Source organism: Plasmodium gonderi, assembly GCF_002157705.1.
Source record: "Plasmodium gonderi DNA, contig: Chr13, whole genome shotgun sequence".
In the NCBI taxonomy this organism is placed as follows: Eukaryota; Apicomplexa; class Aconoidasida; order Haemosporida; family Plasmodiidae; genus Plasmodium; species Plasmodium gonderi.
The window spans coordinates 402,501-513,032 of NW_021628938.1; the positions used below are offsets into that span (position 1 = coordinate 402,501).

The 110,532-nt window shown below is 29.6% G+C and overlaps 18 protein-coding genes across 18 annotated transcripts; 8 read left to right on the top strand and 10 right to left on the bottom strand.

Annotated features, from left to right (window-relative positions):
• Positions 1 to 1,510: 1,510 nt before the first annotated feature.
• On the top strand, positions 1,511 to 2,617 carry PGO_130580 (hypothetical protein, conserved; the record flags this gene model as incomplete). The annotated part of the gene is made up of 1 exon (XM_028689574.1): positions 1,511 to 2,617. The coding sequence occupies one exon, from the start codon at positions 1,511 to 1,513 to the stop codon at positions 2,615 to 2,617; it is 1,107 nt and encodes a 368-aa protein (XP_028545375.1).
• A 1,831-nt stretch (positions 2,618 to 4,448) lies between these two features.
• PGO_130590 (hypothetical protein, conserved) lies at positions 4,449 to 7,619 on the bottom strand (the record flags this gene model as incomplete). Its single annotated transcript, XM_028689575.1, has 1 exon — positions 4,449 to 7,619. One exon carries the CDS (start codon positions 7,617 to 7,619, stop codon positions 4,449 to 4,451), a length of 3,171 nt encoding a protein of 1,056 aa, XP_028545376.1.
• A 9,302-nt stretch (positions 7,620 to 16,921) lies between these two features.
• On the top strand, positions 16,922 to 22,261 carry PGO_130600 (zinc finger protein; the record flags this gene model as incomplete). Its single annotated transcript, XM_028689576.1, has 1 exon — positions 16,922 to 22,261. The coding sequence occupies one exon, from the start codon at positions 16,922 to 16,924 to the stop codon at positions 22,259 to 22,261; it is 5,340 nt and encodes a 1,779-aa protein (XP_028545377.1).
• A 3,314-nt stretch (positions 22,262 to 25,575) lies between these two features.
• Positions 25,576 to 28,282, bottom strand: PGO_130610 (hypothetical protein, conserved; the record flags this gene model as incomplete). Its single annotated transcript, XM_028689577.1, has 8 exons — positions 25,576 to 25,704; positions 25,905 to 26,237; positions 26,433 to 26,594; positions 26,820 to 26,887; positions 27,163 to 27,287; positions 27,501 to 27,615; positions 28,046 to 28,111; positions 28,276 to 28,282. The coding sequence occupies 8 exons, from the start codon at positions 28,280 to 28,282 to the stop codon at positions 25,576 to 25,578; spliced, it is 1,005 nt and encodes a 334-aa protein (XP_028545378.1).
• Positions 28,283 to 31,190: 2,908 nt separating this feature from the next.
• Positions 31,191 to 32,165, top strand: PGO_130620 (glyoxalase II; the record flags this gene model as incomplete). The annotated part of the gene is made up of 1 exon (XM_028689578.1): positions 31,191 to 32,165. The coding sequence occupies one exon, from the start codon at positions 31,191 to 31,193 to the stop codon at positions 32,163 to 32,165; it is 975 nt and encodes a 324-aa protein (XP_028545379.1).
• Positions 32,166 to 36,919: 4,754 nt separating this feature from the next.
• PGO_130630 (high mobility group protein B3) lies at positions 36,920 to 46,406 on the top strand (the record flags this gene model as incomplete). Its single annotated transcript, XM_028689579.1, has 4 exons — positions 36,920 to 44,251; positions 44,645 to 44,772; positions 45,258 to 45,967; positions 46,252 to 46,406. 4 exons carry the CDS (start codon positions 36,920 to 36,922, stop codon positions 46,404 to 46,406), a joined length of 8,325 nt encoding a protein of 2,774 aa, XP_028545380.1.
• A 1,451-nt stretch (positions 46,407 to 47,857) lies between these two features.
• Positions 47,858 to 51,403, bottom strand: PGO_130640 (hypothetical protein, conserved; the record flags this gene model as incomplete). Its single annotated transcript, XM_028689580.1, has 1 exon — positions 47,858 to 51,403. The coding sequence occupies one exon, from the start codon at positions 51,401 to 51,403 to the stop codon at positions 47,858 to 47,860; it is 3,546 nt and encodes a 1,181-aa protein (XP_028545381.1).
• Positions 51,404 to 53,931: 2,528 nt separating this feature from the next.
• PGO_130650 (shewanella-like protein phosphatase 2) lies at positions 53,932 to 54,837 on the bottom strand (the record flags this gene model as incomplete). Its single annotated transcript, XM_028689581.1, has 1 exon — positions 53,932 to 54,837. The coding sequence occupies one exon, from the start codon at positions 54,835 to 54,837 to the stop codon at positions 53,932 to 53,934; it is 906 nt and encodes a 301-aa protein (XP_028545382.1).
• Positions 54,838 to 56,376: 1,539 nt separating this feature from the next.
• PGO_130660 (IMP-specific 5'-nucleotidase) lies at positions 56,377 to 59,145 on the bottom strand (the record flags this gene model as incomplete). The annotated part of the gene is made up of 9 exons (XM_028689582.1): positions 56,377 to 56,494; positions 56,681 to 56,849; positions 57,027 to 57,104; positions 57,210 to 57,427; positions 57,717 to 57,849; positions 57,991 to 58,141; positions 58,265 to 58,392; positions 58,610 to 58,846; positions 59,043 to 59,145. The coding sequence occupies 9 exons, from the start codon at positions 59,143 to 59,145 to the stop codon at positions 56,377 to 56,379; spliced, it is 1,335 nt and encodes a 444-aa protein (XP_028545383.1).
• A 1,168-nt stretch (positions 59,146 to 60,313) lies between these two features.
• On the bottom strand, positions 60,314 to 64,247 carry PGO_130670 (eukaryotic translation initiation factor 3 subunit 8; the record flags this gene model as incomplete). The annotated part of the gene is made up of 3 exons (XM_028689583.1): positions 60,314 to 60,476; positions 60,633 to 63,388; positions 64,167 to 64,247. 3 exons carry the CDS (start codon positions 64,245 to 64,247, stop codon positions 60,314 to 60,316), a joined length of 3,000 nt encoding a protein of 999 aa, XP_028545384.1.
• A 2,227-nt stretch (positions 64,248 to 66,474) lies between these two features.
• Positions 66,475 to 74,367, bottom strand: PGO_130680 (hypothetical protein, conserved; the record flags this gene model as incomplete). Its single annotated transcript, XM_028689584.1, has 1 exon — positions 66,475 to 74,367. The coding sequence occupies one exon, from the start codon at positions 74,365 to 74,367 to the stop codon at positions 66,475 to 66,477; it is 7,893 nt and encodes a 2,630-aa protein (XP_028545385.1).
• A 2,602-nt stretch (positions 74,368 to 76,969) lies between these two features.
• On the top strand, positions 76,970 to 77,980 carry PGO_130690 (rhodanese like protein; the record flags this gene model as incomplete). Its single annotated transcript, XM_028689585.1, has 1 exon — positions 76,970 to 77,980. One exon carries the CDS (start codon positions 76,970 to 76,972, stop codon positions 77,978 to 77,980), a length of 1,011 nt encoding a protein of 336 aa, XP_028545386.1.
• Positions 77,981 to 78,624: 644 nt separating this feature from the next.
• PGO_130700 (Tat binding protein 1-interacting protein) lies at positions 78,625 to 80,433 on the top strand (the record flags this gene model as incomplete). The annotated part of the gene is made up of 1 exon (XM_028689586.1): positions 78,625 to 80,433. One exon carries the CDS (start codon positions 78,625 to 78,627, stop codon positions 80,431 to 80,433), a length of 1,809 nt encoding a protein of 602 aa, XP_028545387.1.
• A 1,106-nt stretch (positions 80,434 to 81,539) lies between these two features.
• PGO_130710 (DNA-directed RNA polymerase III subunit) lies at positions 81,540 to 85,904 on the bottom strand (the record flags this gene model as incomplete). Its single annotated transcript, XM_028689587.1, has 1 exon — positions 81,540 to 85,904. One exon carries the CDS (start codon positions 85,902 to 85,904, stop codon positions 81,540 to 81,542), a length of 4,365 nt encoding a protein of 1,454 aa, XP_028545388.1.
• A 2,483-nt stretch (positions 85,905 to 88,387) lies between these two features.
• PGO_130720 (eukaryotic translation initiation factor 5) lies at positions 88,388 to 89,932 on the bottom strand (the record flags this gene model as incomplete). Its single annotated transcript, XM_028689588.1, has 1 exon — positions 88,388 to 89,932. The coding sequence occupies one exon, from the start codon at positions 89,930 to 89,932 to the stop codon at positions 88,388 to 88,390; it is 1,545 nt and encodes a 514-aa protein (XP_028545389.1).
• A 5,474-nt stretch (positions 89,933 to 95,406) lies between these two features.
• On the top strand, positions 95,407 to 97,491 carry PGO_130730 (hypothetical protein, conserved; the record flags this gene model as incomplete). Its single annotated transcript, XM_028689589.1, has 1 exon — positions 95,407 to 97,491. One exon carries the CDS (start codon positions 95,407 to 95,409, stop codon positions 97,489 to 97,491), a length of 2,085 nt encoding a protein of 694 aa, XP_028545390.1.
• Positions 97,492 to 98,433: 942 nt separating this feature from the next.
• On the top strand, positions 98,434 to 101,326 carry PGO_130740 (hypothetical protein, conserved; the record flags this gene model as incomplete). The annotated part of the gene is made up of 4 exons (XM_028689590.1): positions 98,434 to 98,535; positions 98,690 to 98,752; positions 98,956 to 99,156; positions 99,326 to 101,326. 4 exons carry the CDS (start codon positions 98,434 to 98,436, stop codon positions 101,324 to 101,326), a joined length of 2,367 nt encoding a protein of 788 aa, XP_028545391.1.
• Positions 101,327 to 102,400: 1,074 nt separating this feature from the next.
• PGO_130750 (hypothetical protein, conserved) lies at positions 102,401 to 110,313 on the bottom strand (the record flags this gene model as incomplete). The annotated part of the gene is made up of 3 exons (XM_028689591.1): positions 102,401 to 109,219; positions 109,410 to 109,462; positions 109,614 to 110,313. 3 exons carry the CDS (start codon positions 110,311 to 110,313, stop codon positions 102,401 to 102,403), a joined length of 7,572 nt encoding a protein of 2,523 aa, XP_028545392.1.
• Positions 110,314 to 110,532: the final 219 nt, after the last annotated feature.

A 110,532-nucleotide genomic window follows, 5' to 3' on the forward strand; every position in this document is an offset into this window, starting at 1 on the left:
AAGCACCTATTTCTCTTTTTCTTTTTTTTGGTTCCAAATAACATGGATTACACTTCAGTCATCCCCGTATGCACATTTTTAAATCAAAAAAAAGTAATTCCACTAAAAAGGGGGAAAAAATAAAGTAAAATAATATCGAACAGTTAATTTAAAATTTCAAATGGAATATGCAACATAACTGCAACAGGTATGTGATTAATATTATCGAAAGACTATCTTATCACATACGAGTCACCAACAAGCCCCAAGCGAATATGCACACATAAAACAAATATATATGAATGTGTTACATATGTGACAATTTGTAATTATGGACAATTTCACAAAGTTATAATTGCTCTGGGTTAAAGAACATCAATCCGCTTCCTATGCATTTTTTTGTACATTTACACATTTTAGCCACCATGAAAAGGCCTATTTATTTTATTTTATTTCGTTTGATTTTATTTTATTTGATTTTATTTTATTTTACTTTTTTTTTTTTATTTTTACCTACATGCAATTTTATATAACTCCTTTTCTCACACGATTTTCAGCTGGCTATAAAGCCCGCTAAAAGAGAAGGGAAAAATAAAAAAAAAATAAAAATAACTTATGAGAAAAGAAAGAAGCAAAACGAATTGTTACCACATCATGAAAACACTAATTGATGAATGAACAAATGAAACAAAGGAGGGTGAAAAAAAAAAATGTCGCTTCGGAATTGACGCACACTAATAGCGCGAACTTCATGTGTGCCCCTTTATCTCTTTTTTGATTCAACTAGAACAACGTACTTATGATTCACTTATTCACTATGTATTCTTTAAGAGAGCGGACATAACAAAACATAGGGAAAAGGGGAGAGAACGGATTTAGGTACACACTCCCGAATCGGAAGGATTTTGGGGTATATGTTAGCTGAATTTTTATTTTTTTGTTTTATACTTTTTACTTTTTTATTTATTTACTTTTTTATTTTTTTATTATTTATTTTATTTTTTTTTTTTTTTTTGTTGCCACATCAAGAAGGCAACAAATGGTATGGTAACCAATTTGGTTTAGGCAATGCGAAAAGTTTAGAGGCAACGAAAGAGATTTTGCTTGTGTTCTTAACTGGGGAGGGATATGCTAAGAGTGGTTATATTGAAGTAAGCAGTTTTTTCCATTTAATTCCTTTTGTGTGCACATCCTCTGCCACTTATGTTGCTGTGTATATAGAACCATAGGTAAGACCATCTACATCTCCTTTGAAACTTAAATGACACGTGAACGAGGAATAAATGTTCTCCACCTCGAGGTGTACGTTCGTGGATATAAGCTCACGAACTAGTGCCCATGTTCATACCTTTAGAAGTTTAGAAGTTTAGAAGATTAGAAGTTTAGAAGATTAGAAGTTTAGAAGATTAGAAGTTTAGAAGCTTAGAAAATTAGAAGTTTAGAAAATTAGAAAATTAGAAGGTTAGAAGTTCATACGTGGACACAATCAGAACGCCGCACACAAATGCGTGTTCATAAAACCCTCCTGAATATGTTAAAGAAAGTGCAAATCCTCATTCTGCTGATTATCGGTGTAAATATAGGCATAATACCAGTACACTCTGTAAAAATGAAGAGTCTTCATGTAAAATTTAATGAAAGTTTGCATAACTGCTTTAACAAAATTACAAGTTCCAATTCCAGACATCACAAAAGGAACAATGTATATGCATATTTAAAACATCCCTACTTGCATATTCATCAAAGAAAAATTAATTATTTAAAAAACACCAATTGTATATACTCCAAATATTACAATAATGAGCCTGTATACAATACATACAATCCCATTTTAAATTATGACGTCCTTGATGTAATAAAAGTGTATGGAAGATTTGCTGAACACGGATACTATGAATCACTTAACATTATTATTGACATAAAAGATGATGAGGGAATTGCTGGAGAAAAGACTTATGGTATGACGAACGAGGGTAAAGATACAGAAGGAAAAGAAAATGGAATAAGCGATAGGGGAAATGAAAATGAAAATCGACTAAGCAATGACGGAACTGAAAATGAAAATCGACTAAGCAATGGTGGAAAAGAAAAGAATCGTAGTGAGGAAAATAAAAAAGGAAATAATAACTGGATAGACAAGTTCTTTACACTTATAAGATTTAAAGATAAAAATGAACGCAAGGAGATATACTGGTATAGGTATTTTTTAAAATATGGGAAAATGAATTTTACAGATTTTAAAAAACATTTATTACACTTAAAATTTAAATGGCCAAAAGATTCCCTATTTCCAACATATAACATTTTTTTATTCGAAAAAGGATTAAGCAAAAATGTAGACTCTCCACATATACGTACAAAGGTTGAAAATTACATTCAACATCAAGAAATAAATGAAAATTTATTGAAAACTTGTTTTTATTGTTTTTCACAAGGTAAAGAATATATAACTGCTCAAGATATATTAAAAACTTTTATTGGATGGAGAAAATATGATAAAAATAAGCACAAGGAAGAGGGTTCAAAATTTTGGTCTTTTTTTAGCAAGGGGAGTAGGAAGCCAGATTCAATAGATTGGTTCATGTTCAAAAATAAAATTGATTCTTGTACAATTCGAATGCACCAGGAGAAGAAATAGCCCCTCGCAGGGTTCACATGATGTGTGTTCAGTGTGTCCTATTTTTTGTGATAGGAGCAACCTGGGACTATCTATCGAGCTTTATCAAACGGGACGTGGCATTCGGATGCAACTGCCACATGAATCTGCTAGATGCAACTACCACATGATCCTGCCAGATGCAACTGCTACATGAACCCGCTAGATGCTCTAAGGGGAAAGATGAAGAATAGCAAAAGTAATTTTAAATGAAACCAGATCCACCTTTTATTAACAGACAGGAATATTTTGACAACCAATAATGCAGAACGACAGGGCTGCACCCCTTGGCAGGGAATCATCCAGTACGCCTTATCCGCAAGCGGGGTTACCCATATATATATATATATATATATATATATATATATATATATGTATGTCTCTATACAAATGTAAACATAATCGTGCATAAAACATATATATGTACATCCATACATAAATGCAATAATGCGTACCATTTTTTTGCAGAAATTTTTTTACAAAAATATGTGTTTGTCCACATATTTGACTGAAATTGTTGGCCACAAAGTATAACTCATTTTTCATTTCTTTTAAATTTAAGACGTGATATATTGTCAATTTTTTTGTAATTTTTTATAATCATTTTCGAATACAACTTTTGATACAATTTTTTTCAATTTTCGTTAATACACATATCCCTGAGCCAAGGGTTAATAACCTTTCACATTATGTGAATTACTTAATGATATAAATTTTCTCTAGGACGAAAGGATTATCATAAAATTGGAGTTATACAGATACAGGCTAAGTAGGTGTAAGGAAAAAAGTACATGATAGTAGCTTATGTGTGATTGACGGTGTTTTATCACTTTGCTGGGTTCATAAATCCTTCACGTTTAAATAGGTATTTTAAAAAGAAAAAAAAGAAAAAGATTACTCTGTTACTAATAAGCAGTATAAAAATGGCACATTTATCCACGCCATTATTACACATTTTTTGGAAAGAAAAAAAAAAAAAAAAAAAAAATTAAGGCATTCTTAATGCTACATTTGAATACTTCCCAAACAAGGGGATTGAAATGTGTCTTTTAGGGTCAAATAGACGATACATCACACAGGTCAATAAAAGTTTAGTTATTAAAAAAAAATGTACAAATGTTACAAATTTTACGTAAATATGACATAAATATACCACGGTGATACGTGTTATTTATATTTAAAAAAAAAAAAAATAATAATAATATAATAATAATTGTATATTTTTACAGCTGATTTTGGTAAAAAAAACAATGACTATGGTTAGTGTGTGTTTTACGTGAGAACAAAAACCGATGTAATAAAAAAAAAAAAAAAAAAAAAAAAAAAAGTGCAAAATAAAAAGAAAATAGAAAAAACTATTTTTAAAACAACACAAAAGTGTATTAAACACATTGTACAATGAGTGTAGGGGTGGGGGATATATGGAATGAAGCGAATACAAACTTTAGAAAAACAGAGTAGTGTTAAAAAGGACATGCATGCCTGCCTGCACGCGCGTGATTGCGTATATATATATATATATATATATATATATATATGTACACATTTTTACATGTACACAGTATCATTCAAATCATTAAAACGAATAAGGGGTTATGCACGGGAACTCTTGGTAGAGAAGTAAAATTCAAAATGGATGCTTCCGGATCAAGGTGAGTTAGAAGACGGGCAATTCGGTGAGGCGGTGGAAGAGAATGGTTCGTTTATATAAAAAAATGTAAAGATAAAAATATGTAAGCCCCCAATGTTTAAAGGTATATATGTTGACATTCATATTTTTTAAGTCCAAGAGGATTATAAACAAATATCCAGCTCAAACGCGCCAGTTCTGAATCTTCTTCTGATTATTCTTATATGAAGGTGTGTACTGGAAGTTCTTTTTCGTTAGGCGTAGAACAGAGGAACCGAACATATAAATTGATCCGAAGTTTTCTAGCCATACAGTTTTGTACAGAGAATGAGAACCGACCTTGGAATTTATAACAATTTCTGACCATACAGATGTTTTAAAATCGTAAAAGAACAAATCATTCCTGGGTAAAGAAGAACCTTTACATTCTCCACCAATTATGAACATATAATCATTAATTATGACACAACCATGTCTATATCTTTGTTCTGGTATACTTCCTTTTGCCATTATTTCAAAACATTTATTTGATTCGATATTATACAAGTATAAATTATTACAAAATTTTAAATTTATTTTGTTGCTATTAAAGCTATAAAAACTTATTCCTCCAAATATGTATAAATTATTTTTATAATATGTACAAGAGTGTCCTGCTCGTCTTCTCAGCCATTTAATTCTTCGTATCTTTACTCCATTCTTTATTAATGCACAAATATATTTGCACTTTTTCCTCTTAACGCAATTTTCACAAATAGAATCATTTCGCTCGTGGTATATGCTTGTATGTCTGCAGGATGCAATTTTATTGAGTTCAGTTTTTTCTACCTGAGTCATATAACTATGTGTACTTTTGTATTGTTCATCTTTTGCATCTACATTTGTCGTTTCTTCACCCTTGGCCTCTGCACCACATTTTCCAAAAATATGGTCATACAAATCATCGAACGTGCCTTCTTCTCTTTTTCCAGTATCCGTTTCGATCTTCGTATTAAATTTCTTATTATCATCCCATAAGTCGTAAGTGTAGCTAGACGAATCTCTGTTCTTGTCATTATTACAGTTTTGCAATAAATTCGCCACAGTAGATGTAGCAACAGTGGCTATGCTATCTGCCGTTTCTATACTACGACATTCATGATTCTGCTTATTTTGCACAGAAGTGTCCTTTTTATACTTATTCAATTGAACAGAATTATATTCATTACTAAATGAATCCTTGGGGGGTTCAAAAAAAAAGCTGTCTTTAAAATATTCATCTGAATTTTGTGTAAAATTTTCCATCCCAATTATTTTCTCAGTACATATAAGGGAAGATGTTTCATCTCGCTTAAAAGGAAGGGGATTCTTGTTTTTTGAATTTTGTATGGAAGCATCTAAATATGTGTCCATCAGGTCACGTTCTTCACATCTGATGTCTGAATTTATCTTTTCATTAATGGTACATTCGCATTCATTCTTTTTATCCTTATTATAAAATTTATCCTTATTATAAAATTTATCATTATTATAAAATTTTTCGATATTATCACATTTATTATTATCATCAAATTTATCGTTATTATCACATTTATCGTTATCATCAAATTTATCCTTATTATCAAATTTATCCTTATTATCAAATTTATCCTTATGCATATCTTTTTCTTTTTTACTCTGGATAACCTCGTCACTTCTGTACTGATATAATTCCATCCACCTATTTCGATAAAAGTCGTACACATACAAATCGTTGTAAATTATGTCCACATATTCATTTCCTCTTTTTACAGTACTTCCCTTTCCTCCAAAAAGATAAATTAATGAATAGGATTTGTCATTAACACTGCAAATTGAGAAAAGATCTCGTGCCTTTATTAACCTTTTCATTTTTTTAAAAATTGTTTTTTTTTCGTTCTGAAATAATTCGGAGAATTCTGTAAATTCACACAACTCTGAAAACTCTGGAAATTCAGAAAATTCAGAAATTCCGTTGATGTATTCATCACAGTCGTCATCCCCGTTATCATAACCCTCAGAATTTCCACAATCTACATAACCCTCGTCACCTGAGTTACCTGCATTGTTCATTTTATTCAGGAGCATAAACGGATCATTCGCTCCTGTCTCTTTGGATGTAGAATATTTTTTTTTTATTTCAATCTGTCTTGTTGCATTCTTTAGATGTGGCTGTTGAATTGTCTGCAAGTTTTCATCACATACAAAAGGATTACTTTCATTCTGTACAGATGCAACAGGATTTGCATCCCAAGAGGAACGTGATTCTATTTTCTTCTCTTCCTCTTCTACAGATTCTATCTCGTCACCCCCTTCGATATCATTCTTAGAATTAGTTCTCAGCATTTTCAATACTTGTGCAAAATCAGATAAATCATTCTGAGCCGATTCTACAACGATAGTACCAAAAATGGTGTTCATGTTAAGTACATTGACTTTGCATATATTCAAAAAATGGCAATTGCTACTTATAATAAATATACAATTATTCAAATAAACAACGTCTGTATAATTTATAAAAGAAATATTATTTAAGTGACTGAAACTTCCTTCAATATTCTGTTCTTTTTTATTTATATAAAAATTCGTTATTTCAAAATTTGGACTTCTTTTTATCGATATTTCTTCATATATATTTAAAAAAATATACCACACATTATTATACGGGGTATATAAATATATGCACTTTTTTATTTTGTCAAATATGTATATATTGTCATTGATAACACATACGCCATCGCATCTATTTTTGTAAACTTTTGCATCAAAACCGATATTATGAACGTTGAATTCGCAAATGTCTTTCTTTTTCGTCCCTTCATCTTCGTTGATGTGCACCTGTTTGGAGTTCACCTGTTTGGAGTTCACCTGTTTAGAGTTCAATTGTTTGACGCTCATTTGTTTGATGCTCATTTGTTTGATGCTCATTTGTTTGATGCTCATTTGATTGAAGCTCGTTTGGTTGAAGCCCATCTGTTTGATACACATCTGATTGACTTCGTCCATATTCTGATTTGATAAATTTCCCTCCTTATGTCTGTTTATGCCAAATGGGTAATTTGTCCTTCCAGTAATATTCACTATTCCCCCCATATTTGTTCCTTTCGCTAAGCTAATTACAGAAGATCGATCATTTCTTCCTTTTTTTTTTTTTCTATTTTTCCTTACATTTCTATCACCTAGTATTAACGTTCTTGTAGAAGACTTGGACGAACAGCTATTGTTACTGTACCCATTGCTGATATCGACAAAATTGCTAATCAAATTTTCATTCTCTATATTGTTATAATTATACGCATTAATATTTCGATTGTATATGCTCTTACTTTTGTTATAAAGGTAGTTGATAATATTCATACTTACATTTTTCGATAGACAAAATTTAAGTTAACGATGAATAAATCTGGACGACCACATACAAATGTGTGGATGGCTGTTCGTAGGAACATTCTAATATGTTCTCTTTAATGTTCCACCCTGTAGTTTCAGTAAATCTTGTCTTTGCCTTTTCTCTTTTCTCTTTGTCTTGTCTTCTTTTATTTTTTTAATTTAAAAATCAATTGCGCAGTTACCTTTGCAGGATTGATGCTTAGAATTTTTCTATTATTGTTGTGCCCTTCGAACACTTACGTTTTCTCCTTGTGTTCTCTGCACAACTTTTGATGTCTTCTCCCATATGCAAAAAAATTTTAATGTTCCTTAGAGTGTGAGAACAGAAACTATGCATACAAAGGTTTATGCAAATCCGAATGCGTACTTATGCTTGGGGTGCTTACGTAGCATTGATATTCCTTGTAAAAGCACCAATGCCATCAAAAGAAAAAATGAAACAGTGAAACAGTGAAACAATGAAACAATGAAATAATGTAACAATGGAATAAAATAAAATGAAGCAAAATAAAGTAAAAACTATTCTTATACTTTGGTTAAGCTTCTTTTAATATATTCACACCTATGTACTAAAGCATAAGTAAATTTTAAAAAAATATATATTTATTTTCACATGCAAAGGGAAATATAAAAAAAAAAAAAAAAAAAAAAAAAAAAAAAAAAAAAAAAAAAAAAAAAAAAAAAAAAAAAAAAAAAAATAAAAAAAAAAAAAAAAAAAAAAAAAAAAAAAAAAAAAAAGGTTTTTAAAATCCCCCGTTTCATTAAATTTTTTTCGTTCGTGCGCTTTTCAGCATATTATGTAGCAGCTCTGTAAGTGTCACGTATTTTTTACTTGTGTATATGAGTATATACAATGCATATGTACCTTCTTAAGTTCTAATGTTTATGCATATAAAAAAAAAAAAAAAAAATTAAAAAAAAAAAAGAAAAAGAAAAAGAAAAATTAAAAAGAAAAATTAAAAAGAAAAAAAAAAGAAAAAAAGAAAAAAAGAAAGAGGAAAAGAAAAGGAAAAAGAGAAAAAAAACCTTAAGATGGTAAATACGAATTACCAAAATTGCGAAATCGATGTGTGGCATAATCTCGAAGATTTTTCTTTTACTTTAAGTGGTTTTTAAAAACGGTGAGGAACAAACCTTTGCTAATTTTATGCATGCTCGTGAATTTATAGACCAAACCACTTGTTTTTATTATATTCAATGAAATTCCATTTCTTCGCTTCTTTATTTTCTTCCCCTCTTTGTTTTCTTCCCCTCTTTGTTTTCTTCCCCTCGTTGTTTTCTTCCCCTCTTTGTTTTCTACCCCTCTTTGTTTTCTCTACCCCTCTTTGTTTTCTTCCCCTCTTTGTTTTCTTCCCCTCTTTGTTTTCTTCCCCTCTTTGTTTTCGTCCCCTCTTTGTTTTCTACCCCTCTTTGCCTCTTCACCCGTTTGTCCCTTCCTTTTTAATCCCTTTGCGCTCGTTCGGTACAATGCACACCCATGTGTTTGGCCACTATGAGCATTCATAAATTTCAAGTGCTAAAGGGATAGAGGCATAACAATACCGGTGCTCCTCAACTCTTCAAGTTCATCAATTTGTGCTGTGTATATGTAGGAAGCGTTGCCATCCATGTATTATTATCCATGTGTATGTTATATAGCGATGGCCTTCATATACAAATGTAGCATACATTTGTCATCTCTTTTTTGCACATGCACGTGTTACATTTATTCCAAAATAGATAATATCTCGTTAAGTATGCCGTTTACCTAATGATTAAACTGGATGAACAATTTACATATTCATTGGTGCAACTTGAATTTCTTCTTTGAAAGTAGCCCAGAAGGATTAAGACGTGCATATGATGCAAATCGGTCTTTATATATATATATATATATATATATATATATATATATATTATTTCTAGACCCTTTGGACAGCGTCAGTTTGTAAATTTTTCAATCGTTTTTTTCTCATTCGATTTACAAAAAAGAGATTAAAAAAAAAAAAAAAAAAAAAAAAAATGTTTTTATTCACCCAATATGCCATTCATTTATACCTAAGAACACGAGAAATTTATAAAAATTCTATTACACGCATAATTTAAACATTGAAATTTTGCTACAATATATTATATGTGTTATTTATTAATATAGTGTAGTGAATGATCACTTTAACACCATACGTTGGTTCCTGCTATCGAGAAGAAAATATTTTTATACGCATTCATTATCTGCATCGAAACGAGAAAATCTGAATAGAGACCATACAAGGAAGAGCGTATGACCTGAAAAGCTACTGAATAAAAACCCCAATATGTAGAAAGCGAAAAGGAATGAAAATTATCCTTTTGCACAAGTACATGTGCATTATATATTTTAATTCCGTTGTTACTCGTATACATTTTTCTCTTTTGCATGTAAAGGCACATAGGTAGTTACCTCACCAAAATGGAAATTAGTAAATAAGCACCCGTTAGATCGAACAAAATTTAATATATAATATTTAACTATATGGCAAATTTGATCTGCAACCTTATACCGTTCATGCATTTTCCTTTTTATTTAAAAAAAAAAAAAAAAAAAAAAAAAGAATGAAATGAGTGTGAAAAAATAGGATGAAATGAATGTGCAAAAAAAAAGGATGAAATGAATGGGAAAAAAAAACAAATATCCATATCATTAAAAGTTACAAATAAAATTCTGTATTAAATATATATATTTTTATGTATGCGTAACACGCGCCCTCTCTTCGAGACGACTAAACTAAAAACTGCCGGAAAAGGATTATAAAAATATAAAATATATTCTATTGTTTAGTCACTCTTACGAGGTCTCATACATATTATAACCATTGATATAGATTTTTATATAGATGCTGCGAATTGAGCAGAAGATAAAAATAACTATTAAGAAAAACCACTTCACCTCTCTCTCTCTGTATATATATATATATATACAACTCACAACTAGTGAAGGTTACCACTGTTTTGTTGCATGCCAGCAAGTTTTTTTTTTTTTTTATTTTTTCTTCAAATTCCTAAACAATAGGTTGAATAAATTATTAGGGATCGTCAAGGGGAAGGAATAAGTTTACGTTCTCACAAGTATATATATAAGTATTTGTGTATATGCATGCACACACTTGTATATGTCGATTGGGAGTAAGCACATTTTTATGCGATTATGTATCGAAGATATGCAAAACATATACGCTCATGTCACTTGAACAACCCTTTAATTGCCTTATCATGAAATATATTCAGGCATATATATATGCATATATACGAATATATATATACACTATTATGTTCTTATATATATGTACATATTTAAACAACAAAAATACGTGGCTAAAGAATTGTTCTGTTTTGCAACTAACCATATTTTTCTATTTGTAAAAAAAACCGACTTCCTTCTCCCTTAGTTCATAAAAAAAAATAAATAAAATAAAAAATAAATAAAATATTTTTTTTTTATTGTTATTATTATTTAGTAAGCACTATTTTAATGAATCGTAAAAATGTGTTTTTCAGTGTTGCAAAAAGCCATGCAAAAGTAAAGAAACGCGAATAAAAACAAATGCGAAAAAATAAAATAATTAAGCGAATAAGTACTTATATATGCAGTCAAAAAAAAAAAAAAAAAAAAAAAAAAAGATCATTTCGCTTCATCCCTTTTACGTTCACGCTTTTGGTCTTTTTGCGAAAGTAAAATAGCTAATACAAAAAAATTCTACTCAAAAAAAAAAAAAGGGTAGAACAGAATAACAAATCTAACAGCCACTCATGCGGTATTGCCAAAAAGGAGCAGAACAAATTTGACAAAAAAAAAAAAAAAAAAGAAAGTAAGAAAAAAAAAAAAATAAAAAAACCTATAACATGGATTCAATTTTGCATGAATAATATGCTCTTTTTTTCTTTTTTTTTTTTTTTTTCTTTTATTTTTTAACACTTGCGTTTTTGGTAATATGTTACAAAGCAAGAATGTGCTTATATTACAACATAAAGAGCGCGCGTACTAAATATCTTTTTACGGCACCTCATCAATATGACCAATTCGAATACTAGGTTAGAATATAAAACGTTAATCATTTATTCATAAGTCTTTCGTTTCTTAGTCCTTCTGTGCAAGAACCGTACTCCCTTGCTACATTGAACTTTCTCTTTTTTTTTTTTTTTCATCATGTGCACTTATTCTACATAATAAGCTGTGTGGTTAGGTGCATATTTTTCTTGTATAAGCAGGAACAAGTGCATGTTTTACTTATTGCATATATATGTTTGCAAATATATGTACGAACTTATTCATGTGCAAGCATAAACATTTATTTATGTATATATATATTTATATATGTTTATATACATTATTTATATGCAATACCCTTGTTTGAATTGCCTGCGACGCCACAAAAAATAATTTGCGCTTTGACTTTTTCTTGATGTGGCATGTTGTACAGGCGAATAAAAATGCATAATTCGAAAAATACTGCTAGTGCTATGTTTTGTTAAAAGACATAAGTAATCAGTTGCTTCCCCGTTACTGGGAAAAGTTTATTCGTATATTTATACGTTAGTTTGTATGCTTATTTATTCATTTTGTTAATAAATTTATTTTTTGTGTATTTCTTTTTTTTTTTTCCCCAAGTGACAATAACATAGTGGAACTGGAAGGTCCATTAAGCATGCCCTCGTGTCCACAAATTTGCATGAAAGTATTTTTTTTTTTTTTTTTTTTTTTTTTTTTTGTGTGTATATGTGTGTGTATTTATAATATATCATATAATACAATACAACAATATTGCATAGTACATGTGTTCCTTTATTTTCCCTCAAATTTTCCTGAACAGAAATATCGCATATAGGGACAGTAGAGTATATGTGTACATGCTCGCATCAAGTATTCATACCACATGTTCATGTGAACGTAACATGATTTGGGACATAAGAAACGTATACATGATTATTAAAAATATCACACAGAGACGTGCCACAATGTGTGACAACTGTATAAACACTCCTTAAGTGTCCCTGTGGGGAATGTTTACTTGACAAGAGAAGCACAATCGTTCTCACATGCACGCTTATGAGTGCGCAAAATTGTAAAACCTAAATGATTCACAACATGCGTATGTATGTATATATATATATATATGTTATTTTATTCTTTTCGAAAAAGAACATTTGAATTAATGTTGGAACGTGTAAGCTTCCTTGTATTATTCACTTCTCAGCTTTTATATTATTATTTTCGATTCACCATTGAAGCTATTCTTTATTTATGCTTACGACAGTGAAGAGGACAAACTGGAAAATGTACAAACGAAGGGAAAATAATTTAGTACCTCTTGTTTTGCATTTTTTTTTTTTTTATCCTCTCGCTATATTCACTACTTCTTCAGGAATAAAAATATGTGCTTTTTTTTCTTTTCTCCCCCCGTTCCGTTTTATCATATTTTTTGTGAATTGTTTGTGCAAACCTGAATAAACCATACATACGTGTTTGTATGTATATATACATGTGTGCTTATATTTTTTTTTTCATTATGTGCCTTTGTGAAATTATGCATAATAATTTTTTGCATTCTTTTTTTTTTTTTTTTTTTCCTGCACGCCATTTTTCTTGTCCTTTCTTTCTATAAGTCGTTAAAGTCGTTAACATCATTAAATATAAAACAACGTGAAAATTATTTTGTTGTAAACAAAGGTGAATATATATTCACAGGGTTTTGAACTTTCAATAATACACATTTGTGGTAAATGCATGCATTCCTTGAATGTACCAACAGAAAAAATAAATGACGTGATTCAAGTATGCATATATATAAATACATATCATATACACTAATGACGTGAACAAAATAAGTATATGTATAAAGTGAAATAACGTACTTTTTTTTTTTTTTTCTTTTATTTTTTCTTAGTGTAAAATACACTTTTCTTTTCTTATGTATATGTCACATATATGCCCTATAACTGCTCGTGCAACTGGTTCACACTGCAGCCACTGTGCATTGTATTTTGAATTTAATCCGTATGATTTTTCTTACCTACATATGCATTACTCATACCTGATTTTTTATATATTGGATTTATCTACATGTGCATGCGGTCCATAAAGTAATGTGAATGCGATATAGTATATGTGATATGTACACATATATATATATATATATATTTATTATGCAAACTTATTTTTGAGACTATGCACATGCGTACTGATTTAATGGCATACATGTTTATGCGAATCGTTTTATATATAAATGCCTCTAAATTTTGATGGTATTCCCCTAGACATATATTTACCTCTTTGTAAATTCCATCCCCTTTCATCTCAATTTCATTTTCGAGGAAATAAATATATACAGAAGAACACAATTTTCATTTTTTTAAAATGATATGGTTGTCTGTCAAAAGTTGACAGTTGAATTTGAATGAATTCTTTGTGTTCATTTTTTATTTTACACTTAATTTTGTACTTTTTTTTGTACTTAATTTTGTACTTTTTTTTGCACGTAATTTTGTACTTTTTTTTGTACTTAATTTTGTACTTTTTTTTGTACTTAATTTTGTACTTTTTTTTGTACTTAATTTTGTACTTAATTTTCTATTTTATTTTTTATCCCCATTTTTATTCACATTTATATCCCCATTTTTATTCACATTTTAATTTCCATTTTAGTTTCCATATGTATTTTCATTTTTATTCCAACATTTATTCCTTTTTTTCTTTTATTTTTACAATTTCACTTTTTTGCTCCTTTTGATACCTCATCAATTCCACTAAGAATTCCCGTTCTTTTGTACTTCTTCTTTTATTCTACTTTTGCCTTTTGCCCTATACCTTTCCATTAACTCTTTTTTTTTTTTTTTAAATGAAGACCAACTTGTGAGATTTGATGTTGAACAAGTACAAAGCAAAGAGAGAAAAATTATAAACAGTAAACGTTTTTTTTTTTTCTTGAAAAAGTAAATATTTCTCAAAAGTAGTTATTTTTAAACTCCACTGTTAGTGGCAAGAATATTGAAAAAGAAAAGCAAAATAATAAGGAAAAGAAACAAACAGAAGCAAAAAAAGGAAAAAGGAATGTTTCCTTGTTAAAAGAAAAGGAAAAAGCACGTTAATTGGTATACACGTAATTTGCATGATTTGTACTTAAGTATACATGTACACCATATGTTTAAACACCTCTTTTTACATGCTTAAATGTTACGTAAGAACCAATAAATGTACATTCCATAAGTTTATTATAAGAAACATTATTTCATTATTATCCATAAAACATATGTTTTTTTTTCCTATTCGTCCTTAATCCATATTACATGCTTAGCCACACGTAAGTATTATATATATATATATATATATATATATATATATATATATATATATACATAATATTATATGTATAGGCTGACTCATTCTTACATGAGCTTTGTGCATACTTGCAGTTGATAAATGCTTACAAAGTTATATATATATATATATATATATATAAGTTTCACTTGTTTAAACACTAGTATAATAGGTATATTAATACGTACTTGTACGCATTTTTTCATAATTATACATATTTTTGTAATATATTTATACGTACTTTTATTTTTACATAACCTTTTTACACTTACATATTTTTACGTATGCGCACGTACGCATCCATAATCGCACATATACCTTTTCCCCATGTTTCATAACAAACATCGATAGTGAACATTTTTACATATTCACAGTGGATTGCGAATAAGCATACCGTAATAATAATATAAGTGAGGCATGGAGAGAAAAAAAAAAAGTACATGTATAAAAAATAGTAAGCGCCTAGAAATTTTTGCGTATTATCATCTCCCAAAAGGGACTCAAAAAAAGAACTTCTTTTTATTACGTAACTGTATAATATATACATACATAAATACATCGAAACAAACATAAATAATAATTATTTATTTTATTTTTTTAATATGAAAAAGAAACCTTTTAATTCTTAAAAAAGGCTCTTATAACGCACATTTAAAAATACGTGCATATTTTATATTTATACATTTTATGTATACCGTTCATTATTTTTTTTCCTCACCACGCCCTACCATTTTTGTATATATTACATTACCCAAACAAAATATACATTTTTAATGTAATTTAAAAAAAAAAAAAAAAAAAAAAAATAATGAAAAATAAATATTTGTTTTAAATGAAGTTGAAGTAATGATATTTTTATTGCATACTTGAAAAAAAAAAAAAAAAAAATAAATAAATAAATAAAAATACTTAAGAAGAATGCATGAACACGAAGTTATGAAGTTGAATATGAATAATATATATACTTACATGTACGTATATGCATACGTCATAAAAATATAATTGATTCATTATCCATTTTCATAAATACATGATAACATATGATTGTATGAATTTACATGAATTTATGTACATATCGAAAGCTAGAACGAGCCATATATATTTATACGAATGTATAAAACACACCCCATGTATGAATAATATATATATGAAAAAGTATGCATATATAATAAATACATGAACATAAAACGGTACACTCATATAAATATTTATCTATTTTACTTCATCGTGACGCATATTCCTATATGTAAATACAGGATCTTGTGTAAAAACACTGATTACAGTATTACCTTCACATAAAGAAGTACGACGAGAACCCTCTTTTTATGTAAAATCAAAGAGGAAGAGGAAATTTTACCCTCCGTTGTATAGCATATTTAACCCTTTCCATTTCTTGCAGTTTTTGTGGTGCACATGTGCGTTGTACATGTGCATGCGTAAAATCGTATAACAATTGTATACTAGATTTTCACGCATATTGATATGTACCATAAAAAAGGAATAAGTTTAGTGCATATCTACATAATGTAACAGGTGTATATAAGTATACCTTCATATACACATATTTTTGCTTGCATAAATAAGAATCACGTCACAATCGAAACAGCATTCTAATCAGTCGCAGAAGCACACACTTTCATATGTATAATACACAATATAAACTCACACATTGTACTTTATCCTTCATAAATCGAATTGTATATATCCTCTTATGAATTCTTGCATGATACATCATCCACTGTATATAGTATATACAACATAGCAGTTAAATCATCCCCGTATCATATCCGCTTCGACATATCGATGTCTTGACCAAGAGAGATACAATTCTCGTGGCATATATATGTATATATTAACACATAAAAAAGTGAAAATATATGTATGCACGCATAAATTCCTGGGGGGAATTTACTTAAATATATGAATTTTTACCAAAAAAATGAATATACCAAACAACGCAGAAAGAATTGGAAGAAGTAACAATAATAACAACGGAATAAATATCCAGGGGAACGAGAATAATAACTTTCTCGTAAATGATGATGGTATGTTCATCGATGATAATAATATATTAGAAGATGAATGTATTACTCCAAAAGACGATGAAGAAAATATAAATTCAAGAAGAAAAAGAACTGATAGATTAAATAGAAGCGAAAATAAAAATATGGCGAATGAAAGACGTGAATCACAAAATGTTAGTGGATCCAATTTAGGTCGTGGTTTGAACATGTCGCATGCTCAGAATTCCCATGAGCAGTACATTAATAGGCATGAGGAAGGAAGCAATTCTAGTGTTTTCATAAACGGAGCTCCATCAGAATGTGCATTACCAGGCAGCGCACATTCAAATAGCGCACATTCAAATAACGCACATTCAAATAACGCACTCCCAAATAGTGCACTCCCGAATAGTGCACTCCCGAATAGTGCACTTCCAAATAGTGCATTCCCAAATAGTGCACTTCCAAATAGTGCATTCCCAAATAGTGCATTCCCAAATAATGCACTTCCAAATAATGCACTTCCAAATAGTGCAATCCCAAACAGCACAACGCAGACCATAGCGAGTAACCTTGAAAATAACATCTTCCTCTTTAACGGTGATAACATCCAAATGGGTTATGATAGGACTATGAACAGAGGAATTCAAGTGAATACTGGATTTCCCGTGCAGAACAATCCCAATGGAATAGATTACTTGAATCAAAATTTAGTTGGAAATAATGGAGGCATGGGTATGATGAGTGTAGACATTGGTGTAGGAGCAAATGTAGCCTCATACGTAGCAGCACGAGAATGTGAAAATCAGAAGAACGACACAAATATTAGCAATGGGGGAACAAGAGATAACTTATTTGTTAATGAATCTAGCAATTACTTTATGCAGAACGTAATTCACGCGGAGAGTAACCATGCGGATGAAGTGGGAGATGGTAGGGAAGAAAGGGAAGAACAAAATGATGAGAGGGAAAGACAGTTTGAAGAAATGAATAGAATAATCGAAGAGAACGAATCGGAGCCATCAAATGAAGATTCTGAGCGAGGAGAAGTTAGAACAGGTGAAAATATGAAAAAGAAAGATGATGAAATAGAAAGAAACATTTTACATGCAGTTGAAAGCATATCACCAAATGACGACCTTGCAGTAGAATCAATACTGAACAACGAAAATCAGTTCGAGCATATTTCTCATTTGAATACATTAAATAGTGTAATAGGAGGAGCAGGAGGAGGAGTAGTACCATTATCATCTACTGGAGGATTAACACTAGAAAATTTCATTCAATCCTTAAAAAGAGAATTGACATGTCCCATATGTTTGGATTATTTCTACCTTCCTGTTACAATGAATTGTGGACACACTTTTTGTAGATATTGTATAGGACATAACAAATTGAATGGAAAAAATTGTCCTTTGTGTAGACAAGCATTGGGCCATACTGTATGTATTAACACTATAATTTCAAATTTAGTTCGTATATACAACTTGAGAAGGAAATGTATTAAGGTGTACAAATCAATCGAAATTGTAAACACTGTAGATGAAATGTGGTGGAATGAGAATTTTATAAAAGCACAAGTTAGTGTACCATTATTTTTACGTATTTTCCTAGGAGACATGATATCTGTACCAGTATTTTTTGATGACTTAACTGCATGTATTGTTGATTTTTTTACTGCTAATAATTTATGGTCTAAAGCAAAGTGGGTATTTAATATTAATGATTGTAAAATATTTAGCGAACTTATTGGGTACGATAAGGATAATAAAGAAATGACAAATGATAGATTACATGCTTGGGTTGAAAACTACATTACACATAATCCATCTATGTGTATAAGAAAAGATGAACAAATTATTTTAAAAATAATTCAAGACAGAACACACAAAATTGATAGCCAATTATTTGATTCATCTACCTTACCAAATAGATTACCATGGGATGGTGGAAGACATGTTAAGAGTTTAATTCACATGCCACATTCCTCTGTTTCATTATCTCATTTGATATTTGTGAAAGCAGAAAATGAAAACATTGGTGTTGTTGATTGTGGATCAACAATAGGAACAATGATAAAAGTTAACAACAATCATGTATTAAAAGAAGGTGATATTATACATATTGGTGACAGACTTGAAGTTACGGTGTCGATTGATAAGAATACTGCTGGAATGCCATATAAAGGATATGTATGGGATAAGAAATCAAATAAAGTATTAGATAGACATGAATTAAAGGAACTAATGAAAGAAAAAGATAAGGAAGGAGAAGCAGCAGTAGAAGAAGATGAAGAAGAAGGGGAAAGAAAAAAAAAAGGAGGAGAGAATGAAAATTGTGGAACAAATGAAAAAGAGGAAGTGACAGAAGAATCACGAATGGAAAACAGATCTGAATATAGAATTGATAATAGATCAGAACAAATGGTAGAACAGAGAGGAGAAAATCAAGAAAATTTTATCAACATAACTGAAGAAAACATTCCATCGCATTGTGAAATTATTGAATCCAATTTATTAATAAAATTCGATTTTGGTAGTGTAAAAGATGAAATTACTTTGAAAACAGAATATATCGATCCCAAGGGTGTAGTCTTAGGCAGAGGTCCATATGCTCAATCTAGCTATAAAAAACTTTCAGTTACCAATTCGAATGGTTATGTATCTAGAGAACACTGTTTAATATACTATGATGGAACAAAGCCAATAGGAGAAAGATGGTTATTAAGAGACACTAGCACTTTAGGAACATTCTTGAAAATTCCATCCTTTTCAGAACCCGTTCCATTGCCTGTGGGTACTATTTTTAAAGCTGGACAATGCAAAATTGAAGTTTGCTCTCGTGAGAATTCTCAACATTCGCAAAATCCAGCAAGATCATTTTCGTTACTGAATACGAACAATCGTCCAAATTTAGGACATAACCATGATGATTCAAGAAACAATGGCAATGGTAGTAACAATTCTAACAATCACAACAATGGCAATGGAAGAGGAGGAGGGGGAGGAGGTTATGGAAACGAAGGAGGAAGTGGTCAAGGTAGTAGCAGTAGTAACCATTACAATAATAATAGTGGGCATTATTATAACAATAATGGAAATCATTTTCTCAATCAGGGCAACCATGCTCTCATGAGTGAAAATCTTTTGTATGTTACGTGTGGAGAAAGCAGGGAAATTAGTAGTAATGACAATAGTAGTGTAGAAGATTTTAGTGCATACAACTTAAGAGAACCATATAATCAGCAGGGTGAGAATAATATGCTAGGAGGAAGAGGAGGGTATTGGTTTTTCAATGAAACGCTACCAAGAGATAACAGGATGGGGTACAGTAGTTCGTACAATGTGGAATTCAATGATCCTTATGACATAAGAAGAGGAATGGAGAGAAATGATAACAATGGAAGAGGCAATAACGATGGAAGCAGTAATAACGTAGTTTCCAATAGAATGGGTATTAATCAACACCACAATCACAATAGGGATACGTACTTTTACAATTATCTTCAACATAGGAATATGAGCGGTGAAGGAAACAATGCCAATATAAACAGCTTTAATGGATCCAATGAGAACAGCGATAATGAGAATGGAAATAATGATTTTACAAGTTATGACTATGATGGAGCAAACAATAATGGCCATGCAAATGATACGAATAGAAATCAGAACAGTGGGAATCATGGCAACAGCAATAATCAGAACCATTACAACGATAACATGGGTGGGAGAAATCATGGTGTCCAGGAGAATGGAGAAAGTGAGTATCAGACGAATGGATACCACGATGGAAGAAACCTTTTTTACGACATATTCAACAGGGACTCCCGAATTGATAATCATGTGCATAACAATGATGGAGAAATAAATCAGATGAGCCAAGAAAGCAATTATAACAATATGTGCTACCATGATTGTAATTTTGTAGGTGTGCGCGATGATGAAGTTTCCATATGTAGTTTATTGCAATCCACTAGCAGTAATGACATATATGTAAATGATTCGAGAATGCCAAACCCATTTGTGTATAATGCAGATAATGAAGGATGCAATAATGGTACCATTAGAAATCATATGAATGTATACAGAAGTGGGCAATTATTAGATTTAGAAACTGGTGGTAACAGTTTTCAGAATAACCAAATAGCTTCGACTAGTGTACAGAATGATTTATCGAACAACAGTGAAGGGGCAAATAGAGAAATTTTGTTTCAAAAATCGTATGAAGAAATCGAAAGTAGAAATGGTTTATCAAATGATGGTTCAAATGATAGGGAAAGAACAAACAATAACTCTAGTGCTGTTGCCAATGTTGCTGAGAACATAGCGAACGATGGTCATCACGAAGAGGAAAACGATAGTGATAATGACGAAGATTTGAGAAAATATATAAATATGCGAGTGGTAGAGGAGCCTAAGATGAGTGAAATTATCATCCCATATAAACATTTTCTTAGAACTGTTAATAATTATGAGAAGAAGATGAACATGAACCCACAGAAGAAAAGTAACAAGAGAAACATGGAAGTAGTAGAAGATGCACGCAATGGTCTAGTCCATTGGAATTCTATGAATGGAGAAAAATTGAATATATTGGATGAGAACAATAGCATTGTTGATAGTAATAACATGAGCAGCAGAATTAACAGGAATTGCAACAGAACGAGTACTGGCATAAAGAAAAAGAGAAATCACTCAGAAACATTTTCAAACAATAATTACACAACCGTTCGAGAGAAAGAAGAAAGAGGAAATAACATAATTGAAAATGAAGTTTTTAAGTGGAATTCCAAACAGGATGATCTAGATGATAACAATGTGTACACGAAAAATATTAACACGCCTGCAGCTCACTCATGCATATTTACCGAAATTGAATCTTTTAGATTAATGTATAATTACATTATCAGCTTAGGATTAAATTTCAGCGAACATTCTATGATGAATCGAAGACACATTTTAGAAGACAATGAAGAATTTTTGAATATGCTAAACAGTTCTAATGTGCAAACAAAAGAAATTAATTCTTTAAATATATTTCCCACAGAACTGTTACCAGCACATCTGAATTCCCTTACTCAAATTGGAGAAGCAGGAAGAAGAACAGTAGGACGAGATGATGTTTATGATGCTGGTGAGGATGATTCTGTTGTGGATGATGCTGGAGCGGATGATGTTAATGAGGATAATGAAAGCACGAAAAAAATTTTATATTCCCAATATTGCAGTATTAGTGATAACAAGAATTTGTTTTATTCCTTAAAGATGAATAAGTAAATGCAATCAGAAGCCAACCACTTGTATATTTTGTTCTCGCCAGTCCATCGGTGCACAAAACATGTAGTCCTTCCACACTAGTAACCCCTCATTCGCCCGCTCTCTCTCGCTCTCTCTATATATATATATATATATTCAGGCGTTCAAGTACACAACCGTCTGTAATGAATGATGTCGTATATCCTTCATCATACGTTCGTAAACCCACAGGAAACTTGGGGGATGGAAGTAAAGTTCGTTGCAGATTTTATATATATATGCACCGCAGCACCCCGAATTACACGTATCGGTAATATGATTTATTTAACCCCGATTTTATGCCACACACACACAAAAGATGGAGTAGAAGATGAAGAGGAAGAAGATTCTGTGCTTTGTATAATGTATTCTTATGCGAATGTAAAAGGCACGGGCATATTTAAACGCAGAAAACAAAAAAATAAAATAAATAAAAATACAATGTAACACATCACAATACACAAAAAGAAGTGTAAACCTAGAAGACCATATATATACATGCACAAATAACACATCATAATTTTCCTTTTTTTTTTCTTTTTTTTTTTTTTTTTTTTTTGCTTATTCTGCTTTTGAAAGGAGAGAAGGATAAAAACATTTGTATAATAACTACTCCAACGTATAAATTTGTGCGTATAAACTGAGCACTTTGTTTATTAAACCATTTTATTGTTGTACTAATGCAGACTAATGCCTTTTAAGAGTAGAAACAGAATAGATCAAGCAATGCCTATATATATATATATATAGTATATGACTCATTTTTGTAAAGAAATTTAACAGAAATCACACTCGTGTGTGTATGTTTTACATATACACACATGTTTACAGAAATATTCACAAGCAATCCACATTTATATTTAAATAATCCGGTTAAGTACAACATGGACATCTCACCCCCCCACACACCCCATTTTATTATTCCGCAATATGGATAATAATGTGCAATATCATAAAATTAGTTATTTATAAGATTTAAATGCATAAACTTTCATGGGATATTAGTTTTTAAGATATGCATTTCGAATATACCATCGAAAGAAGTATGTAAATATATACATAGCGAGAGGGGCACCTCACGTTATATTTTAAAAAAAAAAAAAAAAAAATCTACCTTGTAGTGTACACGACTGTACGTGTATGTAGTTTATAATAAATTTTAATATAAATTTGTGAATACCGATTTTTGTATATCACTTATTTTTTACATGCATATTGTATAAGCATGAACCATATATTATGTTTATATATATATATATATATATATGCGTATGTATACACGGGACGCATGAATGTATCACACCCCTAAGTGTATTTTCCTGAAAGTAATATATATTTTCTGCAGTTGTATCGTACATTTTTACGACATTATTTTCCCCCCCTCTCCTTTGCATAATCAATGTAGTATAAAAAAAAAAATAAAATAAAAACTAATGAAACACACAACAATTTTTGGTATATACTCCCGTATGTACATAATTCCATGTGTGAGTGCCTCATGTGTGTGCCCGACGTGCAATAATTATCTATTTCGACAATGATTCTCGTACATTTTTTTAAATGATCAAATGTATGTATAATTCTGAATAATTATGTACATATATACATGTACATATTATACATATATATATGTATATATATATATATATATATAGACAAACATATAATAAAATACAGAAGCCAAATACATAAACCCCAATATGAGCAGTCGTATGCTCATGCATGCACACGCATCAAAAACGATAATCGTTTCTTTCTCCTAGTTTTTCAATTTTAAAAATTTTTTTTTTTTAACATATAAAATAACTGATGAATAATAAAACGAAATACAAACATATGTACAGCAAGAAGTTTAACAAAAAAAAAATATATATATATATACATTTATAAACACCGAAATAAATATATGCAACATGCATATATTTATATATATGACTCTTTTTTTTTTTTTTTTCTTTTTCGTTTTCTTTGCTACAGACCCTAATGTCTTAGATAAGATATTTGTGATCAACATTAATGACAATTTTTATAAATAATTGTCAAAAGAATTGTCACACGAAAAGGTACATAAAACACAATTTCCAACTCCTATGTATATAGAACAAAACTCAGGGAACTAATCCTTCCCCATTTCCCCTTTTATCATGTAAAGTACACACCTACAAGAGATGAGACACTACTTCTATCCGCATTCCGAAAGAGATATTTTGTAGTTAAACATTTTTTTCTTTTTTTTGCGTGCCATCATATGTTATTCATCTTTTTTTTTTTTTTTTTTTTTTTTTTTTTTTTTTATAAGTTTTTTTTTTTTTTTTTTTTTTTTTTTTTTTTTTTTTTTTTTATATTATAAGTTCTTATGGATTGTTCTTTCGATTTATGTATGCTATATGTTATTCTATATTATTCTATACTATTCTATACTATTCTATACTATTCTATACTATTCTATACTATTCTATACTATTCTATACTATTCTATACTATTCTGTACTATTCTATTCTATACCTTTTTTTTTTTCTTTTTTTTTGATGCATATGAACGATGTAAGAATAAACATTCATTAAGGCGATGATTGAGATGAATATGCCAAGGGCTTCATGAAATGGAATATGCAGAAAGGGACCGCGATAAACAAAGAAGTGCATCCCCATTCTGTGTACATAAAAGTTGTATGTATGAATGTATTTATTTATATATATAATTATGTGCGTATATAAATGTATGAATGTTTATTTTATGCATACATTTTGTGTACATCCTTTCCCCATGTATGTGTGTTCATAGGTAGGAAAAAGTAGACATATATATGTACGTTTGAATGTATGTGTGTATTAGTAAACACACTGAAAAAAAAAAAAAAAAAATCAAGTTAGACAAAAATTATGAGTCAAGATAAATGGGGAGGGAAAAGAAAAGGGGGAAAAAAAAAAAAAAAAAAAATAGGCACACAGATGACACGTCATACATAAATTTTAACCCTCTAGTCCCTATTTATGAATTAACATTAGATACTGTTCTACTATTGTTTCTTTTCTTTTCCTTTCTTTTCCTTTCTTTTCCTTTCTTTTCCTTTCTTATCCTTTCTTTTCCTTTCATTTCCCTTTTTTTCTTTTTTTTATTCCCCATTGAAGAAATATGGAAATTTCTTAATGCAAAGATCAAGTGCGATTTTACACATTTGCTGGGTATGCATATAACACAAGTCAGATGAATGCGTAATCTGCTTTATCTGTTCTGTATACTATTTTCTGTGCACAAAGTGTGACACTTTTTTTTTTTTTTTCTTGTTTTTTCATTAATTTTTATAATTTGATAAATTTATCCTTCTTCTTTTGGATCCGTGTTCGTCATCATTTACTGCTGAAACAGTTATTTTAGTAACTTCATTATTTTCTTTGTTCAATAATGCTTTGTCAAATTCGGACTGAAAGAAGGGGAAAAAAAAAAAAAAAAAAAGGCCGTGCTTGTAATTGAAATTGTAATTTGAGGTGATGGAAATTTGATGTATGAAAAGAGGACAATTCATTTTTCATCAGTTTGTAAAAGATATATGTATAAATTAGTAATTAATATAATCTATATTGATTTTTATGCAAAAACATACGAAATATTGAATATTTCTACCTTTGTCGTGACCACCAATTGTTTAGCAATGGTTTGACTTCCCAACTCTTTTCCTTCCTCTCCTTCCTCTTCTATTTGCCTTTTCAAATCATTTATTTGTATTTGAACATCATCATACGTATCCCTTATAATTTTCTCATTCGTATTGTGAGGTAGAGGTGTAGTTTTCTGTCTCACATCTAAAAGTATTTTCTTTACTTTTTCAAAAGAATCTACAGCTTCTTTTCTTTTTCCGCAAAACATGTAACTTTGTGATAAAGATATGAGAGGAGCAATTAAATTTTCATCTCCTACTTTGTGTTTTTCTCTTAACTCCACACATTTTAGGTATTCCTACACGGGAGGAAGGGGCGATAAGACATATAGATGAAAGAGAAATGGGTAAAAAATGGAAAAAAAAAAAAAAATGATGATAAACGGAGATAGTCTCAGATGGCACTTTTGCTAAATTATAAAAAAAAAAAAAAAAAGTTTTCAACTGTTCACTGCCATTTTCTTGATGATATTCCTTAATGAAAATCAACTAACCTTTAAGGCCTCCTCAAAAAAGTGGTTCAACAAACTAATATCCCCAAGTCTTATAAAAACATAGGTGTAATTGAGGATATCCTTCTTTGACATTTCTTCCTTCTTTTCATCCATTAAAAGTTCATAACATTTTCTTGAAAATTCAAACATCTCAAAGGCCAGCTGTTTTTAGGGATATAAAAAGGAGAGACAATGGGGAACAGGACATATGAATTTTTTTTTATTGTTGAACCATCCCTCGTATGCAAATAATTTTATACATGCAACAAAAAAAGGAAAAAAAAAAAATTACACGCAATGAAAAAACGAAGAAACAAAATGATCATAAAAATGAAAAAAATTCTTATAAAAATGATCCAGCACAAAAAGTTACAAAATTTGAAATACCTGCTCGTCTGACACTTCTTCCTTATCAGCTGATTCCTCCTCTGTGTCGGATACTTCAATTTTTTTTTCTAAAAAAAAGAAAAAGTATAAAAAAAAGTAAAATTGTTGCGAAAGGAATAAAGGATAATGGAAAAGCATGTCTCTCATTCTCACTATCACTCCTCCAATTCTCTCTTCCCTAATCATTCTCCTTTTTGTAGAGAATAGATAAAAAAAAAAAAAAAAAAAAAGATCATTTATATTCCATTAACTTCTTCAGTTCACATGAATTCTATCGGACTGTGCCACTGAACTTTTAATCACCTCAACGAGTGAACCCTATTAATTCATTTTTTGAGTTTACTTTTTTTCAAGAATTCAAAAAGATCATTTTTTTCTTCTTCCTTCGTCAACAAAGAATCAGCAAAGGATAAATAATATTCCCGTAAGTCAACATGGATATTTCCTTCGATGTTTAACTCTTTTACTCTAAGAATAAAGAATCATCGTTCGATAGTATTATCAGGGATGGGTGGGTTAATCGTTGGGGGATTAGTGTACATATATAAATTACACACAGAACTAGAGACACAAGTACAGGTGTAATATTCGTTCGCACTACAAACGAATTGGCGCGAATAAATCTTTATATCAATTTAACATGATAAAAAGGGATGAATTGAAAAAAATTTTAATGTTTACTTCTTTTCCACAGCCATAGAAAATCTTTCTGAAGCAACATCAAAGTTTTTATTTTCCTTGAATTCTAGAGTTCCCATGTCGAATAATTCTTGCGCCGTTTTCTTTTCAAGCAGCTCTGTTGGTGTGCAGAAAAAGGGAATCCAAATGAATGTAAACATATCTATCTAATTATGTATCTGGATATCTATACATGTGTACACCTATACATCTGTTCACCAGTGTATCTATATATACATATATGTGTATTATAAAAATAGGAGAAAAAGAAGCATGTTCCTTGGTTCACGTACAAAGCGTGAACATAAAGCATAATTCTCCTTACGGTGGAATAGAGCACAAGAAATATATATATACAATCTCTGTTTATTCATAAGACCAAAGAATGGACCCCCTTGTATACCCCTCCCTCTCACCACACACACACACACTTATACACACAGACATACATGCAATTTTTCTATTATCCAATTAAACATACAAAAAATAATACTCCAAAAAAATAAAAAAAAAGTGGATCTATAATATTTTCATGTTTTTATAATTACCCATCTGTTCATCCACTTCCGATTCGGCATTTGTGTTGGGGGTATCTTCAGCAATTATTTCTTGTTCTGTGTATAGAATATCAGAAAAAAAGGGAAAAACAACATGAGTAGCTCTGAATGGATGAAACATACTAAAATTCATGGAGTGCTGTGTAAAAACAAATAAAGTAAAATAAAAAAAACAACATCGAATTTTTACACATCCTGCACACACATGCACTTAAACATACCTGACATTCTGTCACAAAAAAAAAAAAAAGTTCACTAAAAAAAAAGGGTTTTCTACGAATTTGTAATTTCTGCCAATGTTATGCCTATACATATATATGAAGTCCATATGTGAAAAAAAAAAAAAAGAAAAAAGTGTAAGCATAAGTATTTGTGTTTTATGTATATATACATATATGTGGAAAATACATTTAATGTTATTCACAAAAACAGTAAAGAAAAATAAGTGTTAACGTTTTTTTATTTATGATACTTAAGAAATTTATTCTTCTACTTAATAGTACATGTATTTTACTAGAAGAATGTCATATGATATGTAAATGCCATACGTACATTATACTTTAACTTTTTTTTTTTTTTTTTTTCTTGGAAAAGCTTAAAATATGCTAATTATTTTTTCTATTTACAAAAGAGATTATAATGAGCCAGCTAAAATTTCAAGTTGAAGGATTTAAGGATCTGTAGATGTATGCAGGCGTAGTATATTTTTATACATATTTACATGTATATATATATATATATATATATATAGTTATATGCGTAAAATTAAAAGGAAGCGATGTGACATCAATGTGTGTGCCCATGGGATTCATATTCATTTGAGTCATCGTGGTACCGAATGCCTGGTATGGTCCATATGGCTAGTTCAACCCTACAAGATCATGATTCACATGCAAATCTTCTTCGTACAAGCCTCTAATGAAGCACACACAACCCCACAAGTATGTTTTTTTTTTTTTTTTTTTTTTTTTTTTTTTTATTTATATACCTAGCTGTTAAGAGCAAATAGGACATTATACATACCTTGGTTGGAACACTTATCATATCATTTTGTATGCCAATATATGCGCTTATGTCACATGTTAATAATTTATCCTTTCGCTTTTTTAAATGATAAGCTCATATATATACATCATAACACAAAAGTACTTTTTTATAGTTGTGCAAATTCTTAAATTTAAATTTTTGTCTTGGGGGAAGAAATTAATAGAGTCGAAAAAAAAAATAAAGTAAAAATAAATGAAAATAAAATAATTAATACATAAATGAGCAAATGAATAAACGAATTAAAAAACATTTACCTTTGTTCAACTATGTGGGTACTTGCACAAATGAAAAAGAAAAAAAAAAAAAAAAACACACATCCACACACGCGCAAAATCTCGTAGAATCCCTCCAGAGGCAAATAATGCTCTCTATCCCTTCAATGTTAATTTAGTTCAAGTTCTTTGTACTTTTGTTGAAAAAAAAAAAAAAAAAAAAAATATACATATATATATATACCTGGATGTCGTTTATGAAAATATGATAATCCTTTACCATTTCAAATATTTCACAAGTGTAATTTTTTTATTTTTTTATTTCTATAATGTAAACATTGCGTACATATCTGTTAATATACACAGCGGTTATGTGTGTTCCAATGTAAAGAGACATTTTCGTCATCTTATCAGAACCTAAATTTAAATTTCAAATCTTCTTGAATGTTAAATTGAACGACATTAAATAAACTTCTTTTTCATGAATATACTAAAGCATGGAATTTTGACGTGTATAATAGGAACATTTCCTCTTCCCATAATAAGTGAAGTTAAACACAATTATGGGATGTGTGTACGACGTGGCCATTTTTCTTACCCTTTTCTTCTGTTTGCACATAAATATATATATATATATATATATTTATAAATGTTGTTGTCATACAGGCTAGAATTGTGTTTCGTCTTCAATACGTGGGGTGGTAGTATAACAGCTTGTTCTTCTGGTCATATAATTCCCTTTTAAACAAATTAGCTTAGGACAGGAGAAGAAATAATATAATATGATCAAACAGGATAATCATTAAGTGTGGTTCACCTCTAAAAACCATGTAACAACATGTGGCTTAGTACGGTTGAGCGCTTAGGTATTTTCACCCTCTTATGGCAAATTTCCCATTGAACTTCAATTTCTGTTTAGACATGTTGAAAAAATAAATTTTTTTTTGATGGTTCCGCACAAAATGCATAGATAATCAACAACTAAAAGATATACCTCGTGTTATACCATAGGAGTGGTAAAAGTGGGAAACATTAAATGGAGAAAGATATAAAAAAATGTATACCCATTTAATCACCAAGAAATGGCATAACCATAATTAAAAAAAAAAAAAAAAAAAAAAGGTATGTAATGTTTGTAGAAATGGTGTCGAATTGTTTTATTTTTACTCGCAGTTCACGTTAAAAATAAAAAAAAAAACACACACACACACACATATTAAAAAAAAGTAGCACAACAAAAATCACACCCTAGAAAGCGGATATACCTAAAAAATAAGTATTCATTTTAGTGTATGCCATACAAGGGGGCTAATTTTTTTTCCTTATTTTACAAAAAAATGGTAATGAAAAGAGTGAACGCGAGTATGATGATGTATTTGCCAAGAGTCACGGTGTATGATTCGTTCAAAAATTACCAAGGTTGCTATTTTTATGGGATAAAAGTGTGTACACGTAGAGAGATTAAAAGAAAAAAAAAAAATCAGGTGAAATGAAATGGAAAACAGAATAGAAAAACAAAATGTCAAAACAGATAAAGATACCCCCTTTTTTTTTTTTTTTTTTTTTTTTTTTACCCCCTTCCTTTTACTTGCTAGAAGGATTATTTATTTCTTTTTTTTCAGTATTTTCGCAATTTCGCAATTTCGCAATTTAGTGTTTTTCACCATTGTTGTGGAGTGCAACTGGAGCGTTCTTCATCTTCAATGTGTTTCGTTTTTCCCTTTTTCTACTCCCAACCTTTTCTACTTCCCACTTATTCTGCTTCCCACTTATTCTACTTCTCACTTATTCTACTCCCAACTTTTTCTACTCCCCACTTTTTCATCGTATTCCTTTCCCCTCCATGCTCCCCAATCCATCCTATTACTCTCTAAAGGATGAAGATAACAAAAGTCTTCGTGACCATAAACTACCTTTCGCATGCGCAATCTGCTACTAACAGATTGTCTTTGTCAAAAAGGATATTTTTTGAAAATGGCTTTTTAAGGAGAAGTGTACATACACGTTTAACCAAGAGAGACAAGAAATATTTCATCGTAAAAAAAAATGACATTTGTACGAACGTTATTATAATACCTATGTATAGGGATAATTATTCATATATTTTTTATGATGATAAAAATGAGGGAGTAGCAGTTGATCCAAGTGACTATAGTGTGGTTAATGAAATTTCAGAAATGGAAAATATAAAAATTAAGAATATATTATGTACGCATAAACATAGTGATCATAATGGAGGAAATAATTATTTTTTTAATAAAAAAATGAATGTGTATGGAATTAAAGAAAAGGATAATAAATACATAAATAAAAATCTTGAAAATGTACAAAATTTCGAAATAAATAATTTTAAAATTTCAACCTTTTTGTCAAATTTTCACTGTAATAATCATATTTCTTATTTAATAGAAAATTCCAAAAAAACATTGTTAAAAAAAATATTTTTTACAGGAGACTTTTTATTTATATGTGGACTTGGGAAAAATTTTGAAGGCAATAATATGGACTTGTACAATTCGGTAAACAATTTAAAAACTTTGCAAAAGGAAGCAGGAAAAATATATGTTTTCTGTGGTCACGAATATACACAAGACAATATAAAATTTGCCTTAACTGTGGATGCATGTAATCAAAAATTAATCGATTTTCATGATCAAGTTTTGAAAAATGAAAATACCTTCCCTACAGTTCCGTCTTTGCTGGAAGATGAATTTGCGTACAATCCCTTCTTGCGATGTCACCACGCGAATATACGAAATGAAATTCAAAAATATGCTAAAAAAAACAATTATGTAATTAGCAAAAATTATGAGTATCTAGTTCTTTTGCGAATAATGAAAGATAACTTTTAAAAGTTCTTATCCCAAATGTTTTCGTCCACCTTTCGCTCATATGCGTATTATATACATGTGTATGCATTACATATATGGGCATATGTTCTAAGTTATATATATGCATATATATATATACATATATATATGCATATATATATATAGTATGTGGCATGCAAGCTGTGCAAAATGCCCCACTTCATATGCGACCGCCTTACCTTTTTCAGCGACACGTAAACTGCTACATTCTTGCATTGAGCCAGATTGACAAGTTTTTCCATTTTTTCATTTTCCCACCAAGAGTTCCTCAAATGTTTGCAATTTCCAGCCTCCATTTTCCAACTGTCAATAGTTTGACAGTAGTATCCTAATTCTTTCCAAACCTGTTACCATGGAAATTTTCCTCCCTCAATACACATACACACAAATACCTCCACACCCTCTTCGAACACCTTTATGTCTACCAGACACATTGTAATTTTTATCCCACATTAGCATGTATAGAAATCGGTTATGCAGGGTGTGAAAGTGGAGTTGAAAAAAATAAAAATAAGGTGCTGGTGGACGAGGCTTCCTTTGTAAGGTCCCACAAAGCTTAAAGAACTGTTTTTGTAAGAAAAAGCATATAAGTGTATTCATTTAAGAGTGTACATTATAAGTACGTCATATTTGCTTTTACATACTGTTTTCATTATACTCGTATGCCCCCTTTACGTTGGCACATTTGAATGTTTTACCACTTATTGCTTGTATTAGAGTTAATGAGGATATGTATATATATTAAACCCCTTTGATATAAACAATTTTGTATAACACACAAGGAACAAAAAAAAAAAAAAAAAAAAAAAAAAAAAGAATAGGGCAAACAAATAAAGCGAACAAATAAAACAAACCAATAAAACGAACAAATAAAACGAACAAATAAAACGAAAAAAATAAAACGAACAAATAAAACGAACAAATAAAACGAACCAATAAAACGAACAAATAAAACGAACCAATAAAACGAACAAATAAAACGAACAAATAAAACGAAAAAAAAAAAACAAACAATAAAACAAACAAATAAAACGAACAAATAAAACGAACAAATAAAACGAACAAATAAAACGAACAAATAAAACGAAAAAAATAAAACGAACAAATAAAACGAACAAATAAAACGAACCAATAAAACGAACAAATAAAACGAACCAATAAAACGAACAAATAAAACGAACAAATAAAACGAAAAAAAAAAAACAAACAAAAAAAACAAAAAAAAAAAAAAAAAAAAAAAAAAAAAAAAAAAAAAAAAAAAAAAAAAAAAAAAAAAAAAAAAAAAAAAAAAAAAACAAAAAAATAAAACGAAAAAAAAAAAAAGAAAAAATAAAACGAAAAAAATAAAACGAACAAATAAAACGAACAAATAAAACGAACCAATAAAACGAACAAATAAAACGAACCAATAAAATGAACCAATAAAACGAACCAATAAAACGAACAAATAAAACGAACCAATAAAATGAACCAATAAAACGAACAAATAAAACGAACCAATAAAACGAACCAATAAAACGAACCAATAAAATGAACCAATAAAACGAACCAATAAAACGAACAAATAAAACGAACCAATAAAATGAACCAATAAAACGAACAAATAAAACGAACAAATAAAAAGATATGCATTCAATATTAACAAAAAGTGGGACATAATACAAGCTATATTTTTGATGGACCAACACTTTACCCCCCTCACTTAACTTTTTTACTAAAAATATAAAATTGCTTTAAGAAAAGTAATAATCAGTTATTTTTAATCTAAAAAAAGTTAGTATCCTTAAATTTTATGTAAAGAATATACTTTTCACCCATATAACATTAAATAGTGACTATGCTATTTTTACATTATTGCACTTTTACATTTTTCTATTTTCCCCTTTATGTGTTTTTACAATTTTACAAGTTTTCTAACAACCTTTGGTTATTTTTCCTCACATTTGTTCCTTTTTTTCCACTTTTTGCTTTCATTCCCATTTTGCTTACCCATTTTGGTCGCCCATTTTGCTCACCCATTTTGTTTCCCATTCGATTTTGATTACCCATTTTGGTCGCCCATTTAGTTCACCCATTTCACTAACCTCCCATTTTGCTTTTTTCTATTTTCCCTGCCATTGCTGTTATTATTTCTAGCTCTGTGTATAACATTGTGACATTAAAATCACGCCCTTGGGAAGAATTGCAACCTGTTTTCATGTGCATATGCATAGACATATATGTACGAATTCGTACAAGTACACATACATATACATGTATATTTATTTACTTCATTTCTGTTTTTAAAAAAATTATGAATAAAAAAAAAAAAAAAGCTGTTGCTTAGAAGCAAAGCGTGACATTTCATATGTGTTTTTAAGTGGCTACATTACTTGTTTCACGAAATGAAAATAGTATATATATATATATATATATATAAGCAAAATAACCAGAATAAGATATATATTTTTTTTTTTTTTTTTTCCTTCTTTGAGGAGAATATGGTTCCTAATTAATTGTCCTTTTCGTTTTACTTGTAAACTTTTTTTCCCTGCTACCTTTTTATTACAAATTCTGTATTACAAAAATTAATTTTCTTTGTTTGAAAAACTAGCAATTCTATGTATTATTATCCGTAAGTATGAGTAATTATATATATATGGACATGAATATATAATAACACTCCATACATAAACTCTACTGTTACATTGTTTCTCCTACCTCTATTGGGCACATGTATATAAAGAGCGAACACATCATTTTTTTTTTTTTTTTTTTTTTTAAATATTTTTCTTGTTATTCAAAGATATTCCTTTCTTCACCCATTAAAGAAAATAAAACATAAAAGAACTCCCTAATTTTTTTTTCTTTTTAAAGCTCTTGTTAATATGTGAACAAATCAGATTTATTAGAGAGAAGAAAAAAGTAGCAACCAAAAAACTCGTAAACATTTTCCCCATATTATTTTAATTTTTTTTTTTTTTTTTTTTTTTTTTTTTTTTTTTCACGGCTTAAACTTTTAACTACCGTTTGTAAAATTGAATGTTACATATAATATTCATTCAAAAGAGTACATAAAAAAGAAAAGGATTACATATATATTTTTCGTAACATTTTTTCTAATGTCCCATCATATATAAATTGGTATACGTAAAAATATGTACTATATATTATGAGGACATGTTTATACGTGTATACATGAGTATACTCTTGTATAACTTGTACAGCACAGATAAATGTAAAATGTACATTTTTCTTTCCCCTTTTTTTTTTTTTTTTTTATTTTCTTATTTTTTTCCCTTGCTTCTTTTTCCGTTTTTGGCAAAAAAACGCAAAACTTTATGTTCAATATATATATATATATATATATATGTATGCATATGAACACATATATATAAATGTGGATATACATATCTTTTGTATACATCCTTATGTGCACAATATGATCGTAGTCATGTATGCAAAACATACGTATGATGAGGGGACACTGAGAAAGTTTGCTGTAATCTAGAAAGAACTACAAATAATAATTTAGGGATATCTAACAAACGGAAAAATGTTTGCTAAAGACGACTACTTTCCCATCAATAACCTTTAATTGAATTTTTTTTTTTTTTCATACGTTTTGTGAATTTTTTCCGTCCTATCTTTTAAAGCAATGTGACCAGGAGAGTATTTAATTTTTTTTTTTTTTTTTTTAAGTATCCTTTCTCATCGCACATTAGAACTATAGGAGTGCATATTTGTATGTTCATACATTCGTATATTCGTACATTCGTATATTCGTACAGTTGTATATTCGTACAGTTGTATATTCGTACAGTTGTATATTCGTACAGTTGTATATTCGTACAGTTGTATATTCGTACAGTTGTATATTCTCACAGCTGTATATTCGCACAACCGTATATTCTTACGTCAAAAGTGTTGCCGTGCTGAAACGTGTTTAATATTGAACCACCACACTATATGAACATATAAACCCTTCCGTCTTCTGCTCCTGTATAGACATTTATTTTCGTTCATATATCATATTTGTACGCTTGCATTATGCATATATGCATACTTTTTATGTTCTAAGTATTTACTTCTTTTTTTTTTTTTTTTCAATACATTTTTGTGAGAAACTTATTTTATGTAAATATATATATTAATTGGAAAATAACGGGAGGTATATTTTCCCATTTTTTTTTTTTTTTTTTAAAAAAAATACTCTTTTTTTTATTGTTTTTAATTTTTGAATAAAAAAGAAAAGAAGAAGGTTAGGTTTTCCTTTTAAGAAAGAAGAAAAGTAACAAATTATATTTTCCTTTTGAGAAAGAAAAATTGTAGAAGGAAGAGTAAAGAAAAGCACCAAGGATTGTAAGAATATTAACAAAAAAAAAAAAAAAAAAAAAAAAAAAAAAAAAAAAAAAAAAAAAAAAAAAAAAAAAAAAAAAAAAAAAAAAAAAAAAAAAAAAAAAAAAAAAAAAAAAAAAAAAAAAATTTTCTTTTTAAAAAAAAAAAATTTTTAAAAAAAAAAAAAAAAAAAAACACAAAAATTTTAAAAAATTTAAAAAAAAAAAAAAAAAAAAAAAAAAAAAAAAAAAAAAAAAAAACGCAGTATTTTGCCTAAAGGGGTTGCAAAACATAAGTGGTAAACATTCACAAATACAGAAAAAAACATATTCCAATACAACAAAACAGGACCAATCGTAGGTGTAGTAAAAGTATTGTATCAACTCCCCCCTCCCCCCCCTTTGCACGAAGAACACGAAATGGACATTGTGAAGAGGGCAGATTCATTGAAAGTTCTACAACTAAAAGAAAAAAAAAATTATTTGGACAATAATATTCTAAATTATCCTTACTTGACAAACAAGAAAGAAGAAAATAATATTTTATGCAACGAATCACAAAACGTTACTCAGATAAGCGATTCAGGAAGCATAAATACGGAGCATCAATCCATTCCTCTTAGTAACGATGAAACATCAAAAGATCAAAGTTTTACGAAGAATGATTATAAAACTCTAATTAAAGGAGAAGAAGTGGAAAATAGGAACACAGAAAAGTATCCAAAACAGTTGAACGAAGAAATTGTAAATTATGTAGAAGGGGAAGAAAACAAAGATGGTACATTCCCTTGTAGTTACAATACGGATGTAAGTCTTAATTTTATAAATGAAAAAATAGAAAAAGATCAATTAAATCACATCAATAAAGAAGAATTGTCCCAATATAATATCGAGATACATAATAAGGATCAGATAATTTCTCGAGAAATTCAAGATCAAACAATTCTTAAAAATGAACTTAACAAAAATATGCATATTGACAAAAATGATAGTTTCAAAATTTTATATTATAATCCTTCCCGTGATTGTAATGATAATAGGATAGAACTGAATAGTTTTACGTCTACCAATATTATAGATAAGAAATATATGGCTAGTTCAGTTCCGACATATAATGCTTTTTGCAATAGTAATCTTGTCCTTAAGGAGAATGGCAATTACAGAATTGCAGAAAATGGAAGTTTAGAAATTGGATGCGATGAAAAACGTAGTACCGACGACAAGGGATACGTGGATAGACATACGTGCGAAGGTAGTGAAATTTGCTGTGGGAACAACAGGGAGGATGGCCAAAATATGAACAGTGATAACAGCGAGAGTGGCGATAAGAACGGAAAGGACGATCAAAACGAGAACCATACTCATAATGAGAAGGATAATCACAACGAGAATGATAATCATAATCGAGAAGACAATCAAAACGGAGAAGACAATCACAACGAGAATGATAATAATAACGAGAATGATAATCAAAACGGAGAAGACAATAAAAACGGAGAAGAAGACCCAAACGAGAAGGATAATCAGAACGGAGAAGAAGACCCAAACGAGAAGGATAATCAGAACGGAGAAGAAGACCCAAACGAGAATGAAAATCAGAGAAACAAAACGAAAGAGAATTACAAAATGTACCTTAATAAAATAAACGAAATGAAGTCAAACAACATAATATGTAAATATAGAAATTCAGAAAAGTATATTAAAAAGAAAATTTTTAATTATCTACGTAAAAATAACCTTATCACCGATTTGAACATAGAGCATCTATATGTTTACGTCAAAAATATATATTTTTTAATAATTAGAAATGAAACACTTATTTTTTTTTTCATTTACAACACGAAAGATGTAATGAATGCAGTTATCCATTTTGAAAAAGATAATAACATAAGTTATAAGCATACGGATTTCCTTTTATTTTTATTGTCCAATGATGTAGATATATACGAAAAATTGTTGAGTCAAATAAATTTCAAGTTCGAAAAGGAAGAACTTATAAGTAAACTAAAAAATTTAAGAAGAAAAGTAAAAGATTTGAAGTTTGAGGAAGAGAGGAATTTATTTGATGAATGTATTCAGCAGCTTCATCTGCTGAAAAACGATAGAAGAATAACCATAGAGATGTACAAAGCTGATAGCAATTTGCCTTCGAATCCTAGTGCGCATGAGAGTAGTAGCCCTCGTGATGTAAATCAGCGAGATGGTGCAAATCAAGGAAATTGTGAAAATCATGGAAATTGTGCAAATCATGAAAATTGTGCAAATTCTAGTACAGGAGGAACCATTTGCAGTAGTCATACTAACAGCAATGATCATGTTGATACAAAACAAAACAATGCACTACTGAAAATATCTTTGAAAAATTTAATCCCCAAATTATACAACTTCAGAGATTTTAAGGGAACCAGTAACCTGATTCACAATATTGGAAAAAGTATCTCAAAAAGGAATGTTCAGATTAATGTGATGGAAAAAAAAAAGAAAAAAAAGAAAAAGGATCAGACACAGTCTAATCTGCTCAACACCAAAACATCACACTCAAAAATTCCGTATGCAGAAACACCTTACCCCAAAATGACAAACTTTGATATGCATAATATGAGCGAAGCGTACACAAATGTACCAAATGCAAACTCAGCTTATGCAGACATGCCACAAATGAATCCTGCTAATATGAGAATTACATCCCCATCGAACAGTGGGCCATATGCAAATATGACTCTCCCCAATGGACCTTACTCAAATATCTCATTCACCAATGATACTTATGCGAATATGACATATAGGAATGATCCATATGCAAACTCAGAGAATCCAAATGGATCTCACAGGAACACTGCTTATTCTAACCATGTTTATATGAACATGACACATTCAAATGAAAAACATGACAGCGATGTGTATACCAAAGGGATGATGTACCCCAACGGAATTAATAACTTTTACTCAAATAATTTCCAAGGATCCCACGATGGAAATTATAAAGCCAGTTACACGGCAAATTATGCTGCAAATTATGCGGTAAATTATGCGGTAAATTATGCGGCAAACTATCAGACAAATTATCCAGTGAATTACTCAGCCAATTATCCACCAAACTACGGCTCCGGTTATGAAAGAAATTATCAGCTTGGAAATAATAGTGGATATGGAAATGAGCTCATGCATGAACGAATGAAGGGAGGTGAAAACGTTGACATGAATAGCCATCTGAACAGTCATCAGAACAGTCATCTGAACAGCCACCTGAACAGCCACCTGAACAGCCACCTGAACAGCCATCTGAACAGCCACCTGAACAACCACATGAACAACCACATGAACAACCAGGCAAACGATAACTCCATTGAGTTTGGGAGCGAAGGCCAAAATGAGTACTCAAACGAATGCATGCATGACTACATGAATGACTACAGCGTGGAAGAAAACACAAATGCAAACCACTTAGATGAAAACAAAGAAACTAAGAAGAAAAGCATTAGAGGAATTACATCCTTTACCTTGTTTGCAAGAGAAAAGAGAAAGGAATTACTTAATCAGAAAGTATTTTTAGGTAGTTCCCTAACTGAACAAACAACAGCAGTTGCAAAAATATGGAACAGTTTGAGTAATGAAAAAAAAAAAGAGTGGGCTGCCAAAGCATCAAAAATAAATGAAGAAAACTATCTTTCTCAAAAAAAGAAAAAAAAAAGAAAATTCACAGCATTTAGTATATTTGCACGTGAGAAAAGAAAGGAACATAAAGAAAAAAATATTGATATGGGATTAACTTTAGCTCAGCAAAATTCCTATGTGTCCAAATTGTGGAAACAACTTTCGAATGAAGAAAAAAATAAATATAAAATTCTGTCCAATAATGTTAATGCAGAAGTGGCAAGAACTTATAAAAGTGACATGAAATATATGAGCGGAGAAAAACTTAGCGGATTCAAGGGAAGAATCAAGGCATTAGATAATATGATAAATCGACAGCTTTCTAGCAGTTCTATGGGTTTTAATAATGGAGTGAATAATAACATGAATTTCATGAACAATATGAGTTATATGAATCATATGTCTACTGCACCCGGAGGCACTGTCTTACCAAACGGTGCAATACCTCAACACGGAATGAACATTTCCCATGGAACTATTCCACACAATATGTTAACCACGCAAAATGGAATGTCTAATAGCAACCCTATGCAAGTAAATAATGAAATGGGCAGCTTAAGTATGCCAAATGATTCCATTGTCCCCAATGGATCCAATGATATAAATAACATTGGTTACATGGATTATGTTAATTATATGAACACCGTGTTGAGTTATGACAACCCAACTTATATGAGCAAGATAATGGATGGTGGCAATGAGAACTACATGAACATGATGAATAATTTGACGAATGAAATGGCAAATGAGATGACAAATGAAATGGCAAATGAGATGACAAATGAAATGGCAAATGAAATGACAAATGAAATGACGAACGAGATGACGAACGAGATGACGAATGAGATGACGAATGAAATGACGAGTGGCTTACCGAACTTGAAAAAGAAAGAGAAGAAGAAGAAAAGCACCAAATTAAAGAAAAAGGAAAATAAAAAAGATACACACAAGGTAGAAGGAGGACAATTAATAAATAAAGATAATTTATACATAATAGGGGAAAATAATAATTCTATGTATGGCGCAAACAACAACATGCTTGGTGTTTATCCCAGTGTTGCTAGTGGTGGCAGAGCTCTTTATGATCAAAATATTCAAAGTGTTCAAAATATGACAAATATAGCAAATATGACAAATATGACAAATATGACAAATATGACAAATATGACGAATATGACAAATATGACGAATATGACAAATATGACGAATATCTCTCAAGTGCCAAATAATGGTAGTAGTAACCCCTACAATAGTAATAACAATAACAGCTACACTCCAAACAGCGTTCATAAAAACAGTTCTGTCAATATACCTTCTCCCAATGACAGTAACGCTTCTGCAGAATTGGTATATGCAAATAACTTGTTGAATTATTATACTAATCAAGAGAATCTAAACGAGGAAAAGGATCCTATGAAAAACAGCATTCCAAACGTAACCAGCATGAACAAGGATGTTTTACCAACAGATAACACAAACGGAAGTACAAACACTAGGGCGAATCCATCCATGGTAAATGTTGCAATTGACGCAGACAAAAAAGAGTCCATAATGAATGAACAGCCAAATAAGAATTTTGGAATCATGACGAAATCAAATGTATTTAGCAATCCAAATAAGAGGAATGCAAATATTATGAATATTCCACCTTATAACAGTGTACCTTTGGAAAATACCAACCATTGTAACATGACTTCAAATAACAAAACTCCTTTTAATACGGTACCATATAACACAATACCAATGTATAATATACCACCAAACGGAAATGCACAAAACAATAAACTCTCTTTGAATAACTTTCAAAGTGGAAACTTCAACAACATAAAAGCAGCACCTTCAAAAAACAATACGCTTATGAACAATACGGATAATTTAGATATGATAAAAGATCCCCAAAAGATGAATGAAATTTCGTACCATAGTTCGTATGCTATCAATACTGCAGCCTCAAATATATCCAATGGAGACTCTAACCAATTAATATTAAGTGATAGTTTTAAAATGTCATGTAAAACTAAAAGTAAAGAAAAACTTGAAGAAATGATGAGAAAAAAGATGAAAAAAGATGAAAAACAAAAATTAAAAGAAAAAAAATTAATGCTAAAATTGTATGATAAGAAACGTAAACAATTACTCAAGGCAGAAAAACAAATGGAAAAAAATAAAAAAAAAAAAAAAAAAAAATTTGTAAATACAATTGAAGATTGTAATAGCATGTATTTTCATCATCAAAACACAAACCCAAGCTTAATGAATAGTAAGAATATAAACCAAAATTCGTTTGATGTCCCTAATAATTTTATGAACCATCCCATTGTTAATAACTTTAACCCATACGGAAATGTTGACAGTATGGATGCTAATGGTATTCATAATCAAAATATAATAATGTCTAATAACTCCAGTGTGATGAACAGTAAGGCAAATACAAACATTGCAGGACATAGTATGATTAGAAATACTATTTTCAATAGGAACATCACAAATGAAAGCATTCCAAATGGCGATATTTCCAGACGAAGTATCACAAATAGCAACGAAATCGTGAATTTCCAGTTTATGAAGAACAACATGAATACATTGACTAACATGAGCAACAATCAGCAAACGATCTACAATTTCGATAATAATTACCCTGTGGATATCCATGAAATGAGAAATTATATACCAAGTCATTCTGACAACAGAAGGACGAACAGTGATATAAAGAATTATGAAAATGGCACAATAAACATGCATGAAAATCAAGTAGACATATCATTACCTGTAAACGAAATGAAAACCTACACAAATATTAAGGTTAAGGAAAAATGCAAAAAAAAGAAAAAGACCAATAAAATGGATGCTTATATGTTACACAATGCGAACAAATTAAGAGATGCAAATGAAACAACTACTGCAAAGAACATTCCATATATTAATGATAATAAGATATACAACTCTGAGTTCAGTAATATAAATTATGAGGAGAATATCTATAACAAAATGAATGCTAGCAATTCCACATCGAATAATCAAAGTGACAATAATGTAAGGCATCTTGACAAAATGACAACAACACCCCTTCACGTGGCAAATTTTGAAGAAAAAATAAATGAAGAAAAGGAAGATATGCAACAAAATAATTTAAATTCCATGAACAAAACACCTAGAATAATTTGTGATCCAGATCAAATGCACAACAATGGTGATAATAATATTATAGAAAATAATCAACATAACGATAATGAGGCAAGCGTTAATAATTCGGTTAAGAGAAACGTGACGTATAGTGTAAATATGGGAGTAGATGAATTCTATGACATGAACAAACAAGTTGTCTCAAATTTAAAGAATCAGCACACCAATGAGAAGAATAACAACTATGATGCTTCTAATATAACTACAAATTATGATACATGTGTTACAAGTCCTTTAAAAGAGAAGGGAGAAAATTATGAAGAAATCACAAACCAAGACATGGAATTAGAGAAAGACGAAGAAAACTTAAAAAAGCACAATAATGCTGAAAATAAGATGAACAGTTCGTCAAATGATATGAACAGAATTCAAAATGATGATAAAGTGTTTTATGATAAAAAAGAAATGGACGCAATGATAAATAAAATGGCAAGTGATGTTGACAAATCAAATAGTAGAATATATAATATGCATTTTTTCAACAATGAAAGCAGAGAAGTAGAAGAAAATATGAACAAACCTAATTCAAATGAAAAAAGTAAAAATGAACCAAATTTACCATTACATGATGAAGAATCGTTAAGCAGCATTGGTAACAACTTTAATAGTACTATTAATACAGCTCAATATGAGGCCAATTTTAATAGAACATTGAATGAAGATTTAGGAATTAACATAAATTACAAAAACGAAAATTATGTTAGCAATGATGAATGTAATGATAATAACCAAAATAATAATACGACATACTTTTGTCCACAAGATAGCTCTATCACGGGAAGCAAGAACGAAAATGAAAAATTGAATAACTCAAATGTGTGTGACACGCACAGGAACGCAAATAGCATGACCTACTACCATGAACGGATGTTAGAAGAAAGTAAAACGAACAAAAACTTGGTATATTTTGATACGGTATGTGAGTAACAATTATAATACTCGGCTATATTGAATGTGCAATTAAACGTAGAAATTTTCCTTATTTTTTGGATCTCATTTTTTGGCCTAATTTTTTGGCCTAATTTTTTGTCCCTACTTTTTGTCCCTACTTTTTGTCCCTACTTTTTGGCCTACTTTTTGTCCCTACTTTTTGTCCCTACTTTTTGTTGTATTTTTTCAGTTTTGCAATAAATTTACCACGTTTTTTCCATATGTGCATGTTTGTTAGTTCATTCTATAAGTGTAAATCCTTTTTTCCTTTCAGTTGTACCAATATGCACATACGTATAGAACATTTTTTTCAGCTTAATTTTATATTCCTCCATTTACTTCCCCCCCAACACCCATTTTCATCCACATCAATCGTAGGACCCTAATGACATTCCAGAAATATCAGACGACATCGAAATAGAAGCACCAAAGGAGAAACAGTTTTTTAACAGTGCTTCACATTATTTAGAGTTAGTAAATAAAAATATAAGAAGAAAAAAAAAAATGTCTTCTTCTTCCCTGAATGATACTAATGGTAATATTCATTTTGTGTAAAATGAGTATATAATAAATTATAGCTTTTGTGTCATTATGAGATAAAAAAAAAAAAAAAAAAAAAGAAGAAAAGTATTTTCGTTGTTGGAGATGAAAACCTTGTATACACACAAGCAAGAAACGCATGCTTAATTTATGTTCCTCTGAAAGATAGATGTTATATGTTTCGGTGTATGATTTTTCTTACACAGATAGAGCACTATTTTTTTTTTTTTTTCTTTTCTCCCTATTTTGCAGATAATGAAGAAGGTACCATATGGGACCTTTTTCAAAATAAAGGAAGAAAAAAGTTGAGAGTTGATAGAATAAACACAAGTAAAGGACACTCAGAGAATATGTTTAACGAGTATGAAATGAATAAGAATCAAAATGATTTTAATTTTATGGATGTAAATAATGATTGGAATAATGGAAAAGTAGATGGAAATATTAACAGTGAGAATAAGAAAGACGATGATGATATTGTTAATAGCATTTTTAGAAGCTTAGAAATGGAGGAAAATATTTCATCGCAAATAGGAAAAAAAACACAGAATGGTGAAGAATATACATTTATGAACGAACAAGTGGATAGTAAGGCATATGATGATGATGAGATGAACTTGAACAATAATTTAATGCAACAAAATAATCAAGATGATATTATAAACTTCCTTGATGAATCTATGCAAAATTGCGTAAACAAATTGAATATAACAGAAGGAGGAGAAATCATATATGATGACAAAAGAAAATACAGTTCTAACAAAATAATAAATGAAAGTGGTATACAAAATAGTAACACCATCTTCATGTCCCAAAAAAGTACATTTAACGCTAATTTAAATAAGAATCAAATTGAGAAATATCACAATGCTTATAAGAAAACAATATTACCTAAATGGACAGAAGAAGAAACTAATAAATTTTATGAAGCCATCGAAATGTTTGGTGTTGATTTAATGATGGTTCGTGCATTTTTACCAAAATTTTCGGACAAGCAAATTAGGGATAAATATAAAAAGGAAAGAAAAAATAACCCAATGAAAATTGAGGAGGCTATAAAGAAGAATAAAGAAATTGATTTAGATGCTTATGAAAATGAGAATGGTAGAATTAGCATATCTGCAGATCCGAGTAACGATGAATCTCCATTAAATTTCCAAGGTAATGAGCCACAAATCAAATTTTACTGCACTTCTCAGATTACTGCATCTTAGTGCCTATGTGTCTCTCATAATTTTGTAACACTTGAGAGGGGCGGGTGGGATGTACAAATTCCTAAAAAACGCATGAATTGTGTTTTCCATTATAACTATTTTTTTTTTTTCCCCATATCCCCGTGTTTCTCTATGTACATGGGCACTTAAAACGTATGAACATATAAACACATGAACATATGAACACATATAGCTCCACGTTTTTACACACACACGCACGCACCCTTGTAGATGACAAGTGCTTGAATAATAGAACAAGCGTGGCAAGCGAAGCAGACGGGACAGTTGTTAACATTTTCGAAGGGAAAGAAGATTTGGGCTATAGCATGCATCAGTATTCTGAATATCAGGAAGACCCTGATTTTAACATTTTGTGCATGTTCTAATTTTAGAAAATCCTTTTTATTTCTTTTTCATTCTTACCTATAATGTACATGCGTATAAACCTATTTTGTTATTACACCAACATGACCTTGTAAATGGTTATATAACTACAAATGAACAGTATATCATTTGTATGGCATGCAAAAATGTGAGCATTTTTTGAATTACCACTTTTTTTGAATTATCACCTTTTTTGAATTACCACTATTTTTGAATTATCACCTTTTTTGAATTATCGCTTTTTTTGAATTTCCACTTTTTTTGAATTGTCACTTTTTTTGAATTGTTACCCCAACTGTGTGTGGTTTTTATGCATGTGTTTGTGGCTGTAAAATGTTGTCACGTCTGTTTCATGCATATCTAGAAAGTTTGCATTGTGTTCTTATAAACTTGCAAGTTGAGTAAAATATAAGACATGTATAAATAATATACACAATTCAATGATTTTTCCATTTCATTATATTCCCCTTTTAGTATTTTATTATTTTATTTTTTAAAAGAATATACAACATGATATTTAACTGGCCAATATATTTCATTGTGCCTATCCCTATCCCCTTTTGGTAAATTATGAAATGTAACAAAAAGAAGAAAAAGAAGAAAAAAAACATAGAAAACAGTCCATTTTACAAGAGTTAACGAATCGTCGAGATAAAAGGAACAAAACTATTCTTCCTGCCCCTTTGTAAGGAGCTAATATGTTCGGATAATATGATCCACACCAATTGTTAATTCCGTTATAACAACAAATTTTGTCGATTTAATTTCAATTTGTCCTATTTTTTTTTTAAAACTTGATAATGTATGTATTGTATAGCCGTCTTAAAAAGATGAATTTACACACTCCAGGACTTTTTTACAGCAAAAAAAAAAAAAAAGAAAAAAAAGGGACATGCAAATATATGCCCTCATAACATTACTGCTTATGTTGAGCTACAAAAACGGTGTAAAAACAATGTACTTGTGAGTACTGCTATGCACATATGTAAATATTCAGGTTTGATAAAAAAAAAAAAAAAAAAAAAAACGAACTCCGAATCCGAATAAAGAATTTAAAAATTAAAATGAATATGAAAAGGGAAGACGACGGTGGTTGCAACTGCTACAGCGGAAGGAAGGGTGCAAGAGGGGTGTACCCACCCTATTTAGAGTTTATATCCATTCGGTTCATGATTAGTTTGGTTCCCTTCAGGTATCATTAACTCCTATTTTTCACCGAAATTTCCCTTTCCTATTTCTCCATGTTGCATATGTGATTCTAAAAGCACCGACACATGTATGTACTGAAAAAAAAAAAAAAAAAGCAAATTGGTGACATTTTCCAACGTGACGGCGTAAAAGAAGAGACCTTTTCTTTTTCTTCTATTCTTCTTTTTTTCTTTCCTTTCCTTTCCTTTTTTTTCCTTTTTTTTTTTTTATTTTTCCAGCTTCTTTCCCTCCAAAAGAACTCAAATCACATGTCGAAGTTTATCAAATTAAAAATGTCCTTTAACTTTCTCTTGTAATCCAAATGGCTGAGTATAATTCCACTGGCGTCATAATTTTCGACATTTGGTACGTTCACAGCAATAAGCCCAGCGACACTTAATTTCCATTCCATATATCTATACAAGAAACCTAGAAGCCAATCATTTTTTGAATATACATTAATCACACGATTCGTCACAACCATCCTAATTTTCTCCCACACTCTTGTGCTCGTAGTTGCAGGTAGACCTATAAATATGGCATTACTGACAATATTGTACAGCTTTTTTGCATGCAAATATTTCAAGCAATAAAAAATAACGCGTGCCCCAACCGAATAGCCAACAAGAATAACAGGTCTTTGACCTACAGTGTTTCTATCACTCAGTGCATCTGCTAATATTCTCCCAGCTTGTTGCGCTCTCTCTCTTATAAGTAAATATACATTATCCAAACTTGAAGCATATTTAATTAATGCTAATGGCCACGTTAAAGCAGCACTTAGAGTACTTGCTATAGTATACTGTAACCATATCCTACTAGCTGTTATAGCAAATTCTTGAGAAAGCATGGTTTCAATTAATGAACCTAAGGTTTTTAATAAATGGTTTTCCCATTTTAATGCATATAAATCACAATAACAATTTGGAAATACATCTATCCATGGATTCGTTATATCATCATCAGTTTTTATTTCCCCACTAACACATACACATACACTTAACGATTTGGAGATAGTTCCATTTAACATAATAAATTCAAATGTTCTTATATTTGCTATTCTTCTGCTATATTTGTAGCCTGTCAATCCTGCTCCTCCTGCACCAAAAAGTGAAACAATAAATGCCAAACCACTAGCTGAAGCAAGAAAAGCTGTAAGACTACTACCACCTGCACCCAAGGCTGTTAATCCTGCTATAATACCAGGTGCAGCTAACCCTGCAGTAAAAGCTATTAAAGCTCCGCCACCTAAAGCAGCCGCTGCAATTTTAATTCTTCTTATTTTTTTTCTTTTTGAAGTTTCGTTGGTAGATGCTTGTAATGCACTTATCAAATCTGCGGCCAAATTTTCTTCTATTCTTAATATTAATAATTCATTAATTTTTAAGCATCTTGCAAACTTTTGAAAATACAATTGTATCCTCGCATTATTATTTCCTGTCATGATATATGTTGTGATTAAATCTCTTAGAAGGACTGATTTTACTTCTGGACCTCTTGTTGGTACACCATGATTCAAATGTTTATCAATATCGATCTCATCATAATCACTTTCACCTTCAAAAGTATCTGAGCGGTTAATACTTGTTTTTATTCTAGCCTGTATATTTACACCTACATTTTTCTCATCCTTTCTATCGGATTCATTTTTTTTTGACGTAACATTTTTTTCAAAGTTTGAGCTACTTCTACTAATTTGTTTCCATTCTGTCTCTTTTAATTGTTCACATGGAATTTCTGACCCTGTTTCATTTTTCTTGTTTGGTTCAATCGAATTTTTTACACTCTTGTATTCTTTTGTGTTATCACTACTACTGGAACTTTCATGAGTTTCTTCTTGGCCATGAACCAGAAGATCATTATCAATGGATATCTCCTCCCTGGGATGGTTTTTTGTTGTTGTGTGACAGATTTCATGAGCAGCTTTATTTGCCTCATTAGGTAGTTTCCCAAGTGGATGATCATAAGACATGTTCTCATCATCTTTTGTTTCATTATCATATGGGTGGATGGGTCTATCATCAGGGTTAGGTAGATCAAGGTTTTCCGGGAAATTGCAATTATCTGAATTAAAAAGTTTATTATGACTTTGTTCATGCATTATTGGACTGTTATTATGACATTCTGAAGAGCTTCTCTTTTCATTATATTGTGGATTTATCTTGTTTATTTTTTTATTATTGTGTTTTCCTAAATAATTTTGATGGTTCTTCCCTGCTTTGGGTCCATCATTAATAGAGATACTTCCTGCTTGTGCAGTTGAGCAAGTGACATTTGATGTGTATTGATGAATAGTTCTATTCTTATTAGAACTCCATGTAGGATTATTTTCTCCACATGAGAAATAATCATTTATAGCCTCCCCATTATATGATTCATCAATTTCTCTCTGAATAAAACTACCACGAATGGAGGATAAATTTTTAGCATCGTTTCTAATATCTTCATTTTCTTCTTCCTCCTCCTCCTCATCATCAAAAAGGTTGCTACTATTACTGTAACGTCTAGGTCCGCTATAAGAAATATCCTTTTCTATATCACTAAATGTTTCATTATTATGTTCGTCTATAATATTATCATTTTGCCAGAAATCCATTTCATTGTTCAATTCTTCTACAACTTTTTGGAATTTTAAATCAATACTTGGTTGAAGGTCTTGTATTTGTATTAACAAATTATCAACAAATGGTTTTTCATATAACTGATATATTTTTTTATCTCCTGTGATATCTCTTATTAATTCTCTTTGTTCTAATGGCTTGATTATGCATTTGTATGCTAATGGATCTATAACAAGTAAATCTGACATTTGTTTAAGAAAATTTTTCGATAACTCATCTAAATGGTTTTGAACTTGTATATCGTCAAATGAGTCTATATGTTTTATTATGATACATGCAAATAGAGCTAAAATGTTTTCTTTAATTACTGTTGGGATATTTACAAATTTGTCATTATTTATTGGTATGTACTGCAATCTTAACGCTTCCAAATTTGCGTTTAATCTCTTTTTTTGTAATTTTCTTTCTTTTTTTTTTATATAATCAATTGTTTCTCTTTCTAAAACTTCTGGGAAATCATTGAATGAGAACTTTTCGAATAAGTTCTGTTTTAAATTATTATGAACAAAGGAGTTAATTCGGTCATAAAAAGGCATCTCTGATTCTTCCTCTTCTTCATCCTTTTCATCCCCCATTTCATTCCTCATATCTTTATCCCTTTCTCCTTTCTCTTTATCCTCATTGTCTTTCTTTTTTTCGAGTACTATAGGTTCACTCTCTTGTTGTACTTTTTTCCTCCGCATATCTACCTCATTGCTCCTAATTTTTTCATTGTCACTGAATGTTTTGAAGTGATATGCATCTCTATGGAGGTTATGAGTACCACCAAAGTCACCTGTATCACCTGGGTCACTATGAGAACCACGCGCGCTATGCCCTCCTCCACTATCAATATAGGACTTGTTGTTGTCTATACTAAAACATTTGTAATTTTCTTCTATCTTTATATTCAAATCTTTAGTGAATTTACCACTATAATACTTTTTTTTACTAATGATATTATTTTTCGAAGCATTGTCACATAAACTTTTTAAAAATGCTTCTTCAATTTCTGCATTCTTCACAGGACTTATATCACTCAGATATACTTTTCCTTCTTCTATTCTCTTCTTAACATGTTTGTCAATACCTTTAACGACATGAATAGATTCAAGAGTCAAGATGGTTTTATTAGATCCTTGAAAAATTTGCTTCTCACTAACAAAATCGTCATCACTGATATCGTCGTGGATTCTGTTCCCTTTTAGCATTTCTTACAGAAAAGTTACTATGCATGTGCATATATATATGTATACATATGACTGGCTAGCACGAATTACCTGCTAATTATTATAAACTCTTTATTATATTGTAGGTATGCACTTAAGGGCCCTATATATGTAACATATGCTACGCAGGTGTCCTATCCACAAATGCGTATAGGCGTGCATATATGTATGCATATAAATATATATATATATATACATATACAAGTACACGTTCGTACAGTTATGTGTCATATATGCATACATATTTTTGCACAACGGACGAATGCTTCCATTGCTTCATTCTATCATCCTAGCTTAGCTCACTTAGCTTTATATATATAGTATGTCGCCCTGGGTCTGTATAAAAAAAAAAAAAAAAAAAAAAAAAAAACGCAATAAATTCACAAAAAAAAAAAAATAAAAGTCAAAATCATTAAATCATTCAAGTGGGAAAATTAATCATATATTTATACTCAATGATTCGTAAAATTAAATCTACATTTATAATTTATGTATTTTGCGATTTCGATTACTATAAAGAAAAACGTTAAAAAAAAATAATGGGTGCATTCACATATATATACAATAAGTGCAATATATGTGAATAATATATATACTTACATACAGTATACGCATACGAATATATACAAAATAGGGATTGTTTTTACAAATTAATTGCGCCTAGTCGGGGAGCTGTAAACAATAAATAAGGCAATAACGAGCTATAGGCGAAAAGTAAACGTAGTCAGCCAATTTAAAAAAAGAGATTTTTCAATACTACGAAAATTATTGAAATACCGATGGGTTATATTACATCGTGCTGCATCATATATTATTAGCAGTCCAGGAATGGCACAATTCGGAAATGGCTAAATTATCATGGGAAAAGATGTATGTAAAGAAAGGAGCATTTTTTATTAAATAATAATGGGTTTGCAAAAGGCTCATATAATACATATATGCATGAAAATATATACGATTACATATATATATATTATTATACATAATGGAATGGGACAATAAAAAGAAAAAAGTAGATAAACCAATTTAGTGAAAAAGAAAAAAATTCAGCAGACTTACAAAAATATGCAAATTAAAACATACATGAGGCAATGAAATCATCATGGAAAAACTAAAATCGACAAAAAAAAAAAAAAAAAAAAAAAAAAAAGCTTTTGAATTATTTAGTGCTTGTTATGATGATTTTATATTTATGTGTATAAATATTTTAAATCTCATTTTTTAAAAAAAAAAATTGGGGCGGTTTGTATCCAGGACAACTGAAGCTAATAAAATTGAAAGGAAATACTTAATCGGGGAAAGAAAAAAGCAAAAAAGAAAAAATGACAACAATTCAAAATAGTGTGTTGCAATATGTGCGAAACGAAGGAAAGAAACACTGCATATGTAACAAAGGGTTGCGCTTTAAAAGTTTGTGGTGCTAATAAAATGAAAATAATTATACATACGTTTCGAGCGTGTGGACGAATTTCCCAAAAATGTTTACATATACCTACATGCATTTAAAATTTCCCCATTTTTCGCTTCACCTGTAAGAAACGTAACTTTTGCAAGCATGTCTTTCTCCTGCATGAGTTGTAATATATGTTTTCGAAAAGAAGTACTTAGAATATCGTCACTTATAATGTGATTTAATATTCCGAGTTTAAATCCTCAAGTCTTTATATTTCTTACCATTTATGCATTTTACGGACGATACTCATGTTCTGCCCCTATGTACATATTTAATGGGGGGCAAAGGTACACAAGTGCATACGTTTCATTGAAGGTACTTGTTTTCGCCACAAGATTAAAGCTAGGACGACAGAATAAAATTAATATTTTTGCAGTAAACAAATGTAAATAATAAGTGGAAGGAACATGGTTAAATAAATACGTGAAAACCGTTTCTATAAGGTGCTGCAAACATTCCATAACCGAGATGTGAACATTTTTTTTGTCAAAAACATATATATGTATGCACACCATTCTAATGGATTGAAAATATATATAAATCGTGGGTTAAAAAATAAAAAGGAAAAATGAAAAGAAAGTCAACATGGCTATAAAAAAAAAAAAAAAAAAAAAAAAAAATCTTACATTTTCGTGTAATTTTTTCACACAAGAAATGTGTAACAGTGGATCACACAAAGATGTAAATTTGTGTGCTTGTAAGTACATAAACATCGTCTCACCAATGTTTACATTTTTTAATTAGAATATACAAATGAGTTATTTCAAACCGTGATAAAACATTCTCTTCATATGTTAAAAATAGGAAAAAATACATTTCGTGCTATTCTTTCAGTCTGAGAAGTCACTTCCGCGAGAGAGGAAAATGATAAGGGGTTAAAGTTAAACCAAGCACATAACACTCATTAATGTTAGCATATTAATTTGTTGTATTCATCACAATATTGATTCACGTAAAGCATGAGCTCAGTCATTTTCCAACCGTTCCAACTTTTCTACCCACTCACACAAACACTTATACAGAAAATGGTAAAATAAAAAATTAAAAAACTTCACTTTTATATATAACGCACATCATATGTGCCATTTTTAAAGTACTTCACATAAGAAATGACTCCATTCTTCCATTTACTTATGCCTGTATCAGTTAATAACAACTTTTCATCACAAAATCTGTTGACCTTTTTATTCTCCTGAACAGTGTGTCCAATTATCATTTTATTCGAATTTAATAAATTTAACGATTTATTTAAAGTGGAACAAACCATCCACTTTTTAAAAATACCATTATTAACAAAAGAAAAATATCGATTTAATGTAACTCCATAATCACAACATACACAAAACTCTTCTTTACTTTTTCGTTTATCGAATAGGAGTTTACAATTGTTTTCAATTTCCTTTTTCCCCTCCATATTTATATAATCAATACCATAGGAGGCATAATATGGTAATACTCCTGCATGTGAAAATACCATATCATTTACCCGAATAACAAATGGCATATTCATTAAAATGTTATATAGTGCTTCATTTTTCATGAACATATCGTTTCTGTTTTTGTATTTTTCTATATCCGTTTCCACTTTATTAAATTCTAGGCACATATTTTTAACTTCATGATTTCCCATTACCATTAAAATTTTCGAATTCAACAATTTCCCCTTTTCATTATATTCTTCGATAAAAAATAATATATTTATATCATCATAATTTGGATCCAAAACATCACCAGTTATAACTATTAAAACATTTTCTCTTATCACATTATAATTGTTGTCTATCATTTTTTCTCTTAATAAAATTTTTAAAAATGCATCCATATCTCCGTGCAAATCCCCTATGCTGAACAGGTCATATTCCCAATTTAAATTGGAAAAACTTGTTTCTTCATATGCATCACATATTTTCAGCAGAATTGACCAACAGATCCAAAATACGATTTTCAAGGGTAAAATGTGCATAGCGTTTTCTCCTAACTACACGAGCTTCATGGGGGGGGGCACATGTACTCGGGCAATATACACAGGTGCATTTATATATATATATATATGTTTATGCTTATGCATGTATATCTATTTATGACGAGGAGCTATTCAGCTGAATGAAAAAAAGACAAAAATAAGTAAAACCCCAAGGGGCATTAATTATCAGCACATAGGATTATTGCCATATATTAAAAATAAATAGCTATTTTCGAAGATACAAAAGCAGAGACTAATTCAAATTGTGTTTGTTGCAATCATGTGTGGGATGAATATTCCTTTAAAGGAGTTAAAAATGTATTTTTTTTTTTTTTTTTTTTTTTTTTTTTATGAACAGTAATAAAATATGAACCGTTAGTCAAAAATGATGAAATAAAAAAAAAAAAAAAAATGCATAGATAGCCAAACTATATTTTAAAATGCTAAAAAATTATAAACTTTTGTAACTAACATTTTAAGAAAAATTTACCATATTAATTTTCAATTTTACAAAGGAACACACAACTTTTACATCGTAAAAATGCACATCTCATAAATGTAACACTTTCTCATAAACTGTGGATGTTTTGGGTATATAAAAGAACATTACATGAAATGTATAAAATGAAATAAAATTTTCTAAGTTCCTTGAATTTATTTTTTTTTCTCCATTAAGAAGGCATATTTTATTTTAATATTCTGTGTTTGAAAACGACGATTTTTATATAACTCATGAAACGATGTATTACACATCAGATATTTAAGCCACATCTGTAGTTACACAAGTAGATCCCCCATGCAATTTTACCTAGACCCAAGTGTAATATCGTGAACTATATTGTATCCACATAAAATATACATTTGAACACATTTCACCATATATTAGAAGAAAATCACATGGATTGTATATTTTGGTGGTTTTATTTCATTTTAAAAAAAAAAAGTAATGTGCGTCAGCTCATGAGTAGTGTATAACAACACTAGCATAAGGCAAATGCGAAAAACAAAAAAGAAGCATTTTACTAAATATATGTCTACTGTGTGATGTTACAATTAAGTTATTATTTTTTTTTTTTTTTTACTTTATTTTTTACTTCTTTTCATTTTATTCTTTTGTGCATTTCTCAAAGATATGCAAAAAGGTAAATGTACAGAGGAAAAGAAATCAATTAGTGCTTAAATTAAAAAACTTATTTGTTTAATAAAAGTAATGGGAAAATGTTGAATAAAAATTATTCAACATTTCTTCTCATAAATATGTATGTGCCATTACTAGGAGAATTATCATATGGCACCCTGGGTGGGGGGCTGTCATTAAACATTTCTGATTTTACACACTAATATATCGCTATACGGTGCTATATATATATAATTATATACATACATATATGCTTCATAAAAGCATAAATATGTAATATTTTGTATATATTTATGAGGGAAACCTGATCTAAATGAATATAATAAGCTCACAAGCGTTGTTCCTTAACGCTACAATGTTGTTCATTAAAAATGAGCAAAAAAAAAAAACTTTTGTTACATTTATTCATTTTCATATAAAACTTCAGGGATAAAGGACTTCATATTTAGGTTCATTATACTTTTTAAGCAGGCTTTAGTTTCCTGGGGATTGCTAATCCATAAGGTTAAACTGCAGAACCTGAAAAAGCGCGAGAAAGGTTATTTTTATTTCTTTTTATTTTTTATTATTTTTTTTTATTTTTTTTTGCCAAATGATTTAACAAGAGTATATAAATAACGGCGCGATATATAACCCGTTTAGAATTTCACCTATTCCACAAAAGTAAGCATGTATATTTGAAATTTCATGCTCATAAGCACTTACCTCGTGGGAAAATCATTTCCTGAGTGTAAAAATTGATCACCAATATGACAACACTTTTTTTTTTCTATTTTCAACAATTTTTGTAAAATTATTAACCCTTCTGCCTTATTTCCAATGTCTACCCACAATTCCTGTCCCCCATTAAAGGCACAATAGGGTGCAGTTATTTCTGAACATGTTTATAAAAATGTATATTTATATAATGTGCATGAAATTTCATTAAAATGATGATGTAAAATGGGAGGGAAAAATTAATGTATATTTTTAATCATGATCACATATATATTAGCACATATTTATATACTATATATATTTCAAAAAAAGGAAAATACGTTTTCGTGCTTACTGTTTTTTACTATTTCCTTTTTCACACGGATAACTGCTTCTTCTAGAACTTCATATTTTATCATATAATTCTTTTGTTCTAATAAAAAAAAAAAAAAAAAAAAAGGTATAGTTTCATACATCTTTTAAGGTAATAGGCAAAATTAAAAAAATAAGATAATCGAATTCAAGTACAATGTATTACCGTTTTGATTATTTACGGATGGAATCTTATCTGGGACTAGACCTATTGATTTTTCTTTTCTATGTATTTGTGCTAACAATTTAAAATCCGTAATTACTTGTTGTAAGCATTCTTCTGATATATCTAATATTTTCTGAATTGTTTCTTTGTCTACATATTTTTTATAATGGTACCACTCCCCTTCAGGAACCGAATATAAATTTGCTTCTTCATTGCATCTAAAGCGTGGGGAATAAAATAAGAAAAAAAAAAAAAAAAAAAAAAGTAAAATAGATAAATAATTTTATTTTTTAAATTAACCTTTTTTGACAACTTTCCTAGTAAACAAGGACCTCAGCACTTGCCCCACATGAACATATGTATTCTCAGTACTGCCTTTTTTAAGGCTATGCATTATCCTTTTTGGAATTATGTACGTAAACATGTATATCTATGCCTACATCTGTATATATATATATATATATATACATATATGTATTTTTTTTTTTTTTTTTTTTTTCGTGTTACTTAAATAAATAATTACTCTCACCGCCCATAACATAAAAATTTTCGTACGACTTATCTTCGATATTATGCTTGGAGAAGTATAGTAACAGATTTTCTAATCTCTTTTGATATTTTTTCGCATCGTTGCTGTATGCTTAAACATGTAAGAAATGATTAAATTCGAGGGTGTAATGTGTTGAGATATATAAACATGTTTACATAACATAATGTATATATATACATACATTTATATATACATTTAGCTATTTTTTATGGCACATGTTACTGCACTAACAGGCCGCAGTTACTATTGCTATGTTCATTTTTTTTAGCAAGCTGGAAATGTAGCTAGCTAAAACTTCATCGTGAAAATCATAGCCATCTGGGTAGAGTGTTTCATCAGCATCAAAGGTTAACAAGTCTAGACCATCTTCAAGTGACAGAATCTTTTGTTTGAAAAAAGAAAAAAAAAAAAAAAAAAGATTTAATAAGAATAAACTTAAACATTTCTTAAAAATTTACGTTTAAGTGAACATTTTGAATTTCACTGCTGTGTTCTTTATACATACCTGCGCAAGATTGAGGATGTGTCTAACTTCATTAAATGTTGGGGGTGCGTATAACCTTTTTGTTATTCTATACTTTTTGTTGTATGTGTGGAAAGCCTTCGTTATTGGTAACTTTGTGAAAAATATTCCTACAAGAAATTTTAAAAAAAACTGAATTTTAAGAGCATGTTCAATGATATAACTTTTCTTTATGTAGATTCAATAAGGAAAAAAGAAGAATTGTAAGCACAAGGAAATGTAAATATTTGAATAGATAATTATGATCATACGAATCAAATGGAAATATGCAAGTGTTTGTGTATAAGCGAAAATGTTACATTTTGAATGACTTGATAAAAAACTAACCCACGTCGTCTATCAAATATTTCAATCGGCTATGCATTGGGTTGTAATAGTGGTCTGTGAACATTTCTTCTATGCTAGATAAAACAGTGTCAATGTTTTTATCAATACAGTTAGAAAGAAAAAGAGACCTAAATATATTCACTAGGAACATGATTAAGCTGTCTTTGTTTTTCAGTTGGTTGTAACTGTAGCGATTGTTCCAGTCTATGACATTTTTTTTCATGTACGAGTTTATCACTATAAGGGGGGGGAGGCAAAAACAAAAAAAAAAAAAAAGGAGTGTCAATGCATATATGAACGGACATGTACATATATGAATAAAAGAATTGTTTTGTCGATTTAGGACCTAACTTTCAATGAACGAAAAGAAGAGTAATATTTATTATATTCCTACTTTTTTTTTTTTTTTTTTTTTTTTTTTTTTTTCTTTTACCATTTCCATCTGATATAGCCAAAAAGTCGAATTTGTCCTGCTTCAAAAAGGCATTCTGCATATCTTCATACACTTCTTGCGAATTGATGTCTAACTTTTCCATTTTTAAATGCAAAGTTTTACTCTTTTTTCTCCTTTGTAAACTAAGTCCTCGGATAGAACTCATAAAATGTATTCCAAAAGATCTCTCTCTCCTAGGAAAATTTCGTAAATTTATTTAAAAAATTTTGTAAAAAAAAGAAAAAATATGTTTTCCCCTAAACAATATATACACGAATGACGCAATTTTTGATATGCAGTTGTGTCATTACATTCACTTGAATTTATCTTTATACATAGTGGTTGAAAGAACGATTAAAAATTAGCGTTTATGGTTAAGTTTTATAAATTATTTTTTTTTATATTTTCAAAAAGTGTTATGTTCGTGTAAGAAAAATATAGAGAAGACTGTTCTCTTATAACTGTTAACGAACTCATCCAACATATGGTCTTCTGCGTAATGTATTTTTTTAAATGCTCATGTAGTCATACTGTTTTAATTCTAGTGTATCTACAATGTACCTTAACACAGGCATGCATGTATGTAAATATAAAAAGCATGTTACAAAATGCAGTATGTTTGACTACCCTTTTTTTTTTTTTTTTTCTTCTTTTTTAAAGTTGTGCAATTGTAAAAAATGTTTGTTGTCCTCTCATCATTTCCTTATTTTATTATTTTATTTTATTTTTTTTTTTGCTGCAGAACAATGTAGAAGGGAAAAAATAAAAGGAGTTAAGAATATAAAAAATATAAAAAGAACAAAGTATATTTTTTAATTAAATTTGAATGAACTTATTTTGTAGTTTTATAAAAGTTCGAGGGTTATAAAAAAAAAAAAAAAAAAAGGATATACATAAATATATGTATATATATGTCTGCAAATTTTTTCATTGTGCGTACACAAGTGTGAGCATACAGTGTTGCATATCTGGTTATAAACACGTGTATGTGTTTTTTTTCTTTTTTATATCTTTTTTTTTAAATCGAGCTTTTAAACGTTCAAATGTTTACATGTGCATTTCTCAGGGGGTAAAAAAAAAAGTGAAAAAAAAATAAAAAAAAACATCTTTGTCGAAAATAAAATATAAATTTATAAACATGTGGGAGTGGAATTTATAAATATATTGTTCACATATATTTTTAATACACTTGTGTTGGTTTTGTTAAATGTGAGTAAAATTTAATTAACGTATACATATATAAGTATATGAAAAAAGTCAGAATTAAAAATTTATGCGAAATTTTTGCTCACAATTTTTTCCTTAAAATTTTTTTTGTAGTGCACGTTCTTATGCTGATGATAGCTTTTTCCATATTTTCCATCTCCTTTTTTGTGGAGCCAGCTGGATTTATCGTCCTTCATCTGCGTTCGCTTTTCTTGCATGAACATGAACCTGTACACGATGGAAAGTGAAAAAGAAAGCGGGTTAAGAGGTATGCATATGAATGCTTATATACATAACATAGACATGTGCTGATTGCAGCCATTTGGGGGGTATAATATATACACTAGAGAATATATAATATAAAGAGTATGTAAATGAACTTACTTTGGATTTCTCATATTAAAGGCTAATTCATTCTGTTCCATAACTTCGTTGATATTTTCTGCCAACTTGATAGCAACTGTTTGTAGTGCAGTAGGATTAACCTTGTTGATGATTATGTGCTTACTGCTTTCGTTCCAACATGCTGGGATTTCATGATTTATCATCATTTTACTTAATATGGAATGAACAGAATTTTCACTCAAATCGAACATTATACATAACTGGTCTACTGCGAAAGAATCATATATGGATATGTATCGAAATATGTATGTCCTCATAGCCTCCTGTTTAATTCTCTCTTGCAATATGTTTTGTACCCTTTCCCTATCACTAAACTTAGACCAAACCGATAAACTGAATATTTTTTCACAGCACAGTTTCCAATTTCCTTTCTGTAAGTATTTTGTTGCTAATAAAATAATTTCTTTATTATTTTCTGGGGGATTATTAAAAACCTGTTTATCATAAATATCTAAGAATCGCCTAAATTGCCTTGAAATAATGTCTTTTTTTGATTCATATGTATGTCTCGCTAAATTTGGCACTTCCAACAACATTGCACATATGTTATTTACACATTCGATTAGTTCAATTGATATGTGCATATGAAAGGAGAGCAGTCTTCTTTTTTCTGCTCTTTCTTGTTCTAATGTTTTTTCTTGATTTTTTAAAGTTGACACTCCTTGAGCAATTAATTCTCGATGTTTATTTTGGGAACATATTTCTCCCAGGCAACAATGTGCTTCATAAATTCTTCCATGTCTAAAAGCACATAACCCTAACTGAATTAAATTCCTGTTGTATAAAATTTGCGTTTGGATATCTGAACTTAGTGCCAATTCATGAACATTGGCAACATTTAATAATTCTTTTGCTTCCAAAAATTCGTCTTGTAAACTTCTATTAAAAGACAATTGCAGTAGGGCTTTTATTTTTTGTTGCTTTGTTCCGTACTCAAATATTTCATATACATATTTTTCAACAACTTTTTTTGGGGACATGTTATTATCGTCTATTTTGGAACCCAACTTATCTGCTTGTTTTGGTGATTGTTCATTAAGCTGTTTGTCCATGTCTCCATTAGTTTGAGTATTGTAACATGCCTTCAAATCACCATTCTCTTTAATACTGCCATTTACATTGCTGCCACCGTTTAAACTACTAAAAACGTTTGCATTACCACTTCCATTATTTTCCATATCTGTTTCCTTCCTTCCTCCATTGGTCCTGTCAGCATCAGTCAATGAAGTGTTGTTTTCCTTTCTACTTGTAACAAAATTCCATATTTGCATAAATAGAGCTTCAGGTTTGTAGTACATATGTTCCAATATTCTCATAGAAATGTATATTGCCAAGTCAGGCAATTTTTTCGTAAATTTGACATAATTGTACCCTTTATATAGTAATGCAATCATATGAACAGTTTTTCCTAGCCTCTTTCTATATTCTTCTGTTTGCGCATCTATATATAATAGTGCCTTCAACAATTCATCATCCAATTTGGCCAAAAACGAAATAAGAGTTTTACATGATCTGGAGATTTTTTCTTTTTCTGTTATAATTTCTTCTGTAATTTCCTCAGTAATGTTAATAGATACTAGATAAAAACTCTCATTTTGAATTAAAATATCTAAAATAAGTTCAATATATTTAAATGCTTTATTCCATATGTTAAAAGACATATATGTATAAACACTTGAAACTATATCAAATTCTAAGTTGATTAATTGTTCTAACACTTCAATATACGATTGTGTACTTATCGTTTTAGCTAATTCACTTAATTTGGATAAAATGTTAATATGTTCATGCTTATCTAAACCTTTTCTTCCTCTCTTTTCAATGACAAATTTAACCCTATTACGTATAACTTCTTCTGATAAATTTTTGGTGCTTAATAATTCTGCATATGCTTTATTTTTTGCAGACTGATTTTCATCTACTTGGGCTGTTTTTTCTTCTTTTTTTGTTCCTTCTTTTTTAACCTTTTTAGTTTTTACTACTTTTTTTTTTTCTACCTTTTCGCTTGTTTTCAATCCCCATTTGCTCATAGCACTTTTTGTTTTATCATCTGCGTCATCCGATGCATATTCATCACCATCACTGTACGACCAATCATCACTGCTGTCATCATCTTGGCCACTTTTTTCATCATTCTCTTTTTCTTTTTTTTTCTTTTTTTTTCCTTCTGCGTCTTTTATGCTATCATCTTCATTATCTTTCACAATGCCCCCTGCCCCTTCTTCTTCCTGTTCATCATCTTCCTCTTCTTCCTCGTCGTCTTCTTCTTCCTCATCCTCATCTTCATCCAATTCATCTTCTAAAGCGGCCTTAAAATCATCCGGATTTTCATGATACAAATTTAATTTATTCTGATAGAATTCACTGCACTTTCTAATTTTTGCTCTTAATTTGTTTAATGTTTGTGCTTTGTTTTTGCTTAAGTCCTTTTTTTCTACGTTACTTTGAAATGTCGTTTCAACATATTTTGTAAACTTATCTAAGTATACGATTGCAAAATTTGGAATACGTTCGGGACTTTCTTTAATCATAAATTTATATAAATTTTCATAATCTTTTAATAATTGATTAAAGTCATTAGATTCCATACTCTCATTTAAGCTGCTTCCAATATTTTTATAAAAATCCAACCTCTTTCCTTCATAGCTTTTTATTACTCTTTCTTCTTCTTCCGAACTACTACTATCAATCGCTGCCCATCGTTCTGCCTGTGCTGGTACTAGTGGTTTTTTATCCTAAAAAAAGTGGCCAAAAAGGTGAAAAATGGCAAATATGTTCATGTATACGTGGTTAACGAATTGACAAACGGTTCAACCATTTTCTGTATGATTGACGATATGTTCACACATGTCATCTTTAAAGGGGTGTTTTGTATATAAAGATCTAATCTTTGAGACATAATTCTCAATGTGAAGACGATTTCTCACTATCTGCTCTTTTGCATGTGGTTAATCGCACCATAGAAATGTGCGTATGAACAAAGAATAGCAAATAAATCGACATGTACGAAGAAAAAAAAAAAAAAAAAAAAAAAAAAAGTATAATGCATGTTTATCATGATAGAGACGTAAACATGCAAACATGAAAAAATAAAAGAAAAAAAATTATATAAACTTAAATTAATACCCTGTGCTATAGGGGCATACGTAATAAAATGTAACAAAAACGCTTCTATAAATTCATGTGTTACATTTTTTTTTTTTTTTTTTAAGACATTTTTTTAAAAGTAGAAACTCGTTAATTCCTTTTTTGTATATATTATACACAACACTAGGGAATCATTTGTGGTACTTTCAAGCCTTGACAAATGTCTCCATGAACATAATTACGTGCGTTCATGTGTAAACACGCTAGGAAATGTAAATACAACCACATATATACACCCACATGCATTTGCTCTCATCTCCACGATTCGTTAACACAGGTGCGTACGTGCATATATATATATATATATAAGAATGCATTCTCTTATTTATTTTATTAGTTTTTTTTTTTTTTCCGTTTTATTATTACATCAATTTCATTGTCCGATGATTCGGTAACGTTGTCACCACTTTCGTCATCAACGCCCTTGGCCCAAAATTTGGATTGCATTTTTCTTTTTTTTTATAAGTAAATGATTCAGCGGAGAATTTCCTTATTTTTCACAGGAAAAATAATCTGTAGGTAATAAATAATTAACTGAATGCTCAATGTAGCATATGCATAACATGTGCATGTAAACAAGTAATCTGCGAGAATGTTAAATGAATTTTTCTAGAAAAAATTTCGGGGAAAATAATAAGCAGAGGGAGAAGGGTTGAAGTTGAATTTAATTAAATGAAGAAATACATAAAGAATAATATGTGAAGCTACAAAATATGTTGTGATATATGTGCAGAAATGATAAACGTGAACGCATACATGTGAACTAATAAATGTGAACTAATAAATGTGAAGCCATAAATATGAACGATCTGATAAATATGTGCGAACTGATCAAATATAAACAAACTGATAAAAATATAAACACTAGATAATAATTATGAATGAGCTGATAAATGTGAACCCTTTAGAGTCAGTTACAAAATGCGAGCTTGTTGGAAGTATTAGGCAGATAAAAATGTATTCTTGATAAATTGTAAATATGACTTGAAATAAAAAAAAAAAATGAAATTTTTTGTGACTATAAAACTGTGAAAAAAAATATATGTATCATTTCCCATTTATTTTTATACAAATACAAATGATATTATATACGCGTGCTTATGTGGGTAAATATATATGAGGATATAACAAATTATATTACAATGCAAAAGCGGTACCACATACATGTACCCATTAGTGTTCACACGGGTACCCGCTTCAAGGCGTTATTTAATTTTCTTTTATATTTCAAAGTGTTCTTGAAAGATTAGCACCTTATTGTTCACCAGTTCTTAATCTACGCTTATGTGGGAATTCGCAGCACTTGCAAATTATATTATGAATATTAAGTATGTATATATATATATATATATACATGTACATGATATACATGAGCAAATACATTCGCCTCCATGCCCAATGAATCACGTATATATGAATTGTCATGTGTAGCAAGAGGATGCTTCACATGTATATACATTACGACGAGGAACAATACACAAGCAAAACCTTAAGCACTTTCATACTAATTTAAATTACATAAATGTAACTTTTAAATTTCTCAATATATGGTGTACCCTTATTTCCATTTCTTCCTAAGTAGAATAAACTTATATAAATGCATATCAGTGTTTTTATTTTATTTTTATATTGTTCCCACTTGGTGTTTTTTATTTCTTTCATTCAACAGTGAAAAAAATTACTTTCATTTTGAAAAAAAAAAAAAAAAAAAAAAAAAAAAAAAAAAAAAAATTACACATAATGTTTACAATAGTGTTAATACATTTCCTCACAGATTGAAATTTTTTACGAAAAATGCAGCGTATTACTAACACAACATGGACATTTCAAAATTAATGAGCTATATAGTATTTACCTACCTACTGGGAAAAAAGCAAAAAATGTGAAAAATGCGAAAAATGCGAAAACGCCCCACAAAGATGAACACTTTAAACACAAAGGCGAACACGTAGAACACAAATACAAAATGCATTAATAGATGGAGAAAAAAAAGAAAAACAGAAACTCATTCTACATTTTTACCTTACAAATTCGTGCCTTTCGTCCCCGCTCCTCCCCCCTTTCTCATGTTTTTAATCTATGTGCATCTACAAAAAATAAATGTGACGGGACAGTATTCTTTTTTCTGCCTAATCCAGGATTCACTCCTATAACCCATATAGTTGTATTCCTTTGCGCGTACGAATTAATGCACAAAATATGGTGATCCATAAAAACATATGATATTTGGTTACATATTTTAGAATGACCACACAACAAGCACATATAAATATATGTACACTGGGAGAAATGGTTCACTTGAACATTTGCGATAGCAAATACAGTACCATTGAAAAAGCAAAAAAAATTCACCCATTTGTGGTATTTTAATATACCCTATATATATCCATCAGATGAAATGATTGCAGCGGTGTAAAATACGCTTCTCCTATTAATAAAGCGTCAAGAAGGGAGCATAACTACTCTTTATTATGTCGAATTAGAAATGTATCGGTTGTGACTATTTGAGTAAAAAGTTAAAATTCGAATTATGTGCACATATATATATATAAATATATATGTGTGCACATGTTGTCCGTCCGAATTTTATAGGGAAAAAAAAAAAAAAAATCGGCGCTACAATACTAATTCTGCTAACCCATCCTGCCACGTGCAAATGAAATAGACACCTTCATCAGATGTGATATGGAGAATACACATTTTTGTAATTTTTTGATCTATTTATATGTGGTTGAGTTTTATTGTGGTAGCGCGAAAATGAAGAAGAATAATCATATTGAGCGTTATCATGGTGACCACGTACATCGTCCTTGTCAAATTCGTCATTGTAAACTTCTTCATTGTAAACTTGTTCATTGTCAGCATGGTGAGCATCGTTAGAGGGAACCATGTCAGTGTTCCCCCTCTTGAATTTGTGCGTAAATAAGTCGGACATAGTACCCTGACGATCATCCTTGTTGATATAATAATTCATTTCTATATTTTTTATTTTTTTATTTAAACCGTTTAAATTGCTCATGACTTTTGCAAGGATGTCTTCATCATTGCTGCCGATATTTTCTTCGTTTCGTGGGAATTTTTTCTCGTGGTCATAATTTTTAGCAGCTATTTTTTCGAAGGAATAAGTAGTAAAAGGATCATTTCCTTCATAATAATGATTTCTTAACGAATCCAAATGATACAAGTTTTTCTTAAGATTTGTCGAATTGGCACATGATAAGGCACTACTACTGCTATTTGCATATGTTCTGTATTTCTCGTCCATGTCCAAAATTTTTTTCTTTTCAAAATCAAAATATGCATCTTGACTATTTTTAGAAATATCATCTTTATATTCTACATCTACACTGCTCCTACTTATTAGTTCATTATGCATGTCAAATCCTTGTACACTTTTCAACACACTTGTACCTGTGCTTATTTTTTTCCTATATAAATCATAACTACTCATGTTCTTTAATTCTTCTGAGTAAAATGGGGAATTTTCATATTTATGGAATTCGTCCACCCATATGGGTGATGATTCATAGTTATTTTTGAAATATTCCCTCCTAGTTTTTTTGTTATTATTTTGTTTTCCGCGCAAGCTTGCCATATCCCCATCGAATTCATTGTCTCCATAAAATTCTCTATAAATGTGGGTTTTCATTTCATCCATATTTGTTATCTCATTATCGTCAACCTTTAAAAATGAGTCTTCCGTTTCTGTTTCAAAGAAACCATCTTCATCAACATCAAACAGATCGTCCGCTTTATCTGAATCATCCACTTTATCTAGTATCGAAACACTTCCTTCAAAATTTTTTTCCACTGCAAGACGCATGTTCCCCTCAAGCATACTGTTGTATTTGAGGTTCTTGTTCCTCATGGTTAGTAGATTCTTCCTTTTGTCCTCATTTAAAATGGTTCTATTGACCATATCATCATTCATCATGTCGTTGTTTATTACTTCATTATTCAGCACTTCTCCATTGGGCTCTTTTTCCAATAACATTTTTCCCTGCATCAGATTGATACATGATTCTTCTTCATCCATAATGTGCTCTGGTAATTTGTCCTCATCTTTTTTCCTATTTATAACATTGCTGATTATTATAGAGTTGTTTTTATATGAATTTTTTAACAAGATCCTATTCCCAATTTTATGTGTACTTATTTTGTTATTAATCTTGGAAACTTTATCTTTTAAGTTTTTTTTCCTTTGTTTTTCCATTTCGTCAAAAATGTTGTAATTTTTTGCACAAGAAAAAAGGTTCTGAATATTTGCTTTCTCCTTCGTTTCATCATCTATAATGTCATTATTTTGATGTTCAACTATTATTTCTTTTTCATCATCTCCACTTTTATTAATCATTAAATTGCTTTTTTCATTGATCAGGTTGTTCTCCTCCTTTTTTCTCATATTGACCTTCCATCCTGAACTCGCTAATAAATTTTCTTCCATCTTGTCATTTTCTTTTTTTTCCTCGTAATTTCTGATTTTCTCAGCTATGTCTTCCTTCTCCTTTCGGTAATAGGCTATGGGATTTACTGTATAAATTTGTTTTAAAATATTACTAAATATGTCTTTTTTTTCTTTTATCTTTTCTGTTTTGTCTTCTTCTTCATCTTCGAGCATTTTTGTTATTCCTTGTTTATTATGCTGCTCTGTCTTCTTAGATTCTTCTTTTTTCTTCTCATCCCTATTCGATTTATCCACGGTTGTCATATCTTTTATGGATTTTATTTTATTCATCCTCATAAATTCTTGCATCCTTCTTAGCTCTGCTTTACTTTTAACTTCCCCTCGCTTCATTTCCTCTGCACGTCTCACTTCTTCTCCTCGCTTCATTTCTGCAATGAGTTTTTCCTCTTCTAACCTTTTCTTCTCTTCCTCCCGTTTTAACTCTTCTACCCGTTTTTTCTCTTCCATCCGTTTTAACTCTTCGACTCGTTTCTCTTCTTCCTCTCGTTTTTTCTCTTCCACCCGTTTTAACTCTTCCACTCGTTTCACTTCTCCTATCCACCTTTCCTCCTCCAACTTAATCAACTCCTGCTTAAGCTCTTTCGCAGTTTTCGAAAAAGTCTCGTTTTTTTTTTCCTTCATTAGAAAGATGTCCCCTAAAAGATTTCCATCTATAGATGCATTATCATTATCATCATCACCTTTATTTGGAAAACCCATGTGTTTTTTTCCCTTTCTGTTTGTCACCCATTTAGTATTATCCAGTGCCTCATATATTAATTTCCTTTTGTATTTCAGGTCTAAATTGGGATTTTCCATTTTTTCAGTATCAAATAATAATGTCATGTTTTCAGAATTGTTCTTTATAAAACTCTTTTCATCTACAGTTTCGTTTGTCCTGCTTTGTGTATTATTATCCCTAAGAATTGACAAAAATGTGAATTTATTTTTTTCTCCTAATTTTTCTTCTAATTTTTCTTCTAATTTTTCATCTAATTTTTCTTCTAATTTTTCATTTAATTTTTCATCTATTTTTTCTCCTAATTTTTCCTTTAATTTTAACTTTGTTCTTTCTATAATTCCTTTATTTGATTCATCGAACCTGGAAAGTTTATTTTTCGATATGGATCTATTTAAACATATTTTTTTTTTTTTCAAGCTATTTTTTTTTAGTATGGTATTATGAGTAGTCGATTTGCATCTATGATAATTATTTTTTTTTTCATATTTTGGTCTTCCCAATTTGTAAAAAATATCATTTTCGTAAGCTTTCTTTTTCATTTTTTCACTTATATGAAAAATATAAGAGTTATGCTTTTGTGACAACTGACTTTGTCCACTATCACTATCTTTTCTCTTTATGTCTTTCCCGTTTTCTCCTTTCTCGCTATATTCATAGTCATCTGGATCACTTCGATATCCGGTAATTACTTCAAAAAAACGTTCTGCAAAATATGCATAATCATTAAAACCACTGTCACTTTTGGAGCTCGATAATCTTCTCAAAATGGTATTTCTTTCTCTTTTTACCTTTGGTCTTCCATATAAAGTCCAGTTGTTTTTTTTTTTTTCTTTTTTTTTCTGTTTTTGTAAATAATCATTCAGACAATCATTCATTTCATTTTCTTGCATCGATGATGATTTGTTTTCCTTTTTTATTTCTTCAGTTTCCTTTTCTTCCTTTTTCCCCTCTATTTTTTCTACATTTGTGTTCATTCCACTTTGTTCCTTTCTCACTTCTCCCATTTTTTTTTCTGCACTTTCATTATTTTTCTTATTCGTCTCATTGTCCACTTTCGCATTATTCAATGTATTTTCAGTTTTACTCTCCTCCTTATTGGCCCCTCGTTTCACCTCTACCTCTACTTCTCTTTCCTCGCCCATTTTTTCATCCCTTTCCTTGTCCATTTTCATATCTCTTTTCATGCCCATTTTTGCATCCCTTTCCTTGTCCATTTTCATATCTCTTTTCATGCCCATTTTTGCATCCCTTTCCTCGTCCATTTTTATATCTCTTTTCATGTCCATTTTTTCATCCCTTTCCTCGTCCATTTTTACATCCCTTTCCTTGTCCATTTTTATATCTCTTTTTATGCCCATTTTTGCATCCATTTCCTCTTCTATTTTCATTTCCCCCTCCATTTGCACCACATCGATTGAATTATTCGCTTTCAGGATTTTTTTTTGGTTTTCCAAAATCTGCAGCTCTATCTCTTCTAACTCCTTCTTCTTTTTTTTGTTCTCTATTTCTAATTCCAAGAGTTCCTTCTCTTTCCTTTTCCTTAAAATCTCTCTGTTCATGCTCGAGTCTTCCATTTCATTACATACATTTTCTTCTCTATGCTCGATTTTGTCACAACCATTTATTTCTGGCGCAATGGATTTCTTTGCTTCCATATCTGATTTACTTCCCATTTGATGCATCTTGTCCTTCATCTCATTCTCTAAGGGTTCCTTTCCATTAGTATTTTCAATAGTATTCCCGTTAGTATTCCCATTAGTATTTCCATTAGTATTTCCATTAATATTCCCGTTAGTATTCTCATGCGTATCTCCTTTATCCTCACCATCGGAACCCAAATTAAAAATGTCAAATAGGGATTTGTCTGGAACATAATTGTTTAACGTTACATACAAATCATTCATAACGTCATTGTGAGGGGGAGGTGCAGATCCATCTTGAGAATCTCTTGGGAGATGATCTTGGCACTCATTATTTCTCTGTTCTAATGGTCTTTTAACATGTTTCCCTATTTCCTCCACTTTTTTTTCCAGAATAGTACTTCTTTTCCTTTTTTGGATAATATTATTTTTCATTTTCATGATATCTATTTTGTTTTTTTTTATTTTTTTTTTCCTCTCACTTATAAAACTTTCATATGAAAAATCACTATCTCTAATTTCTGACATGAACAAGCTTTTATTATCTTCCTTTAGATTTACAATATTATCAGGTTCATATTCATGAAAGAGGAATTCCACTTTATCATGGGTAGAACTAGGCAAATCATCCTTTTTCGTTTTTTTTTTTTTTTCAAGCATATAATTTTCATACAATGGATTTAAAAACCAAGCACTTGATGTTCTCTTGTGTTTGAAACTGTACTTTGGCAAATTCACATCATATGATATTTTTCTCCCTTTTATTTCGTGTTTTTTTGCTAGATTTTCTAAAATCTCGTAGTCCTTTTGGTCATATGATTCATATATATAATAGTAAACATTGTTCATAATTTCGTCTTTAAACGTGTTCAAATTTTCTGTGTTAATAATGTTATCAATGTTGAAGTTGTTGTCTTCTGCTTCCCCATCTTTTGGTGCCTCAACGTCATGGTTGTCTTTCTCCTCTAATGAACCTTTTTCCTTTGTCATTACTTCTGTGCCTTGTTTTTTTTTTTCCTCGGCATTTTTATTATTATTTTTTTTTTTTTTTTTTTTCTTTTTGTTCTTCTTTCTCAAATTTTCTCTCTTTATTAGTTCAATTTCTTTTTTTAATTTATGTATGATAAGAGCACTCTTAGACTTTTTCCTCTCACAGGCTTCATCATCATTTGCGTTTTTTTTATTCATGATAATATTTTTTTCACTTTGATTATTTAATTCATGTTCATTTATTTGATTTTTTTTTTTTAATTCTTCAATATTTTTTTCTAGCTCATTAATTTTTAACTCCATCTGAGAAATAAACTCCTTGTTATCTCTGTTGTCTTTCGCCAATTCGGCGTTTTCATCAATCACATTTAAATTTAAAGAAGTGTCAATAATGGTATGTGAAGCATTCGAATCTTCTTTTCTTTCATCACATATTTTATATTCATCATAAAAATTATCATAAAAATACATATGCTCAACTAGTTTGTTCATGCCTTGTGTATACTTATTCAGTTCATTTCTGTTTTCATCCTTTTCTAAAATGTCTTCATCATTACTGCAAAAAAATTTATCATCATCTTCACATTTTTGAAGAATATAGTTAAGGGTAAAATCTTCGTCATATTTCATTTTCCCCTTGTTATATGCTACTAGGTTTTTGTCATTAATATTGTTTTTATTTGGCTGAACTTCATTCATCATTTGATTCCCCATATGGTTTCTATACAGCTCATAGTTTTCGTAATTTCCGAAATTTTCGTAATTTTCGAAATTTCCGTAATTTCCATAATTCCCAAAATTTCCGTAGTTTCCATAATTCCCAAAATTTCCGTAGTTTCCATAATTCCAAAAATTTCCATAGTTTCCATAATTAGTATAATTACTCATCTCATTGTTATTCATTGGATATGCAGCAATAGCACATGTGGGAGGAGAATGACACATGTCGTAGTTTTGAGATGTGACATCTGCTGTGGGTATATTCATGTGATAATTGGCTGGATTGTTCATTTGATAATTTAGGTCGTTATTCGTGCCGTGCATAATTTGATTGTTTGTGTTATACCCAATCTGACCGTTCATGTCGTTCCACATATGCCCATTCATGGGACCTCCGATGCACTGCTTAGATTGAGAACTCAGTTGAGAATTTTCCATTACAAGGTTCTTGATGGAGCCCTTCTTCCTTGGAGGATGCATTTTTTGATTTTCTATCGGATACCCTACTACCTTAGTGTTATTTTCGTTTGCGCTTACCACTTGGGCTTTGTTGTTCATATTTAATGTTTCCCTCTTTTGAGGAATGTTTGGTTCCTCTGTATCGTGTGCTTTTTTATAATTGACTATATGTCTACTGCCATCAGCTACACTGGTGAGAGTATTTTCATTTTCCCTTTTGGACAACTGGGAGGGTATTGGTTCCTTTTTATATGCATATGGATGTTTTTCAATTTTTCCATTTTTATGAGTAGATACTTCATTTTTTATTGCACAACTACTGTTCGCATTCTGTTTATTATCCAAATCTATATTTAATTTGTCTAAAATGGAAACTCTTTTTACACTTCTATCCAACATACATCTATCTGTGTAATAAGTTTTTTCTTTTTTATTTTCGTCACTATCGAAATCTTCTAATTCAAATTCGTCTGCAAATTGTTCCTCATTTGGCTCTGGAAGTTCTTCCCCGTTTGAATTTCCATTCTCTTCTTTTCTCTCGTCATTTTCTGTATCATTCTCGAAGTTCTTATTGCTATTCGTACTAATATTCACAACGTTTTGTTGATTATTGTTTTCCTCCTCTTTCATCTGCTCATTTACATAATTAACATGTTCACAATTATTGTTATTTATGTTTATGGCTTTATAAGGTGGAGCTTTACTTGGTTTACCCTTAATATCGTTCATAATTTTTTCTTTATTGTTTGGGATGTACTGATTTTTCAGTTTTGTGGAATAATCCTTACTACCATTTTTCTGAATTATAGAACTTTTTTTTTTAAATGGAACCTTATTTAACATATTTTTATTATCGAAATATTCTTTATCTTTAACTTTTAATTTTGTACAAAAGAAGGTAAATAGTGAATGAAGCTCAACAATAGTGTTACAATTTACCTGGTTGATAAAATTAAAAGTTCGTTCTTTTTCATATATCAAGTTATATTTCCATTTTTTAATACCACTGTTATAATGGTACTTACTTTCATTTTTGTCTCTCCATCTGTAAGAATTTTTTGATGACGCACATGTAGAATCGCTATAAAAATTTGAATCATTAGGGCTCTTCTTGGACATTTTCTTTGAATGTGCATACTTTGCTAACAGTACCATTAGATTTAAGTCTTTCACATGTTTTTTCAGTAATTTCTGATATTTATTCGCATTCATTTTTATTTGTTCCTCATCACTATGACCATTACTTCTAATTCTTGTGTTTCTTAAAATGAATGTTCTCTTATCATTTCCCTTCATTTTTTCTTTCAAATGTGGATTAATAACTGTACAATTTACTGCGCTCGATTGGGACCTTTTTTTAGCTAACCCTTTTGTTTTACCATTTATATATTCCCTGTACAAATGTCTCCACTTTAGCAACTCCTTTATCCTCCTTTGCCTGTGTTTCTCTTTTCTCTTTTTCTTAATATAACACCATTTTTTAAAAATGGATTTATCCACTGGTGAGCTCGCTTGGGAGACTTCCAATTTTGTCTCCTCCATTTTGGAAGTTTTCTCCTTTCCTGGTTCCATTTCGATGGTTCTCCCTTTATGTTATTTCACTTTATTTTGTTTTACTTTATTTTGCTTCACTTTGTTTCTTTACCTTTTTAATTACATTTGCATGAACAGGATATACAACGTAGTACCCCTTGTTCATAACTGTGCACACTCAACCTTTGCTTACACACAAAAAGGTGTTTACATAGTGGATTTTTATGAAATTACATTCCCTCAAAAGGTGATATAAAATAAATGCGTTTTTTGATTGAAACTTGGTTAATTAAAGACAAAAAAAAATATTAAAAAAAAAAAAAAATAGAATTTCGCTTAACTATTTTAATAAATGTCTATTAAATTTTTGCAAGAATATTTTTCCTCCTTCTACCATAGTTTTTTTTTTTTTTTTTTTCTTCTTATCTGCCTTTCTCTTCGTTTCATGCCAGTGTTTTTTTTTTTTTTTTTTTTTTTTTAATTTAAAAGTTGAGCTGTTCAAATAAAATGCTATTCAATTATTTGAATCATATTTCAATTTACATAAAAAAAAAAAAAAAAAATGAAAACATCGTAATAGCAGAATCTGGAATGCGGAATAAAAATTAAAAACTACTCAAATATTATCACCTTGTAAACATGAATGACGGAAAAATTAAAAAGTAGAAAGAAAAACATGCAAAAATGAGGAAGCTGCACAAAATGTCTTTATGATATCAGTATCCATGCATGTGTATGTATATATTTATATTTTTCTGTTGTGCCTTTTCCGAGCACATTTTACCTATTTATTTGTCGCGTTTTCATCATCCATTATTTTCTATTTGTGCAACGTTGTGTGGTTGGCAAAAACCATGCAACTAAAGACAGACAATGTGTACAACAAACTTTTGCTAAACAAGATGATTCGTCAATTTTGCTGATTTCATATCTATCAGAAATATAAATTTAAAAAAAAAAAAAAAAAAGAAGAAGAAAAAAAGAAAGTTTTATGTATTAAAATAAAATTATCAGCTGATACATAAAAAAAATATATGATTTTTCAGAAATAAAAATTTCATATATTTTTTAGTGTACACCAAATTTGTGCATTCTCCCTTTTTCACAAAATAAAAGAAATACAAACACTGATGCATGAATATTACCCATGAGAAAGTTCTCATGTTCTCAAGTGATAAAAAAATTTAAGTGAATTTTTAGAAAAGAAAAATATAGGGAACAAAAACAATATTTAGAATTATTCTCCCAGAACATTTAAATAATGCTTCTCTTTTTTTCTTTTTTTTTTTTTTTACGATCCAGATGAAAAAGGAAACATTATGACCCACACATAGGATGTATGTATGTGTGCACGTGTGTGTGATGAAATTGTTCATTTCATATTAAGCATTTGGGGGAAAAAAAAAAAAATGCATATCTATACAATAACAATGTTTTGGGAAAATCGAATATACCTCTTTTCAGTTTATAGCACCATTTTTTTGTGGTTATTCCCACTAAGTAATGAAATTTGAGCATACGTGAGAAGGTCAACACAGCGTAAATGCCGGTTTAAACGTGAATACATGGAAAATCATTTTTTTTTTTACTTTTTACTCCATTCAGAAATAACCAAACGTAGAAAAAACACCCCCATAAAAATTGTATGTGCAAACAGGTACACAAGTAGATGAAAAGGTAGATACACAAGTATATACAAAAATAGATAATTGAAAATAATGTAAAAATTAATTCGTTCGTCTGCGTTTATTTGGGAAACAGGGGGTGGGGTGAAACAAAGTTTACTCGCCAAAATAGACAATACGCGATGCTTTCAAAAAAAAAAAAAAAAAATGACCTTTACGAAGAGGTCGGACTAAATACCCAACAATCACAAAATTATGTAGTATAGGTAATAAATTCGAACGAAAAAATATTTAATCAAAAAAAAAAAAATAATAAAATAAAATAAAATAAAAAAATAAAAAAAGCCATTTAAGCTCTGTGTTATCTGAAGAAAAAAATACCAACTAGTGTTGCTATGTAAAATTGTTTTTAAAAAATTTTAAACTCTTTCTCTATTCCAAATGTTTCTCGATTTTTATATGCTAACAAAATGTGGAAAAAATGAAAATGCTTTACTAGTACAGTCATAATTTCACATTATGTACACATCAAAATAAGGATTATAAAAAATAGCCCCAAATGAATTCTTCTCTTTCAAGTAAGCTACAATTCTATTTTAAAAGTACAAGTGCTTTTACCAATGCAGTAGAGGTTACTTCTCCTTAAATATGAGCACGTATTTTGTTCGAGAAAAAAAAGAAAAAATAGTCTACCCCAAATGTGCGAAAATGTATATGCATTCGTATTACATGTGTATATGCATGTTTATATTTTTGCACCACGTCGTGTGGATATGTTTACACAAGGGCACATCTTTAGTTATTTTTTTCACACAATTGAACAAATTGTTAACCTTGACAAATGGTTGACGTTTTTATACAACAAAAAATTAACACATACCTGTGGGGTTATAGAACACGACAGAGAAACTTACATAGCAACACACACAATGAAACACTACATGTTAACCAAAGTTTCCTATATAGCGAAGGTCCCATTTAGAAAATTACTGAAAAGGCATAAAAGATTCAGCACAATGGAAAAGAACACATTTAAGTTTCTCATCGAAACGCATGAATTGCAGGATCTTATAAAGAGTAAAAAAGAACATTTGCTTTTTGATACGAGTTGGTATAACACAAAAATTGGTAGAAATAAAGATTGTTATTATGAACATGATCAGGTAGAAAAAATCGAAGGAAGCATCAATTTTAATTCGGTAGTCACATCAAATGAAAATTTGAATTTTTCTTTTTTCTTTCCAAGCCAAGATGAGTTTTTCGGTTATCTAAAAAAATTATTGATAACAAATGAAATTAACATAAAAAAAAATTCATTAGAAAATGTGCCAATAATTTTTTATGAAAAAGATGAAATATTTTATGCTCCTAGAATTTGGTTCATGTTTAAAATGTATGGGTTTCAAACCTTATACATTTTAAATGGCGGTTTGAATAAATGGCTGAATGAGCAAAGAGATGTTATAACAATACGTGATCAAATAGAAAGTGATACACAAATTTGGGGCAATGACAATAAAGTTAAACAAGTTGACAAAATAATAAAAGAACATATAGAAAAAAATAAGGAACACATAAATGACAACTTGAAAAATAGTATATACAGTTATTCTCATATAAATAACTTTATTGTAGAAAAAGAGAAAGAAAATGGCAATGTGAAACATTTTGTCTTAGTTGATACCAGACCTAATAAATCTTTTAGTGCATTGCTATCTATTAATGAAAAGGAAAAAGTAAATAATTTCATCCCATTTTCAATTAATATACCTTATCATTATTTTATAAACAGTCATAATCAAAATTTAAAATATTTCACATTTAAAAATGAATTAGAAATAAGGAAAATATGTGACAAATATGAACTATTAAATGAGGACAAGACTATCATATCGACATGTAACAAAGGTATTAGTGCTTGTATTTTACTATTCCTTTTACATATGCTAAATAAGCCACTCCCTAAGTTGATACTATACCATGGAAGTTTCGTCGATTACAAGTACCATACATATTCCCTTTTGTAAAAATAGTTCTATGTTATTGGTCATTCATTTTTTTTTTTTCCTTTTTGAATATGAAAAGTGGTATTCGTCTGTCTGAAGGCAGGTGTCTATTTTCTTATCCTCAACGGAATGGGGAATCAGGATATCTTGTGTGTTATATCGTATCATTTTGCTTATTTTCTGCATTTTCGTAAGATTTTTTTTTTTTTTTTTTTTTGTATTTACACGTTGTTTCACCATTAATTCCTTTTTTTTTTTCAACTTTCTTCGATTCGCATGTGTGAAATAGATGAATATCTATCATCTATTTTTTCAATTAAAAATTGTTTGAAATTACCGATATTTTAAAAAGGGAAAAAGATGTGTATATACAGGGCATTTTTTTTTTTTTTTTTTTCATCCTCCCCGCCAACCGTGCGTGGAAGAATTATGTTGTTATAAATAAATATACATACATGCATATGTTTGTAATTTTTGCAACAACTTAGAGGTGATGTTGTTTAAAAGTGCACGTGTTGGTTGGGAGTTCATAAAGAGAAAGGTCTTAAAAGACATTTATTTTATTCCTATTTCGTTGCTGGGCATTTAAATGTGTGTCAAATATTTGATTAAAAAGCACATTAACTAAGGAGGAGTTTAAAATTCAAGCAAAACTGCACGTCAAAATGAATAAAAGCAAAAGCATAAATAAAAAGAGAGTCGAAACGAAGAAAAAGGTGGATATCCCTGAAAAATTAGGAGATCCAAAAAGTAATAGAGAAAATGGGACTGCAAATGAAGGAAATACAAAGGAGAAAAAAGTTAAAAATAAAGATGAAAAAAAAAGAAAAATTAGTGAAAATACCCATAAAAAAGTAGAACATCAGAATGAACAAAACGAAACTCTCAACGATTATCAATCCAAAAAGAACGATCCTGTTACGGGTGGAACGATAAGTGGTAACTTACCAAATACATGTGATCATACGGTGGTTCTACCTAGAGGGGAAAATATGGAACCACCCAAAAAAGTAAGAAATAAAAAAAATGGGCCGAAAGGGGAATCACTTGTCAAAACGGGTGCATTCGTCACATATGATTTAAACCGTGCTAACGATGTAAACCAAATAAATGATGTAAATCAAACAAACAATGAAAACATCACAAATGATGAAAACATCACAAATAATGCAAACAACACCAACGATGCAAACAACACCAACGATGCAAACAACACCAACGATGCAAACAATGCCAACAATGCAAACAATGCAAACAACGCCAACGATGTAAACGTCACAAATGAAAAGCAAAACAAGAAGAATAAAAAGGGGAAAAAAAACTGTACTGGAGGAGAGAAAAAAATGGGTAATCAAACCGTTGAACAGAATATTGTTCGAGAGGAGAAAAGAAAGGCGAATGCTCAAAAATTCCCCCTAGAGGAGGAAAAAAAAATGACAAAGGGTCCGACTCCAGACGAAAAATCTAGATCTAATTATGAACCCATCATTACTGATTGTGACTTAGCAGAAATGAGCGAAGAAAAAAAAAGCATATACATATCATCAGATAAGAAAGTTTTAGAAAGGGAAACAAAAAATGAAGATGATAAAATTTGTAAGGATACCCATTTAGTAAGAGAAAACATCACTGAAACGAAAGGAAATGTAAACAAAAAAAAAATAATAATTAAAAAAAGTGATGACAATGCGAAGAAAGGTGACGAAGTAAGCAATTTAGAGACAAACACAGCCGATGATTATGAAAAAAAATCTCTTTCCAAATTATCTATTTTGGACGAAAAAAACAAAAAAAAGAATTCCAACAAAAGCGAAAATGTAAACAAGGTAAAACAAGTAAAAGTTATGCTAAATGAAACCGAAGCAAAAGAAAAAATTTATAAATACATGAAACAAACTAACAGACCATACTCTGTCATTAATGTGTACGACAATCTACATGGTAGTATCAGCAAAAACGTTGTTCAAAAATTAATGGATGAATTAAGTTCTGAGGAAAAATTACAATGTAAGGAATATGGGAAAGCCAAAGTATACTTGATAAATCAGAAAGTGTTTAAAAGTTTAGATATGCAAGAAATTGTGAATTTAAAAAAAGATATCGAAATTATAAGAAAACAAACTGAACTAGCTAAAAATGATTTCAACTCTTTTGTAAAAACAAAAAAAACGTTTATTCAGGATTTAGAACTAATTCAAAATGTAGACAAGTACAAAAAGGAAATGGAATTAGTTCAAGAAGAGATAAACTTCTATGAAGAGGCAAATAAAACTTGTCAATTAACACTTGAAGAAATTGATATTATTAAAAATAAACATGGATATTTGCATTCCATGTGGCTCAACAGAAAAAAACTCTGCGTCGAAATAATTAAGTGTATAGCTACCTTAACAGATAAAGACACAAAGGGAATCATCTATCATTTGGGGATTGATGTGGACGAGGATGTAGTGCCTTCCAGTTTGTATTTGTAAATGTTCTTCATCGGAGATGGTGGATTAAAGGCTGCTTTCTTTCACAGGGGTTTCTTTCAGTGCATCTTTATGTGTTTACGTCCGTGCGTATATCTGTCTATATATTTGTATGTACATATACGATACGTATAGGAATTTTTTTTTCTCCAATTTTCTGAGCGAGATTAGCACGAGCAATGCAAAGAGTGAGAATAAGTGCCTCGTTTTATAAGACATGATAAACCCGTGCCCTAAATCATACATAGGTCATGTGCACATGTGCATTTTAAACAAAAGCATCCGCAACGGATTTGTCATTTTGATTGTGCACTCCCATTTTGTTACCCCCATTTTTGTGTTTCTGGAGAGGGCAGTTTTTAAAAATGTTCAAATAGTTGGTCACGAAAGGTTCTTTTTTTTTTTTTTTTTTTTTTTTTTCAAAATTAAAAAAAAGTAATGATTAAAAAATGCTTTTTAATATTTTTAATATTTTTCGGGGGGCAATAAATTTTTGAAGATGAAAAAAAAAAAAAAGACAACGATGTAAGGAAGGGAAGATGTAAAAAGGGAAAGTTGCAAAGAAGAAAAGATGTAACAAGGTACAGAGGTAAAACGGAAAAAAAGCATTATAGCGAAGGTTCTATTTTTACAAATAAGATCAGATTCCAAATTATAAGCTACAAATAGACGTACATTTTCATGGGTAAGAGTGAACAAAATTTTTAAGTGAATTAAAATATGAGAGAAAAAAAAAAGAAAAAGAAAAAAAAATTTCAGTGCAGCAAATGGGGGGGAAAGTAAATTATAAATATGTATACATAGCAATAGATGCGAACTCCACGGGTATCATCTGGATGTGCATATCAACCTTGTGTCCACTTTTGTGGGGCTCCTATTAAGGGTTTTTTTTTTTTTTTTTTTTACTTGCACATCATTTAGATATTAGGCTTTTTTTATTTAGAGCAGGGGGAATAGGCAGTGGAATAGACACACACATATATATATATATATATACATTACGAGAGACAGAACAATTACAGTTACAAAAAAAAGGGAAAAAAAAAATGACTACTGCAACGGCACAGGCACGCAAGTATGGGGTATACATGAAGGCGAGGGTGGCAAAACTACGCCTCTCTCACCACAATTTTAGGGCAGACATTCATTGTCTGTAACTCCTGAAAGAGTAATTTGCACGCATACGGCATTTTGACAAGAGCATTTTTGTCACATTTTTGACAGAAATTACAGTAGGTATCATATCCTATGAGTCCACAATCCTCACAAATATAAACATCACAGACATCACTACTTAGCATTAATCGTTCAAGTAACAAATTACTAACACCATATGCTATTAAGCAATCTCTTTCCATTTCACCTAATCTTAATCCACCTTCTTTTGATCTACCTTCTGTTGGTTGTCTTGTTAATAATTGTCTTGGTCCCCTTGCCCTAGCATGAATTTTATCTTGTACCATATGTTTTAACTTTTGATAATAAATGGGTCCCATAAAAATGTAAGTTTCTAATGGTTCCCCTGTCAAACCTGAATATAATAATTCCTTACTTGAACAATTGAATCCATATTTAAATAAAATTGATGCCATTTCATCAAATGGGGTACCACTAAAAATAGAACCATATTTAAATTCACCATCTAAAACTGCTGATTTTGATGCAACCAGTTCTAAAAGTTTTCCTACTGTCATTCGAGATGGGAATCCATGTGGGTTCATAATTAAATCTGGACATATGCCTGATTCTGTAAATGGCATATCTTCTTGATTTACTAACAAACCAACCACTCCTTTTTGACCATGCCTTGAACTAAATTTATCGCCTAGCTCTGGCAGTCTTGTTTGGCGCATAATAATTTTATATATTTTTAATCCTTCTGAATTTTCGGTAAATATAATTTTATCAATATAGGATGGATAAACACTTTTATATTTTACTTCACTTGATTTAAAATCATTTAGATCTATTTTATTCATATCCTTAACATGATCTTTTATATTTTTTGGAGAATATTTATTTATATACACTTGTCCTTCTTTCAGTAAATAGCCAATCGAAACAACTCCATCCCCATCTAAGGCATGGTATTTTTTTATTTCCTTATGTTGAAACCCTTTTGATTCATCTCTGTATTTTCTTACTCCATTTTCTAAATAGTTTTTTTCTTCTTTTATGTTCTGTCCTTGTTCAGGCATTTCATCCTCTTGCGCATTTTCCTTTTGATTGTTCTGACCATGGCTAGACCTTTCCTGCACTTCTTGTAGGTTCTCCTTCTGTTGATTCTGTTCCGGCCGATACTGCTTCTGACGATTCTGCTCCTGTCGATACTGCTCATACCGTTTCTTTTCTTGCCGTTTCTTCTCCTCACGACGCTGCAGTTTGTTAATAACCAGTGGTGATGGCAAAACCATGTCAGTGGATCCATTGAAATACTTCTTTAATTCTAAGGCGTGCTTCCTCAGGGACATGCATCTCCCAAAGCCCCTATCAATAGAAGACTTGTTCATGACGATTGCATCTTCAATATCATACCCACAAAAACTCATAACAGCTACAATGGCATTTTGTCCTGCTGGTAATTTCTCAAAGTTAATAAATTCAATAGTTTTAGATTTAACTAACGGTTTTTGTGGATACACTAGTAAGTATAGCAATGTATCACATCGAACGAACTGATTATATCCAATTGCACCAATGGCCTGTTTTCCCATTGCACATTGATATGTATTTCTTGGGCTTTGATTATGATTTGGATAAGGAATGAGTCCAGCTACAACTCCTAAAATTGTTAATGGATCTATTTCTAAATGAGTCGTATTGACAGATATATCAGATTCGTTTAAAGCAATTAGTAAATTATTTTGTTCATTAACATCTATCCATTCAATAACTGAACTTGTAAGTAAATCAAAAAAGTTGACACTTCCATTTTCTAAAGATGCAATATGATCAGGTAACAATTTAGATTTTCCATTTTCGACAATTATCAATGGCCTACATAATCTTCCACCATCTGTTGAAATATAAATAGCATTATGTAAAAAGTTGTCATATATAGAAACAAATTGTCCAATTTTTCCATATCTCCTTAAGCATCTAATTCTTTTCATAAATACACGTGGTTTTTTATGAACACCTAATAATATCCCATTAAAAACAACAAAAAAAACTCCTTCTTTGTACATTTCTTCTCCTGTTAAACTATCACTATCTTCTACACCTAACGTATACAAAACTTCAACTAAGTGTTCATTATTTTCATTATCATTAGTAACATGAGTCATGAGTGCTAAATTTTTAACTAACCCGCAAGATTCTCCTTCTGGGGTATCACATGGGCATAAAACACCCCATTGGGAAGGTTGTAATGCTCTGGGTCCACTCACCTTTCTACCTTTTTCAAATTGAGAATTCAATCTTGTCATCATTCCGATACATGCAATAAATGATAAACGAGACAATACCTGTGACACTCCACTTTTTTCCATTTTGAACCGTTTAATATTCCAATTACCTGTAGATATTGCTGCTTGCATTCCTCTTGTTATTATATCTTTTGGCAAACTTCGAAAAACATCTGGATAATTATCATCTATGATACCACTATGCTTCAATTTTGAAGCATAATTACTTTGCATATATTTACTCAATGTTTGATCTATTTGTTTTTTTAATGTAAAATAAAATCGTTTATATAAATCCTCAAATAGGAGAGAAATTAACTGCCCAGCTAATTCTAACCTTTTATTTCCATAATAGTCTTTATCATCTAATTCGCTTTTATTATTTGCACTATCTAAAACACGTCTAATCATGAGACAAATGCATCTAGCTTTGTTTCGAAAATCATATTTGTTCTTCTGTTGAATATGTGACAGAAGGACTCTACTTAAGAAATCCAACCCTTCTTCAATGATATCCCTCTCATTCTTTACTTGCTTTTCTTTCATGGAGCTAAAAAATCCTTTCGCTAATAATCTTGGTCTAATTTTCTTCCCTATATATAATAATGCATCTAGGTTAGTTCTAATATTTTCGCTATACAGGTCATATAGGGAAAGTAAAATACCATTTAAATAATTTTTATGGGATCCTATCATTTGAAATATTTCTTGGTCAGTCTCATAACCCATAGCTCTCAAAATAATACAGACACCTATATCTTCAATAAATGAATTATGTTTTAGATATAATTTATTATTCTTATAAACTATAGCACATCTACTTTTAGACTCTGCTGTGGTAGATGTAATAGTTGCACAAATATTATGTTTTACATCCATTTCAACAATAATCCGATTTTTTGACAACTGTTCTTGCATTAGTAAAACTCTCTCAGTTCCTTTTACAATGAAATATCCTCCAGGATCGTAAGGGCATTCACCCAATTCCATCAGTTCTTCTTCATTTTTGTTATTTAAAATACATATATCACTTCTCAACATGACGGGTAATCTTCCAATTTCGACATTATTTTTTCTAATTATGTTGTTTCCTTTTATATATTCTACATCTACATATATAGGAGCAGAATATGTTAAATCTCTTTGCCTACACATTTGCGGAGTCAAGTTTGTTTCGATCATATTTTCATCAATCGATGGTTTTCCAACAAAAATATCTAAAAATTCTATATAAAAATGTTCATCTATATCTGATTTTAAAATTTTATTTGTTGTTGCATTCATTATTGTTTTTATTTCTCGTTTAATAAAATAGTTATACGATTCGATGTGTTGTTTTACTAATCCTTTAACTTTTAAATATGCAGGTAGTAATTTCCATTTTTCCGTTAAATTTTTTATACTCTTAGATTCTTCATAAATTTTTTTATTATGTTCCTTATTTTTCACAACAAGTCCGATGAAATTATTTTCATTCTCCTTCCCTTTGTTCTGTCTATGCAAGGAACTATAACTGGTTTCTCGATCACACATTGCTTTCTCTTTTACACTCTCGTTCGTTTTTCTATTCATTTCGTTTCCTTTGAATTGGTTCAAGTGTTCCTTAATCTTACCCCTTTGATCACACTGACGTATATTTTTTCCTTCACTTGTACGAGAATACATGTGGCCTAAGGGGTAACCTTCCCCAAGGTTATCTTGCTTTTTAACATTTTTCCCTAGAATAGCACTCCCTTTAAAATTCGCATAATCAACATTTTTATACTCATTTATGTCATCACTAATATGGATACTACTTATCTGTTCATCCGTTTCTCCAGTTTTTATTTTAATTTTTTTTGAATGCACCACCTTTTCGTCCTTTTGTCCAACGTTAAGAATAGCTGATTTCGCTTCCTTTTTTTCCTTCATTTTCTGAACACGTTCACTTTTTATTTTTGAAACATTTACATTACCTTCAATCCTTTCATTCTTTTCTCGGTCCTTACTTTTGCAAACATTGTCTTCACTTTTATCATCAGTATTTTCATTTTTGCTTTTTTCCTTAATTCGTATAACACCTTTCATGGCCTTTATATATTCAAGGGAATTTTTTAAGTATCATTAGTTAAGGTGTTGTGCTTCCCGTTCAGGTGCTCTTCTAGTAGTGATGTCAAAAAAAAAAAAAAAAAAAAAAAAAAAAAAAGAGGCAAATTAGCTTTGTGCAATTAATACTTGCAGTTTTATAGATATCAACCTACACATCCATTTGTGTGAACATTCACACATGTGTATATTTATATATATATAGTTCTAACAAGCCTTAATATAATTTTTCCATTTTGTTGCCTGAACTTAATAGTGAATACGAAACTGTACCTTTATTTATCATTCGCTGAAACGTGCTTTTGCATGCATGTATGGACGTCCGTTTTAACTATTTTTTCATTTCTCATTATTTGTTCAATATAGAAAATTTACTATTTTATTTTTTAAAAGCATTTTTTTTCAGAATATTTTCCTTCTCTTTTTTGTATTCTATTTTTACATGACATGTTTCTATAATTTTTAAATAAAATAATTCAAAACGGAAAAGCTTCTGAAATGTGCGCCTAAGAATTTGCTAATTATTATGTTACTAGTAACTATAGCTACAACATAGTAAAACTCCTACTACAATTTTTTTTTTTTTTTTCACAAAGTGGTTAAAGAAAGAGAAAGAAAAGAAAAGAAAAGAAAAGAAAAGGGAATATTTTGTGTATCCTTACGTATATGCATATATATTAAAACTTATGTGAAAATTATGGTATAAAACATATGAAACAGGGTTTTATGGATACCTGGCTTTTGCAAACCTGACACATATTTTCTCTCTATATTTCTTTTTATTTTCTACGTATTTATTTTATGATGTGATTAAAAAATGTGCTACTTTTTTTTTGCTAAAAAATTTAATTAACCGCTTGTTTAGATTCTTAGAAACAATTATATATTTTTCATTAAAGTTTGTGATAACATAGGAATCATCAAAAAGAAAAGGCGTTGTTAATTGTTTCTCGATGATGTCATCACTAACCCCACTTTCATGAAGTGCATAGGAAAAAAATATTACTTGCACAAGTCATTCTCATGTAAATTTGTTTGTTTTAACATTCTTTTTCTTTTCAGCATTATTTATATATTCCCCTTTTTTTTTTTTTTTTTGCCTCCCATTTTTCCACAATTTAGTTGTTCCTCTTTTCCGCATGTAAAATAAAAATCAATTCTTTACGGTTGAAAATGATATCATGTTTTTTTTTTAATTTTTTTTTTTTTTTAAAATGATTGCACTTCCATTTTTATGTGTACCATTTTTTTCTATTTAAAAAAAGAAAAAATGATTTCATTGTCAACTAAAAACAAATAGAGAAAAATATGACTTGTTGGAAACAATACTGGGATGAGTAATTATCCCTCAGTACAAATGTATACAATGTATATATATATGGCATACGAGATGACAATACCCTTGCAACTGCAGTGTATGGTGAACAATATGGCTACACTTGGTATCTACAATTCGGCTAATATATATGTATATATTTTGCAGCATTCATAGGACTCATTCGTTGTGAGGATAGGTCGCACGTTACTCATTTCATTCCTTGCAACATGAGTTCACACCCACGAATGTACAAGTGAAAAAGGAAAAATATAAATTTATTTCTAACATAACAAGTTTAACAGGTTTGAAATGTTTAAAAACCCATGAAAACTGCCCTTAAGATAAGATTGTTACACCGAACGTTGCTCCATGTTCTACTGGGGGGGGGTGGCATATGCACATTGTACATACGCAGGACACAAATGGACTTGTGGCCATTCTACACTTTTGGTAGATCTTTGTAGCATTGTTGAGGGAATATAGCACATGTTCAATACTAAAAACATATTATTACAGATTTGAAAGAAAAAAAAAAAATTAATATTCGGTCTTATACAATATAAAGGGGTTGTGGTACAAGAAAAATGAAGTTTTCTATGCAGATACACAGGATCGTACACCTTTTTTCTCACCTTTTTCTCACCTTTCATGATATAGAAAAGTACCAAAATGATGGACGTACATTTCTATATTAACGCTCAATTATTGAGGAGCATAAAAATATAATGCTTTGGAAAAATGAGTTCTTAGTAATATTAATACAGTTAAAAAAAAAAAAAAAAGAAATGGTGTGATCGTTACCATAAAACACAGAAGTGGTGAAACAACAACATATGCAAATAAATAGATGCACAATTGGGCGCAAAACGAATATGTAGTACATATAACTGGAAAAAACGTAAAATTTGCAAAAATGACCAAATGGCTAAAAATACATATTTATGCAACCATATATATATATATTTATATAATTCACGATGGAAGATGTTGCAGGAAACATCATAGTGCAATATGATTATTATACATTTTGCACACTGCAACTACAACGTTTTGTTTATAGTATGAACAAAAAATAGGTATTTTTTTGGATTGGTTGAAAGGTTTAAAAAAAAAAAAAATACGTATTTGTACAGGTCAAAAATATCATTCAAATAGCATCGATATCAATTTCTTCCTCATCTCCAGTGTAGTTAATACCATCTTTCGCATCCAAAAATATTTCATCCTCACATTTTTCACTTTTTGAATCTTCAAATGCTTTATCATTATCATTGGGACCTGAGTTATTATTATTAATGCCACCATTGTTTATAGCTCCTCTATTCTTGTCACCATTATTTCGCAACGATTTAACTTTGTAATTTGTCACGTTGCTATTTACTGTATTAATAATTTGGTTATCTTCTTCTTCCTCCTCTTCACATTCATCCTCATCTGATTCATCTTCTTTTAGCCAACTAACAAAATGTTTAGCCATACTTTTACATTTGTTATAGCATTCGATGTAGTATTTCGTTTTTTCATCAAGACTCTCGGTACTATCGGACTTTCCAAATAACAAAGTGGAAGAACTGTTAGCGTCATATCGTTTGATAATATCCTTTCCTTCAAAAATGTCATTGTTATATAATACTTGTAATATATATGGGTAAATAATAAGTGCATTAGCAGCTATTTTGTTTACATAATATTCTAAGGCAAGAAATATATCGGTTACAGTTACTGATGTGTCATTCACTTTTTTCACATATTTAATATATTTTTCTAGCAATTCTTTTGTTATCTGGTTATCAAATAAAGCACATAGACAAATAAACATTCTACACTTGGAATCAAAGCTCTGAGATACTTGTAATACTCGAAGTTCTTCACAAAAATCATTATCACTTATATTTGGAAAGGTAACAAATAATGTTCTTAATCTGTCAATAACTTCCTTAATCTCTACACTATCAAAATGTAGGCACTCTTTTTCTAAAACAAAATTTTCTTCTGTTTTATTTTTTTTTTTTTCTTTTTTTTTAAGTTTCTTATCCTTTTTAATATTTCCATTATTTGTTGGATTACTTTTATCTGTATCTTGTCCATCCGAACTATCGTAATCTCCTCCGGAATTCAAAATTCCATTTTTTGCTTCTTCGCCCTTTTCTCCCTTTTCCGCTGCTCCAACTCCACCCTTTTCATTTTTCCCTTTGCCGTTTTTCTCTAATTTTTTCTCTTTCACTTTTTTCTTCTTGCTTCCAACAGTGCTTATTTGAGGTGGGTTCTTGATCATATATGTCGCAATTTTATGAGAATTGTTTAGTTCTCCAATATTTCCACATGCATTACATTTACATATTAAAAATCCTTTCTTAACTATAATGTCTGTTTCTGGTAATAAACAATGTGGACATAGAACATACATTTCGATGAATTTGTCCAAGATGGTCACTAAATCATGTTCTTTGTGAGCACCGTTTACGATTGCCTTTTCTTCATTCTCTTCAAATTTCACCATGGTTCCTAATTCACATCCAAAAAATTTTGTTGGATACATAGGAGGTCTTTTCAATGACCTCGCTATTTCCCCCATATTGGAAATATTCGTCCTTATACCATTTCCTCTGCCTTCAATTTTTGAGATCAATTTCGGCATCTTGTATCTATAGTTTGGATCATTTCGATCCCGGGGGATGTTAATATACGACATTTTTGCTACTTGCTCTTTTCAGATATCAATAGATAGGATATAACCTTTTATATCTCTTCTTTTGTGAACTTTTATAAATATAAAACTTCAATAATATATTGATAGTCAATATGTTTAAGAAATTAGCTTCAAAATTGTTTTACACTCTTTTTTTTTTTTTTTTTTTTTTTTCTTAAATCATTCTGTGTTAATGAAAATCTGATATACTTATTTTATTTTATTTTTATTTACTTCTCTTTTTGACATAAATACTTTTTACTAAAATGTATTAAACAATTACTGTATTGTATTCCATTCAGGCTGTTAAAAACTAATCCTTAATAAAAAAAAAATATATAAATTTTTTACCTCAACAAATTCTGCGTGCCTTAAAATTACTGTTCATTCATCACTTCTAATAAATGTTCGGCTTGCATAACTTTTATAAAATATATTTTCCACACTGTTTGATAAAGCAAGTGTATACATTTTACTTCTTATAATAATGATATAGCAAAACGGAATTCTCAAAAGGGATTAAATAAAATAGGAATACGCTCACACGTGCACAATAAACAAGTATGTAAACAAATGAGAGTGATGCTAATAATCCTGATCGCATATGTTTCTCTTGCATATATTATGTTATGCAAATTGCTTCACAAAACCTCTATCTTTCTATGATTCTTTGTATTCACGTGATATTTCATTATTAACTGTTGTGCACATATATATATATGGTTCTACAATCAACAGAAATGCAGCTAAATTTTCTTTGCTTATTTTCGTGAAAGGCATAATTGAGAATATGGCTAGATCAGGTGATGCAAATAATATTTATAATGCTAATGTAGTTATATATGCAAATTGCTTACATGTTATCACAATAACGATGCAACATACAACTGTGAATTTATATATTTCCAAAAAGGGCATAAACTAGATATTAAAATGTGTTACTTATGACATGAATACATTATAATTCCATTACATAACATTTGTAATATGTTGGTACAACGGGGTATTATTTGAATTAAAAAAAAGGAACAGATAAATATAATGTGGTATAAAATATACATAATTTTTCATGTTTTTTTTTTTTTTTTTTTCTTTTTCCCCCCCCCTCTTCGAAATGTAGTAACTAAAGTAATTAAAGAAATAATCTAGCAACCTTTCTTTATAGATACAATTATCTGGGCAGCTCGATACGGGATGAAGATATATTTACATGCATGGTATACAGTAATATGTAAAGGAGCATATATCTGCATGAATATATATATGTGTATATATGTACATGAATACAAATCCGTAAGGGTACTGCCTGTTGCATCTCACTTTCTCCCAAAATACACTAGTGCAATATACACATATGGGCAACGTGCAAAAATTGGATATTATGTAATTCAATGGATATTACGCAATTTGTACATCACGATGTGGTTTTTGTTACTTTCTCAATGTAGGCTTTCCCATGAGGTGTTACCAGCACAATTTATCGACTACACTAAATATGTCATTTGTCGAGTGCCTAAAGGGGTTTTTATGCTTTTCTTGTTTTATGTTATTGTCATTAGCATAATTAATGTATTTTGTATAACCCAAACTACGTTCACAATCCGAAGTCTTCATTGACTTTTCTTTACAATAATACAAATACGTGTTGTTATAAAGTTTAATCATGCCTCTAAACTATTTTAGTATTGTCACTTATAATTTGACTACTATGTCTGCTTACTGTACCGTATGGTTTAATAGCTATAATGCTTTATGTATATATATAAAACACTAACACCTTTACGGAAAAAGGAGCTCCTTTTCGAGGTTAGAAAATTTACTCTATGTTGTTGATTTCACTTGTGTGTAAAAATTGTAAATATGCGTAAAACAAGGGTAACTATAAATTTGCGTAAAAGGTCTGAATGAAGTTTTTTTTTTTTTTTTTTTCAATTAAGCCACTTACAGGTCAACTTTGAAAAAAAAAAAAAAAAAAGAAGAATACGATTCACATATACTTAAAAATAGCACAAATACGTGTGCAAAAATATTTACGTGTAAGTTCTCGTATTGTTATCACGAATAAGCATGTATGCAATGCAATCATAACAGCTTTTTAAAAGCCATGAAATTCCATACAAATGTAATTTTAGTAGGGGATTTACTACACTACACTGTTACTGTATAAAAAACTGTGAAGAATGCCTGGGCAGCTGCTTCAAAAACTCATTTGTACTTTCTAAATAATCGAACTGATATTTATATGTATGAGCAAGTACATAATCTGCATATATATAAGTAAATGTATTTACATATACAGTGCAAAAAATATATACATTGCATTCATTATGGGTTCGTAATGAAAAGTACAGTATATAAGTACTTATACATTATAAAAATGCTTCTTTTTTTTTTGTTTCCTCTACTTTTTTATAATTAAGTTTGAATTGAATTTTTTTTGCGTCAATAAAAAAAGAAAAAGGCTTCTTTAATCAATTTTGTTCGTATTTTTACTTCAATTGGGAAAGTTTTGGATTTTTATTTCTTATTATGATTGTCAATAATATTTATAAAATATATTTGCTATAACATTTACTTTGTAACTAAATACATATATAATTTATATGTATATAAAATATATATTACTCGTGCTTTATTACCTGTTTGTGAAAAGGCGCTTTTTTTTTTTTCCTTTTTTTTTTTTTTTTTTTTTTTTTGCATACATGAGGTTAAAATTTTGATAATTTTTTTCAGTGAAAAAGCAAGTTCAATATCTATGCGCAAGTATTATTTCATGAACTAAAGGCTTCTATATATATATATATATATATTTATAAGTATACCTAAATGAACAGATTATGATATATGTATAACTTGTACAACATATGTCATGTCATAAGATACAGTGACGTCCTTTTATGTATTTTTTTTTTTTTTTTTTTTTTTTTTTTTTTTTTTTGCACTTTAACTAAAATGCTGGCTATCACTTTAGCAACGTTTTAAAAAAAAAGCAAAACTGCAGCACCGGGTTAATAGAAAAAGTATTTAAGTAGTACTCGATACAATAAAACTGACAAAAGAGGATGCCTTTAATAAACAATATTTGGGATTTAAATACGTTCTCTACATTTTTTCTCTTTTTTTTTTTTTTTCTTCTTATCGCTTTGCCAAATTTACTGCTATTTTATTTTTTCATAAAACTTGAAAAATAAGTTATAAAATTATACATGTTTTAAATGCGTGAATTTATGTAGTATAACGTTCACGCAGGAATTTACGAATGTAAAATAGTGCTTGCACACGTGTATATATATATATATATATATATATATATATATATATATATATATATATATATATATATATACATATGTATATATTTTCCACAGTGGCATATATAATGCACATGTACATTCAAGTAATTTCGCTGGAATTACGCTCTTCACTTTTTTCAAAAAGGTCGCATTTTTAATTCACGCAAAGTGGCAAAGTTAAAACAAGAACAAACCTTTAAAATATAAGCAAAAGACGAAAACATATAATATTAAATGAATAGCTTATAAGAAAGTCCAGTTATTTTTGCTTCTGTGCGTTAACCATTATATATTGTGTCGTTATAGTAAAATATATTTTTTTTTTTTTTTTTTTAAAGGTGGAGTCCCAAACTTTGCTTTCGAGGAAAATTTAATTTCAAAATAGAATATCATGCTCATAATTTGATTGCAAATGGTCTATCGTTCAAATACGCATTTAAATAGAGGAGTTTTTTAAAAAAACGTTTTTAAAAACGAGCTTTCAAAAGCTCTTTTGTTTCTTTTTCTTTTTTTCTTCACATTCTTCATTTTTTTTTTTTTTTTTTTTTGCAACTCAATGACTGCTTTAGATTTCCAAAAATGTATGTTTTCTTTTACCTTCAGAACTATGAATTTTTTATATAGGTGTATATTCATTTTTATCTGTAAACCCACTACCGTTGTTCATTTATAAAAAAGAGAGTGAAAAGGATGGGGGGACCACACATAAAAATTTAAAAGATTGAGGGAAAAAACAATTAACGCTCCACAAACATGCTTCTTACTTTTTTCTTACACTTTTGTCTGACTTTTCATTTTTAAATAATGCGCCAAAAAAAAAAAAAAAAAAGAAAAGAAAAGGCATGAATACAAAAATGCCCAAAATAGTTACAAAATTGGAAAAGTTCCATTTTTGAAGACCCACTAAATTCTGTAAATCGTTTACATGATAACCAAATTTCATAACTGGAAGGATGACCTCCACGTTTTGAAATTCCTACGTCAAAGGAAGCTTAACATGGTGAGAGTACAGTTAAAATCCCCATAATAATTATTCACATATTACAAATATGCACGTATAGCACATGTGTGGTCACATCAGAATATCAGTCTTTCACGTGAGCTACACATATAGCGCTGTTATTGCGCTTAATGCACATTATTATAGTATTCGTGAGATCATCCCTACCACACATTTTTAAAAATAACCATAAAATTTTTAAATAGTTAGAAGAGTTTTCACATTTCTTCTATGAATTGGATCTTCTGTTAATAAAAAAATTATTACCATATCACAATAAAAAAGCAAAAGGAAAATCATCCTTATTTTGCTTTTACCACTTTAATTTTTTCAATTTTGATTCCTCCCCTACTTGATGAAGGTGTTTTGAGCATGTGCATTATATGCACATTTGAGGGCAGTCGCAAACATGAACCCTGTATATGAATATATATATGCACTTACATTTCAGTGCAATGCATTTTCAAGAGGAACCAATTATCATCATTAGCTCGAAAAAAGGTGATAATATCACCTTAACGGTTAGCATGTGTAATTGTAACACAATATTTGTTTTTTCGAATGAAGAAAATGCAAAAAAAAAAGAAAAAAAAAGAATGCAAAAATTTCAATTTCAGTTACAATTGCAATTATATATTCTACTCTTGACATGCGTGACACGATACACAGGCACGAATTATTAAGTTTCCCCACATTGGTAATTTTTCAACAATTTCGTATTATTGAACAAAAACAAAGGATAAAAGGAAAATCCACTATTTCTAAAAAATTTGCATTTCTTCCCATTCGACCCATTCTTTTTATCATTATTTTATTATGCACACATTCGTATGACACAAGTGAGCAAGTTCACATTTATTAATAATTCTAACATATTCTCTTTGCATTATCCACTTGCCTTTTTACCTGTGCATTTAATTTTTTTCTTTTTTTTTTGTATGTGTGTGGGGCTTAAACAAATGTGAGGTATATATTTTTTTGACTCTTATATGACGAAATAGTAAAGGTGTTTATCAATGCAATTTAGAAAGTGCCTGCACATTTCGGTTGCACCCTTTACATATCAAATGCGTTGACGATATAGTAAGAATTACAACTAACTTTATCGCTCGTCTAAAAGATCCCATCAATCATAAAGGTAGGAATAATTGGGGTAAATAACCTTCATATTATTGCCAAACAAAATGAGTGCCAACAAAAGTTCAATCATAGAGGTGAATGCCATAAAGGCATATTACAAAAAGACATTCACTAATGAATTGTTATTGACCATCCAGAAGGAAATAAATATAGAAGACCTGCTATACTCGTATAACTATTATTCCAGTTTGCTTACGGAAGATGACAAGTTTGACAATGAAGAGGTAGGAAGTGATTATCTAAAATTTGAAGATGAAATAGAGGAATCAAAAATGTTAGATAGTGATAAGAAATATAAAGTAAGAAAAGAAAATTCCGATGAGGACATGATCAATTATTTCGACCCAAACATAAATGAAGAGTTGTATGAAGAAAAAATCGAGCAGACATTTGTTTATTTAGATAATTTCTTGAAATCATTTCATGTTTCAAATGATAATAACAATTCAGATGACATGCATATAATAAATGAAATACTTCAAAATTTAGTAGTGGAAAAAATAAATGAAGATGAGTATAAAATTTTGAATATGCAATGTGAAAAATCACAAATATATGAAATTACGTTAATTATTATTGCATACATTATTAGAAACATATTTAATTTAAGTTTGGGAAGAAAAATTATATTTTGCAATGAAAAAATGACAAATCTTCTCCTAAGAGCTTTATATAAACAAAATATATATATACAAATATTTACATTGAAAAATTTAAAAAAATATATGATAGAAGATGGAGAATATTATGAAGACATTCATTTAAAAATGATTAAAATTTGTATCTTTAGTAAATCACTTTGTTCATTCAATCGATCTAGTGAAATAGTAAAACTTCTAGTAAAAGAGAATATCCAAGTAAATGAAATATTTGATTTGGATTTTCTAAAAAAACTTAAACGAACATTGGAGAATTCAGATAATATTCAACGCTTGAGGTTGCTTGATCTTATTTCAGAATGTGCAAATATAAATAGCAAACAAATTTGCGACATTTTTCTAATCAAGAAAAAAAAAAATAAACCTTTGGATAGTGACGAAAAAGATAGTAATTCCGAAAAAGAAAAGGAAGAAACATACAACAATGATTTTCCATCATCAGGTACAGGGAAAAATGACGACATTATCAATTTGGAAATGTTCTCCTACGATAGCGAATACGAAGAAGGGAAATGCACCTATGATGATATATCGTTTGTGAGTAAAAATTTAGTAGAAGAAGAAATGAAAAATCACAATTTAAAATTAAGTGACATGTGTAAAATGATAAAAATTAATGTGTATAAATATTTGCACATGATTTATGAAAAAGAAGATTTATTATTAAAAATAAATGTGTTAGAGATTTTTTCCAAATTTGTCCAAAATGAATACTACAGTGATAACAGTACAGTTGAAAACAGCTATTTTTTACATACAGTACTGAAAGACCTCAAAAATGTAGATGATGAAATTCTTCCGTTAAGTATTTTGAACTCACTAATTTGTTATGCAAAAATGAATTCATCACTTCTTCATTTTATAGTCAATACACATGATAATATTTTGTTGAAGACCATAATTTATTATCTTACCAGTAATGCAGATTCTAGTAGTAACGTCAATGTGGAAAAGTTAATTGTAGGCTTAAAATCATTTGGGTACTTTTTTTCACTTAAAGAATCTAGCCAAGTTCTTATGAATCTAAATTCAAGTGCTCATCTTATTGCCATCAATAATATAAGTACACATTCACACACAAGCGTTCTAAGACATGCCTTAAATATATGGACAAAAATATTAAGTTCAGAATCCATGAGTTTTGAATGGTATAAAGAACTGATTCATAATATTCTCTTTCAAAAAGTTATTGCAATACTCAAAGAATTAGATGATGAAACAATTCAAATAAATACATATGAAGTTCTACATGCCATGGTCACATATGACATTACTGATTTTATTATACAAGAACATTGGCTCCTTAGAACTCTCAAAAACAATTTTGTAAACAATAGTTACGAACTTAAAATGAGTAGGTATAACTTTTTTAACCACCTGTATGAACTTAACAAAATTACTATAACCAATGATGCTTTTGCAGATAACTTAATTAGTAATTTTTTGGAAAAAATACCAAAAAGGTACTAGTTGAAAAGACAGAGAAAAAATGGAGAAATAATTCGGTTTGGAATTACATTCCACCGCATTTTGCATTTTTTTAAAAATTCGAAAATGCGAAAATTTTGAAGTTTTTTTTTTTTTTTTTTTTTTTTTTTTTTTTTTTTTTTTTCCCTACCATTCTCTTAATATATACATCATTATAGATGAAGAAAGAAAAATATGATATGTTAAGTGTTTTTAAATAGTATACATTTTTTATATGTTTTTACAAAAGTGTCTACTTTTTTTTTTTTTTTTTTTTTTTTTCCAATTCCTATTTTTGCTTGCATTTTAAAATTCCCAATTGTGTGACGTCTAACTTGAGTTAACAAAGTGAAAAATATTATGCTGCATAAAATTTTATCTTTAAAAATGATGCTTATTAGCCAAGTGAAATTTGTTACATAAGGAATTCATAAACTTGTGACGAAAAAGAATATATATAAACACGAACGAGTCCACATATCCTTAAATGCTTCTATTTTACGTGTGTTAAGAATTGAAAAACGGCTTCTACATATTTTTGCACAGGGGGAAAGGAGTAAAACGGTAAGCTGGTGAAGAGACAATATGTTGAACTTGTAAAATTCTAAGAATAAAGAAATATACATGGTTTGATTAATCCTTTTTTTTCCATCTGCATTGTTATTCATCTCTAGAAGGGATTATAAACGTACGAATCTATTCTACACGCAGATACACACACGGACACAGAGACAAACACATGGAATTTTCGTACCCTTATGCGAGCACGCATGTATTGTCCTCATAAATGCATATATAAAAATTTTCACACTAAACAGGCAGGGTATTCACTCCAAGCTGAGTACAAAGAATAGCAGTTATATAACCCAGAATTTTAATTCACACATTTGGGAAAATTCACACAAAGTATACTTATCGAATTATGTACTATTGAGAAAACTGAAAATGTCTTTAGAAATCGGTTCTACACATGCAATTCAGATAAAATGCTCCTACATGATAGAAAAATACAAAAAGAAGCTGAAGAAGCTGAAACGGCTTAAAAGGGTAAGAAGGAAAAAAAAGTGTAAAAAAAAAGGATGAATATACCAAATATATAAAGTTCATGGTGCGAAAGGGATGGGGTCACACGAATGTCATGTTTGCAGGATTTTTTGAACATACACACATGGTTTGCATCCACTTCAATAAACATTCGTAGGAGATGAAGTCGTTCTTTGAGAAAAAGAGAATGGAAAACTACATTGACAGATATTTTATTAACGTAGGGATAAGAAGTTCATTGATGTTTCCCCGAAGGGGTGTATTGTTTTTTCATTACTTCTTTTTTACTCTATTTATTTTTATTTTTTTCAATGCATTATCACCAAATGAAGTAAAAGATTGAAACATGCACTCACATGCTATGCCATTTTTGGCTTATTCATTTCCTTTCTGTCGGATTATTGGTCCCTTTTTTCTTTGTAGAAAGAAAGAGAGCATCTACACTGCGAATTAGCTAAAGAGAAAGAAAAAATACATTTAGAACATCTGGAAAAATTAAAGGAGATATACAACAACTATTTTGCAGATATATTTTTGTATGAACAAGAATACTATCAATGTATTTATAAAGTATTCAAGAATTTGCTACTAAAGAAGGAAGAAATTGATGAGAAGGAAAAACGAGTTCTTAAGTTACAAGTGCGTTGTAATCAATAGGATTTTTTTTAAAAAATAAAATAAAAATAAAAATAGTAAATTACTAACTTATGACTTATTTGTTTTTATTACTGTAAATCTTTACTTTACTAACTTGCGTAATTTTATTCTCTTTTTTGTTTCCCCATTTTTGAAGGAACAAGTATATATGATGTTTTCAGACAAAAATATAAACACATACACAATTTGGGAAAACAAAACTGAACATGCAAACAATAATTTCTTGATTGACAATGAGAAACAAACAGAACATGGGGAAGATAAAAAGAATTTTGATATAGAAAATTTGTGCCAACTAAATATAAACGAAATTTATCAAAGCATCATCCTCAATCAAAGTGAAAAAACACACACACACAATGACGAAGGTGATTATATATCTAACACAATCAGATGCAAGATTAAAAATGAGGAAAATCCCCCTATCACCCTTTTCTCAGATGAACAAAGTAAAGTCTCTAGTGAACTGTGTATAAATTTATCAAAAAAGGAGAAAAGTGATCATGAAATGGAAGATAATGAAAAAAATATCACGGATAAGGGTAACATGATTTGTGTGCTCAGTCCACACGGAAAAAAAGCTACTGCAGTAGAGGAAGCCCTTGAGGAAGTAGCAACTGACACGGGCAATGGTATGATCCAAGATGTTTGCAATGAAATGATCAAGGAAGTGTACAATGAAACAATCGAAGAAGTAGAAACTTCCGGAGATGTGCTAGAAAATGCATTCGAATTGAAAGACAATTCTGATTATGAAGAAGAAATTCAAACAAATACGCCCACTTCAGGTGAAAAAATTAAGCAAGAAAATTGGCATACAGAAGACGTAAAACATGCATACCTAAACGTGGAAGAAGAAAATTATAATCATAATAAGGATTACTTAGGTCGAGAAAAAAGTTCTAATAAATGTGAAGATGAAAAGGAAAAAATACATTCCAAATCGAAAGAAGCAAAATATTGTGATCAAATGTTTGAAAAAAGCGAAACAGAGAATGATAGAAACAATGTATTTATAGATGAGCAGGATGAAATTAAATGCTCCAGAAATATGGATACATTAGAGGGGGAAAGAAATACTCCCAGGAATCCTTGCATTTTAAACCATAATGATGAATACATAAATAATGAAAATTTAAAAAGTGTGGAATATATATACACCAATGCAGGGGATGAAAAATGCCCAAGCAACGATATCGATGAAGATGTGTTACATGAACAAATTAGGAAAGTGGTAGCAAATAGTAACATTTGTGAAACTAGCCAAATGGAAGATGAACAAAAGGGAACCGAAGAATTTGATGATGTTATAGAAAATAATATAAACTTTAATATATCTAGTTACTTTAGTGGAAGTTATGATGATATTAACGATTCTGGGGAATTGGGAAAAATTGATGAAAATATAGTTCCATTGAATAATGATACTTTTTATAATGATATTGACAATCCAGAATATGGCATGATAGAAGAACATAGTTCTGTTGTAAATTCTACAGAATTGATAAACGACCTTAAGAAAAATCATGACCAAATCGAAATACAAAATGGGGAAGAGTCCACAATATTTAGCACAGGAGAAGATTCCCATGTGGAAAAAGAACTACACAATGAAGTGGTCGATGCAATGTCCAAAGAACAAAACGATTTGGTAAAAAGCGTGGAAACCAATTCGAAAGGAGATAAAGCACTTGCACTGACACTCACACCGATTAACGAGAACATGAGGAACAGCGATGAATATATGAAAGAGTTCAATGAAGAGAACCAAAAAATTCATTCATCAAAACATAGTACATTATATTCTTATCACAACGAATATTTCATACCGATTGAAAAAATGCAAACCTTTGAAAACTACGCCGAAAAAATTAGCCGATTGGAAAATTATGAAAATATGCTGCATTTTATAAACTCTGGAGATGCCACCCAAAGGGGAAATGCTAGTCATTCAAGTCGCACAGATGATGCTAAACAAAATGGTGTTACTGCAAGCACGATAAATCAGCCAGTTCATAATAAACCGAACGTGAATTTGGAATTAAACAGAGTTGAAGAGTTGATAAATTACATGAGTGCGAAAAAGAACGAAATAGCAAAAAATGGTTTTAAAAAGAAAAAAAAGGATATTAAGTAAAATGGCTAGTCCTTAATTCCCATAAAAAAAAAAGGTCACAACGTTGTTCATGCTTATACATATATATGCATACGTTTACTCGCAAAAAGACATCTATGAGTGCATATTATTTTATAGGGGAGTAGTTCTATCCGTTTTTTTTTTATTTTATTTTATTTTTTTTTTTTTCTTTTGAAAAAGCCTTCGTGATAAACACACTGTGTATGCATGTATGAGATAACTGTTAAAACGTGTGTTGAATTTTCCAAATTGCTAAACAAATGCATGCAAAATTTTTTTACACTATTTTGAATATGAGTCAAAATTTATAAACTTCATTTTATTAAAAGAAGTATATTTAATGAAAGAAAAAAAAAAAGAGGAAAACAAAAATACTAAGGGAATCCCTTTTTGGAGTTTTTTTCCTTGTGTCTTCCACCTTTCAAATTGGAGATCTCAATTTTCATCAATCTTCACACGCATCGTTGGTATTGAAAAAAATTATTCATGTGAAAATGTCATAATTCATAATGAGCAAACATACATATATAAGCTTACTTCATAAGCTTGGAAGTCATTAATTTAAAAAAAAAAAAAAAGAAAAAAAAAGGAAAGAATAAAGGGTAAATAATATGACTTAAAAGAAATAAAACCTAAAAATATAAAAAAAAAGTATTTTTATCACTTAAAAAAGGTGTGATATTCAACACAGCTAAGCATTTTAGCTTTGGCTCTGCTTCAAAATAAATTTTTTTGCAGAAGATTGTTTGGGTTTTTCTTTAGTGCATATTTTAAATGCGTCATTGTCAAATGGTTATCTTTTTCCCATGCTCAATTATTGGCACGTAAGGCGGGTTCCCCATTGCATGTATACAAATACACATACATTGCTATTATTTTTCACAAATATTTATTGTTCTTCCCTATACACACACATTATATATATATATATATATATGCACACCAAACTGCATGCAATAACTCCAATAATGCAACACATGCAAAGTTCCTTCGAGGAAAAATTACTTCAAAATATTCGGTGCATCACTGGGAGACATTTATGTATTTACTCCATCTTTTCATTCCGCTTGTTTCTTAATTTTTTTCAAACTTCTTTTGATTTTTATTCATCATGATAGACTTATTAAGCAGGGTTTTGTCAAGCTGTTCTATTATATTATTTCCTTTGTTACTCCCGATATTTCCTGCGCTATTTCCACTACCATTAGCGCCCGTCTCATTGAGGAGCTCGCGTCCATTTTGTTGCATGCCCTTCATAAATCCCTTTATCCTAACCATGTTCGAGTTTTTATTTACATTTTGGTCTATTAAATTGGTTCTACTGTTACTTCTGTTGTGTTTATTTATATGCACATCTTTATTTTCATCCTCTAAATTATGCGTGTTCATGTTTGACCTTTTCAAATACGTCGCATTGTTTATATTCTCATTCATCGTATTATCCCTACTAGTATTTCTGTTTACATTTTCGTGTTGTTTAATACTTTTTTCAGAAAACATGTGTTTTCTTTCTTTTAAATTTCTAGAAATGTTTTCTTCATGTAATTCTTGTTTTTTAATTTTTGTATTATTATGTATAATATCATTTCTATAATTTTGGGATGGGTTATTATTAGTGTTATAATAGATGTTGCTACTATTGTTTCGCATTGTCAATTTGTTCTCTTTGTTGTATTTAATGTTATTTGAATTTAATTTTCCACAAGTTTCTTCATTGTTTGCAAAGTTATTATTTCGAAAAATATTACTGTCACTATTGTATCCATTATCTGGCATTGTTTTCATGTTGTTCTTTTTTTTTTGAAAGGATAAATGTGTAACACGGTTCTTCATGATGTTATTACCATTTCCATAATCGTAACTATAGTCATCTTCGTGGCCATTTCCGTTTGTGTTTCCATTGCCTCCATTGTGATCTCTATCTTCCGTAGTGTTGTTCCAACCTTTGTGCACCATTTCGATTCCTCTACCCTTATTATTCATGTTGATATTGTTGTAATTTCCTACATTTTCACATTCATACGAGTCATTCATGTTTTTACCATTCAATGATTTTTCCATATTATGATAAAAATCGTCATTTTCCTTTTCATTACGAACCTCGGAAGGATTGTAATATTTTTCAGAATTTACATCTTCTAAAAATTCATTAAAACTAGTTTCTTTTTTTAAGGCATCATTCTCATCGTTATTGTAATTAAAAAGGTTTTCATTATTGTTCTTTTTGTTCGTTTTTGTAAAATTATTATTTTTCAAATTTTCCATTTGTTTGTTAAATGGAAAAGTTTTCTTTTTATTACTTTGCATTAAACTTGACATGTGATTTATGGATTGCATATTTTTATTCACCAAATTATCTATCTTATTCAGGGATGCAAGATTTTTTCTATTTTTGTTTGTTGTTGGATTATTATTATGATCACCTCTAAGGGTATTGTTTTCCCCTGTATGGGTGCTGATTCCGTTATTCGCTGTGGGAGGAAAACATCTCGAAACGTTCTCGACTGAATGTACATGGCTGTTAATTTTGTGCAAATTATCATTAATATTATTTATGTTATTGTTTATATGATCCACATCATTATTAATAGTACTAATGTTCTTATTAATACCATCAATACTTTGGACATGCCCTTTGGGTTTATTCTGTCCATAATTGTCATATTCCGTCATCATGTTCATACCTTTTTGTTCATAATTTTCTAAATACATATCATCATCATATTTGTTTTTATTTTTATCAGAGTATGTTCCGTAATTACTTTTTATATCTATCAAATCGGACTCTATTAAATTATTTACATTTAACGATGACAAAATATTGTTGTTATTTTCCTGATTTTTTATTTCCTTCAAATCCATACGCGAAACGTTTTTCGAATTTAAGGTGTCATTGAAATTGCTATTTCCCATTTTGATATTTGTGCTCATGTTGTTGATGTTGTAGCTGTTGTGGCTGTTGTGCTTGTTGTAGTTGTTGCAATTGTAGTTGTTATAGTTGTTGTTATTATGTGTGTTTTCCTTGGAATTTGGGTTCATATTCCCAGGTGCTTTGTCACTATTGGTATAGGAATTAGTTGTGTATGCGCTATTTTGCTTAGTATACTTCCTCTCCTCCAGATTTTTATCATCATCCATATGTTCATTATCATTGTAACCGTAATTGTATTTATTTTTCATCGTCATATGGTTTCTGTTTCTACCTTCCTCGGTAACATAATTATGAGTTCCCACTTTCCCCATTCCTTTTTTATAATGTCCATTGTTTGGGTCATTAGAATAGTTGTCATAATTTCGGTTTTCATTGTAATTTTTCATGTATTCATTAAGATTATTGGAATTATTGGCATTATTATTATCCATTTCATTGACCAAATCGCTAGTAATATTGCTAGTCATATCATTATCTGTACGTTTTTCGTAATTTTCCTCGTTCGTCTTAGTCATCTCGCTCACGTAATTATTGCTGACTCCTTGATTGTCATTATTCGCGTTGAATTTATTAATTGGATCAAATGATTCTTTATCAAAGTTATTTCTTAATCTTGTCCCTACGTTACTCATAGGGACATTGCTCTTGAGGTACTTGTTTTTATTAGATGTGTTCTCCAAACAATTTCCCACATCAACAGCTTGAGAATATTCTACTGTATTCTTTACAGCATAAGAGAGAACGCTAGGACCATTTTTATCGATCATACTTATGTGCGAAGCATCTATTCTCGACCCATTCTTATCATAATTAAAAGTATTATCCTTCATATATTTTGATTCCATATAATTATCTGCTTTAGTTTTGGAATAGGGTCCCATGTCATTATTGTTAACATGATCTGGAGGAAAATTTGCCTCGGACAGTCCTAAACTGTTATTATTTTTATATTTTAAAAAGGGTTTATTTTTGAAGTTTTCATTTATCATACTATCAATATATTGAATACTATTATTAATTTCCAGGTTGTTGTAGTTAAAATTTATGCTTTTTTTTCTATTTCTTCTTATTAAATCTAATTTGTTTTTCCCAATAATTTTCACCTTTACTCTGTTTTTAGAATTACTAGCTCTAGATAAATTTGAACTCAGTTTTCTATTATCTAAATTTTTTAACGATATAATTGCACCTTTTCCGCTTTTACTTCGACAGTCTTGTAATTTGTTCAACAAATTGATTTCATTTTCTTTTTCCTTCAAAGATTTTTCTTTATTTTTGAGTTGTTCATGCAAAAGTTTCAACTGTTCTTGTATAAATTCAGTATCCTTTTCATGTTTCTCTTTCATGAGTAAGAATTGCTTTTTCTCTGCTTCTAAACTATTTCTATCAATCTGAATAACCGTTTGTTCATCTAGCAGCTCCTTTTCTCGTTTCCCGATCATTTGAAATTGAGCTTCCTTTTGTTTCAAGCTATTTTTATAATTAACCAATTGGTCTTTAACTTTTTGTAGTTCGTTTTTTTTTTCCTTAAGTTTTTTTTCTCTTCCTTGCAACTTACCACTATATTCCTTAAGATCACTATCAAATTCGTTCAACTTTTCCTTTTTCTTATGTAGTTCATCTTCATTTTTCTTTTGCTCCTTTTCCTTTTCAATTAAATCGATTTCTTTTGTTTTTAAGTTTTTATCATAATTTAACAATTCTTCCTTATTTTTTTTAATTTTTTCTAATTGTTCATCGAATATTTTTCGTGACTCTTCTATCTGCATTTTGTCATTATTTAGACCTTGCTCTCTTTCATCTAAATCGAATTCTCGTTTTTCAATTTCTTCCTTTTCCTTTTCTAAACATTCCTTCTCCTTATTTAAATCTTCCTGCTGTTGCGACAAATTTATTATACGAATTTTTATATCGTTTTCTTCCTTTTCTTTAAAGTTTTTATAATTTTTTAATTCTATTTCTATTTGTTCTTTCTCCACTAGTAAATTTTCCTTTTCTAAATTAATCTTTTCTTGTTGTACATACAATTTGTCTTTCTCTTCCTCGATGTCAAGATAAACTCTTTTCTTGTAGTTCTCCAATTCTTCTTGTTCTTTCATTATAAGGTATTTCATTTTGTTTTTCTCTTCATCTAACTGTTCATACCTTTTTTGTATACTCTCTTCATATTTTTCACACTTTGCTCGAAATTCTTCTTCATATATCTTTTTTTGATGCTCAAAATTGTCTCTATCTTTGAGTATATTCTTTTTTTCATTGGCAATTTCGTTCTGCAGTTTTCTGGTCTCCTCTTCATATTTTTTTTCTAATAACAATTTTTCATTTTCCAAATTTTCTTTGAATTTTTTTTCAACATAAATTTTGAATTTTTCTTTATCATCTTCCATATTTTTTAGCATGGCTCTTTTTTCGTTTTCAATTTCATCTTTCATCCTTTTATTTTCTTTTTCTATATTTTCCAGCATTCTATTTTTAGTATTTTCAATGTCTTCTAGCATAATCATTTTCCTTTTCTCCACATCATCTATCATTAACATTCTTTCTTTTTTCAATTCCTCCCTCATGAAATTTATTTCGTTTTCCTTTTCTATCTTTAAATGATTTTTTTCATTCATGAGCTTCATTTTTTCTTGTTCCAATTCATCTAAAACTTTCAATTTCTCATTTTCTACTTCTTTTTTCTTTTTATTTAATTCATCAACTAACTCATTATATTTGTCAATTCTGCTTTTTAATTCGTTTTCCTTTATGAGGTTACTTCGTTCATTTCGTCTCAATTCTTCTTCCTTATTATGTAAATTGTTGTATTCACATTCGATTATTTTTTTCTTTTCTTTCTCTAACGAGTCTAATTCCTTTTTTAGCATTTCCAATTCATTTTTTTCTTTCATATTTAGTAATTTTTCTTCTTCTAAATCTTTTTTGTCATTACTTAGCATTTTTTCCTTTCTTTCCATGTTTTTTCTCTCATTTTCGATTTCCTTTTCTCTCTCTTCCATTTCTTTAATTTTTTTATTAAACATCCCAAACTTCTCATCATATTCATGCAATTTGTTTTTGCATTTATTTTCTATAGCAATGCATTCATTCATTTTTTCTAACAATTCTTTCTGAGCATTATCATACTTAATTTTTATAGAATTGACATATTTTTCTTTTTCTTCGATTTCGTTCTTTTTCTTATCAATCATTACTTCCTTTTCTTTAATTTGAGAATGAATTTTATCTATCTCCTTTTCTTTTTCTGCTAACATTTCAACCTTTTTTTCAAAATTATCCTTTTTTTTTTTAAATAAATTCTTTTCCGTTTCTAGCATCTGTCTACCCTCTTCCATGTGTAGCTGTAATCGAGCCATTTGTTTACTTGCTTGACATACGCATACAATGTTTTTAATATCATTCTTCTTTTTTATATTTTTGTCGAACGAGAATAGATCCTCGTAGTTATTTAATAACGATTGTACTTTATTCTTTTCATTTATCACATACAAATTATAATTTTCGTTTTTGTTATCCGTATACGATTCCTCCTTGTGTGAATATTTTGACTCTTTTTCATTGTTGTGATTTAGGTTACTCATATGCTTTTTCCTTAGTTCATTGAGATCCAGATTTTTCAGATTGGGTAAATCGTGATTATTCTTCAAATTGGTAGGGTTATTATTGACATTGTGATGTGCATCGATATAATTGTTGTTACTGTGAATGTTTCCATTATTATCATCTACGGTGCTTACATCATAATTGAGATTCTTATTCAGTTCATTTGTTTTTACATCGTCTGGGATATTCCTAGAGAAAACTCCATTACTATTGTTATTTTTTAATTGCAAATATTTTTCATAGCCTGAAATACTCCTCGATTCTCTGTCATTGTAGTAGTTTACTCTGGCTTGTGTATCATCTGCGTAATTTATATAATTACTAACTCTGTCAATGGCTTGTCTTCCAACATTCACATTAGTCGAATTTGAACGTCTGTGATTTGAATTTTTGTAGTCATAATGGAGTGCAATTTTATTCTTATAATAATTATCTACATGATTATTTTTTACATTATCCAATTTAAAATTTGTTCTACTTGATTCTTCATCATTATTTTTGTTAATATTCATCAAATTTTCTAAAATTTTTTTCTTCTTGCTGCTCATATCACTTTCGTTAGTGGCCACTTTATGTCTGACGTCGCTGTTGTAGTTATACTTATTGAACATGTCTAATTCCCTCTCGTTGGATCCTTTTTTTTCACTGGTAAAAATTTCCTCCTTCTTTCTATTATGCATTGCATTATTCACTGCATTGTTCATTGCGTTGTTCATTGCGTTGTTCATTGCATTGTTCATTGCATTATTCATAAAATTGCTCCTCAATTCTTTTCTGGAGTTGTTTTCATTATAAAAAGCCATATTGTTAGAATACATATCGATATTGTCTTTTTTCGTTTTACTATATGTCTTTTCCTTTATTTCATTTATGTAACTTGGGTACTCTTTTTCGTAGAGAAAATTATGTTTATGTTTTTCTTGCAACTCACTTAGTTTATTTGTATCATTGTAAGCAGATAAATTGCTGTTTAACTTTTCTATATCATTATTATACAAAATATTCATATCTATTTTTTTTGAATTATTATGCTTTGGAATATCAACACCTGTAGAATTGTATCTAATATTATTCTTAAAATCAATTTCATGATTATTATTAAGATTCTCATTATATGTTCTATTACTAAATGGAAAATTATAATTAGTTTCCTTGTTATCTTCATTCATTCTTTTATTATCATCATTTCTATGAAACATATTTTTTACATTACTACTACCACCTTTTAAATTTCCCAAATAATCCCCATTGTTTGTATTGTCTGTAAGTAAATCATAGTTATTCATTTTTTGGTCTTCTTTCTTTATATTTTCACAGTCCTCTAGAATTGCATTGTCAATATTTTTTTCCTTAGAATCCTAAAAGGTTAGAAGAATAATGCTCGATATATAACAATAAATGGTAATCATTTCGGAGAAAATTAAGCTCACGGAAAAACGTTGCGCATGAGGTAGTTTCTGCTATAACAGATGCTGTGTTCATATATGACAGTAATAACAACAGAATTGACGTAAACATTTAACATTTATATCATGAAAAGGTGGTTACCGCCGTTGAGAATTTATGAATATTTTCTGATCCCTGCCTATTTTGCGTATGTTCTAAAAAAACAAGAAAGAGAAGAGGTATAATATAAAAAATGATGATAGAGCTGTGGCACACTTGCTGCATATATGTAATTTTATACTTTTCTTGTTTAGACGGATTTAATACAAAAACGTCAAAAAAATGAACTAATTTTAAATTGCATACTTTTGTTATATCTATGGAGTGATTCATACATCTCTACGTTTACATGATTATTTGTATTTATCTCTCCAAGTGCATAAAACTTTCTCTTTGAATTAACTGCTTCACTGCAATTTCTGCTGGATGAATTGTAACTGGGTACCTTACTATTAAAATTGTTATAATCAGTTTTAAAGTTATAATATTTGTTCTTTTTTGTGTTAGATACTAAAACTTTACTTTTATTTGTTGTATTAGTACCATTTCTATCGAACAGTCTATGCTTAACTGTTGATTTGTTATTACTGTTTGATTCTTGCCTAATTTCCTCATTGTAATTGTTATTTTTTGTAAATAATTTTTCGTACTTGTCGATATAATTTTTTCCATTTTGCATAGAAGCTTTTTTAGTTTCTTTAATGTTTTTATTACTTATGTATGAATCATGACTACTTACTTTTTCTTTATCCGTTTGGTCTTCGTTTTCTTGTTCCAGTTCTATTTCCGTTTTCGCTTTCGTTTCTGTTTCAGAGTTGTTGTCTTTTTCCCTTTCTGTCTCCTTTTTGTCTATATGATTGTTATCTATGCTAGCATAATTTAAAGGGTTGTCATTTTTGTACTTATTTTTTATTTCTTCAATGGTTTTACACTTGCCTATTAAATTTGCATCATTCTCTGTTACATTACTTGCATATACACTATTATTTTCAATAAATGTTTTCATTCTATTTAATGTCTTACTTTTTAATTTATGTACCGTGGTGCTGCCAAATTGAAATGGTCTTTATGATTTACGAAGGATGTTCGAAAAGGTAAAAAAAAAAAAAAAAAAGCAGGATTCAGAGAAGGAAAAGAAGATGTCGAAATATAATTTCGTGTCATATTTGCGTTGATAGTTTTTTTCCTTTTTTTTTTCTACTTTATAATTATTTCACACTTTAAA